Source organism: Amblyomma americanum, chromosome 1, assembly GCF_052857255.1.
Source record: "Amblyomma americanum isolate KBUSLIRL-KWMA chromosome 1, ASM5285725v1, whole genome shotgun sequence".
Taxonomy (NCBI): domain Eukaryota; kingdom Metazoa; phylum Arthropoda; class Arachnida; order Ixodida; family Ixodidae; genus Amblyomma; species Amblyomma americanum.
Window position 1 is genome coordinate 322754702 of NC_135497.1, and position 144179 is coordinate 322898880.

At 47.2% G+C, this 144179-nt stretch overlaps 4 protein-coding genes across 5 annotated transcripts; 3 read left to right on the forward strand and 1 right to left on the reverse strand.

Annotated features, from left to right (window-relative positions):
• The first annotated feature begins 6035 nt into the window (after positions 1–6035).
• Positions 6036–19436, forward strand: LOC144099051 (uncharacterized). Of its 2 annotated transcripts, none has more exons than XM_077632079.1 (3): positions 6036–6098; positions 15090–15242; positions 18885–19436. In XM_077632079.1, the coding sequence occupies exons 2-3, from the start codon at positions 15135–15137 to the stop codon at positions 19332–19334; spliced, it is 558 nt and encodes a 185-aa protein (XP_077488205.1). In that variant the 5' UTR covers positions 6036–6098; positions 15090–15134; the 3' UTR covers positions 19335–19436. The 2 variants fall into 2 exon arrangements, with proteins under 2 accessions (XP_077488205.1, XP_077488214.1); XM_077632088.1 differs by having other exon boundaries at positions 6050–6098; positions 15074–15242.
• Positions 19437–27109: 7673 nt separating this feature from the next.
• On the reverse strand, positions 27110–29028 carry mtSSB (mitochondrial single stranded DNA-binding protein). The gene is made up of 2 exons (XM_077649775.1): positions 28651–29028; positions 27110–28221 (listed from the first exon to the last, which is right to left on the reverse strand). Exons 1-2 carry the CDS (start codon positions 28780–28782, stop codon positions 27856–27858), a joined length of 498 nt encoding a protein of 165 aa, XP_077505901.1. The 5' UTR covers positions 28783–29028; the 3' UTR covers positions 27110–27855.
• Positions 29029–29299: 271 nt separating this feature from the next.
• LOC144115403 (STAM-binding protein) lies at positions 29300–82350 on the forward strand. The gene is made up of 10 exons (XM_077649776.1): positions 29300–29603; positions 32296–32505; positions 33207–33282; positions 35838–35930; positions 38350–38678; positions 42128–42326; positions 52865–53002; positions 61520–61632; positions 79589–79691; positions 80024–82350. Exons 2-10 carry the CDS (start codon positions 32297–32299, stop codon positions 80084–80086), a joined length of 1323 nt encoding a protein of 440 aa, XP_077505902.1. The 5' UTR covers positions 29300–29603; position 32296; the 3' UTR covers positions 80087–82350.
• A 39047-nt stretch (positions 82351–121397) lies between these two features.
• On the forward strand, positions 121398–122850 carry LOC144099058 (uncharacterized). The gene has a single exon (XM_077632103.1). It carries the CDS (start codon positions 121549–121551, stop codon positions 122806–122808), a length of 1260 nt encoding a protein of 419 aa, XP_077488229.1. The 5' UTR covers positions 121398–121548; the 3' UTR covers positions 122809–122850.
• The last annotated feature ends 21329 nt before the right edge of the window (positions 122851–144179 follow it).

A 144179-nucleotide genomic window follows, 5' to 3' on the forward strand; every position in this document is an offset into this window, starting at 1 on the left:
AATGCGCAGGTCCACACGGGACGGAGAGGCAAAGAGACACCGTATGGCTCAGTTTAAACAAACAGGTATATTCAATAATTACACATGATGAAGATTATACATCAGAGGCTGGGGCGTCCGAGCTTACGTGCCGACGACTTCATGGGGGCGATGGAGTGGATCCGGAGTTGGGCTCGAGCGGTTGCTGGCAGAAGCTGCACGCCGTCGGGGCTTCGGCGCTGAAGGCCCTCTTGGCGAATGATGTCGTCCTGAGCGTGTATGCAGTAGAATTTCAATAGTCGTCCGTTTCTTCGAGGATGGTTCCCAAACCCTTCCTCTAGTGTCGTTCGGCTTGGAAGATGAACAGGAGGCGAGCTTGTAGATGATGACAGCAGAGCATAATTTTACAACAGAACAAACTTTGCACTACTTTACTCATCGACCGGGCAGGTTAGTGCCTAAGTAGCATCACATTTCATGCTAAGCATGGAGCCCCAGCTCAGACTGAACTGCATCCGTTTACATGCGCTTTTAAGCACTTGATTAACAAAGGACTAAGGGCGGTCATTTCCAGTGGCCCGCCCAAAGCATCAATTCTCCAATCCAAAATAACATGCGAGATGGGGACCACCCCTTGGGCTGGGCTTAGCCTCGAACCCAGAGTCTGTTAACAATACAAACAACAAAAACGCCACCACTCTCTCTCAAGTGAGAGTATACACAGGCTCTCTCTTCGGAGCTAATTCACTAGCGCCTGTCTTTCCACATTCTTGGCGAGTACTGCCTGTCCGCCATGACAGGTGTCCGTCGCGGCCCTTCTGGGAAGCTGTGGGTGCCTTCCCGGCGATAGCCCACGACAAAGGGGGGGAGGGAAAGAATGTCGTCTTCGCGGTTTCGCATAGCGTCGGCTGTGGTACGGCGCGCTCTGGCCCGCTGACAGCTCCCCTGTCCTGGAATGCAACCGGAAATTGGGGAGGACAAAGCCTGTTTCCCCGGGGCGGCGGCGGGACCGGTTTTTCCGGTCGTCACTCAAAGAGCATGGCTGGGCAATTGATGATGCCGCTGTCACGGTTCCCCGTCTACGCCGCGCCGTCGAACGTGGATCCTCGTATCACACACGGAATGTCACAAAAGCGTGACGTCTCTACGACGAAGCTGTGATGGCGCTCGAAGACTTAATGTTGGATCAAGTGAGTACAGTCGCGTATTTCTTAAATGTGGCTCATTCCATTGCGACTCGGTGCACTGCCGAGCAAGTAGGCGGAGCTTCCGTGCCACGTCAGTTCTAGAAAGAGGAATTGGGACGTGGCGCTCCTCAGTATGGGCTGAGCGGGCAGCGTGATCCGCCCGTTCACTGCCGATAATCCCGCAGTGACTTGGAAGCCACTGGAACGTTATTTCATGGCCGGCATCACTTATATGGTGTAACGTCTCTGTAATATGGAAGATTAGTTGTTCGTGCGGTCCGCGTCGTAGAGGTGACAGTAGAGACTGCAGTGCCGCCTTCGAATCGCAGAATATTGTCCATTTGTGTGGCGGTTCATCACCAATGTGATGAAGGGCAGTTAAGAGCGCTGCGAGCTCTGCTGCCGTCGATGTTCTCGCGTGGGTCGTCTTAAATTTGATTGTTGTAGCTTTCGCTGGAATGACGATTGCCGCCGCGGAGCTGCTTGGAAGGACAGATCCATCAGTGTAAATATGCGTTGAGTCACGGTAGTTCTCGTACAAATGTAGTAGTGTGAGCTGTCTAAGGGCTGGTGATGACAGATCAGCTTTTTTCGAGATACCAGGTATTGCGAGGTTGATTTTTGGCTGAGCGAGGCACCATGGAGGGATCGAAGGTCTTGCAGCCGGAGTGAAACAAGCTGGCAATGATTCATCATATGCAGTTATCGTTTGGCTGAAAGATGTGTGTGGCCTGTCCGCTGGTAGAGAGGCTAAATGGTGACGAGGATTCCTGGCTAGGTGCCTTATATGGGTCCTGAGTACTTCAATTTCAATGTGGGTCTTGACAAGGTGGTCTCTAGCGATTGCTATCGTAGCCACTGTTGAGGCACTCTGAGGCAGGCCTAGACAGATCCGGAGCACTTGACCCTGAAGACTTTGTATTGTGTGTAGATTCGTTTTGCCTTTGTTTATTGCTGGCAAGCTGTATCGCAGAAATCCTAGAAAAAGCACCCTGTACAGATGTAACATGGCACTAGGCAACATTCCCCAGGTCTTGCCAGCGAAAAACTTGAACAGGTGGCAGATGCCTGTCAACCGTTTTTTCACGTATGATATGTGTGGGCTCCATGACAATTCCCTGTCGATTATGACACCTAGAAACTTGTACGATCGGACCCGTCGTATTATTTGGCCATTTATCATTACACTGTAGTTTGCCATGGGTTTGCGCGTCAGATCTTGCGGGCATTAGGCTACAACGTTGACAATTTAAAGCCGCTCTCGTCTCCTGCCCCAGCATGGAATTAATCGATATAGTAAATGGTATGCCATTACCAAAGAACATGAGTTTAGCTAATCCCAAAAGGCGCAAAGCTTCCGCTAAACGTCACGAGAAAATGACACGCTAACTAGCCCAGGAAGGGGCCATCCAACTATACGAAGACTCCCCTCATTTTCAACCTTGCGCCTCCATAGCCTGTCGCGATACCGAGTCAGTACCACTGTAGTTCGACGGCTCTCACACTTAACTAATCTCAAGCTCATTGCCATACGCCTTGCCATTACTCGAATAGTAGAAAGATAGGATTCGGCTCCTTGCACCTACCATGTTTACACTTATTCACAAGCAGCGTACACTGCCTGCCGTGCAGAGGCAGCAGACTGTGCCGTTCTTAACACTATTCGAACAGAAATCCGTCGCCTGCCAGATGAGGGCTACGCTATAGTTATTAAAAGCATTCCTGCACACGAAGGAATCACTGGGAACGAGAGGCACACCAGACAGCGCGCGCTGCAGCTCTTTCCGCACTTTTGCCTGGATCCACACTCGTTTCTGCTTCTTGGACCCCTGCTGACGCTGCATATTCATCGTCGCCTCCTATGGATAGGGCCGAGACATGACATCGCGCGCAACGCTATCTCCGTAGCGTTCTCCAGAACTTGGCCAATCCTGAGCAACTATATCGCCTCCCACCTAGCATATTCCCAAGGTTAGATGCTATACTTCTTCGTCGAGCTCAGACTGGCCAGCTTCTGTTACCAGCAAAGTTGCACTTCATAAACCCGCACTCATACCCGACCTCTCAGTGCCCGGCATGCCCGGCTAGAGGCGCGGCCGAACATCTTCTGTGGCGTTGCCTTGCCTTTGACGCGATGCGGGAGAGAACACTTCAGTCCCTGGGCGGGCACCAACCTGGTACCCTGCAGTAATAGATCGATCCGCCATAGCACATCGGACCATCGGGTGTACTCCGGCTCTGGCGGGATTTTCTTCAGTACTTCAAGGAAGGGGGGCCTGGCCGTTTCTTCGCGAAGCCGACCTCGGGACCACCCCAACTCGAAAAAGAAGCGAGCACGTGTCCCCCACCCCACCTCCACCCCTATGAAGCACCTTATTTCTGCCGTAAGGTTTTGGCCTACTGAATGCAGCAAATTAAGACGCATAAAAAACTGACAGGCTACAAATGGCACTGAATAAAATTACAACGAGCTCTCTTCTACGGGCACGGGCCGATCTCCTGGAAACACTCTTTCTGATCGTCCATCCGCCACCAGAAGGCATGCACGTCGCTCTTCGCTTCGGCGGGCAACACATCAACCAACCACTGAAAGGTCTTCTCCGCATACTTGGCACCATGCTTGGCGTCCCCACTATCAAACTAGGTACGGCCAAAACTTGGATCCAACAGCTATAGTCTCAATGGAAACTGACGCTCCACCTGATCAAGCACTTCGCTAACAAAAGTGGTGGGGCAGAGACGGAGGTCGCTCATCGCTAAACCATCGTTGTCCTGTTGCCTAAGCTCCGGCCGCTACGGCGTGTCTTACCTCGACTCACCGCCGCAGTCAGCAAGTCACTCATCGCACTTTACAACTGAGCCTTGAGGAACCGGCCTACCCCTACATATATGCATCACTGAACTCCACTGATTCGCCTAGCTATTATCCGTCGATGCCCTAAATACGGCGCACCGGGTGAAATATGAAACCTGTCTCCGACACGCTCCCAATGGACGCAGCCTCCTTACCAATGGGCCTGTCAGAGACCGTCGCCAACGTCAGTTGCTGACACAGGACCAACACACCGGCCTACGCATCTATACTTTCACCGCCATGATCCCTTTCAGGCACGCATTACGTTCTATTGTCGAGAAAAATTGGAAAATGTGTGTGGGTATACTCAGAACCCCCTATTTCGCAAAAATCACATGAATGACCCGGAAACTTTACGTAAATTCACGTACGCTACACGCTTCCATGCTAACACAATTTCAGCCTTATTTTTCATAAAACATTTGTGCGTAATTATTTTCTGTATTAATCAGAGCTGTTTCCGCGACAAAAAAAAAAACAGCTGCAGTGTCCTTCAGTAAAGCATTCTACCGTGTGAGAGAATAAAACTGACAGCACTTCCTAGGCGCGTCGTGCTGGAGTCCATCGCCATTTCTTGGCGTGGGAAATATAAATTGTAAATTGGTTTCGAGGGAAAGAAAATGGCGCAGTGTCTGTCTCACATATCGGCGGACACCTGAACCGCGTCGTAAGGGAAGGGATAAAGGAGTGTGTGAAAGAAGAAAGAGGTGCCGTAGTGGAGGGCTCCGGAATAATTTCGACCACCTGGTGATCTTTAACATACGCTGACATCGCACAGCACACGGGCGCCTTAGCGTTTCGCCTTCATGGAAACGCGGCCGCCGCGGTCGGGTTCGAACCCGGATACTCCGGATCAGTAGCCGAGTGCCCTAACCACTGAGCCACCGCGGCGGGTAGGCATCGGAAAAGCGATTCTTATTTTTAGACACGAAATGGTCCGCCATTCTGTTTAGCAGGAACTTCAAATATAGCCGTCATCACCAACTTCTTGAAAACAAAGCTCGACACTTCGAGAAAAACTGAGAAATGTGGCTCCCACAAACGTGGAAGCGTGGCGCAAGGGCACATACCACATCGACGGCACCACTGTCAAGTTTTCAGCTACTACCTGCTACATGCAGGGCTCTGCACTGCACTTCACTAGCCAAAGCAGTCGGGCATCCTGCTCTACCACCGACCGTGAGTTAGCTAACATCGACGAGGCCCATCACGTCTGCAGCACACAGCCCGGTACCCCTATTCACATCTGCAGCGATAGTCAAGAGGCAATCAAGTAACTTAACCCTCTGTGGAACAACGGTATACAAGTGCACACAAACACCGAAACACCCGCGTACAACTTCTTTTTGTGTTGTGCCATCTATCGAGTCCCTAAACAAACAATGCGGCATGTTTTTACCCTTCGCTAACAGGCGTCACGGTGTACGGTCCTTTCGGAAAGATGACTGTAAAACTATATAGAAATGGGAAAAGTCAAATCAGGAAGAAATCCCTCTATGATAACTCAAAAGGCGGTGCCGTACGTTTTGAAGCTCGATCAGGGTATCTTAGTACACAAAGCTACAAAAAGTCATTTAACCAGAGAGATGACATATGTGCAATGTGTGGCAAATTGATAGAAACAATTAATCAAACATCTTACATAAAATGTCGCAGTATTCATCCGAATGTCGATGTAGACTCAAACACTCTTCCTGAGGCTCTAAAATTTAGAGCCCTGATTTAGAGATAACAAAAGGTAAAATGAATGATTCGGGAGAAGTTGGCAAAAAAACTATTGTGAGATTGGTGGCTCAAAAAGCAAAGCGGTGACGTATGATTACAAGTTCAGGACTAAAAATTTTATATAACCAAAAACGGCTAACTTATAGATAATACCCTTAGGTTTGACGGATTGTTTAAAAAATGTAAAGGAAAAAAAGCCCAGAATGGTGGCAACTGCTACTGCCCTATTTCAAAGGGGACGCTCCTAACCTCTTATCATCCGTCCATTTTTCAAGCAAGCAAGCGTGTGTGTTTGTGTGTGTGTGTTAGATTGGTCTCTGACTCGGCGGGAAAAGTTCCCGCGCTGTTGCCAGGTGAGTGTCGAAATTATATTTCCATTCCATTCCTTAGTGATTCAATTTAACGTAGAATTTAACTGCCTGTGCGGGTGCAGCGTTTTTCGTATAACTGTTATCAGGTTAGATTTTGCCTGACAACGCTCCCGCCTATGCGGCTCGCTCGCAGTAACATCCTCTGTAATGTAGTGGTTGCAAGCAGACGCGCAGGTTCTCGAGTGTAATATGTCTATAAGCAGTGTGCACGTTTCACGCCGGTACCTTGCACAGGAAGAGGCTGTGGACCTGTTTTTTTTTATCCCCTGACAACTGAGAGCTGAGCGATGTAATGGAAAACCAACTAGCCCATCAGTCTGTGGATGCGCAGTTAGTAATTCGTTTCTGAATGGGCACCTGCAGATAAAAGTGAGGCGAACAACAGACAGCTTTGTTGTAATGATTTGAACGAAAACATCTTTGACGGAAGTCCGTCTGGTTGGGTTCTTGAGACAGTTGAGAAAACACTGACGCCAACCAATATTTTTAACTTTACCCAACGTTTCGGGACCAACTCGGTCCCTTCTTCAGGGGTGACTGAAGTGTGCCGGCAGCAGCAGCGGGTTGCTGCCTTCGCTCTCCCTTTGTTAGCACGTGGCGCTATCCACTAACGTCAGTTTTCTCTCAACTAGCTTTGTTGTAACATTTTGTTGTAGCATGTGGTCCGTCATAGTGTCGCACCACTTGACCTTTGGATTCGCCAGTAGAGGGAGGTAGAATAGGCCGCAGCGTTCATTGGGTGACCAACCTCTCGAGATGAACCATGAATTTAACCAGCGCCTCCTCTGTTTATAGAGGAGGCGCTGATTTAACACCTGTCAGGGTGGCAGGGTGGGTGCGCTGCCTATCTTGTGCGCGGAACGCATTCAGCTTTATAGACGCCAAGTCGCGTCTACTTGCTCGATACACCACAGCTCTAACCAGGTTCAACAGTAATTAAACAGCAGCTAATTTTTTTCATGACGCAGCGGTGGTGCCACAGGCGGAATCCCGGTTCGCGCCCGCTACCTCCGGCCTTTGCTATGCATGTATGAAGCCGGTTCACTTCAATAATTGTTAAGTGTGGCCTTGTGGTACCCGCCTCGCATTCGGGAGGTGGTGGGTTCGACCCCAATGCCGCCGGGTTCCCACCGGTGATACAATGGGTACAAGCTTTCCCCTGGTCTGGTGCTCGGCTTCCTTAGGGTGAAATGCTTGGGAAATGGGTCTTTGACCCCGAAACCGAAGCGTGGCCTTGCGGTAGAGCATCCGCCTCGCATTCGGGATGTGCTGGGTTAGATCCCTAGTACCGCCGGGGACCCACCGGTTTTCTAATGGGCAGAAGGTTTCCCCCGGCGTGGTGCTCGGCTGTTCTGGGTGAGATGCTTGGGAAAAGGGTCTTGGTTTGGACGAGACCGCTGCCTTGACAGATCAGAGATAAGTTCCACCGTCAAGCAACCCTAAATCCGCCTGTGCAGTAGAAGCCGAACTTGTGGCCCTTTTCCTCGCATTTGGGGGGGGGGGGGGGGGGCTGGGTTCGATCCCCAGTGCCGCCGGGTACCGGCCGGTTTTTTAATGGGTACAAATTTACCCCGGCCTAGTGCGCGGCTCTTCTAGGATGACATGCTTGGGAAAATGGTCCTGGACCGAACAGTTGCCGTGGTGGATCAGAGGTAAGGTCCGCCGTCAAGCAACCGTAAATCCGCCTCTTGCGGTAGAAGCGCAGCTTGTGGTCCTTTTTGCTTCTGACTTCGCGCTGTCTTTTCCAAGCCCACAGGAACGGAATTTGAAGGCGCAGGTTCCTTTGCCAAGCCATGTAGCCCTAGCAAGCCGAGCACCAGGCTGGGCCATAGCTTGTACCCATTTTGAGGAAACCGGTGAGAAAACGGCCGGCAGCGGGAGTCGAACCCACCACCTCCCGAAGCGTAGTCGGGTGCTCTACCACGAGGCCACGGCTGCGGTAAACTGCACGATCAAAAAAGAGAGACCTGTGCGTATTATAGTGTCAGATATGCAGGGTTTAGAATATCTCACTCGTTCAGCTCGGCCGTGATAGGTGCAGTATGAACTGCCCCGAGTACTGTGTTATATAAGGCTCTGCCCAAAGTACAAGTTCGAACGTCATATTACGGCAATGTTAAGGCGTAAACCTTTCTTGGAACATGAGTGGCGTGGACGGCAGTTGTCCGCACGAACTGTTAATCATATGTTGCATGGTAAATAAGACGAAAATGTAAAAGTTTATTAAAGAACAATTCATAAGCAACATATATGTAATAAATAAAAACAAAAATGGAAAATAAAATCGCAGCAAATAAAAACAAATCAAATAAAATTAAAAACGAAAAATAAAAACAAGGAAGTAAAACAATGAAAAATGGAGAGAGAAAGAGAGGAAAGGGAGAGGCTTTCGCATTTCCGCTCCTAAGCAGACTTAAGTCATAATTTCTTCTAGTTTCCTTCTGAAATGTCTGCACAATCATGTAACTGTATTTCATGAATTTTAAAGCAATCCATGCATAGTGCATTACACGATGAGGGGATCTCGCGATTCGGAAATGATCAATAGAATATGACCGTATATTTAAATACGATACTCTAAATGTGAAGTGAATATCCCTCAAGAGAAAAGTGTACAACAGCTGTGTATTACCGGTACTCATCTACGGGGCAGGAACGTGGAGGCTAACGAAAAGGGTTCAGCTTAAGTTAAGGACAACGCAGCGAGCCATGGAAAGAAAAATGACTGGTGTAACGTTAAGAGACCGGAAGCCGGCAGAGTGGGTATGGGAACAAACGCGTGTTAACGAAATCCTATAGTCGAAATGAAGAGGAAGAAATGGGCTTGGGCAGGGCATGTACTGCGAAGGCAACATAACCGCTGGTCATTAAGGGTGACGGAGTGGATTCCAAGAGAAGACAAGCGTAGCAGGGGGCGGCAGAAGGTTATGCAGTCGAGGCTACTGTGAATCGCTGCGAGGGTTTCGCGACATCAACTTCCATCTTGCAAGCAAAATTTATTACAACGTGTAAGCATCAGCCTAACGAAGCCACCTCGTCTGACAGAAGAGCGCGATATCGCCTGTGCCAGGCGCCATGCAAGAGCAAGGCTGCTATGGCTCTGCACGCGGGCACTCACCTCTGGGAATGCCTCTGCTTGAAGATGGGAGCAGAGTTCGGTCATTGTCACCGCGCACAAACACTTTCATAGGACCGGCGGATACTTCATGTGCGGCGTCTGCAAGAAGCTGTTCGCGCAGAAGGGCGATCGCGAGAAGCACTATACGGCTGGAGCACGGCCGACAACATCGGCTGAAGCGCCGCCGCTGTCCAACTATCGACTAGGCCTGTACAGCACGCGAGGGCAGTGTGGGCATCGAACCAGAGATGGCCAATAAACCTTCAGGCATCAAGGAAATGTCGCAGTTGGAATAGGAAGTTCGGTAACTGTTCTCTGGTTTAAATACCTCCATCTGTTTGATATCGGGGTAGAACGGAAGTTTTCTTTGTGCGTGCTGCAAAATCAAACACAGATAAAAAACTGAAACTATAAACACAGAACGTGTTTTATGCCTGGCTCCTCAAGATGTTTCTCTGTATGACACGGAAATCTCGGGCGAACGCGAAAGACCCAATGGGGAAGCGTGGCGACGGTAGGAATCAAACCCATTGCAGCCGCGCAGAAAAACAGGCGTAATACAAATAAACGCTTAGGCACATTAGTGCACACTGCTACAGAAAAAAACAAAACGCAATGCCATCTGCCGAGCTGGAAAGGAAGGGCGCGGGGGCAGATGGAACCTCTGCAACGCGCCTAATGAATTTTCATTTTTCGATTCAATTCGCCGGGGCTTCACTTTGCAAGAAAGTTGGACATTTGTTCAGGACGGAGGCCTATACCCCCAACATTGCGTCATTGTGGCCCGAGAACAATGCCCGTTTTTATGGGCCCCTAGAATGTGAGGCAGAGAATTTACTTTAGTAAAAACACATTAAATGTTTAAAATGTCCACGTCTTGGGGCACTGATGCCAGCTAGACCCCTAGTTCAGCCGACGCTGCCCAAGAACTCCTAGAGGCGGTCGGGGACTAGGGAGGGATGCTAGTATAAGTACAAAATCTTGCGGCCCACGCTAAAAATCGCGCGGTCTTAATAGCTGCACAGGGACAGGTGCGACGACTCGAGAAACTCTGGTAGCGACCGGCAGATGCAAGCAAATGTCATTAGCTGATCTTGCAGAGCTCTTATGTGTAGGTAGAGGTTGATATGGCTATATATACAGGGGGTCTCAGATAATTTGTGAGACAACAATGAGGAAGTCACACGAGTTTCGCCCCAGAATATCACTCTCCGGGTTACTTCCGGTCACCCACGACGCAGTGAACGTGTTAAGAACGGTATGTGGGCAGAAATATGGTAAAAGTAAAACATCCGGGCCACGAATGAACGAATCCTACGGTTGCCATTTTACTTCCACTTCTACGCATAACCTAAGCGCTTAGCACGAATTCAAGTCAAAGCATCTGTCTGAAAAGTGTAAACGCACAAATGTAAATGACGGAAGCAGGAGCAGCGAGGAGGAGGAGGAAACAGCCTTATTCAAAGAAGGATTAAAATAAAGGAAAACGAGTCTGGGACCTCCTGGGAGGACTCCTAACGTCCAGGAGCCCTCTGCTGGCCGCTTCCTCGAGTAAATTGTCTGGAAAGCGTACTGTGGAGATCTTCGGAAGTATGAAATCTACCGTTCATCAGGAAAGACAGCAGGAAGTTGAACAGTTCACGGTGTTCTGTCCCTGCTTATGATACCATTTTAAAACGCGCCAAAAGCCGCCTAAGCCTCCAACGCAATGCTCTTGTTTGCAGGCATATACCACGAGACCTGTCGCACACCAGTAGAATGCACCGAAGAAAAGAATCGCACAAAATCACAATCCTTTCAAAATGACGAGCTCACTGGCCTTTACGTGATAACTGCGTTGCCACCCGATGTGCCAGCGACGCCCAAGTGTTGTTTTATGTGCTATTCGACGGCAAATAATGTCATGGGCTATCCACAGAAGCAAAAGGAATGAATACAACCGCCAACTATGGCTACCACAGGCACGAACACGCCTGCTGCTTTGAAAACAAGCAGCAAACGGACTAGAAGGACCACGACAGAAGTCCTTCCCTCGTGGTTTCCACTTTAGGCGCGACTTTTTGATTCAGCAGCGATATGCCATGCGTCTCCGCTTTCCTTATGTATTGGGCAAGTGCGCCGCAAGCCTTAGGGTTAGAAAGGGGGATAGAGGAGAAAGAAGGAAGCGGTTCTCTCGAATCTGTGCTTAATAATAATAATAATTGGTTTTTGTGGAAAGGAAATGGCGCTGTATCTGTCTCATATATCGTTGGACACCTGAACCGCGCCGTAAGGGAAGGGATAAGGGAGGGAGTGAAAGAAGAAAGGAAGAGAGAGGTGCCGTAGTAGAGGGCTCCGGAATAATTTCGACCACCTGGGGATCTTTAACGTGCACTGACATCGCACAGCACACGAGCGCCTTAACGTTTTGCCTCCATAAAAGCGCAGCCGCCGCGGTCGGGTTCGAACCTGGAAACTCCGGATCAGTAGCCGAGCGCCCTAGCCACTGAGCCACCGCGGCGGGTATGAATCTGAGCTCTCGAATCTGAGCTCACCAAAACAAAGACGGAATGCAGCAAAGCCATTCACCGGCTTGTCCACCACCACGAAGGAACAGATGAAGAGCGGCTTAAAGCAGTCACTGCCAGTCAGCACCAAGTGCTATGGTCAAGACAAACCCGCGGACTATCAAGGGAGCTATAAGGGCAGAGAAAATCCGGAGCTAGACAGGCCAATCACCAGAGAAGAGGTCTACGCTGCAATTAGGTTCATCAAAAGAAACACGGCAGCTGGAGAAGACAACGTTAAGAACTCTCTAATCCGCAACCTGGGTGATGAGGCAATCGAGCAGCTCACTACCTACCTAAACAAGCAATGGGAGGCAGGACCGGTACCCAACGAATGCAAGCACTCTGTGATTGCAATGGTTCCCAAGCCTGGGAATAAATTACACATAGAGAACCTGAGGCCCATCTCACTCACATCTTGCCTCGGAAAGCTCTACAAAAGAATTGTGCCCAAAAGAATTCAAAACTATCTAGAGGATAACGAGCTGTGTTCTCATAGTATGTTTGGGTTCAGGGCAAACCTGTCAACGCAGGACATCCTGCTACAACTCAAACACGAGGTCATTTCCAACGCCCCGCAACAAGGAGAAAATCTAATTATGGCACTCGACATCAAAGGGGCTTTCGACAATGTCAGCCATGCGGCTATAATGGAAGGCATCAAGAACACCAACTGCGGGAAGAGAGTCCACGACTACGTAAGATCTCGACAGGAAGAACGGCCGCAGTGGGCTTGCGAGATATAAGAAGCGAGACCATAGCCACTCCAAACAAAGGCACGCCAAAGGGCTCGGTAATATCGCCAATCCTTTTCAACCTAACCATGATTGGCCTGGCAAGAAAATTGGAAAGCATCCCAGGCATAAGACATGCCATATATGCGGACGACATAACTGTATGGTTGAACCGGGGATCTCTGGGGCAGATGGAACAACAAATGCAAAAAGCAGCGACTTGTGTTGAGCAATATATCAAGAAAAGGGGCTTAGCCTGCTCAACTGAAAAATCGGAAATCCTTAGGATAGGAAAGAAGCCGATGGATGCAAGAATAGAGATAAAGCTCGAGGGCAAGATCATCCCGGAAAGGGAGATCATTCGAGTTTTAGGCATGTGGATACAGAGCAACGGCAAATGCTGACACACGATTGGCCTCCTTAAAAAGTCAACGGAACAAGTTTGCCGTATGATAACCAGAGTATCATCCTGAAGATACGGCATGAAGGAAGGCGACATGCTAAAGCTGGTGAACAGCCTAGTCATCAGCAGAATAACTTACTCACTTCCATATCACAGCATGCTGAAGAGTGAAGAAAATCAGGCAGAGGTCCTAATCAAAGGAGCTTACAAAACAGCTTTGGGCTTACCCAGAAACATGTCGAACGACAAGCTGGCAGAACTGGGGCTGCACAACACGTTCGATGAGTTAAGCAGGGCACAAGTCATGTCACAGATACAAAGGCCAAGGAACTCGGCAACAGGGAGGGCCCTCCTAAGAAGGCTGAACTATAAGGGGGTCCTGGACATAGAGAAGAGATCGGCAAGCATCCCAGACGAAATACGTTGAACCTACCAGGTTAGCCCTATACCCAGGAATATGGATCCAAATCTACACGCAGCCAGAAGACAGGCAAGGGCTGAATATGTAGAGGCGAAGATAGTCACACAAGATCAGGTAGTCTACACTGACGCCACTCTGTACCCGTTTATTCGTAGCCAAAGCATCAAGAAAACGGTATCGGTTGTCACAACAAAGGAGAGTGGCCTCATCAGCGGCGCATCCACGAGAGATGGGACGATAACTGAGGCAGAGGAGATCGCCGTAACTCTAGCGGCAGCCGAGGGTTATTGCACCAACAAATCTCTCACAATCATAAAAGATGCCCAAGAAGCGTGCAGACGCTACATGGTAGGAAGAATCAACAAGAAAGCACTAAGGATTCTCTTGAAAACGCAGCGAACCAACGAAAAGATCCAACATAGGATCTACTGGGTACCGGGACACGCGGGAGTCGAAGGCAATCTGAAGGCGGACATGCTAGCTCGCGAGCTTACTATCCGAGCTGGTGCGTCAAACGCCTCGGACGGCCCGGAGATAACGGTAAAGCTCAGGTACGCAGCTATCCTCAACCTCATCAAAGGCAGAAGACGCAAATATCCCCAGCCACATCCTCTGCTAACACAATATGCAGCGACATGTTGGAGAAGACTCCAAACAGGAGCCTTCCACAACCTTCACATTCTACATATGATGTATGCGGAGCAGTATAGGGATACATGTCCGTGGTGCGAGGCAATCCCCACGCTGTATCATATCACATGGGAATGCATACACAATGTAGCTTTCCGAGGTAACAAAGAGCCAAATGCGGAGCAGTGGGAGGACCGGTTAACCAGCAGCCAGCTCAAGGTCCAAGGAGACCTAGTGAGCCACGCATGCCGGATGGCCAGGGACAGTGGTGCCTTGGACTACGGGCGCCAACCACGCTCAGCCTGGAAGACATCGGCAATCTTCGGGCAAACAGCAATAATTGGAGCAATAAAGTTTATTCACTCACTCAATCTCGAATCGTTTATCCGGATTTCCTTTTCTTCATTTTATTTATTTATTTATTTATTGTTTTCGTTTTCTTTGCTTGTCTCTTAGGGTTCCTTTGGTTATGCTCGTGTGGAAGAACGCAGTTTGGCCACTCGCAACAGCACACCTATCAGTTATCTTCGTCTTCTACATGGAACGAATTCGTGCAGCTTTGCGTTTCTCGCGTGCTTTCATTCACACAGCACAAAGACGAACACGGACAAGAGGGGAGACACCACAAACGGCACTTTGTGGTGTCTCCCCTCTTGTCCGTGTTCGTCTTTGTGCTGTGAATGAAAGCATGAAATATCAACTCGTCCAGCAACTGATTTCTCGCGTATTCACGGAAACTTTGGCTACGTACAGCTTGAGCCATAAGCCCTCAGCTAAACGTGAAAAATAAGCGAGAGGTGTATAACCTCTTAACGGCAGACAAGTTTCTATCCGTCGACAACTTTCATAGTTGCCGATGGAGCAACAATGCACGGTGCAAGCGTTTTTTTTTTAACACTCGCTACGCTTCGGCATCGCCAGTAAATATCTCGGCTCTGCGCTGTCGTAGGGATGGACAACGATTGTTAACTAGCAAAAACGACTATTATGGGCACTATTTGCACATTTCTTTTTGTTCTGCCAATTTCTCTTCGTCTATAGTTTGCTATAGTTATAGTTCGCTCGTGTCGTTCACTCGCCACCGCGCCGCCAACCTCGCTGGCAGTTGTCTCCTTTTGCAGGGCTTCAGTTATAGGTTCTACTAGCCTCGCACGAAGACGAAAGCGATGGACCCGGAGCAGCCCTCCACGTCATATTCGACTACCATGTCAGGCAGGGACGGGTCGGTGGACGACAGCTTTGCCCCGGACTTGTCATCCGGAGACGCAAGCCCCGTAAGCGTGCGTTTTGATTCTGGCGGCGGGAGTTGAAAGCTGTGTACCTAGCTGTTTCTTTGGAAGCTCCAACGACACTGAGTCGGGCGATACGAAACGAATATCGCATTTATCTCAACAAGGACGAGAGCAGCTTTCATTCTTCAGAAATATTCCACTGAACGCAGTGTCAAACATATTAAGGCTTACTCACCATTTCCCCGTCATTCTTCGCCAAAAGTAACCAGGCAACGGGGTTTGTAGCCGTGCAGTGGAACACTTATTGTTTGGGTTTGATCGAGTTTAACGTCCTTTGCGAATCAGTTTATCAGGGACGCCGTTGTGGAGGGCTCCAGATAATTTCGACCACCTGAGGCCTTATTCTGTAACGATCTATTTCTTTTCCATTCCATTTGGTCCTCTGCTATTAGTTGCTACTCCCATTTACGTAGAGAGTCAGAGATGTCATGTTGGTCGTGACTGAAACACCTCCATGGTGCCTCTTGCACAAACGCGTCCCACGCTCGTGCCGCACTGGCTGACCGCCGCCGGCGCCCAAGAACGACTGAGGGCGACGGGCCGTTTCACCCATCTGCCGAGCTTTATCGCCGCTGATCAGTCTCGTCAAAGAAACGGCGTCGTTTTGTACGTCGGAATTCACTCAGCGGGGTCCGTGTCACTCAGCTGGACTGGATGCGTCGGCAGGAGGCTGGCTATAGGCGCCGCGACCGGACCGGCTGTGTCTGTGATTGGCCGTTTGCATTCCCACCTGCTGTTGTTTTCGCCACATTGAGTCACCGGGAAATTAAATTGGAAATGGAATGTATCGTTAAAGAGTACGGCCCCTGGGGTTGTTTCACGTGCGCTAACATCGCACTGTACATGGGCCTCTAGCACTTCGCCGCGGCCAGGGTCGAACCCGCGTCTTTCGCGTCAGCAGCTGGGCACCATAACCACCGAGTCGCCGCGGCGGTGCCCGTGGAGCACTTACGGATCTGTGTAAGGAAAGCAGAACCCTTGTCCTCTCCTTTCGAGACCTCTTGATCTTCAGGGGCGCCGTAAGGGCTCCGTTGCCTGGCTACTTTTGGCAAGGATGGTAGTACGTTCGGCCTAACTAATAAACCAGGATAAAGTATGAGCAGTGCTTGCTTAAGTGGGACGGTATTTACCTTTTAGTTGTAGAATTATGGGTTGCATTTAACAGCTAAAAATTTTATTTCTGTACTACTTCGATCCTTTTCACTTCACGTACTCTGTGTTGAGCTTGCACGTGAGCTACGGCTCGTTCTCGCTCAAACGAAAAAAGCGGCTCCATCAATGGCTCATCGAATCTGGGGGAGCTCACCTGGATAATATAGGCAAGCCTGCCATCCCCCTTAACACCATCCCCCTTAACACGCGGTCATGTGCGCCGTGTATGTGCCTCTTGGCATGCGTGAATAGGGAGTTCGCGTTTAAAAAATGCGACCTGTCTTTTGTTCTCCGTGCGAGCTCTGCAGTCTGGACAGAAAAGCGTTGACGCGAAGTTCAGAGGGACCCGCAGCGATGTCACAGTGGTTGGGGCGCTCGGCTACTGAGCGGGAGAGGCAGAGGAATGCACGCGCAGACGTAGCTCGCAGAAATTTCGCGGAGGTAGTATCGAAATGTCGCGACCGGCAGCTGTCTAATCGCTTGATTCTGCGAGCCTCATTCAAGAAAAAAATTATCAGGCACATAACATTCAAAAGTTGCGAGTCCGCGGTGTATTCATTGGTCGTTTGAGACACCGCTGCCTCTCTTGTCATCATCATCATCATCATCATCATCATCATCATCAGCCTGACTACGCCCACTGCAGGGCAAAGGCCTCTCCCATGTTTGTCCAATTAACCCTGTCCTTTGCCAGCTGCGCCCACTCTATGCCTGCAAACTTCTTAATCTCATCCGCCCACCTAACCTGCCGCCCCCTGCTACGCTTGCCTTCTCTTGGAATCCACTCCGTTACACTTAATGTTGCCTTCGCAGTACATGCCCTGCCCAAGCCCATTTATTCCTCTTGATTTCGACTAGGATGTCATTTACATGTGTTTGTTCCCTCACCCACTCTGCCCGCTTCCGGTGTCTTAACGTTATACCTATCATTTTCCTTTCCATGGTTCGCTGTGTTGCCCTTACCTTAAGCTGAACCCTTTTCGTTAGCCTCCACGTTTCTGCCCCGTTGGTGAGTACCAGTAAGATACAGCGGTTGTACACTTTTCTCTTGAGGGATATTGATAACCTGCTATTCATGATTTGAGAGAACCTGCCATATGTGCTCCACCCCATTCTTATCCTTCTAGTTATTTCCCTCTCATGATCCGCATCAGCTGTCACTACCTGCCCTAAGTAGACGAATTCCTTTACCACTTCCAGCACCTCATTGCCGTTTGTGAACTGCTGTTCCCTTGCTAGACTGTTGAACATTACTTTGGTTTTCTGCGTGTTAATTTTCAGACTCACCGTACTGCTCTGTCTAACTCATTAATCATTATTTGCAGTTCATCTCCTGTGTGACTCAGTGAGGCAATGTCACCAGCGAATCGCAGACTATTTAGGTTTTCTCCATTAACTCTTATCCTCAACTGTTCCCAATTCAGGCCTCGGAATACCTCCTGTAAACAGGCGGTGAATAGCATTGGCGAGATCCTGTCCCCTTGCCTGAGGCCTTTCCTTATTGGAATTTTATTGCTGACTTTATGGAGGACTATAGTAGCTGTACAGTTCCTATATATACCTTTCAGGATTTTGACATAAGGCTCTTCTACACCCTGATTCCGCAATGCCTGTACGACTGACTCCTCAGGTGTTCACTGAGTCAAGTGCTTTATCGTAATCAATGAAGGCTATATGTAGGGGTTGGTTATATTCTGTGCATTTCTATATCATGTGATTGACAGTGTGAATATGATCCATTGTGGAATATCCTTTACGAAAGCCTGCCTGATCAGTTGGTTGATTAAAATCTAAGGTTTCCCTGACTCTATTAGCGATTACCTTAGTAAATACCTGGTAGGCAACGGACAGTAAGCTGATTGGTCTGTAATGTTTCAAGTCCTTGGCGTATCCTTTCTTATGAATTAATATTATGTTCGCGTACTTCCAAGTTTCTGGTACGGTCGAGGTCAGAAACTTGGAAGAACGCAAATATAATCGTAATTCATAAGAAAGGAGACGCCAAAGACTTGAAAAATTACACACCGATCAACTTACTGTCCGTTGCCTACAAGGTATTTACTAAGGTAATCGCTAATAGAGTGAGGGCAACCTTATACTTTAATCAACCAAATGATCAGGCAGGCTTTCGTAAAGGATATTCCACTATAGATCATATTCACACTATCAATCAGGTGATAGAGATATGCGCAGAATATAACCAACCCCTATATATAGCCTTAATTGATTATGAGAAAGCAAACAGCGCTGAAGGGTGCCAGTAGATCAAAGCATTTATGTTCAGGATATGCCGTGCTCGGTAATCGCGCCATTTGTCGGTGGGAAAAGAGCTGGTGCCCTTACAAACGTCGGTGTGACATAGCAGCTAGTAGTACTTTTGATAACAACGGCGGTAGGCAGGATTCAGTGTTCACGAGGGAGCGCAAGCGCCATGCTCCACTGACCAATCAACCCTCTTTTTCTCTTTTGCAGACGTACGGAATTGCCGTCCAGCCAAAGATACCTGAAAATGTGCGGCCCGCTGGGGATATAACCACTTATTGCTGCGATAGTTGCGACAAAGACTTCCACCTTCCAAGCAAACTGATTGCGCACATTGTGTACCGGCATGAGCGCTACGGAGCCCGCCCGTATGCCAGAAGAGCAGCATGTTTCCTGTGCCAGGCGCCATGCAAGAGCAGAGCTGCTATGGTCCTGCACATGGGCTCTCACCTCGGAGAGCGCTGTTGCAAGAAGTGCGGAGCAGAATTTGCTTGCGCAGCCACTGAGGCTGCACATAAACACTTTCACAAGACCGGCGGGTACTTCATGTGCGGCTTCTGCGAGAAGCTTTTCGCGCGGAAGGGCGACCGCGAGGAGCACACAAAACTGGAGCACCCCCAACGACCGCTGAACCGTCCCCGCTCTCCAGCTATCGAATAGGCCTGCACAGCATGCGACAGCAATGTGGACATTGCACCAGAGATGATCAAAACTTGTGGTATCAAGTGAATGTCACGGTTGGAATAAAAAGTTTGCATCTGTCCTGTGGATGTTCAAGCCTCCATCAGCTTGACATGGCTGAACGGGGGTTTTCTTGTATGTGCTACAAAATCTAACTGAAGAGAATGGGAACTCTCAAATGTTAAACGGAATGTGTTGTGTGCCTGTCTCCTGAAGATTTGCTGTACGTCACAGAATTCATGGACCAACACGAGATAACCACTGAGTAGTGCGGGGAATGAAACTCTAAGGAGCCTGTAAAAACGCACTATTCTCGCGGGCCACACTAAAGGAACGCTAAAAGTGAGGCCCCGGTGAACGTAATCGAGAAACAAAAATGAGGCCCGCATGCGACTGCACTACAAATCAACAAAAGTTAGACACGTTGTTGCACACCGCTATAAAAAAAAATATGCCGCGGCATCTGTCGAAGCGGGATAGGAAAGGCGCAAGGACATCGTAGCCCCTGCCGTATACCGTCGTGCAGGCCTTATTTTTGTTTCTAGATTACATTCGCCGGGGCCTCATTATGTCAAAGTTGGGCATATCCCAGGAACTGAAATAACCACTCAATGTTGCCTAAGTTTGGCCCGAGAATACGCGTTTTTATAGGCCTATAAGACAAGTTTGAAAATGTCTACGGCTTGGAGCACTTCTGTCAGCATGGTCCTCTGAATGAGCCGATGCTATCCAGGCACTTCAGGATGGGAGGAAGCAGATTGGGAAGGAATGATACTACAAATGTTCTCGTGGAACTCTCCAAATATCCAGCACTTTTAGCAGCTGTGCAGAGGCAGTGCCACCAACTCGGTGAACTAAGTGGGGAGCTCGGGGAGCACAAAAGCACGGAGAGGGCAAGTGCGCAAGAAGGTTTCCAATCAAGAGTGGCGGCCCACATGTGATGTTTTCCACCGTGTGTGGTCTGATGGATGCCTGCAGGCAGTACCTTATAAGGCGAAGAGTCTCTTCCATACGGGAAATGACTGGATGCCACCACACTGTGAGCGCCCTGCCGAAAGTGACTGCTGAAAAATGCCTCGAAATGTATATTTCAAACAGCCCGAGTGCTTAAGAGACCTCAGTTCTATGTAATCCCGATCTCTGGGTGGTGCAGTACCCCAACTTGCAGTTTCTCCTCTCAGCTCCTCTGAGAGGGTTTTAACCTGAGATTTCGGCTGAAAACCGTATGCAAATGCAACTTAAGACGTAACGAAACCCAGGGAAGACGGTGTTGTGGTGCTCAGGCTAGCTCTAACCTGGACTCCATTTGGTGGTGTGTCTTAGTCGTCGGGCTGTGGAAGAACTGAAACTTTGAACTTGAGAGAACAAAAACAAGCGGTTTAATGGCACTTTTACGTACTTATTTACATACTGAAAGGTTTGAAGAAGAAAGGGTCAAGAGTTAAGCGTTCATATAGTGACGAGCTACTGGATGAGCCTTTTTTCCATGGTCCAGAGCGTCCTTTCTCACTAAACGCTGTCCTTAAAACCCCTTAGATCCAGCCCCTCCATCAGGGTGGTAGCCAACCAAACACAGGAAACGTCTCTCCAGGACGACAGCTAATCAAAAAGCGCAGCATTGCAGTAGAATAATGAAGCACGGACTGGCACAGCAATGTTCCAGCAGACGGAGTCGCTCGTTGCCAGAGTCAGACCGTGGGAATGGACGAGGAGGTACAGCAATTCGGATTCTAACTTCTGCAGTGCAGCAACGGTGGTGCATACGCTTTTCTCTCCTTGAAAACACAAGTGGCTCATGCGATTCCACCGGCGTCAACTCAGACCAACGGCGAACTGTCCACCGTTGAGCCGGCTCCTAAAACGGATTCGGGTAGTAGCTTGATGGCCCCGTCTCGTTGTTCCCCCGCACGGACACAATTTCTTCCGCCTGACACACCGCCGCTGCCCCCAGGCGTCCTTCTCCAGGAAGATTATCCTCGCCCAGTGAAGCGTGGGAAGATCCCGCAGCCTCTTTCTCAGCGTGGCATCATTCTTTGAGATCGTCGGCTGGTCAGACGGCGCGTCACCAACTGTGGTCATAACAATGATTTATGCGCTGTTAATTCTATCGTTACAACCGTACAGTACCCTAACATCCGGTGTCACCTCCCGGCTCGGCTCACAGATATTTAAACGACGATTTCGATTCCAAAATGTCCAAGAATGGAACCTAAAAGTTAACACATCCTGGAAATATGGCAAATCATTTCCGTGCAGTTTATTGCTGGTATAAAAAAGAAAAAATACTCCAAACAAATCGATTCGCACTGCTGTCTTTAGTGTTAAAAAAACGCAACGCTAAGTAATTGCGTCACAGAGCCGACGAGAGTGAGCGCTTGTAATTGCGCTCTTATTCATTGTAAGAAAACTGCTTCTATTTGCCACTAGATGATATTACTCAACCAGAAACTATGGGTCTGTACCGTTGGGAGAACGTAATTATGCCTCAGTTCCCCCGCAAAACTGCTGTGGTGTCTCCCACAATAAACTTCGCAGATAGCCCTTCACGCAGATAAGGCGACTGTGCAACCTCCCTCATCATCAGACAGGTTACCCACACATCACCTCCATTCACATTCCATGTTCTTACCAATTCTTTGACGAGAGGAATCGCCTGTATTATTATGTATTTTTTATATTATTACGAACTTGAGGAATGTTACATGTTACTTCAGTGATATCGTTATGACACTGAGGCAAACTGTGCCACGTGAGTACGGTTTATTTAACATGTTCCACGATTATATACGTTCAGCATTCCCGCTGTTCAGCCAAGCATGTGCACTCTTATGAAAAAAGAAGTGGGCGGTACCCATAATCGCATTGTTGAAAACAGCACCCCGAAGGCAGAGGGCAGCATGCTGTCTGTGCCTAGGGTTCTTGCTCTTTTCCTGTAGCCTGTACAACTGCTGGTTCTGGGCTTCTGGAAGCCGCCTTTTAATGCTGGCCCTCGCTTTTCGGGTTAGAGATCCCTTCCCGTAGGAAAAACGCTCGTACATTATGCAGCACACATGCAATGGTTAGCTAATACTTAATGGAAGTTATCTGGCAAATTTCTCACAAGCGATATATTCGGCACGGCTACAGCCGAGTGTTTAGTTGGATAAGTGGTCACAAAGTACAACCTTTGTCCGTGAAGTTCCGAGACTGAGTCCATTAAAAAAATTCGTTTAACATTGAATTAATTTGTGCAGCACCCGTTCGATATAGTCTCCCTCGCAGTCTGCACACAGCTTCCAACGCTTCTTCAGGTCTTGGAAACAGTTGGAGAGCGCTTCTTTTGGCAGGGATGTCAGCTCCTTTGTAGTGGCGTCTTGAATGGCCTCTACGCTCTCCATCTAGCGACCTTTTAGGGCTCTCTTCACACGAGGAAACAGGAAAAAATCGCATGGAGAGGGGTCAGGCGAGTATGGCGGATGGGGAAGTACAGAATGCTGTGCTTGGCGAGAAATTTTGACACGCCGAGAGCAGTGTGCGGCCTTGCGTTGTCGTGGAGAAGGCTCCATTGTCCAGATGCACATATGTTAGGGCGACGGCGTCGCAGTGCATCTTGCATGTGTTGAAGCACGCGAATATAAAACTGATTCCCGTTTGCCCTTGTGGGACGAACTGATGGTGTATGACACCTCTGGCATCGAAAAAAACTATCAGCATCGTCTTTGTTTTGGTCTTCTGTCGCCGCACCTTTGCCGACGCCGGAGAGCTTGTGGACCGCCATTCGGCGCTCTGCCTCTTTTTTTGAAGATCGTATTGAAAACACCATCTTTCGCCTTCAGCAATGATGCTGCCGACGAATGCGGGATCCTTCCCTGCCTCGGAGAGCAAATCAGCGCTCACAGATGCCCGCGTGTCCTTCTGGTCCTGTGTGAGGGAGTGCGGCACAAATATGGAATTCAGCTTTCGTTTGCCCTAGTTCTCACACAAAATTTGGTGGCATGTTGTCTTACTAATGTCGAGAGCATCTGATAGCATGCGAACTGTAATTGTGCGGTCTTGCTGAACGTTTTCCCTGATCCGAGACAAGTTGTTTTCATTCCGTGAGGTTGATGGACGCCCCTGCCTTGTGTCGCCTTCCACCGATGTTCTCCCTGAAACGAACCGCCTGTGCCACTCGAAAACTCGTGGCCGCGATAATAGACGTTTTTAGCATACCGGAGACGTATATCTGTTTACCGGACGCCGGCTGCGCACGCGCAGTGGCTCCCCCTCACCCCAACAATGTCACTGCGCATGCGCAGGAGGGGTCCGGTAGACCGGTATACGTCTCCGGTAGTACGTCTCCGGTATGCTAAAAACGTGTAATGTCTCGTTGCCGTAAGCGTCACGAAAGAGCTCATACGTCTGTGTGGCTGTCTTGCCAAGCTTCACACAGAATTTTATGTATACACGCTGTTCGAGGTGGACGTCCATCTCTCCACATTCATTCACAATAGAATGCGCAGACTAGTGACAATGTATTTTTTAAATGGAATGCCATATAGCGGCTGCCACAGCAATTAACACAAATAGCTCAGGTTAGCCCGAAAAGATGGCGCTACACATACGCACCAACATTTGTTTTGGGGAATCATTTCTAGAGAAGAAAATAAATCAGTTTTGAAACTTTACGGACAAAGGTTGTATATATCGAATGAAATGGAGGAGAGAGCGCAAATACACGGCTCAAGAGTGAACATAACAAAGCTCTGTTTGGGCTCGAGATGTTTTTACCAGAGTAGTGTCTACAACCACCACCTATACTGGGCCACAATGCTTCCCAGTCCACGCTGTGGGCAACGCTGCAGGTCGCAAAACGCGATGGCCAAGCACCCAGTGGGTCAGGTAAGTTCGGAGGAGCGTCGCGCCAATTAAGCGAGAGGTTGCTCGGGAGCAGGTGCTTCTGCGGAAATGTGGCGCTGAATCTGCGAGTGCACGATATGCTGCAGATCCTTACCTCGTTCACCGCAGCGAACGGAACATTGCATGCATCCTGATGTGGGAACCCCTTCCATTGGCTGAGCAACCACAGCAGAAAAAAAGGCTTGCATCATGGCCGCCTCCTTCACCGAAGACCATCGCTTTTGTAGCTATGCCAGCCACTTCGCGAGGTCAGCGTGGCTGCGCGCTGAGCCGTGGCACCGCCGCTTTGCCAACTGTGCGCATGCGCGGAGTGACGTCAGAGCATGCAGCTGGTGCGCGCGCCGCGCGCGTGTGAACCAGCCTACCGACCCGCAAGCGCTTGTATGTGAACTAGTACCGCGCGCCTGTAGCATTTAAGCGTAGCGGCGCCGCGGCCACCGTGGCAGCTGCCGGCGGCGCGGCACGCCGGCGAAACCGAGTGGGGGAGTAATGTAGAGTGAATCCACGTCCAGGGACGAAGATGAAGAAGGAACGCCCAGCGAAACACAGCGGCGAGACTGACTTTGCGATTCGACTGAGCGAGTTCCCCTTGGCCAGCTGTAGTTATCGCGTCACTCCAGGTTTAACCAGGGCTACAAGCACATCATCGACGACACAAAGGACGCGTTGCTTTCATCGAGAGACGCACTGGAGAGCACGTTAACTATAGCAAAACATGACAACGAAGAAAAATACCGCAGCGGTGGCCTAGTGGTTGGGCATCTGCCTCGCATGGAAGAGGTGCGGGGTTCGATCCCCAATGCCGCCGGGTACCCACCGATGATACAATGAGTACAAGCTTCCCCTGGCCTGGTGCTCGGCTTAACCTGGGTGAAATGCTTGGGAAACGAAAAAATACCGTGCCATGGCACGCTTTCGCCAGATGCCCTTGTGCCATAAAAATTCACTATCAAAAAAAAGCAGATGATTTACTGTGGTTAGATCAAATGTGAATTCGGTCTAGCATTTTGGTCCCGCCTCGCATGCAGGGGGTGCGGGGTTCGATCCCCCTTACCTCCAGCTGCCCACCGGTGATATGTGTAGAAGCTTTCCCCTGGCCTGGTTTTGAGCTTCTTTAGAGTGAAATGCTGGGGAAATGGGTCTTCGACCCCACCTTGAGTATTCGCCGCAGTGGTCGATTTTCGATGGTGAAATTCTAGAGGCCCGTGTACTGTGCAATGTCAGTGCACGTTAAAAAACCCCAGTTCGCTCGGGATGCGTAACAATCTTAAAAGGCACCTGCCACAGTGGGCAGGTTGCGATGACCTCACGAGGTCACATAAACTAGGTGGCCGACCTGCCACATAGGTAACTCAGTTACCCACTGGCCAGCAGCAAAATTGGTGAGGGGCCATCTTAGTGCTAGCGCAATAAAAAAAGCAATATGCACTTACAACAAATCAGTTATATTTTACCGAGATGTGGCCACTTTGTAGGATATACGATATGGGTTCCACTGCAAGATGACACTTCAGTTTATTCAATGCAATTTTCAATGTCAAATTAAAATTATAAATTCTTGTTTCTTTAATATTAGAGTAATCAATCCTTACAATATCAGGGAAGATCTCTCCATTTCTACCATAATCTCATACCACTATTGGTCAGTGGTCCGTCCCTTTAAGTTGTATCGGACTTGTAGTTTACATAATTCACCAGTTTTCCGCCCACAACACTGTCCAAAGAGAGCACAAGTTCATTCTAGCACAATTCACAGCATTCAAAGAGAGACCAGCCGCAACAAGTTGCTACAATTCTTAATATGGCAGATTGAACAGGCAAACCTTCAGTGAGCAGGCGTGGCTTCTACTGGTTCTCAGATTCCTTGCAGGACATTCTTTTTGGCAATTCGTCTTGTATGAATGTTGTAGTGCGCTTGACATCTGACAGATGCGGCTTTATATTATTGCGCAGATTCTTCCTACTTTCACAAAAATATTCCTACAAGCATTCACTATTGTTAGCAGAATGCAGGCCAAAATGCAAGGATGCATCCATTACGCAACAGCAAAAAAAAAGGTCTTTGACAGGAAAAGTAGGAGGTGCATTTAATAAGCAAGTGCGCTCATAACGAGAGTGTATACGTTAGCCAATAGAAGTAGTCCATGTTGTGAAATTTAAAGGTTCCTACAAAGGTTTTTAGGGCTTCAGGCATACAGCATCATGCCTGTTGAAAGTAACTGGATGCCATTAAGTGCAAAAGCTATGCACACGTGCCCCAAAAGCAAAAACTGAGCATGTGTCAGTGGAAAAATTGGGCTGCTTCGCCTGTGCCTCAAATAAGGCGAACACCAAAAGTGTAGAACCAGCACGCTGAATGTGCCCCATGCACCCATGTTGTACGTATGCGCATCTGCTGCAAGAGCTCGTCGCGATTAGTTTTCCTCTGCTCTCATACTGTTTTATTTTTGGACATCTGTGTGTACCACATGGCTTTGACACAACTGATTTTGAACTCTGCTTAAACCTTCTTTAAGACACTATGCACACAGTATGTACACAATTGTGGCGCTATGTAGAAATTTCCTACATGGCTACCAACAAATACCTGCCAATGTTTTGCAATGAAAAACTAAGAAATTGGTTTTCTTGAAGTCTGCATATATTATTTAGGCAGAAATATGTGTGCTCTGGAATCAAAATAACAAACGGCACCTTAAAAGGTAAACACAATAATTACCATCCTTTCACCTGTGGGCACTCACAAGTTGGAAAACAGCCTGGCACTGCCATTTCAATCCTTGGTGTCTACGTATACTATTCCCATTGCAATCCACTGCACAAGGCACAAATTTGCATGGGCAAGTGGACCTTCAAGAGCAACACCACAGCACACATTTCATAGCACAATTCTTTACCGTTTATTAAATTATCCAGACTCCTAATATCATGAGTTACACAACAAAACAATAATGTGTATACATAATGTCAAACATCACCTTCCCCCCACAATACAACAATTAAGTGGAGGCTTTATTCTGCACTGTCCTCTAGGCTGCATTGTAAAGATTGGGGAACTACCCCCCCCCCCCCCCCCAAAAACGAGATTAATACTACTAATAATAAAGGAGACATAGCTACACAGTACTGATATCAATAAAATCAGGCCTAGCCACAAAAAGTAAAACAACATTCAAAAGAAAACCAAGCCTTCAATTAAGACAAGCCTCCTGAGCATCCCTTCTGGCATCAAAATTAGATTTCTAGTACCTTACAATGCGTCTACACAAAAAATGCTCACTCAGCTTTGGCAAGCACATGTTCATCAGTTTAAACGTAGTATGAACTCAAGTGCAACAAGAAATGCACAGTACACAACACACGCTCAATCATTTAGCAAACGGGATTCTGGCAATCAGGCCTTCCACAGTAGCCTTATTTCAACAACACAAAACGATGTCAATTATATAAAAAAAAGGTACAAAATAAAAAAATGCTATATTCTGTATACATTTTAAACCCTACTAGCAGCACACTTCATGAAACTGCAATAGCAAGCCCACTTCTCAAGTTACTCAAAAGCAGTGGGAAAAATCTTACATTTTCAATATTGAAACAGTGACACACTTCTCTTGAGCTGTGTTCACTGATAGCTAGCATCTGCAATACTCTCATCCTCTGTAGCAGGTGTTCTCGCACCTTGGCTCAGAAAGATTACATCATCCGCAACAACTGTGCTGGTCACATGGGTGGCTCCTTTGGCATCTGTTACCTCACCATAAACCAGACGTCCCTGGACCAGTACTCGAGAGCCCTTACGCGTGTACTGATGCACTGAATTGCGAAGATATGGCTTGAACACGCTGATGCGGTGCCACTGGGTCTTCTGCTGCACTTCGCCAGTCTCATAGCGATAGTTGCTGTTCGTGGCCAACGTGAACACGACTACTGGATTTGCGTCACTACCACGTAGTTGGGGCTCTATTCCAACGCGGCCCAAGAGGGTCACCTGCGATAAACCAGAAAAAGTAAACGAACACATTATATATATATAACCACAACCGCCTCACGTGTATCTGGTTGCATTGGTTCAGTGACCGATGCTGAAAATAAACATGCAAGCAAACATGGATGTCAACATGTAACCTACACTAAAGAACCGTCATTCTGCGTTACAACAGTCCATGCTTCAAGCAAGCGACTGCAGAAATGTAAGGTAAAAGTGCGGATCTAAAATAGGGGTTAAACAAAGGTCCAAGGCAAGCTTACAATTACTTTTTTTTTTTTGCGCTGAACTTACAGGTTCATTTCTGTGGTTTCAAGACTTGTCACTGCCTAGACGAGCCGCAGTAATGCGGCTCAGCCAGGGTAAAAAAAAAAAAAACACGGTAAAAAAAACCTCGAATGTGCAAGTCCCAACTTGGTCAATGGAGCTCACCTGGTTGATGCTCTTTTCTAAGGTAGCTGGCCTTTCCTCGCAGTACAATCGCCGCAACAGGGAACAGCCAGGTCGACTGCGCAGGAGCAGCTCAGCAGACCACCGAGATATTCTTCCCGCTGCAATGCTCATCTTCGCTCACGTGGAGACGAGCACGACTGCGCATCCAAATAGGAGTTGACAGCGTCAGAAACTTCCGTACAGCAAGAGGTACAGAACAGGATTTTAGACGCCAGACAATCCCTGAGCACTTTCACCGTGACAGTGGTTGTATATCGGATCTAACCAAAAAAGTGAATTAGCGCGACAAACGCAAGACAGCAGCGCGCCATTTCCTTTTGCGCGTGGGTGCTTGCACGCACTTTGCGTCGCATGCGTCACGTGTCATGAGCCTCTATCTACAACTACAAGAGCTACACATAAAGTTGACAACTAGACATATCAAGCAGAAATAAAATGCGCTGAATTGGGATGGTATTTTAGCATTATCGTGTCCTGCTGTGCTGTTATGTACTTTCAGAAGATGTGATAAAATAATTAAATAATTGCTGGAATTAATATAATGTACGTTGTTTGCCTGTTACATAAAAAATTTTATCGCTTTTTTTATAATGAAACATTTAAAATTATTACTTTCCGCTTAAAAGAGGACATTTATATTCTACTTAAGTATATTTAAAGACCAGAATTAAAAATGCTTGCACTAAACTACTTGAAAACACCTGCGGAAACTTTGACGCCAGATGACTCACCGCTTAGATTGGGAAATGTGAACGCCTTAACCACGGTCATGTCAGCGATTCGGATCTTTTTATTACATTTCGATGGTTGGGCGTGCTTTCATACTGGCTGCTCGTGTGAATAGCGTGATACAGCATGGATAAGCGGCGATCGTCCACTTAGGAGACTCGAAATAACTTTTAAGATTTCAGACAAGCCACAACATTCTGCAGGTAAGCGGCTGCAGCTTGAGCAAGTAGGCGCTGGGTGACATCGGTGTTTTTCCCAGCACCGCCTTCTCGTCATTTGTTTCGTTTTCTCATTCTTCGACGTTGTCTCGGTAGTAGGGAAACAGCATCAACAAATGTTGCTAGATTGCCTGTTTTAATAGCATTCATTGCGAAAATTCGGGCTCAGCAGCGAGGTTTACTATTCGCTGACCTCCTTTTTTGTTGTTGCATTGCAAAACAGCGTGACATGTCTCGAGTTCGCGGCATTTTTTTTTTCCTGCCGTCGAGTCGGTCTGCTTCCTGTTTTCCTGTCAAGTATTTCAATTAAAGGCTGTCATGACACACATAACTTTTACAATACTTTCCTGAACTTCGTGGGGAATCCTCTATGCGTTATCACGATTGTTTGTCCACTGGGCGCCGCTTGTGGTATAGCTGAACAGTCGTGCTGGCTCTTGCTGCAGATGTTCACTGACGAATGTAACACCACGAAACATGCGTATCGCAGTTTTGCGGTTCACGAGTTGCACGGTTCTCATGAATAAACACTGCGGCCTTTATGAAATCTGCCTGTACCGTCTAGTTTCTACTATGGAAACCATGGCAAACATGAAGGCTCTTTGCTTGCAAGGGCCTGTTGCGTGTATGTATTAATATCAGTAGTAAACCTTTGTATTACCTTTTAATTATTTCGTTGTTGTGATTGAATTTAGCACTTCCGCGTAAGTCCTCTTGAAAGCCATGAAGCCATTATTGGTGCGCAAGTCTGTGGTGGGAAAGTCATTGCTCTCTCTATACTACTCTAGATCTAAAGTGCACTCGATAGTCATGTAGAAGCGCAGCTAAGCGGTTTGTCAGTGCTTTCATGCTGCGTTTTGCACAAAGCAGAAGATGCGCAGTAACACAATTTAATGCAAAGCGGTCTCATATGGCTCCTTTTGTATTAAAACAGTGGTGGAGAGGCATGTGTTTGCAGAGTGTCTGCATTATCTTGTTGGGCTTTATTAATCTGTTTTGTAATTTGACTTTTTAGCAGTAACTTACTAGCTAAATGTGAATGTGCATGGGAGCAGGGATCTGAAACAAGCTTGAACGTTGCATGGCTGCTTAGAACACTTGAATGCACAGGTAGAAAGTTTATACCTTCCTGTACTCGTCAACATCACTTTATGCACATATCTAATGCACTGAGTTTGTTGGCAACCATACTTGCATTTTTTATCTCTCACTCTGAACATGCGGTGTTTGCGCTCGTGCAGTTTGCGGACAGTGTTTGCGTTTGCATCTAATTGTGGCACCTATGCAGTCCAGCATTCTTTGTATGTTTGCAGGAAGCACGCATGGAGGTTGCTTCCTCATAGTACTTTCCTGCTACTGCTTCACTTTAGGTGTTCAGTTGTGTGTGCCTCAGCGCAAATTTGGATGGAAAATTTGTACTGCTAATATCAAATGCTGTCATTGATACTGCTATCTGTGTTGCATATTTTTAGCTTTAAGCATGCCATGTGCCTTCAGTGCATACATTTGAGAGAACATGCCTTATTCTTCTTTATTGCCCTCCAGTAGTTTTATTAAATGCTTAGCTGAGGAGTAAAATGTGTAGCTCCTCTAATTTGTCATTCAGCAGGTGCATACAATAACCAAGCTTGCTGTGCTAGTTTTATGTGCTAAGGCTGTAATCCATGGCATTCACTGATGGAACTTCTTTAAGAAATTAGAAGTGCTAATCGTTGAGCGCAGTGCCAGCCAAAGCCTGGCAAATCTTGTGTCAAGCGTTATACAAATCAGACCTTCATGTTTTTTTCTTTTGTCACCTTTCTTGGTTCATTTCTGTCTTTCACATGGTCACCATTTGAGATGTGAACAAAACTAAAAAATACTTACTCATTGTATTTCTTAGCATTTTTGTGCAATCACTGTTTCATACTTCATGTTGGCTGCATGCCCATGCACAATGTTGGCCCAGAGCATATTGCATTTGCAATGGGCCACCATTGTGCATCCTCCTGTGGATTTGGCCAGGTTGCTGTTTTGTGTGTGTGCGCACGCACGTGCGTGCGTGCATGCGCGCGTGCATGCGCGCGTGCGTGTGTGTGCGTGTTGGTTGTTTTTCAGTGCCACACCAGTACTTTTCAGAAAAGTAGGCTGGAGCCTGCATGTATATACAAAAGATAAATATGTGGGAGATCAAGCATGTTTTTATATCATTGTTAATTAATCATTGCCTGTTACTTGCTATGGCATCTCAATCTGCATACCAACCTGTAACAATGAAATGCATCATCATCATCATTAGCCTGACTATGCCCACTGCAGGACAAAGGCCTCTCCCATGTCTCTTCAATTGACCTTGTCCTACGCCAGCTGCGGCCACCGTATCTCTGCAAGCTTCTTAACCTTATCCACTCACCTAATTTTCTGCCACCCCCTGCTACGCTTCCCTTCCCTTGAATCCAGTCTGTTACCCTTAATTATCTTGCCTTCACATTACATGCCCTGCCCAAGCCCATTTCTTCCTCTTGATTTCGACAAGGATATCATTAACCCGTGTCTGATCCCTGAACCAAACAAAACACAGTTACTGTTTTGTTTTTGTGAAATAGTGCTAAAAATATTGTCACAGTAGTGAGTGAGCTGTAGCTAGCAGAATGAGATAACTCTGTACTAATTGACTGGGGCTTCATTATTTCTGCAGTATGCCTTCGGCCAGCAGGGGCCTCGAAAAGTATGACCCTCACGCCAAAGTGAGAAACCTGAGTGAAGTGGGAAGTGCGGTTGTTATAGATGAGAGCATACCCCTGAAGCGGTACTTCAGGTCTGGTAAGGAGATGCTACGGATGGCTGAAGTTTACCGCAAGGAGGGGGACCTTGAAAGCGCCTTCATACTTTACACGAAATACATTACGTGAGTTTATAGCACCTCATCTTTTTTTTTTTATCTTTGTGGGATGTGAAATAATTGAAAATTCCAGTAATCTGTGATTACTGCATTGAAATTACTGCATCAATGCATTGAAATTGGAGAGTTATTACCACCTTGTGTTGGTGTGCTTTTCGTGTGTTTCTGAATTGAAATTGGAGATATTTTCACTTGATGTTAGCTTAGGTTTGCGTCATCCAGAAATTAGTAGCCACTGATTTTCTTCTACTACAGCATTCACATCCTGATTATTTTCAAGAATATGTGGGAAAGGCTCCTATGTTTGAAGCATTGTGGCTGAGATTATTGATTGTTGACCTTGAATCCTTGGAAGATAAATGTGCTTCACTTTCAGCTTGGCAGTTATCCTTTGACTGTCTTATCTTCACTACTGTAAATGTGACCTTACCATACTAGCTTATCAGGGAAAAGTTTTGCAGTTAAATGTTGGACCTTAGGTTTTTCAGATTTGCGTTAAAGCTCTTATAATGGGCTTTTAAATATGCAGCTTAAAAGACCTCATTTTGAGCATCTGTGTGTAGAGCACTTTGTGATTGATGCATCTATAGTGATTGGTCCGCGCTTGAACTCTCGATATGAATTTTTGCACTACACTGCAATGTTCTTATGTGCACTTTGCTTATGGTATGTAATTTGCTGATATTGTTTCTGTCTTCTGCATCTAGGCTGTTTGTAGAAAAAATACTGAAGCACCCAGACATGAAGGGGCCCTCTTTACCTGAGTGGGATCAGACAAAGAAGGTAAAAGCTGTGATGCTTGGATTTGGAATAATTCATCCCATTTGTGTTCAGTATTTTTTCTCCTTAGTCCAGTTTATGCGTTGTTATTCTTTTCTTCTATGCCTGTGCCGGGTAAATATTTGCTTCAGGTAACTGAATAGCAGGAAGTTGGCTGCTGGCAGAACAAAGAAGTAAACCAAGCACCACAGCAACATTGTGCACTTATAGGTTGTAGAAAGATTGCATTTGGTTGTATGTCATTGATAAGAGACCAGTTGATTCACTGCAGCTTATTCTGTGCTTTGTGATGCCAGCTGAGAAATATGGTCAGGGTTCAGTAACCTAGAGGTGTCGTTACCATCCATACATGCCTCCAACTCCAAATTGGTATTAAAAAGCCATTAAATACTATTTCCGAGAGGCTGCTAAAAATCTAGTTATGTGCATTTCAGCTTAAGTTAAGATTTAATGAATTTAAACATATAAACAGTGTGATTATGCGCGTATGATCATGCCAATGCTTCATGAATTCATTGCATTGTATGTACCCTTTAAGCACGTGCAGCTCAGAATAAATTATAGTAAAATGATGGGTGCTGAAGCATTCATCACTTTGCATTTTACATCTAGATGTGGCCTTTGATAATTGGACACTGTGCACTTGAACACAGTCATAATGTATTACACTGAACACATATTTTAGTATGCCACAGCAGCAAACAGAGGAGCTGACCCATATAATATTTAATAAATGCAGTAAGTTTGGTGCTTTCGTGTGAACTGCACATGTGTCAAGAAGCTTAATGATTGTATAAATGCATTATTTATGAGAAAACTTTCTTTTGCTAGCAAGAGGAAAATTGAAATCAACATAATGAGGTTGGGTAGCTTACTGTGAAAAATATGGAGCAGACTTAATTTAATTTAGACAGGCCCACTGCGCTAAGGCTTAGTTGGAAAGTTCAGGGGCTTCATGCTTACTTCATGATTTTGACACCATGCTTTCTTTTTGGAGCTGTAAACATTTAGAAAAACTTCCGATGGGGGACAGTGAAATTGTTGCCCTAAACAATTCTTCTAATGTTATGAACAAAATATCATGAGTGTGATCGTATTTTATAACAATCATTTGCATTATGATGGTGTAGTTCGCAGTCTTGTCAGAAATGCACTCCTGCTGTTTCTGTATTTAAGGTATGAGGCCCCCTTCTGGAAGAAAATTTTAATAGCCGATACAAACAGAAAATTGCTAGTCTATTTTAAAGACCATCTTGTTTTATCCTGACCAAATTGGTAAAAACAGATGAAAGCATTTTTTATTATAATTTTATCTTAAAAAATGTGCTAAATATGCATCTGATGCCAGCAGTCACAATAATTCATTTGATCACAAGGCAAATTTTTTCTGCATTTATATGAAGAGACTATTTGATCTGTGCAGTGAACCAAGATAGTTATGATATCATGAATTGTAATTGTATAATATTGGAATGACCGAAAACAGTGGTTTCCGTATATGCGCGTGCGTACGTGCGTGCGTGCATGTGTGTGTGCATGTGTGCGTGTGTGTGTGTGTGTGTGTGTGTGTGTGTGCGCGCGCGCGTGAGAGAGAGATAAAAATATGCACCAGTGATCAAAATATTGCACACTTTTACTTATTGTGGTTCATTACACAACTAGATACATAATAAGTCTACAAATTTTCATTAGATATCTTCTGAGCAATAAAGTAAGGCATGTTGTGTAAGAATAAGAATGAATAGGAAAAAAGTGAATTTTGAGAAAAACTTCTAAAAAGATTGGGAATGACTGCAAATGCCGCAAAGCAGTGTCCAAGAGGGTTAAAATCCACCACATCTGCAGCTCATCTCCTCCTCAGTCTTGCGTTACGTTCATATGGTCGTGTGGCAGCTCACTTTTTTTTTCTTGTGGTTTTGCGGAAGAAGTAGACTGACGGGAGGATTTCCAGATATGCTATTAGTCACCTGTCAGGCAAGCTTTCAGTGTGGGAAGACCAGGTTTGATCCCAATCTGCTTCAGGATGTCTAGCTTCCCCCTATTGCTGTTGTTGAAATGACGCATGGCATCATACTAACCAAACTGCAATGTTGGTAAGCCCATGTAACCAAGCAGTGTGTTCCAAATATCTTGCGCCCTTTTGTGAACGTTTAGGTTCTTAAATGGAAAAGAAAATAGATGTTAAAAAGGAAGTTATTATTAAGCTGAAAAATTAACAACGAACTCTGTTGCTGCGAGAGTTAAGGGATTTTATTTGGCAGGGAAGATCTTAGTTTCGGTTTCGCGAGATGCACAAGAGGTTACAACTTTGGCTCTATTTTTTTAACAGTGTTAATTAGAAACAATTTTTGTTGCATTTTTTTTCAATAATGAATGGGTATTTTCATAAAGCAAAAAATTCTAAAAATTGATTTTTTTTTTATATTGAATTGTCGAAGTGGCCTCATACCTTAATAAAATTGATGTGTGCTTGTTTTGATGTGATTAGTGCTAAACCCAGGCCAAAGGTACTACCAAGGATGCTTACTGCTCTGTACTTTTCTGACCTTGTTTTGCAGAAATTAAAAGAAATTTTTCCCATTGCGGAAAAGTTGAAGTCTGAGCTTATTGAAAAGTACACCCAAGAATACAACATCATACTCAAAAACAAGGCAAGTTCCTTTTGTTAACTGCGTAAACCAAGTAGCCGTCTTTTGCAGGTTCTTTTTAATGCGAGATCATTACTTGGCTCATTGTGCGGAAACCCCGCCGTCATCAGGAACCCATGGTCGAAATGTAGCACACAAATCTTGTCATCATCCCTCCTGGAGAAATAGGCCACCAATGTCCTCATCTCCTCGTACCTCAAAGCGCCATTGAGGCATCCACTGACCCAGGGAGCCAGTTATGCGCCTTTCCTTTCCTCAAAATCAACTGAGTCCACTTGACTGAATCAACTTTCAGGCATAACTGCCTTAATTTGTAGGTGGATGCTACCGCCTACTGCCAGCGCTATTGAGATGTCCACTGGCTCAGTGAGCCAGTTACACTTGCTCTCGCATTTACACATAAGAGTTACTTAGGTGCCGCCCAAATTTTTTTACATTTGCTTGTACATAGGGGTAAAAACGAGTTGAGGGAAGGGGTTTCTGGCACTGAAAACTTCAGGTTGGCATGCTTATAAGCACTGTCAGGAGCAAAAGTACTTGAACAGCAGCTCATGAGAATAAATTCTGTGGACGTAGATTCATGCAACAGATTCTCAATTTACTACATGAAATGGTTCTTTCTTTTTGTTGTTAAGTGTTTTTTTACTAAAGGCACTCTATGATATAGGCAGAGGTATAGTTAAGGCGTGTAGTTTTTATTCCTTGTTTGCATGGTGTTAGACATATCAGTACCACAGCCCGTAAGAATTCCAGAGACGTGGAAAACCTGGTCAGACGGGCGTCTGTCCAAGATGTTACACTATTCATATTATCATATTATTATCTGAATCTGCTCCAGAAATGCGAGTTTTGAGCTGACAGTGTCAATACAAACTTAATAGAAACAGTCAAAGCAAATTGAAAAGGACTACAAATCGGGATTTGCATTTTGCCATTTTGCTTCTAACTCGCTTGGATGTGAGCGCAGTTGTATGAACTGCTGTAGAAAATCAGATTACGGGCCATATCCAAGAAAAAAAAGAAAGAAATCGTCTGAACAGGACCAGGCAAACAATTGGGGAAAACCATGTGTTGCTGTAGACAGGGGCTGATGTTGACTTGATGACATAAGTGCTTTAGGAGATGTGTGCCTTTGCTTTGAAAATTACTCTTTACGCTGTGGCTCTTCCTTGCAAACATAGGGGTCTTGACTCCTTTGGAACATAGGTGTGTTAGCTGGTGTCTTGTGCCTTTTGTTATTTGTGTGCCATGACGGCCTTCCTTGTCAAGCGTGGCATGCTTTCTATTCCCACTGCTCAGACTAAAAGTGACTTGGGTGTTCTGGCCACATCTGAGGGGAAGAATGGACAAGCACTGTCAGGAGCCATGCCTTTTTGTATTTGCACAAAGTGAAATCTCTGCAGCCCTTAAACGCAGCGGTGGTGGCAAAGGTGTGGCATAAAGGGCACTGATAGTACATCTTACCATAGATCACGTAGTTGTTCGAGGAAAGACAGTAGTGGGGAGATAGCGATAGTGGATTGGAAACCATGTTGGTTTCTCCTGACAAACTGTGCCAGGTTACACTAAGAAGGGACACTTGCAGATGCTGGTGTAAATGATTCCAAAGGATTATGATCTTAGATTTAGGAACCTTGTTGCATTAGAACTTGATTGATCAGATCTGCCCACTGTGCCTGTATGCCTGAGCTTCCACGCAACGATTTCATGAAAAGGGCAGCCACAGCGTGGGCTGTGGATTTTCCTGGCAAGGCCACCATGGTATGCACGCTTCTGCTGTTTGTGTGGGAGAAGGGACTGCACTTATTGCATAGTGGCTAGTGCTGCGACTGGGTGAGCAAAGTGAGGATGCAAAAACGTGGCTCTTTATTTGCTTGCATTTTGAATTTTTTGTGAGGATTACCTATGACTTGCTTGCACGGTGCTTTAAATCCCTTTGGCACTGATTGCAACTATGTTTGAGGAGCCCTTTGGAGTGTAATCAGTGTTAAATATGAGCCGCAGGACACTTTTGATAAGTACCATGTACTAATAGGCTTGGTTATGTTAGAAGCGCATTTCATTGTTTCTCGCCCTGGAAATTTCATATGGGAACAGTTTTTGAAATCCCAGTAGAGCAACAGTTCCCTTTCCTTGCTAATAAAGCTGATGCGACTGCAATAAGCTGTAGTGTCATCAGCTGTGACTGTGAGGTCTCTGTATTGCAAGCTTTTTTTTTTCCATAAAGATTTGCGTAAAACACAGTAGACCTTTCACTGCTTTTGTAACCACATTGGCAGTCAGCATTGTTTGCACCACAGCCATCCCAGTGCTGCGTGTAGTATGAAATATCAACTTAGTACATTTTCTCTTTAAGCTGTTCGTATGCACACAGGGCAACGAGGTGTGCACTCGTAGCATTGTGCGCTTTTCTTGTGCTCAGGAAAGGCAAGATGCCGAAGAAGCACTCCAAGAAGAGCGCAGGAAGAAGGATGAGCTGGAGCGGCTCATGTACGAGCAGCAGAAGCTGTTTGCTTTGCAGCAGCGGCAGCAGCAAGCGAAAATGGCAGTGCTCGAGAGACCAGATACTCCGACACCTCCCAGTGGCATCTCCCCGTCTGATGTATTCCCCATGCTGCTAGAGCTGGAGAACGGCATTGCTGGTTCTCCTCGTCCCAAGACTCCACCTTTCCCAATGCTGAGTGACTTTCAAGTGCCGGACATTCCTTCCAGGGCCTCAAAGCCTTCTGTCACTCCCACGGCACCTGTAGAGTGAGTCAGAATGCATTTTTGCATACCCTCATGTTCTGTCTCTGTGGCTTCCTGGTTCGTGATAAAAGCCGGGTGCTTCGTTGCACTTGACCTACTGTATTTACTCACGTAATTTGCAAACTTTTTTCTTTAAATTAAGGCGTGAAAAAGGGGATGTGCAAATTGCTTAAAAATTTTGTGAACACGTTATTAAAAACTCTGCAAAGGTCATAACGTGCAATATATACTGTATATTGCCGCCTTTATGTCGACACCTAACTTGCACCCCTCGCTGCCCCCCCCCCCCCCTCCCCCCCCAAAAAAGCTGACTGCCAATATAAGACGCATACCCCCTCCCGTCCTGGTCCACGTTATGTAGTTCCTCACGCAATGTGCAACAATACAGTTTCAAAGCCAGCAGTCAAAGGCAAACGGAGATAACGCGATAAAACGGTGCCCTTACGTGAAGCCCGGCTCGCTAGCAGCAAACCACCCAGCAAGTGGTTCGCCAGCTTCGGATTCTGGTGCAGACACAACTGTTCATCCAGGAAAGTCACCGCCAGCGCGAGCAAGCTGGGTGTACAGCGCGCAATCATCCCCTTGCTGCTCGAATTTTTCACCGCCACGTATGGCTTTCCAGCTGCACCGATCTTCCAAAGCCTGTCTTGCAAGCACCCATGTACTTGCTGGAGGTCTGGCACAGGAGGGAGCGTAAAATATGGGAGTAAAACTCTTTTATAAACCCAGGTAATAAGTTCTGGGTGCACAAATTATGTAAAGTCAGAAATTATGTGAGTAAATTCAGTACTTCATTCTTTCAGTGTATGCATTCACTGCTTCTGTATACCTGCCTTTAATTGGTCAGACGTGACAAGTACCATGGTTAAGTATCAGCAGTGCTATTCTGTATGACGGTTAGTGTTGCTGGTACTTAAATACGCACCAAATGAAGTGCTATTAAATGCTACTAGAATTTTGTGTTCTGTTTCACAAAGGAGGCACCATTTTTTGCTATAACTGATGGTATCATCAGTTATCGAAAGCCATAAACGATGACTGGTAAGCCTAAGACCGGAGTTGTGCAATGTTAGACTGAGGTGTGAAGAGATAGGGACTTGAGAAAGATGAAGACGCACTAGCATTTCAGCCCCGCCTGTTTGTGCTTTAGTAATCTAATATGGATGCAGTCTGACATGCTGTTACCAGAGTTGGGTTGAGGTCTTATGGTGATGAAGCGATCTGTGCAACCTGCTGGTTTTGAGATTAAAACTGGCAAGAAGGAATTCTGTAGTGGCTCTTGAGCTCAAATGAATACAGTAGACTCGCGATAATTCAAACTCGGATAAATCGTATTTTCGGTTAATTCAAACTAATTTCAAAATTTGGGTGGCTGGCTATATTTTAAATGCATTTTAAAGCCGCTTAATTCGTACCTCGATTTCTCTTAAATTCGGATAATTCAAACTTTTTTGTCTTGTTCTGACTCTCCCAGCGCACGAAAGAGCAGCTACTGAGGTCGGGTGAGTCAGGTTTGTGGCGCTGCGTGAACTGAAATCCGGCCCCTCCAACTGGTTAGCTACGACGCGGCCCGAAGGGGGGCTGTGTCGATCAGAGTTGCCCCGTCGCAGCATAGTTTCGTTTTCTCAGCGTCGCTGCTAGCCTGCAACAGCCCGCGACGATTGCGGCTGCCGTAAGCACGTTTATGAATTAAGTCCAACTGCGTGCTGGTTTGGACACTAATTGGCGCGTCGCTGGTATTTTTTATTTTTATTTTTAGAAGGCATCTCATCATTCTGATGCCAATGTGCATTCACCTTGCGTCCGTTCATGTGGTCCTGTGCATCGATAATGCACGCTCATTACGAGCTGCTCGTTGTGTGGTGAAGTCTCCTTGCATGGACAAGTCCAACTGCGCGCTGGTTTGGACACTAATGGGCGCGTCGCTGGTATATTTTATTTTTCCTCTTAGAAGGCATCTCACCATTCTGGTGCAAATGTGCGTTCACCTTGCGTCCGTCCATGTGGTCCTGTGCATCGATAATGCACGCTCATTATGAGCTGCTCGTTGTGTGTGGTGAAGTCTCCTTACATGGAAACCACCGCATGTGATGAGGCCGTGGAAGGCCTTACTGTTTCGGAGCAGTTCTGCTTTGGTATTTCCGACAGTGGGCATTCTCTTCAAAATGACCGAATTGTGAAAAACCGTCATTGCTGCGCAGTTTTTCACTTAAAAGCGGACGACCACTGTTTATTTTTTCATCAGTGCAAAACAGTTTCGGGAGGATTTTTTGCAGGCATTCGACTTTTCGACCTTCGAATGATTCGAACCTTTTTTTCGCCCCTTAACGTTTTTACTCAATTGAGAAGCCAGCGAATTATGGGTAACTTTTTTGGACCACACTTGAGTAAACAAACTTATCACTGCCTTTCACCATATTTTATGTTGTGCTAAAGCATTTAGCTATATTTGCAGAGAAATGGATCCAAAAAACTATTTGTAAAATACATAGATATTGATACAGCAAATTGTATTCAGTTTTGGATCATCTTAAGGTGCACTTCTGATAATTCAAACTTACTGATGTTTCAAACAAAAATTTGTGGTCCCTTGAAGTTTGAATTAGCGAGAGTCTACTGTACATTAAATTAGCTCCTTGCTAAGAGCTTCTGCAGCAGTTGGCATATCCTTGACATAGTTGTAGAGATTAGTGAAATGCAGTTTGGCATTTTAACTGCTGAACAGCCATTCGTCAAATGTGTTCCCAGGAAATTTGAGTTGCTTTCTTATGTAGGTTCTCTACTTAACAATGATGACAAGGCAGCATATAGTCGGAGAGGTGTGCTCAGCAACTGGCCTGGTTTTGCTTGCACTAAAGTAGGTTAAAGAAAATTCAGCCAGGAGCCTAATTAAAGTTTTCTCAAACATTCTTTGGGTATCGTTATTTCATTTGCTTAGTAGGATACCATTGGGGCTTGTGCACTGGTTTAACTGGCAGAAGCAGTTGTGGTACTGCCATCACACCAAATGCTTAGGTGCTTAAATGCACACACCTGGAAGTAGGAAGAGCAGTGCACTAAGTTTTTTTGAGCTGCTCTCTGGGTGTTACAAAGAGCACAGAATTCTAGAACATCAGATGGGATGTTTTTAACACGGGTTTTATGAATGGCAATTCGTAAGCGAAGAGAAAAGTGCAGTTTATTGTCTGCTGTTTTCTGCACCTATAGTAGCAATGCTACTGTGGTATCATCACAGGTTGTATAGTTGTCTGTGGTGTATTAATATGAATAAGGGAAAGAATTTTTGTGCAGCTCGACACTTATGAATTATTCTTGTTTTTAGCCATTTCAGCAGTCATTTCACTGTGAGGGAACCACTGCCGGTGCCATAACTATTTGGAAGTTATTATGTAAATGAACCCTTCTTGGGGTCAGAGTCAGAATGTGGGCTTTGGTTTTGTCTTCTTGTCTAGTGTGGTTAGAAGGGCCATCCCTGCTGTGGACCGGAGCACAAAACCTTTGCCACTGCTCAGCCCAGAACCATACTTTCTTGGCACCCAGGGTCTGCGCACTGTAGTTGTGCCGGGTGGACTTTTCTCAAAGTTTCTTCACTTGTCTCGACAAAACACCGAGAAGAATATTGAGACATGTGCCATTTTGGCAGGAAAGTTTGTAAGTATGGTTTGAACGTTTACTAAATGTGCATATTATATATTTCTTAACACATTAGCTGCATCGAGGGTCACCGGTGGGTCACTTTGTGTATTCATGCTGTGTGGCCACGAATACTGAGTTGATGAAGCCATGGGACAGCTAAAATTTTTCAAAGAGCCTGCGAAAAGCATATGGCCAGGTCCGTCCCTATTGCCATCTGTTGGTGGCTTCAAGAAGTTGGCTTCCCCAGTGGCCCACCACTGGGCCGCGATGCTCAGGGATTAGGGCTGCGAAAATCACTTCGCAGTCAACTTGTTAATTTAGTTAATTTAGATACAACATTGAAAGGCTTAGCGGTAGAACATTCTCATTTTGAGAAATATAAGAAATATTTTTTTATCTTGACTGGTTGTCATGAAGATAAAATGACTTGTACGGGCAATCGTGTTGATTCAACTTGCTGTAGCCTTGACTCTTAGGAACCCAAGGAGTTTTTTTAACTGAGTTTTTGGTCTAAGTCATGAAACTGCTCTTTGTATAGTATGCATAAGTCCGTTATCACTTCACACAATTGTCCTGTGAAGACAGTGAAGTTTTTCCTTTTCATATGCAGTGCACGTGGAGCTAAATTCATCCCAGTGTCTGACAAGCAGCAGTGTTCATGAGTACAACTTCAACATGTACAACAAGTGCTGCTGATTACCTGATAGGAGCTAAACTAGCCCACCAGTTCACTTTTCTCAACACCGGAATTGGGTTTCCTATGAAGTTGGTGGCTGTTGCATTAGGCTGTGTATAGAATAAGTTCTCTCTGTGAATGTGAAGTTGGCATTCTTTTTGTACGAAAATATTTGTTGTCTTGACAGGCCACAGTATTGCAGAAAAGTGGAGTACATCACTGAATGCAATGAAATATGTACAAGTTACTTTCAAGGTCATTGAAGCCTCAGATGTAATTATGAGGGCTTTAAATTTTATGTGCTAATACATTGCACAATGCTTTTGTACAAGAAGAGTGCACAAGAAGTATAATGCATTAGTTGATGCTTAAACTTAAAGGGGCCTGGAGCTGCCCTTTGTTGGTTTTGAGAAACATCAAGTTACTGGCCAATATCCAATATCTCTTACCAGCACAGCTTCCAAAATACTCCAGATATCATCCTAATGCATTTAGCAACTTTCTTGATACTCAGAACCATTTATCACCATACAAGCACGTGATGGCGGACTATCAGCCATCACACAGCTTACAGAAGTTGTGCATGTCCTCATATTCAGATAACTGTAGGTGGACTGATATATGTAATGATATTGCACATTTCTAAAGCAGTTGACTACATGTGCCGCAGCAGATTAACAACAAAATTAGTACGAGGTTTCATTGGGTGCAGGGAAATTTTAGATTGTATAAACAGATTTCTTAACTGTACACAGTTCTAACTCTGAGTATATATGTAATCTGTAACATTGCAAGCATCAGTGCTGAGGTGGTTTTTGTTTTTAATTTTAAAAGTGGACATCACCGATAATACAGATTCTGAAATAAACTTTTCACTGAAGACTGCATTATGTATAGTCAGGCTTGAATGAAATGTGAACGCGACTATGCTGTACTTTTCTACAGTACAGCGAGATATTCTTTTACAACTGCTTTATGAATATGTACGTCGGTAGACCCTTTACCTACATACCTGAATCATGCCAGTTGTATGCTGCAGCTGAAGGTACTCGGGTAAAATATTTTGTTTTGTTCACAGGCCTTATTCGCGTTTCATTGCAGCCTGTCTGTACAAAGCAGTTACAGCTGTGAAGGTCATTATTTCTTTTAGTAATATACCAAGCGTGTTAACAGGGTGGTGCAGCAAGTGGATAATGACAGCAAACATTACTAAATCAGTTTGTGTGATGGGAACAAGAAAAAAAATGACCTAATTTTCCTTGCAATGATTAAGGATGCAACACTGATGGAAGTTCACCAGCAGAGGTAGTCGAGCATCGCAGTAACAACTGATCTTAGGTGAGATGCTCACATTGCTAACATAACCTCAGCAGCATTGCGCAAGGCATTTTTTTGTTCAAGGATGTCTGTGCTTCGCATCCATGGCTACATAAGCTTCTAGCCAATACCACTTTCATGAGACCGGTTTAAGAGTATGCCAACCCTGTTTGGTTCCCTCATTCAATGACAATATAATAAAACTAGAAAAAGTATAGGTTAAAGCATTGTGGTCTGTACATAGTAAATATAAGCACACTAACTCACTCATTAGTCTTGCAGCTGTTTCGGCTCTAGTAACTCTGTCATCTAGAGTGCAATAAGCACAACCCAAATTTCTATTTCTGCTGCTACCCAACTATTATGAGATACTGTATCTGTCAAAATACAAACTATCTTATATGTAGCACAGTCATAATCAGAGAATGAAATCATCTTGAGACTTTGATCATTACTACAAAATCATTTTCTCAGCTCGCCTCATGGACAGAATTAATATCAACTAATCAATTATTCAGTTTTTTTTTCGTTGCTCAGTACCAACTACTTAAGCCTGGCTACTTCTATGAGGTTACACTGTTTGTGTTCATGCAGTCACCAATCTGCATGCTTCTTATTGTGTGTTAGTACAAATTATACTTCAGCAAATTTTGTAGCAAGCTGCACATAAAGCTACCAGGACACTGAAACAATTTTGGCAGCAATATTTAAATGTATTGAACCTGTAAAGGAGATTTTCGTGGACATTTAAGTCAATTTAGACACTTTGCATAAAGCATGTAACTATTTACATAAGTAGAGCCTTTCGTTTCCTGGTTTTATTTTTTCCAGAATTCGAGGGGGTAGAAATCGGGCGGCATTTTTTTAGCTCAAATTCGGGTACAAATCGGGTTATAGGTCAAACATTTCCATAATTCAGGGTTTTTTTTGGTTTTTGCGGAAAAAGACAGTTTTAATAAGCGCTCATTTTTGTGTGGAATGCAAAATGCCCTATTTTTCAGTCAATATTTCACAAAAACATGTAAATAACAGGTTGCACAAAAAAAAAAGAAAAAAACTGTTCACCCAATTGGATTTTTCATATCCATTACAAATATTTTGTCGCGTAAAGTATGTCTTCTACGTAGCACTTCATGTGCATGCAAGACTTGCCTGTCGTGTACACTGCGAAAATAGTCATTAAACATCAGAGAGGCTATTTTAAATGGGCAAGAGCCCTGGAGCGGGATGTCGCTAGCGTAGCAGTTCATACATGATGCCGAATAAATTCCTGGCCACTACATACTCGTGTTTTGCTGTCTCGCTTCTAAAAGTTATTTGCGAACATATCCTTAAATTAAGTCAAATCATGAATAACAAGCGCTAAGAGAGGTTTAAGATCACCAGTTGAATTAACACTCCACTGGAATAAGCACAGAATTTCTGCTACCTTTCGTGCAGTGCTAGAAAAAAGTATGTCCATGCTGTTTCGTATATTTAACGCGGCCTCGTTCTCTTGCCCTTGTGTGTACTCCAGAAGGGTCATTTTCGGGCAGAAATTGGGTTTAACACGATTTTTAGAAAATGTTTTGGGTGTGCAAGAATCGGTAAACGAAGGGCTCTATTTATATACAGACTGTTTCGCTATTAAACATGCACTGTAGAGTGTTTCTCTGAGCTAAACTGGTGGATTGTTTGAGCTCGAATTTCGCATAGGAATGGCATTTGGTCAGCAGAATTGTTTTATGCTACATTTGTTTGGAGTACTTGCTTGAATTGATCAAAGAAAGTAGGATATTCGCATCACCTGCGGCGACGATGAAACAAAACAATTGCCGTTATCTGAGCGATTGCAGCAGTGGTGCCATCTCGTTTGTCGGCTGTGGAGATTCGGCATAAAATTAAGGGGGGGGTGGGGGGGGGGGGGGGGGCAGATGTTGTACGGGAGTTTTGAAGACTCTTCAACTGCCTCGCGAAGCACCCCCTACCCCCACTCCCTTACCCCGAATCTTCACGGCTGGCAAATGAGATGGCGCCATTGGTGCAGTCGCTGAGATAACTGCAATTGTTTTGTTCCGTCGTCACCACAGGTGATGCAAATATCCGACTTTCTTTGATTCATTCATGCAAGTACCCCAAACAAATGTAGTAGAAAACAGTTCTGCCACCAAATGCCATTGCTGTGCGAAATTTGAGCTCGAACAATTAACCACTTTAGCTCAGAGAAGCATTCTATGACGAGCATTTAATTGCAGAATATGCTGTACAGACAGTTAGGTGGGCCCCTTCCTGACACGAGACACGTGACTGACATCAGTTGTGAGCACACTATCAAAGCAAGCACGAAATCTTGCGCAGGTAGTAGCACAGTTTTCTTTTACATTATGCCACTTTTATAAGAGTAAAATAGAAAGCTATGAACCAGACTCATCTGTGCAAAACAGCACTGCACTTCAGCTAACTATGTTGTCTATTTGCATTACCATGCAGTTTGTGCCTGGAGGCAGTGTGTGTCATTGTAAATATTATTTTTTGGTGTTTGTTTCCACGTTTGGGCTGCAGAGCAGCTAGTGATGGGCCTGTCACACTAGGCCAACAGTCGGCCGATTTGGTCTGCCAAAACCATGTTGTCGTGATGTCTCGCTCTCACACTGCGCCGACTAAAACAGTCGGCCGACTGTCGGCATTGGCGCTAGGTCTCCCACAAGATGGCAGTTGGCCGATGGTTCGCCAACTCCCATGTCACACTAGCGAGACAACGTGCGAGACCTCCCGCCGACTTAGCCCTTTCTTGTTCTGACTCTTCTTTTGTCATTTCCTGCTATGCGAAATTCATGGGCCGGGACGCTTAATTTTTAACTTTTAAATAAATCCCACCATAGTAAAAACAAACTCCTTAACAGTCGTGATTATGAACCTAGATTGAGTGCAGCCCAGTACTCAGTGGCACTTATTGCTGGGTCAGAAAGGCATGGCTCGAGAAATAAATCCAGTCGCTCATGGGTAAACAGGAAGGGAGAGATTATTTAAAACTAAGATAATAAAAAGAAAAAAATTCTCGACCACACGGATTCGAACTAGGAACCTCTGGAATGCGAAGCTACTGCTATACCCACGACGCCATGGAGAACAGAGCAATTTTCCATTTTCAGAGGTGCTGATAAGAAGCACTCCACAGTGTGACACTCGCGACAGAAGTAAAGCCGACCACCTAGACACAAGCGCCAGGGCCAAGTTAATTCAGATATAGGTTTCATCAACATGCAAGGTGGCAGGAATAGACTGAAATGGGAGGAAATAGAAGAACAGTTAAGGCAGGAGGAATTAATGGTATATGGTTTAGCGGAAATGCATCTAGACATAGAGCAACCACCCTGTAACTCAGACTACGCATGGGAATATTGCAATAGAACAGAGGGCAGCAGAAAGGGGGGTAGAATTGGGGCATTCATTCATAAAAGTAAATTTTTAAAGGGTTCAGCTGGGATGCAGGGAACATTTATGGCTAATAGGAAAAGTGGAAAGGGTGCAAACACTCCTTGGGTTTGTATACCTGTGGACAGGAGCTAATGCCAAAGAGGAAAACAGGAAAATGTTAGAATGTATTGAAAGTGACATTGATGAGCTAGGAGGACAGGGCGAGATAATTATATTAGGCGACATGAACACACATATAGAAGACCTGGATGGGTACACAGATTTGACAGGAAGCATGCTGCAGGACATGTGTGACAGGCATGATTTAGTTCTATGCAACAGTACCAAGAAGTGTGAAGGGCTCTTAACATGGGAGGCAGGGAATCTGCACTCGACGATAGATTATGCACTAATGTCACAGAGGATGTATAATAGATTAGGGGTAATGAGCATAGATGAACATAGTTGCAGAAGTCTAGGTAGTGACCACAAGCGTATGAAGCTGAGTTTCACAAGCGAAACCAACGTAGGACTGAAGCAAGATGAACAATCAGAGGGGAATTTTTGCTCAGAAAAGCAATTGGAAGCAGCAGCCAAACAAATTGAGAAAGTAATTTTTGAGGATAGTGGAACAGAATGGACTTATAACAAATTAACTCGATTACTGTAGCCAGAGCTAGCTAAGGTGCGAGTAAAGCTAAAAGGGAAAAGACGCAAACCCAAGAGTTGGTGGGATGAGAAGGCCAAGAGGGCGATAGAGAAACGTCAGGAAGCGTCCTGAGAACACAGATATTCCAAGAAGAGTGAACCAGAAGTTGAAGTAGACAGAAAATGGGATACCTTCATAAAGTGTAGAAGGGAAGCATCCTAATTTATTAATGAGAAAATTAGAGGAAAGGGTGCCCAATGGATGTCAAAAGTAAGTAAAAAGGATAGAAAAGCAGCTGAATAATTCTGGAAACATCTAAATGCAATGAGTATTAAGACTAGGCCAGAGCAAAGGTTTATTGTAACAGATCAGGGTATTCAACTAGAAGGGGATGAAGCGATACAACACATAGGAACAAGGATGACAGAAAAATTTAAAGAAAGAAATGTTGCACATAATTTATCGAAGGAGGATAGACCGGTTACTGCAATAGCTTCACTTGAGCAGAGAGTGGGAAAGGGCAGAGAAGAAGGTTCCTAGTGGCACATCAGCCAGACCAGATGGTATATTCCGATTATGTTAATAAAGAAGCTAGGACCAAAATCCAAGCAAACATTAATACAGGTAGTGAATAAAATGATAGTGGATGGGAAAGTCCCCGATGAATGGCGATTAACTAGAATGAATATGATATATAAGGGAAAGGGGGACAAAGCTGGTGTAAGTAACTACCTCACATAACAGTGACATCTGTGGTTTACAGGGTAGTGATGCAGATTATAACGGACAGACTGCAGGCTTGGGTGGAGAACGAGGGGGTGTTAGGGGAACTACAGATTGGGTTCCGGAAACAAAGGAGGTTGGAGGACAGTCTATTTTCATTGATGCAGTGTATAGAGATTGCTGAAAAGGAACACAGGCCCATATGGGTAGCATTTCCGGATATCAGGGGAGCCTACGACAACGTTATTCAAGAGTATCTGTGGGACATGCTGGGCACATTGGATGGGGAAGATGGAGTAATTAATCTTTTAAAAGATATAAAGGTAACAGAGTGCTTATAAAATGGGGAAAAAATGTATCAGAGTCTGTAGAAATACAGTGGGGGCTTAGGCAAGGATGTCCTCTGTCTCCTTTGTTGTTCATGTTGTACCTGCAACGGTTGTAGACCAAGCTAGAGAGGAGCGGACTAGGCTTGAACTTTTCTTTTTCAAGCAAGGAGAATGGATTAAACAGTCATTACCGGGACTAATATACGCTGACGATGTAGTGGTAATGGCTGAGAACAAGGTAGATTTACAGAAGTTGATAGACATATGTGGTACAGAGGGAGATAGATTAGGTTTCAAGGTTAGTTAGGAAAAATCTGCAGCATGATATTTAATGATGAGGGCGGCGAGCATAGAATACAGGAGTTCACACTAGAAGTTGTGGATGAGTGCAAGTATCTTGGGGCGTGGATAAATAACGGTGCTGAATATCTGACAGAGCATGAAAAATATGTAATGAATACAGCTAGTAGGAATGCAGCTGTCATGAAAAATGTTGCACTGTGGAATTGCAATAGCTATGAAGTGACAAGAGGGATCTGGAAAGGGTGATGGTTCCTAGTCTGATTTTCGGTAATGCTGTCCTGTGCATGAGACTAGATGTTTAAGCAAGGTTAGAAATTAAACAACGTGGCGTAGCGAGGCTAGCTTTGGGAGCACATGCCAATGCACCAAATCGGGACACAGGGTGATATGGGATGGGCATTGTTCGAGAGCAGAGAAGCTAACAGTAAGATAGCATTTGAGGAGCGATTGAGAAAAAAGGGGGAAAAGCAGTGGGCTAGGAAAGTTTTCAGATACCTGTATATAAGGAATGTTGACATGAAATGGAGAAAGCGAACTAGAAAATTGACAAGCAAACGGCTGGACAGCAGTAGGGGGGCAAATCATCAATTATCGGTTAAGAAAAAGGTTAAAGAAACAGAGAGAGCTCTGTGGAAAACAGGGATGCTGATGAAATCAGCACTGGGAACATACAGGATTTTTAAGCAGGAAATTGCCAAAGAAAATATCTATGATAATTGTAAGGGAAGCTCTTTGTTGTTTGAGGCCAGGACGGGAGTTTTGCGGACTAAGACATATAGAGTCAGGTACCACGAGATAGACACGTTGTGCGTTAAGTGTGGAGAGGAGGAGGAAATGGCTGAACACTTGATACTTTTCTGTAAAGGGCTTCGCCCTACAGTGGAAAGCAGCGGGGCTGATTTATCCAAAGCATTGGAGTTTACGGACAGTGAAGGGAAAGTAGATTTTAAGTGGGTAGAAGTAACCAAGCAAAGGTTATCTGATTGGTGGCTAAAATCAAGGCAAGAGTAAAATTTCATAAGTCATGGCTAGGTGGCTTATGCCACCACCCGATTTAAAGGGTTCAGCCGTATCCATCCATCAATTCATCCATCCAAGCAGGCGACCCATGTGCGAAAACTTGGCTGGCGCGTTGCACCGGTCGCTGCTTGCGAATTGCAGCCCCACTGCTAGCAGGGACACACGGGGCAGCAAGCATCGCTGCGCCGCTCGACTCAAGCACTCAAGTTCAAAGCGTACGCTTTGCCACCCGCTGCGGTCTGATTACTGCTCGGCTTGGTGTTTAAGTTCACACCATAAAAGACAAAATATCCATATTATCAGAAAGACCGCCTGCTATACACGAGCAGCGACAAAGCATGCTTGCGCTAGTAGCGAGCTTTCGGCAACGGCACCGCCCGCAGCCGCGCCAGGCGACGAACTGCGCTGCTGCCTGGTGCAGCGGATGCCGCTTCGCAAGTAGCCTGCGCTATGATATCTCTTAATATCGCTTTGCTTTTAACAGTATAATCTCACCATGAACTAAAATTATGGTCAATTTCCGCGACACCTTCGGCTGCAGAGCTAGCGTACGGCTGCGGGCGACAGGCGAGCCGGACCGCAACAGCGGGCCAGCGGCAGCTTGCGAGGCGATTCTGGCGAGAAATTTTGCTCGCATCAAAGTTGTTGCTTTTACCAGCAACTCGGTGTTGAACAACGATCCTCAGAAATGATACATGTGGCACATTTCTCTGTCTCAGCGTTTATTGCTTACGTCAAAAAAAATTTTCAGCTGATTTTTATTACGGCGGCGGACGGGATCCAGGCTGCCCTGCCGGCGAGCAGGCTCGTTTTACTTCACGTTTGCACCAAAAAAGACAAAACAGCCATGCTATCAGAAAGGCCGGCTGCTATATTCGAGCAACGACAGCATGCCTGCGCAGCAGCCGCGCTTTCGCAATGACGCCGCCTGCGTGAGCACCAGGGCGACGAACTGCGCTGCTTCCCGGCTGCCGTGCTCGTCGCTAAGCCTAGCTGGTTTTGCATAGATGCCGCAGCTCAGGGCGCTTTGGAACTAGCCAGCGCAGTAATAAAGGAACCTCTCTAGTCACCCCTTTACTGCCAACCTGTCCCATAATAAAATAATGTTATGCTCGATTTCCGCGACGCCTTCAGCCGCAGACCTAGCAGACGTCAGGCGAGCCGCACAAAGCAGCAGCAGCAGCAGCAGGCGGCTATAGGATGAAATTTGCTTGTATCGTAGTTATCACTTCAACCAGCACCTTGGCATTGGCCAACGATCCTCAGTAATGATACCTTTTTGGACATTCATTTATCCCAGAGATTGTTATGAACGTAAACAAAGAGTACTATAGCGGAATCGTGTTCGTGTCTAGTGGTTGTTTTAGCTCAGCAATCGATCACGCGATGACATGGTCGACAGACTGGTTTTGTCGGCGTCGCGGGCGTCAAAGCATGTCACACTACGAAGACATCTGGCCATCAGACGCGTTGGTGTCATCGGCCTAGTGTGGCAGCTTGGTCTGCCACAGACACGGTCTGCCTATCATCGGTGCCATCGTGTCTGCGTCGGCGTTGTGTCGGGCTAGTGTGACAGGCCCATGACGAGACTAGAGAGCTGCGAGACTGAAGCATGATGTGACTTGCATGATGAGCACGCCCACAGACAAGCCAATCAGCAGCAATCATGCAGACCCTGCCATCAAAGTTGCTGGACAGGCAACTCTCTCCATGAGCCAGCCTGTGGTTTTGCCACTCCATAACTTGTTGCTTTGCCCAATCTTGCAAAGAACAAAACTCTCTGAAAAAAAAAAAAAGCAAGCATGAAGAGTAATGTGAGAAAAAGCTTGGCTCTTTGCTGCTTGGTGGAGAACAGCCTTAGCGGCCCGTAAAATTGGTAAATTACTGTTTAGAAAGGTTTTTGTTTTAAAAGTGCCCTCCGTCCCTGTGTACTCCAGGTCTGCAAACATTGTTCCATGTGCTCACCATTAGCACCCTTTTATATAGTGGTACTGTTGACAGACCATTTATACTGCACTAGCAAAATGCACTGAAAAGCTGCAGTTGGGTGTGTGCTTTTGCTGACTGAAGATTTTTTTTTAAAGCCAGTGTTGGACTGTCTGCATGGTTGTGAGTGGTGTGGTGGCTTTTTGCCTTGCAGTCCAGGAACCAGTTGAACATCAGCCATCTACTGGTGCCCAAGCAATCGGGCACAGCAGACTCTTGTTTCACGGAGAGTGAGGAGGAAGTGCTCGAGTACCAGGACCAACTGGGCCTTGACACAGTTGGCTGGGTGCATGTATGTTTGAGTTCATCTTTTTTTATCTGTTTCATGCAGAAGAGTTAATGGTTTTGCACATATGCCACTGCAGTGGCTCTCAGCGGTTATGGTGCTCGGCTGCTGGCCCAAAAGATGCAAGTTCGATCGGGACTGCGGCGGTTGCATTTTGATAGAGGTGAAATGCTAGAGGCTCGTGTACTGTGTGATGTCAGTGCACGTTAAAGAACTCCAGGTGGCCGAAATCATACGGAGCCCTCCACAATGATATCCCTCATAGCCCGAGTCGCGTTGAGACGTTAAACCCCTCCAAAAATAAAACAAACAAAAACAAAAGTTTTGCACATAGTATGTTGCTATTTACTTAGTACCAACTGAAAGCAGTGATGTGCATTACAACTCATTGGTTGCCCTTATGAGTAACCTTAGTGTATTCTATCTTATGAGGTATTCAGTGAAGGTGCTGAAGCATTTTCTGAAATTTCTAAAGTGGATGATACAAAACTACAAGACAGCATTGCAAAAACACAAAACAGACGATGTTTTGGTGTCATTAAATTGTAGGGTGGTGGTATAACCTTAGGTCAGCATATGCCTTCAAAGGTCTAGATACAGGGCAAAAATGTGTGCTGTGCAAGCAGTACAACTGCAGACCTTAGAGGATTGGCTTTTGTTGTTTTAATATGGCAGACACTTTGCATTGTGTTGAAAGGTATAGTGTCTAGAACGTTTAGAGGGCTGGTACTTGTCCTGGTACATGATTGCAGACTGTCATATGTTTGTAACGTACAGCAAAACCTCAGTAATTCAAAAATGCTTTATTTTACATCCTGGTTAATTTTCCGCTTTTTCTGCTGTTCTGAAATTCATAATGCATGATAGAACAGACAATTACGTAGCCCGTCGGGTTCTACCCAGAAATTTTTCAGCTTCTGTTGCAATTTTTGAGACTTTTGCTACAGGAGAACACACACCACAGAGGCCCTGCACTGTTAGCAGTGTAGGATTAATGCTATTTCTGTATTTTGGCAAACTAAGCAAGTATTTCCAGTTTTACTAGACTACACAGCACCCGTCTGGAGGCATCTAGCTTGGCTGCTGTGGTACACTTTCTTCATTTCTCTTTGAATTATCCACAGCAAGCTACGCTGTAGGCAGCCATGTGCCAATCTGTATATGCATATACGTGTTCAAAAGCAATGATGCTCACTTCAGCAGTAGCCAAGAGATAGCACGCCCAACCCACATTGGAAAATTCAGTGTTTTGACTCCCCGCTTGGCTGCAGCTTTTTTTCCCAAAAGTTTCATAATAGAACTATAACCACTTCTCCCGAAAGCATGCGCTGAACTCTGGCTTAGCAGGAATGTGGTGATTCTGGGAAAAGGTGCGAGATATGGGACAGGCATATATTCTGTCGAAAGGCGTTCCCAGCACCCTTTCTCTTCTAAGAGTATAGGCCTAGTTCTGCCGGTTGAACCCCGCTGCTACAGCATACATTCCGCCGGTGCCCCAATTGGGTGGCCCACTTAGGTTGTCCAACTGACTTATGAGTTGACTTACTCTGGCTCACATTCAGGTCACAATCTGGGTGATGAGTGTGTCCGGACTCACATTCAGATCATGGTACAAATCGTGAGGGAGTTCGGACTCATTCTCAGATTATGATCTGAGTGATGGGTGAGTTCGGACTCACATTCAGATTATGATCTGAGTCGTCGGTGAGTTCGGACTCACATTCAGTTCATGGTCTGAGTTGTGAGTGCATCCGGACTATCATTTAGATCATGATCTGAGCCGTGAGTCCGGGCTTAGGCTGAGATCTTAGGTTTGCTGACAGCAGAAGGGTGGAAATATTTACTGTCGCGACCAAAGGAGACAGCGTTTTGTCCCTTCCTCTTTGCTAGTTTGTGCGGGTGTGGTAATAAGTCGCGTGGGGATGTGTCAGAAGCTTCTACCAAGTTCCACCATCTCGTTGCGTAGTGTGGGCATGCCTTGAAAGGCGACACCTAGTGCTGTTGCAGTAAGCTTCGCGTTAGCAGCTGTCTATGCAGAAGCATGAATCGCAGCAACTGGTAGCTGCTGTTTGTCATCAGGAAGACTCGCAAGGCACAGTGCTTTGGATGCTATGTTCTGTACACTACATACCCGAAACAAAGGCCTGAACGGTGCAAGACTTTTTTGCTTTATTTGACGAATGTGCAACTAGGCTTAAGTTCAGAAGTGGCACGGGGATGACAGGCGACTTGTTCACTGAGTGGCTGGTTGAGTTCAACCATGGCATGGCAAAAAAAAAGAATAGGAAAGTGTATCTCTTGCTCGACAACTGTGCACCGTACCACATGCCACCTTCCCTCACTGCTGTGACCACACTGTTTTGTCACTGAACGCAATGAGCAAGACTGACGTGATGAGCAAGCTGCATGGGCATTATTCACGGGCTCAAGGTGTCCTGTCTTGGTGCATCACCAGCACATACTGATAGCAATTGACTTACCAGGTCTGTGACGTCCCAGGGGGAATTTCTCTGCTCCCCTCCATTAAATGATAAGGTTCCATGGATGGAAATGACTGCAGAGTGCATCAAGAAGTGTTTCAGTAAGGCACCGTTTAGGGACCCAGGAACAATGGAGGACGCTGTTTAACACCACATTATCGGGTGCATGTGGATTTGTGGCAACGCATCGTCAATGTGCAGCTGGCCCAATCTGATGTTGCCTGGGATGACTTCGTTGGTGCGGATGATGGTGTCACCATTGGAAAGCCATACACTGATGAAAATAATGGTACACGAAGTACAAGAACTCTGGCACTGCCAGGAATCTGTTGAGAAGGATGGCAAGGAGGCCAACCTGCCACCTGCTACTGTGAGCTCTTCAACCGCGATTAGTTGTGTCACGTTAAACCAGCTTGTTGGTAGCAAGGGTTTAGGCGAGGAGGATTTTACTGCACTGGGGAGCTTGAAAAGTGCCATAATAGGTTAAGTTTGAATAAGCCGATGCGCATAAAGAACTTGCACTGTCTGACTTGGTATTTTTGGCTGTAACATGAGAAGTACACTTCTTAGAACCTCAGATGCAAGAACTCAATCCGAACGACCGCCAGGCTCGTTAAAGTTATGCATGCTCAGCTGTAGTTGCCGTATAAAAAGTCAGCCCTGTAGTTCAGGTTTCTCATGTAAAAGACAGACAAGGATCGGGTAGTTCTGCAAGTTCACCCCTGCACTCTCTAAATTAAGGTGTCTGTGTATGCCAGTACGTTTTGTACAGAGGAACCTATTCCAGTACAGTTTAACAGCCAAATTTACCCACCTATGCTGGGATTGGTGATTGACGAAATGCATTTGAGCATACATATTCAAGTTGTACTGATACTGTGGAATTTTGTTCAGTAACTGGCAGCTTACTGAACAGTTTTTATGGAATAATTATGCCTGAAAAGGGTTTTCTGCTATCTCACCTTGCCAATTTTCATCGTAGTGTATGGTCATTCCTGCCCATTTTGAACTCATTATATTTATTTCTTGTTTAAATTACACTTATCAAGGGCCGCCGCAGTGGCTGAGTGGTTATGGCGCTCGGCTGCTGGCCCGAAAGACGCGGGTTCGATCCCGGCCGCGGTGGTCGAATTTCGATGGAGGCGAAATTCTGGGGGCCCATGTGCTGTGCGATGTCAGTGCACGTTAAAGAACCCCAGGTGGTCAAAATTTCCGGAGCCCTTCACTACGGCGTCCCTCATAGCCTGAGTCGCTTTGGGACGTTAAACCCCCATAAACCAAACCATACACTTATCAAGGTTTTGCTGGGAGTTTATATGTCAGCACGTACCATGTGTATGCACAGAATTTCACAGTTACATTCCTGGTTGCTACGTTTTTGAGAGCCAGTCCTGGCAGAGTTCTCATAGAAACCCATGCAGTACAGACTCTGCTGTTGTGTCGCAACTGTTACAGCATTCCCACATGCTGCGTGGCGAATGTCACTTCACGATAGCGCTTTACCCTGTGCTGGTATTTTGACTGCCTACGTTTAGCGCGCGCTAAACGGCAATGGCAGACCGGCCAAAGCGGCACTCTAGACTCCATCGGTGTGTGGCTACCGTGTTCGATGGCTTCTGGCATGTTGCACGCAAGCCGATGCCGAGCACGCATACGGGCGGCAGGAATCTTGTTGTGGCTGTAGGTGAACTCCTATCGCCACTGCGGCGCGAGCATGAACAAACCAAAGGTGTGATAACGACACTATGCTGTGGCACACACCACGCGGGCACTGCTGTACGAGGTATAGTTGAGGCATGTTTCTCTCATCCATGTTTTTCTGGTTTCCTGCAGCTTGGAAATGCAATTTTTAGGTTCCAATAGATGAGGACTGTGTGGCGTTAAAGTGGCTGCTGCAAAAACTGCGCAGAAACGAGTACGTGTTCCCAAATTTTGCCTGGTCCGCATCCTCCCTCTTTGATGCTGCCTCCCTTCCGCCAACAGCTGCTCAAGCAGACAGAGACATTGCAGGGCATTCAGGACATTCTGCGCATGTGAATGATTGTGAAAGCCATAAGAAAAACATAACAGCAGGGTTCTTCTGCAAAGTCTATTATTTTTTGCAAAACCACTGCCATTAATAATTTGCTGTGTTGACTTCAGTATTCAAATGACCAAAAAGTGTCTGATAACTTAACTGCAATTATTTGGGTGTCACTCTCCTCTTGTCACTGAGTAGTGTGTTGCAGGTTCATGGGGAACAAAGAAAGTGGGAGTGATACTGCTTGTATGCATTACATACGTAGGTAATGAACAAAAATTTAGTTAAATGAAGGTCCACTTACTCAAGTTGCATTGCTTTTACAGTCCTCATGCTGCTTGTAATTGTAACCTTTAAGACTATTAATTTTGTCAGTTATTATGACAGTGAGTCAGCGTGCATCTGTTATGGGTCCGTTTGTCTTCACATCACGGCACACATGGTTTTTTGTGCCCCTGAAATTTCAATAACTTCCCTTCTTATAACGTGACAGTGTTAGTACCCTTATGTTGGAAAAAAATATGGCTGACGGTTTAGAATTGCTAAGCACAAAATGTGCGAAAGCACGGTTTTCTGCAGGTAGACACCACCGCCATGTACCTGGAAGTGCGATTGAGGTGTCCACTGGCACCGACTCAGGGAGACAGTTATGCGCCTTTCCTTTCTTCAAGAGAAACGGAAAGCTTAGACTCCTAAGCTTTCCTTTGGTTTTGAGCAATGGAAAGGTGCATAACTGCCTCAATTGGTAGGTGAACACCACTGCCTAATAACAGCGCGATTGAGGTGTCCACGAACCCAGTGAGCCAGTTACACTTTCCACACAGATGGACACCGCTGAAACCCAGGAAGTGCAGCTAGAAATGCTTTTGCACTAAAAATCGTCCGGCGTCGGTCGCGCGTCTAGGTCATGTGACCTTGTGGCGCCATCGCAACCTGCCCACTGGTTTGCGACCAAACTGCCCACCGTGGCAGGTGGAAGTTAAATTGATGATTGGTGGCAAAAGGTTGTTTGGTAAGAACAACCTGGGTTTCACAAGCCCCACCAATGGCAGCACCTGCCATCACAGGGCAGTGGTGCATCGCTTAAAACCACTGCACCACTGTGCCAGGAGTGGTACGAGGACTACCAGTGATCCATGAATGTAAAATCAATAATTACCAATTACACATATATGGCCATTAACCCAATAACACTATCGCATTATACCCTTAATGCAGAGCTTAAAGGGAAGCTGAAGCACTTTTAGAAAAAAACGAGTTCTCTGCGTCATTTTATAGCTTTTACTCCGCTGAATAAGAATATCTCACTCAAAAAGATCGGAAATACACGCAAAAAGCTGCTTTTTAGAAGAAAATGCGCCCCGTCGCCTTCAGGGCACCGAGCGAACGCCACTCTTGCCCGCGATTGGCCGGGACTGTCTTGACGTCATCCACGGGGATCTCCGGCCGGCACCGACAGCGTTGCTGCGTAGCGCATTGCTTCAGCTGGCTTTTAAGGACTACGTTTCGGAAATTATGGATAATTCAAGCAGTGTTAAACAGTTTGGACTTTCACCATGCATGTTCGCGCCATCAGCAGCTTCAGAAAACGGCGGAAACGACGACGCCGCGGAGTGCGCGGGCAACGAAAGTCAAGTCGCGACATTTTCACGTGTTGGAAATCTCGACTGGATGGATGGATGGATGACAGCTTTTATTTCCACCGGAAAAGGAGACCCCTTACTACTCACCACCCCCTGGCACGCAGGCCTGGAGGGCGGGGGCCCAAGCCTCCATGACTAAAGGCTAACAAAAAGATTTTATCTCTTCGCGGCCTCAGCCGCCAGGCGGATTGGCTTGTTTCTGCCGAGCGGGTTCTTCGCTGCGCAGCAGGGCTTCCCAGCTTTCTCTGCTATCAGTATCTGCGTCGACTCCGTTGTAGTCAGCTCATTCCTATATTCTCTGCTTCCGGGTAATTGTGAAAATGCCGGACTGTCGGAACCTGGACAAGCTCGCGCAAACCTATTCCAAAATCATTGAGAACTATAGACTAAACTGAAAACTGGTGCCACCGCCGGATAAGAAGCTAAGTAATAGAGAAGCGACCGCATGGCGGCGCCTGCAAGCCAGAAATTTCGTTAACCCAGTATGGGCCTTTCACGTCCTACCAGGGTAACATGAAAACCAAATCTCGACTGATACGTATGTTTTGCGTAGGTGCATGTGCAAGTGGCAATAAAAGAAAGGAAATTGCGCCGAAACATTGTTGTGCACCGCTGCTGCATAAAAGCCTGGCCACCAACTTCTTTATGGTGACAGCTAGTCTGTGTGTGTCTTTTCCTGGTCCTGCGTCTTTTTTCGCTGTTTTTTTTTATCTTGACCAACTTCTTGTAATGCCTGTAAACATGACCTAAATCAGATCACCAGCATGCTTACACGAGTCGCACGAGGTAAAGCATTTGTTTGTTCATTTATTTATGGTTACTTGCCTAATTGCTCCCGAATGGCTTTTAGAACTGCAAAAGAATGCCAAACTGAATGGGTTGAAGTGGGTTCACTGCTGTACTGCAGCGCGAAGAGATGAGGCGACCGGGAGGAAGCTCCCGTGTGCGCTGTCCTCTTGTTGCATGTTCGGCCTACTGTTCAACCATGAAACTTCTGCACTTACCCCCGTGCGTTGTTTTTTTTTTGCGTGCTGAACATGCTATTGAAGAATAATAATGGCTCCGTCTCGGAGCTCGCAGTGCTACACATCAAAACTAGCGTGCTGCGAGATATAGTTGGTGATGTTGCGCATCGAGATAACTAGCAGAATTACTTGCGGATGATATACATGTATGCGTACCGCGACTCGACAACTTTGCCGTTCTGACTCAAGGACAAATTAGTATGAATTCTGGTGCCATTGTCGATTGTCAGCCATGACCAAGCGCTCATGAATGCAAAATGTTTGCTTTGCTCAAGTATACTAGGCCTACATAATCGCATTTTCGCTCAGTTAGGTACAGCTGCGTGTGCTGCACGCTGATGAAAGATTAAGAGAATTGCTTGTGCTGCCATGAGGTGCAAGCAGTCAGGAAAAAGCAAAAAGGCACACAGTGCGTAACGAGCTCAAAGGAGTTCAAGACTTTGTGCCTCAAAGACAGTGCTGGAAGTGGCCTTGGCTCAGCATGAATGTGACCCAGCTGGAAAAGGCAAAGAGTTTACGAACAAGTAAGAAAATAATACAACGAAAAGAGCAATATTGATGCACATATTTCGTGCAGGCAGTTTAGGCATGCTGCGTACCATCAGATTGTCTGGTGAACGTGGAAGAGGCTGGGGGAGAACAACCGAAGGATTCTACCAAGCTGTGTGTTGAGCGCTGTTCGAAAGAAATGCCATGCCAAAACTGGTTTATATACGTGTAGGCTTCAAGCATTGCACAGAACGCCTGAACCAGAGAAAGTGAACGGCACTGGCAGAAGATTACGTTGATCTGTGGTTCACCGCCAAAGCGCGGGCCACAGCGAAGCAAGCGCAGCCAGGCAGCCGGCCGACTCTCCGTGAATGGCGTCACTTCCGCCAGTTCTCCCACTTGGCTGTCCCCCCACCCGGCGCTTCCGGAAGCGACGAGGGCGTGCCGGCGGCGGGTTTTTAAGAAGCGATTGCAGCTCTGTTTGCGAACAGAATCGGGAAAAATATACACACATGATTTCAAAGGTCCTTTCTTCCCGACCACAGCGCATCATGCGATTTGAAAACCGTTTCAGCTTCCCTTTAAGTGTCCCATCCATTTTTTTTTTTTTCTGGTTGTATACGTACCTAGACTTTGACTTGACATGAAGTGTTTCTCTGCATCTTTTTTTTGTTCATGATGATCTTGTGATGATGACATTTGCTGTGGTGTTCATCAGTGGTTTTACACTGAATAGCACTTGTTACGCCATTGTAATAAAGCGGGTCTTTTTCTTTTGTCAACAATAACTCGTTTGATTCAGGTATTCATCATCCACAGGTTTCTGTAGATTTCTTCTCAGAGTGGTGTGCCTTGCCTTGTTTCAGACCCATCCAACGCAGACTGCGTTCATGTCGAGTGTAGATCTCCACACGCATTGCAGTTACCAGCTCATGCTACCCGAAGCTGTGGCAATTGTGTGCTCCCCAAAGTATGATGAGTAAGTGTCATATTTTGTAGTGTTTTCTTTTATTATTCTGTGTGTATTGTCTTTCCCCACCTTTCTTGAGGGAGTCTGGAAATCTCAGACATCTAGTAGATGCAAGTCTCATGTGTGAATCTTTCATCAAAATATTGTTGTACTCAACATGTAATCCTCGTAAATTGAGCAGACAGTGGCATCATGTCATTCGTTTTGGGAATAATTGCTGATTACTAGGGGTAGGGGTTTCCAAACTGGGTTTTGCGGAACCACGGAGTTCTTTGGGAGCCGTTTTTGTGTTCCGTTATGGGGCCTACCTAAATCTATGCACGCCTGTACCCCCACCTTTTATTTTTCCGCTTTATTTTTAGACCAATGATACCATAATTGCTTATAGCAGACTCTTTCACTGCATAGCCAGTCATTAATTGAATTTGATTACAGTAGACTCCCTTGAAGAGGAACTTGAAGGGACCAAGAAATTTGTTCATGTTGTCAGAAGTTCTCTTAACAGAAGTGTCTCCAAAAAAGATATGTGAGCATGCTTTGCACGTCCAAATATGGGTTACATGAAAACAGTGAATAAATTACCTTTCAGTGAATGGATAATTGCAAATGGAACATGTACCAGGTGTCCCAGCTAAATGTAACCAAGCTTTTAAAAAACACGGAATGTCTTAGCCACGTTGTTTAGAGTCGCGTGTATTTTTTCATTCTTCAAAGTTAATTATTTAAGCATAATTAGCTAACTTTTTAATTATTGACTCAAGGAGCAAAGTGTCATTGGAAAAGTTGTAAATCGCTTTGAAAAACAGCTGACTGAAATGTTTTTATCAAGGTACCGTTTACATAAAGTAGCTTTTTTACTGGCCTTAAACCGTGACTCTCACAATGAAAAAAGCTTCTACATGACAACAGCCCGCAGGGTCTGCAGCATGCAGATGTTGGTGAGTTACAACGCCACGGGTTCTTGAGCATCCGCAGGGACATCCCTGCAGGGGGATGATGGTGAACAGTGCATCACCACGGACCCGAGCACCCGCGCCTAGCCGTGCGTGGCATCGCCGTGTCCGGGGAAGACGGGATCCTGGTGGTTGAGCCGATGCCGAGCGTTTGGACCTTTAAGGCCTCTCGGCGGAGGCAACACACCACTTTGGCCCCAGCTTCCTGTAGACGGCGCTGCCGGCCTGACCCGACCGGGGAAAATCAGCAGTCTTCTTTTCCTGTCCTCCCCTCCATCTTTCGCTTTCCTATCTCTTTTTTACAATTCTGCTGTCTCCTGCTCCCTTCTTGGTTTTTCCTTCTTTCCTGGCGGCGAGGGTTAACCTTGTGTGACCAACTACCCTGAGTTGCGTCATATTTGGTTATAGTTGAGGTGTACAGCTGGCGTGTGCAGGACTTGCTATCAAGTTCCTGTCCCGTCCCCTTGTTGGACTCCGTGGTGGGTGGCTGGCACCATGACCGAAAAACAAAATTTTTTTTTATGGCTCCCCTACTTTCAAAACCTGATTGCTCTCTCAAAAGAGGGCGGAACGAGGCAGACAACTTCTTTCAAAAAAGAAAAGTAACTTTCCCCAAATATCACGTGATCCACAGTGAACAACAAGATAAACAGGCAAGAATAATATCCCCCTTCCTTGTGTCAAAGTGCTTGACTGAAACCTTAGTCATTAGCTATAAGCTGTCAAAAATGGCCAGCGGCGACTTATTGCTCGAACTGTGTGACAATGTCCAACACTCTAAGCTCTCCAACCTAATGTCCATAGGGGAAATCCCGGTCTCCGTGACTTCTCAGCGCTCACTAAACACTGCCCGAGGCGTAATATCGGAAAAGGATTTTGTTCACATAACTGAAAAAGAAATGCTCGAAGGGCTCATCGACCAGGACGTCATAGATGTCCATCGAATCAAAATCCGGAAGGACAATAAGGAAATAGACACAAAACTCATGATCCTGACGTTCAACACCAGCATCCTGCCTGATACAATCAACGTGGGGTATTTGAAAATCAACGTAAGACCATACATGCCAAACCCTCGCAGATGTTTCAATTGCCAAAGGTTCGGCCACGGCTCACAGAGCTGCCACGGTTGCAAAACTTGCGCAAAATGTGCTTCGAATGATCTCCAGTCTGATGTATGTGACGCAGCCCTGTGCTGTGCAAACTGTGAAGGAGAACATGCTGCATACTCCAGGGCGTGTCCATCCTGGAAGAAAGAAAAAGAGATAATTACCATAGAGACAAAGGAAAACATTTCATTTAAAGAAGCGAGAAGGCGTTTTGCGCTTACAAACACATTCTCCTTCACCGCAAAACAAAACTTCACTGACGTGGTGCGCAGGGGCATAGCACCACACAGCACTCCGGCACCTGCCAAGGCTGCTTCCACCGAGCCTATGGCAGGGCCATCCATGCCCCAGGCAGGGCCAGCGAAAGCTGCCCTGTCATTGCCAAAGCAGGGAGCGCCGGTCCACGGGTCGGCATCCCGCAGGACCTTCCCCCCGTCGGGAGAGGCTTGAAACTAACACAACCGCGGCTGCGCGGTCCTCCAGCACCTCTGTTGAGCTGATGGATACAACACCCACTCTGCCTCCTTTACAGCAGCGGAACAGCTCTCTTGAGCGAAAAAAAGACAGGCCTCTCATAACGGGCCCACCACATAAGTAAATCCCCTTTCATTTCCTCTCAAAAGCATAAACATGGCCTTTTTAATTCACTGGAATTGTAGAGGACTTATGCGGAGTTACAGTGACATAACACATATTTTAGGGTCAATGTTACCCATAGTTTTATGTCTTCAGGAGACCAGTCTTGATCCACAACATGTGCATATCCTGAAAGATTATAAAACTTTTAGACGCGATCGCGAGCAGGCAAATCGACTCTCGGGAGGCGTCGCAATTGTCGTCCAAAGCGATGTCCCTGCTCAAGAAATCAAGCTCAATACAAAACTTGAGGCGGTTGCAGTCAGCATCGTCAGCTATAAAACACTAACAATCTGTTCCGTATACATTCCTCCACATTTTACATTAACAGTCCATGATCTAGAAGAACAGATAGATGAACTTCCAGAGCCATATCTGGTAGTTGGGGATTTTAACGCTCACTCCCTTTTTTGGGGAAGCGAGCGCTGCGACTCTAGGGGGCAAACAATCGAAGATTTTATTCTCGCAAACAATATATGTCTTTTAAACACGGAAAAGGCCACATACTGCTCTCCAACCTCGGGAAATATGAGCTGTTTAGATCTGTCTTTTAGTTCTCCATCTGTTTTTAACGATTTTAAATGGGACGTTATCGACAACCAACATGGCAGCGAACACCTACCTGTAATAATCAATTTGACATCTGCGCCAGAAATCATCCCAACTAAACCCGACGTTGGAAGCTGCATTTAGCAGACTGGGAAATTTTTAGAGCACAAGCCAATTTAGAGGATATAGTTTTAGAAAACCTCAGCATCGATGAGATAAATGAAACGTTCACGAATTGTATCATTAATGCCGCACGCTTAGCTATTCCTCAGTCTTCAGGAGTGGTGCGGCAAAAACACAAAGTGTGGTGGACAAAAGAATGCAAGGAAGCAAAAAAACAACAAAATAGAACTTGGGGCAAATTTCGCAGGTACCCTGCGCACGAGAATCTCGTACGTTTTAAAAAGGCAAGAGCAAAAGCTCGGTACATCCTTCGCAGTGCCGAGAAAGCCTCATGGCAGAGTTACATCTCATCTCATCTATAAGCTGTCAAATAACATCAAAGAAAATGTGGGAACAGGTTCGGAAATTAAATGGCAACTTCTCACCGTTCACGATTCCTCTTTTGACACCACCTGTCATACAAACAAGCATAGGGGAACAGGCAGACATTTTGGGGGAACTTTTCGCTGCAGTTTCTAGTTCATCTCACTATACGCAGTCCTTCCTGAAATACAAAAGTATTGCCGAAAAACAAAAACTTCCAACACGTGCAGGTGCAAACCAAGAATACAACAATTTAATCACTCTCCAAGAAATCAATGCTGTACTTTCTGCCGGCAAAAAAACTGCTCCAGGACCCGACCAGATACACTATCAAATGCTTGCCCATCTTTCCCAGCCTGCCATAGAGGCACTCTTGAATTTCTTTAACAAAATATTCACAGAAGGAAAAATACCTAAAGAGTGGAAGAAAGCCATCAAAGTGCCATTCCTGAAACCTAGAAAACCACCAACTTCCCCAAGTAGCTATAGGCCAATAGCCCTCACAAGCTGTCTCGCGAAATCTTTCGAAAGTGTACTTAACATAAGATTAACATTTGTCCTTGAATCCCACAAACTTCTTGATGTCCATCAGTGTGTGTGTGTGTGTGTGAAAAACTTTATTTCAGGGAGGAAGCTTGAGGTAGCCGGAGCAACCTCTCGCAATCTCTAGGTGGGCTCCTCATTACAGGAGCCCATTGGCGACCGCCGCGACTCGGGCTCGGTGGACCAGGGCCTTCTGGCTTGCTAGGTCCGAGCAGCCGAGCAGGGCTGCCTCCCAGTCCTCCCGGGTGGGGTTGGGTTTGGGGGCGAGGTTCGGGGTTGACTGGCATGCCCACACCATGTGAAAGATGTCCGAAGACTTCTCCGCACAGTGTGGGCATTCTCCTGTACAGGCAGGATCAAAGTGTTTTAAAACTGCCGGGCACAGCAGCGTTTTGGTGTAAAGGTGGAGGAGTGTGCGTTCCTCCACCTTTGTCAGTGCGGTTATAAAAAGGGATGCTCAACAACAGACCATTTAGTTCGCCTCGAAAACACAATAAGAGAAGCTTTTATACACAAACAGCATTGTCTTGCCGTTTTCTTCGACATGAAGAAGGCGTATGATACAACCTGGAGGTTTGGGATCCTCCGTGACCTGGGCAATCTAGGTATCCACGGCAGGATGTTAAACTGCCTCACTGACTTCCTTTCAGACCATTCTTTTCAAGTACGCCTGAGATCAACCCTGTCTAGGAGCTTCGTTCAAGAGAACGGGGCTTCTCAGGGGTGTATTTTAAGCACGACATTGTTTATTATAAAAATGAATTTGATAACTAAAGTAATCCCAAAGTCCATCCTGTATTCAGTGTACGTCGACAATCTTCAAATAGCCTGCACTTCCTCAAACGTAGCAACATGCGAGACACAAATACAGTTGACAATGAATAAACTAGTTGCATGGGCAGATCAGAACGGTTTCCAGTTCTCCACACAGAAAACAGTAGCCATCCTTTTCTCGCTGCAACAAGGCATACAAGCCAACCCATTTATACATCTGAATTGAACACAGATACCCGTCAAAAATGAGCATAAACTTCTAGGGATAACTTTTGACAAAAAACCCAACTTCCTGCCTCATATGAACACACTGAAAAAGAAAGCCTCCGGATCCCTAAATATACTCAAAGTACTGTCACGTAAACGTTGGGGTGCTGACAGGAGGTGTCTTTTACAAATCTATCGCACAGTGCTGCGCTCCACCTTAGACTATGGATGTATTGTTTATGGGTCAGCGAGACCTTCGTACCTGAAACGACTAGATCCAATACATAATTTAGGTTTGCGTCTTTCCTCTGGTGCTTACAGGACGTCGCTGATAAATAGTCTTTATGTAGAAATCAACGAACCGTTACTTACAGATAGAAGAACCATGCTCACCTGCTCATACATTTTAAAAATCCGTTCACTGCCCAAACACTTATGTTACCCAATAGTCACAAAGTGCCCATCTAGAACATTGTTTAACAATAAACCACTCGCTATTAAGCCACTCCTTCTGCATTTTGAAGCGATGTGCCAAAAGCTCGGCATACTAGATACATTACCTGACATTGCTCGGAGACAAGATCCACCACCTCCTTGGTAAAATTTTCCTGCAATCTGTGATCTCACTCTTACTCAGTTCCATAAAAAACAAGCTCCGCAACAACATATACTGCAAGAATTCCTTGCACTCGAAGAAAAATACAGTAGTTTTACGCAGTTTTATACAGATGGTTCAAAAACAGACGTTTACGTAGAAAGCGCAGTGGTCCGAGGGAAGTTGGAGAAAACAGTACGACTTCCACAGTGCTCATCCATCTTCACTGCAGAATGTTACGCAGTCTGTGTGGCCGTAGAAAAAATAGAAAACGAAAACCTCACCAACAGTATTATTTACACAGACTCCCTCAGTATACTTACAGCTCTGCACTCTAGAAATGCAGTCACTCCGATTCTTGGTGACATCATACACAAGATAGTAGCAGCGAAAGCTCGAGGACAAAACATAAAACTCTACTGGGTTTCCAGTCATGTCTGGATAAGAGGCAACAAAAAGGCAGATTTCTGCGCTGCTAAGGTTTGTGGGAAGGAAATAACAAACGTAAATATACCTTTTAAGGATTGCATGAACTTAGTACAATGTAAATTAAGAAATAAATGCCAGTCGTCTTGGAACAATGAATTAAATAACAAACTACATTTGGTAAAACCGGTTTTAGGTGAATTTAAATCATGTGTTCACCAGGAACGTTTTAAGGAGGTGATTTTATGCAGTCTTCGGATAGGCCACATGCTCCTTACGCACAACTTCCTGCTAACAAAACAAGACAAACCAGTTTGCGAATGCGGAGATGTTCTTACTGTTAATCACATTTTATTTTCATGTGCGAAACTTGAAACACTAAGAAAAGTATTTTACTCAATTTTATAATGAATGCATTCCTTTTCATCCAGCACTGCTCTTAGATGATAATGCTATTGCTAACATACCTTCCGTTTTTAGCTTTTTAAAAGAAGCAAGGGTACTTGAAAATCTGTAAATTTTAAGCCACTGGTTCACTTTATTGCATGGTAAACCTCAGCCACTTCATCATTCCTGAGAAGAAGGCTGAAGTTCTTTATTTGATTGGTTGGGAGCCTCAGGGTCCTTGCCCAGCCAAGGATAGCCGCTGAGGCTACCTTACCATTTTTAGGGCTTTTACTATTAACTATTTCCAGATTTCCTCTTCGCTGTTTTTTTCCAAGCAGTTCAATATTTTTAGGCCATCTACACCATCGACGATTCTTAATATTCCTAAACATTCTACGGAAAACCATTTTTATACTTTGAGCTTGGCTCATGATGGCCTTAGCTGCCTATGTGCCGTAAAACCCAACAAAACACAACACGCATGCACATCTATCAACCTGTGAGAGACAGATACAACTCGCATTAAACAGACTAGTAGTTTTGGGCACACAGAAACAGTTTTAAGTTCTCCCCATAAAAAAAACAGTAGCAGTTCTTTCCTCACTCAAAAGAGGCTTGGAGAATGACCTCACCCAACACCTAAATGAAACCATGCTACCAATAAAACAAGGACATAAATTTTTAGGCATAACATTCGATAAAAAACTCGCATTCGTGCCGCACATAAACACAATGAAAAAGAAAGCCTCAAGATCTCTAAACATACTCAAAGTGCTCTCACGAAAGCACTGGGAGTCTTACAGAACATGTCTTCTGCACATCTGTCGCTATTTGGTGCGTTCCTCCTTAGATTATGGGTGCATTGTGTATGGTTCCGCAAGACCGTCATACCTAAAAAAGTTAGGTCCAGTACACGACTCAAGCCTACGCCTCTCATGTGGTGCATACAGGATATCTTTCCTAGTCAGCCTCTATGAAGAAACAAATGAACCCCCACTTGAAATCAGAAGAACTTCTCTAACTTGCTCTTTAATGTAAAGTCTCTACCGAAACACATCTGCTATCCAGTTGTAATGAAATATCCTTCTACAATAATACTGTATATACACCTGTAAGGGTCACACCCATATATGGGCCGCACCCTGTTTTCCTGAAGGAAATATTAAAAAAAAAATCCCTGTAACGTGTGCTTGATCGCGGAGACCACACATTGCGCACAGGCGCTTCCAGGTGCCGCCCACGAATGGCGCCCGAGGCCACGACTCATCATCACCATCGTCAACTTTTTCCTTCACCGCGATCTCCCGCTATCCATATCGACATCAGTATCACCATCTCGAGCCTTTGTGGCTCTCAAAGGCACGGGAGTTGTGGTAGCATGTTAGTTCACCGCTGTTGTGGCTTCCGCGTGCTGCCGCCGAGCGTTGCAGTTTTAGCACGATGGGCAAGCACCTTAATAGCTACATGGCTGGGAGTTTGCTGTAGAACATGGCAAAGTGTGCGGCGGGCATGAAATTCGATGTAGCCGAGAAGTGCATCCGACGATGGTGCAACCAAAAGGAGGCATTGAGGAACACAAGCTGCAAAAAACGCACTGTTCGAGGCAAGCCGTGCACGTTTCCTGAACAGGAAGAAGAGCTGCTCTGCTAAGTGATGGAAGTGCGGAACAACGGCTACGTGTTGATAGCGGACATGCTGCGCAACTTCTTATGGGATGAGCGTGCACCAGAGCACAGCACCAGCTCAGAGTCTGAATTCTCTGCGAGTGACGATTGAATTTAGAATAAATGCCGCTCATTCCGATTGGTGTGTTCTTACTCTAAATTTTTTTTTTGCACATCGTGTGTTTTGGCTGCACCCAAAAATTGGCCCTCACATTTGGGAAAAAAGTGTGGCCCTTACATGCGTTTGTACGGTATTCACCGACAAACCTCAAGCTTCCCGGCCACTGGTCTTGTGATTCAAAGAGATACGCCACAATCTCAATATACAGGACATATTACCTGACATTGTCCAAAGACAAGATGTACAATTTTCCATGGTACAATTTTCCTGAAATCTGCAATTTCAGTCTTACACAGTTTTGCAAAAAAACAAAATCACAACAACATATTATAGTACAAGAATTTCTTGCACTTGAGGAAGAATACGGTTCACTGTTTTTTATACTGCTGGTTCAAAAACTGTTGGTTACGTTGGCAGTGCAGTGGTATGTACGAGGGAACTGGGAGGATACAGTACAACTTCCACAGTGTGCATACATTTTCACTACCAAATGTTACGCCATTTGTGTAGCTATAAAAAAATAGTAAAGAAGAACCTCACGAAGCGTATTATTTACACAGACTCCCTAAGTGTACTTACATCTCTTCACTCTAGAAATGCAGTCACTGTGCCACTTGGTGACATCGTACACAACATAGTAACAGCCACAGTTCAAGGATAAAACATAAAAATGCTGCTGGGTCCCGAGTTATGTCGGAATAATAGGCAACGAGAGAGCAAATATGTGCGCTGCTCAAGCTTGTGACAGTGAAATAAAAATAATGTAAATATGCCCTTTAAGGATTGCATGAACTTAGTACAACGTAAATTAAGGAATAATTACCAGTCTTAGAACAACGAATTAAATAACAAACTACACTTGGTAAAACTGGTTTTAAGTGAATGGAAGTTGTGTACACGAGGAACATTTCAAGGAAGTGATCCTCTGCCATCTCTGAATAGGCCACACGCACCTTACACACAACTTCCTGCCAACAAAACAAAGAAATCTGTTTACGAAGAATGTGGAGATGAACTTGCGGTTAACCACATTTTATTCTCTTGTGCAAAACTGGAGCAACTAAGAAAAAAGTACTTTATTCAATTTTATAACGAATACATTCCTTTTCATTCAACTCTGTTTTTAGGAGATAATGCAGTTGTTGACATGTCTTGTGTTTTTAGCTTTTTAAGGGAAGCAGCATTTCTCGAGATTATTCTGACCAACAGCTTCGCTAGTTTTTTGGCAGACGTCAGCCACTTCCTTATTCCTGAGAAGAAGGCTGAGGTCTTTATTTGGTTCATTGGGAGCCTCGATATCCTTGCCCAGCCAAGGATAGCTGCTGAGGTTACCCAACCCCTTTTAAAGCTTTTACTAGTAGCCATTTCTAAAATTTCTTTTCTATGTGATCACTAAGTAGTACTGATGATTTAGGCCCTCTACACCACCGATGATTTTTCACATTTCTATGAAATTCAGCAAAAAACTTTTCCTATACCTTGTGCTTGGCATATGATGACTCTAGTTGCCGGTGTGCCATAGAACACACCACATGTTAACGGTGCCACTTCAACAGCCCAAGACATGTCTTAGAGAACAAAATCTGTTTTTTTTCTGATGTATTCTACCTGATGGGCCTTTGTGTGCGCATTGGGCCAGAGATGTAAGCCTGCAGCTGGTCACATGATAGCTTTCTTTCAAGGCCAATAAATAAAGTTACATAAATCGTACCTTGATGGAAACAGCGCTGCTAGCGGTTTTTCAAAACGAACTTCTACTTTTCAATTGACACTTCGTTCCTCAAGTCAGTAATTCTAAAGATAGCTAATTATGCTTAAATAGTTGATTAACTTTGGAAAACAAAAAAAAAATACTGCAGACTAGGCCACGCGACTGTGAACAACACTCAGTTGGTTTCACTGTGCTAGGACACTTCGTCTTTTTTAAAAGCTTGGTTACATTTAGCTGGCACGCCTGGTATATGGCACTATATGCACGAAGTGATGGCATGAAACAGTCATGTTATCCTACTTGAAAACAGCACTGGTCTAGTTTTCTTATCACCATCCCTTTTTTGTTCTCTCTCTTCTGCAGCAAGTGCTATTTGTTTTTTTGTTCCCAGCTTTATTTTTGAGGCTCCAACGGCTCTGAAGCTGCCCAGCCTCTCTAATCTTGCTCTTTCCCCCATGTAGCTGTTATCAACTATACGAGCAGGTGCACCATGTGCCTTTCTGTCCTCCGCAGGCAGCGCCCATGTGGCGCCAATATCTGGCCATCTCTACGCCGTGATAATGTGTGTTGCGCCAGCGTGTCAGTTAAAAACTCTGCTTGCAGCTGTTTAAGCCCTAAGTTATTGAGTGGGTGCATTCTGTGCCTACGCGCCTTTTAGTCTGGCGGTGGCAACGCACGGCATGTGACGTGCACACGATGCTGAGGTCTTGCACGCAGCATCATTGTGCGCCGCACACAGGCAGAAGCGAAGATGCCCTGCTGTTCCGCATCTACAGAGAAAGCTTCCACTCAAAGAAGCGCGCCCCCGCAAGACAGCTTCTCCGCACAATGCCACGAAGTTGCGCGAAAGCTATCTTGTTGGGGTGTGCTCTCTTGCATTTTTCCTTTGCTCTACAGCATCGCAAAGATGCCCTGTGATGCCGTTGCACGTTGTCACCGGGGTCACGGTTGCTACGAAAGCTCTTAACCAAATCACATGCAAAACAGTTCGTGTTAAGTGGATTTATTTTAAATTGAATTATATGGGAAACCGACCAAAAGGTCTCGCATTATTAATGTTATTAGAGAGTTCGTCTTAACTGAGTGTGTCTTAATGAGAGCCTACTGTATTTTTGTCGTCGCAGGGTGTCTGCATGCTCTTCTTTTGCATGCGTGTTGGGCAGAAATAGATCAAAGCCAAGGCACGTGGGTGTTTTCAAAACCTTTTGAAAGTTGTATGGCTTTCTCGAGGCTAAAAAGGTTAAGAACCCCAAACCTATAGTTGTGGGTGAGGTGAAACATTTAAGCTTTACAGTTTAACCCTGTGAGGCACTTTGTACACTGCATTGAACACTACACTTGTACACTGCATACATTGCAAAGTTATAGCTTTTTGTGAATGTGGGCTGCCCTAACACTGATTTCCTTGTTGCATACGAATCTAGAAGCATTCATATTGTAACTGCTGTGTATTTTACATTACGTAAGCAGCTCAGGAAATCATATTTCACAAAACTATGAAGTTAGCTGCATGTGCGTCAACATTCCTATGAAGGCTGATTTTGCCATTTTATTCTAGGTGTATTTCATTATGTGCAGCTTCTCAGAAACTCTTACTTGGTTGCAAAGTCCTCGCATTGCCCACTTGACAAATGCCAGCGATTAACAGCCAGCGGTAACCTTTCACGGCCATAATTTTGTGCATGTACACTAATATGTACAAAGCGCCTTGGTAGAACTGAACTGTTTGCTCCTTCCCGCCAGTGGGCATCTAGCTGTGCTCAGCAATGTGTATGTGTATTTGCAAGTCACTAGCATTTTTGTCCAAATTATTATCTTGCCTGCTTTTTATTTTACCCCCAAAAATACATGGTGTGACAGAAAAGTATGCCCAAAACTCATTTCATACCAAATCAGGGACTATCCTGCCCATTGACTTTGGAGAAACAGGCAACAAAATTAACAGAATGTGACTATATTACACTTCAGCTACTTTTTAACATGTGAATGAAGCAGTAAAGGAACAGATGTATTCAGGACTGTGCTGCTGCAACAGAATAAAACCTTCCTTAATATCAACTCAGTTGATTCGGGAAGCCATGTGTGATGCAGTTTGGCGCTAATACATGTAGACTTCAAAACATTTGTGGGCAATTGGGTCAGCTTTATCTCAGTCACTGATCATCGCTGAACCCATTGAAAGACTCGGCAGAGTAGGAAAGAAAAGGAGGCGGACCTCACTAATCTGTCCCACAGCTTCATCATTTATTTATTTTATTTATTAGTGCCTCAAAGGCCCACTAGGGGCATTACATGATTACATGAGGGGTGGGCTCACATGTCATTTAATTAGGTCAGTGATGAATGATTTGAAGGATTCCAGGCCAGGACGGATGAAAGCTTCAGCGGGCAGGTTGTTCCAGTCTCTAGCAGTCTGGGCGAAGAATGATTTCAGATGCGCAGAAGTGGTTGCTCGAGGTGTATGAACAGCTTTCGGATGACTGATGCGAAGTGATAGGCGGTGTGCTGGGGTGATTACAGAATGACTCAAAGGGGAATGATAAAACCTGTGGAAAGGGCAGTGTCTGGTTATTTTCCGACGGGATTCAAGGCTGGGCAGGTTAGCTTTTGTTTTCATTGCTGTTACGCTCGTATGATATGAATAATCGGACTATACGAATCTTACCGCGCAGCTCTGGACGGACTCAAGGGTTTTGGCTAGGTTAATTTGTTGGGGGTCCCGAATTGAGCATGAAGATTCAAGTTTCGGACAGACAAGAGTTAAATAGGTGGACAGTTTCACAGAAGCAGGTGCTAAATGTAAGTTACGTTTTAGGTAACCAAGGACACGTTTAGCTTCGTGGGTTATGTTCATTATGTGGGTCGTCCAAGAGAAATCCTGTGTTAGGCTGATTCCTAAAATTTATATGAAGATGCACAGGATATTGTGGAACCGCGAAGGGTGTAGTTAGGAGCAGGATACAATTGACGACGATGAAATGATATTAGAGTTGTTTTATTAACATTTAAGGACATTAGCCAGTTTGCGCACCACTCTTCCACAAGTTTTATGTCGCATTGCAGATGGTAAGTGTCTCTGTCATTAGTGATGCTCCGGTAAAGGCCGATTCACACAACGGACCGTTCGCCCGCGGCCCATGCATCACGGACTGGACAACCAAGGAGGTTCAAGTGCCTCTCCCCTCGCAGGAATTAGCGGCGGCCCGCGAAGATGCACGCGCTAGCTCTGGCAACCACCGCTCTTGCCAATATTTCGGCTGCCGCATTCCGCTCAGTGACTTTGAGCTGGCGCACTGTTTTGACAAGCCCCACTGCGTTCGCTACCATGGCAAATTGATCGACTGGGCTAGGCCATTGAGGAATTGGACAAAGGGCCGCACCTGCACCGTTCAATCGCAGTCATGGGTCGGGACGAAAAGCCAGTTTGACCGGTGTTTCCAAACACTTTAAAATAATATGGCAACAGTGGTAAACATAGCGCGTTGTCTGCTCTTTTGGTCCATCGCATCCGGTTGACGTCATGATATCGCATTTTAGTGGTGCATGAACACGTGATGTGCGGGTTACGGGCGAACAGACTGTCGTGTGAATCGGCCTTAAATGACGCAGTAATCGGCGAACAAACGAATGGTGCAAGACAGATTACTTGGGAGGTTGTTAATGTGATTATACATTATACAACTTTCAGGGGACCGCTTGAAACTGTCACATAATCTGGGCATCGTATGATCGAAAATCTTGCACAAGTGACGCATTCACGTTACAAATGCGTCCGCTACACTAGCTTCTAAAATTAATTGTTCTTTTCCCCGCGCGTTGTAAAACTGCACGTTTTCATTCTGTGAGAATCGGTTCTAAAACTGCGTGCGGTCTGGCCTTTTGGCGTCAAGGAGGCGGGTTTACATGAGGCACACGTGCGCACCAATCCCAGCATGTTAAGTAGACGCCACAAGCACCTCAAAAATGATAATTTGGACGACACACCAGAAATTACAGTTGCCGACGGATTTTTCGGTCTCGAAGGGACCCGAAAAATGGTCCGAATAATCAAACAGTCCGAAAAATCCGTGAAGTACAAAAAAATCACTTTATTAAGATGAAATCGGCTTAAAAATGTCACTGATTTTACCTTGCAGCAAATTTCTCTTGCTGACAACGATTTGCACCTGTATTTGTGCCAAAGTTGTGCTTTCACTACATGCTAAACAGCAAGGTAACCGCATTTAGTTGAAATACTTCCCACGCTTCTTTGACGGACCCGGCGGGGCCATGTTGTCCACAACCCGAGTGTGCATTACACCGCTCGTCAAACACACAAAGATAAGGCACTTTTCGGTCAAAGCGGCGGAACCGCCGGACGCAATCACAAGACGGCGAATGGATGTAACTTCGTGAAGATTGAGCGCCACTCGGTTGACGCGGTCAGAGAAACCCAAGTCACGAAACGGCGAATGGCGAACGTACGAGACCCGCCACGGTGGCTCAGTGGTTAGGGCGCTCGGCTACTGATCCGGAGTACCCGGGTTGGAACCCGGCCGCGGTGGCCGCTTTTCGATGGAGGCGAAACGCAAAGGCGCCCATGTGCTGTGCGATGTCAGTGCACGTTAAAGATCCCCAGGTGGTCGAAATTATTTCGGAGCCCTCCATTATGGCGCCTCTTTCTTTCTTCTTTTCTTCTTTCAGTCCCTCCTTTATCCCTTCCCGCCGAGGTGTGAGATAGCTCCTGCACAATTTCCTTCCCCGAACAACCAATTTTCAACGTATGGGACAAGAAATAACTGCCCGCGAAAACGTCGGGAACAAAAGCCAGTTGACGGCGATGACAATCCGGCTGCCACCTCGAAGTGTCAGAGATCGCAGTGACCTCTACTGGCAAAAATGAGGTACCGAAAGTATGTCAAGCCAATCCAACTGCAGCGTAAATCCACCTCAATCCAAGATGGCGCCTTTTGCGCCGGCGAAAAGCCGATAAGATGGCCGATTTTGGCCCGCAGGTGACTGAAATTAGTCCGAAAAATCGAACTTTTGGACTTTTGAAGTCCGAAATATCCATCGCGAATATGTATGCGCTTCTATGGGGTGACTGACGGTGCCTCATCGAGGTCCGAAATATCCTACAAGTCGGAATTATTGGAGTCCGAATTACCCGTCGGCGACTGTACTCTGACTCTTCGAAGACCTTTAGTGGCGCGCAGTGCATCCATGCCGGTTACATGTCTCTTTCTGTTCAGACATCCTCTAGAACTGCTGTCACTCTGCGGCAACAGGTAGCAGTGCCTGTACTAGAAATTCGCATCATAAAGGAAGAAAGAAAACACGATGTTCACCTGTAACGTGACAGCGTGCTGCTCGCTCCTGGCTCACTCGGTGTCACTAGGCCTAACGTGCTTTGCACTGAAGCCACAGCGGAAAGCGGTTTCGAACTAGCCGCCAATGATAATAGAAATGTCTAATCTTGTTACAGCCTCTACAGTAAATTCATGCTGGTATGAACGCACAGTTGATTTCCCTAACACCTTCGTCAGCGAAGCGTGTGGGAAAACTGGCCAGGCAAGCCACCTCGCACTGACAGTCGTGAGTCACAAAGACGAAGTGAGTCAGTCTGAGCCATCGGCAGAACCGTCGTCACAGGCCGTTGTACGCTCGATCGCATCCTTTCACGCACATCTCTGTCTTGGTTCCGATCTGGAACCGACTTGGTTGATGTCACATCTGCTAATAAAGTGCTCATTCCGGTTGGTTCCCTCTGGCTATCGTACGAAACAGGGCATGCATATTTTTCCGTCGTATAATCAAGGCTATTAATGCATTATCCGTATGGGAGATTTGCTTAGCCTCTGCCAATTCGTCGTAAAATGCGGGCCGTCATATGGACGGGGGACGCATAGTCAGGATTCCACTGTACTACAGTAATGAATGTCTCCATGCTGAAGGGAACCAAATGCAACTGGAATGCATCGTGACATGTAATAACTTGAATGCCAGCCTGAACGTTTTGAGTGTATCTCTGCTGAGGCATAAGCCTGTAAGTGAAATTTACTTTTGAGATTTTATTTGAAATGTACTTTTAGGCGATTTGTCCCTTTTCAGTTACAGTCAAGCCCACATATAACGGCCCCACTTAAGACGAACTTTCGCTTGTAACGAGCGGGACTTGCGCGACCGTCAAAATATACATTGTTTCAATGGCACAAAATCACACGTATAACAAACGCCATTAAGCCCTGCTAATCGGTTACAGCAAACGGATGGCATAAACACGGCGGCGCGATGCGAGATAACCTGCCTCCAGCCCCTTTGTGCGCCCGGCGCGCGGTTTGCTTTCCCAAGCCTCATCGCAGGCAAACTGCCCGCCCCGTTTCGTGTTGCTCTCAAGCGAGCTACCCTTTCCCCGCCCCTCCTCACAACTTCACTCCCCTCTCCTCACTCCCCACTCCTCACTTGCGCGTGGCCTTCGTGAAGCAGGCCTTCTGTGGGAGCCAAGAGGTGGCTGCACTGACGCTCACGGACGCCCCTCATTAGTCTCTCCGCTGGTGCTGTGCGTCTGTATCTTTAGCTTGATTGGCTTGATTTCCGCCTGTGCACGTTGTGCATCTGTCTACCCATCGCACGCTTTTGTCATTCTTGTTGCGGTGCGGACGTTTCGTTGGCTTCGTTAAATCTCAGGCCCTGGTTGTAATTTGGGATGGTGGACAGGAACACCGTGCCCATTTTCATTGTATTCAACGGTAGAGATGATGAAAGCGGCCAGGGAGGAAGTGACGGCCACTGGCGTGTGGAACTGCTTCCGCAAGGCTGGCTTCGTCGACACACTGTCTGATGCCGAGCCTGATGCTTCAGAAGATGACCAGCCCGGCGGCGATTTATAGCAGCTCGTCGTCCACTCCGAGATAGGGGGTCATGACATTGTTTGTAACGATTTTATTTCTGTCTGTGACGATACCTATACCGCGGAACCATGCACGGACGAGGGCATCGTTTCTGAAGTGCGGGACGAGAGTTACGCGGAGGAATCAGATGAGGATGAAACTTCGAAGTCAGCACCCGTAAGCGCGCCTGTAGCAATGGGCTACATAGAGAGCCCCAGGCAACTTGTCTATGCCAAGGGCCTCGGCGAAGAGCATGCTTCTGCTTTAAATAAACGGGAAACCTCCCTCATCGGATCTGCACTGCAAAAACAGACGTCCATCACGGACTTTTTCGCAAAGAAAAAATTTTGTGTTTTGACAAGCTACTGTCTTTAAAGCTGTGGTCCACTTACTATGAACTTCGGGATATAACGAACGGACGCCGCATGATGCTCATGTTCGTTATAAGCGGGCTCAACTGTATCTACATTGGCTTATGCCTACGACAAGCTATGGTTCGGTGCGAGCTTTCTTTCAGCTTTATTTTTTCCATTATTTTTCTAGAATCTGAGTTTGACACCTGGAGCATAGGCCAGAGGAAGCACATCGAACTTAATCTTGTTACTTTGTGGACACACCTCACAGTTCACTTTGAAATCAGACGGAGTGGGCAAGAAAGTGTGATGACTAGAAGAGTTGTTCATACTACCTATCATCGGTCACTTGTTAACTAATGCTTTTCAGGACGACTTTAAAAAATAAGATAAGGTCTTTCTTGTGAAGGCATTCTTTTTCATACTTCATTTGAGCCCTCACAAACACCATTACGATATTCAAGAGCATTTGAGTAGTACATGTTTTTGTTTGAAATTAAATTTTCTATGTGTTGTATATATTTTTAAATGGCTGCCATGCATATATTTTGTTCACTAGTTCTCCCTATGTTTGCTTTCAAGGAACAAGATCTTCAGCTTGACTGTTGACCATGGCCTACCATTCATCTCTGGATGCCGTGCTACTGGTTTTCACCCTCACCCGAACGAGCCACCTCTTTATGAAGTATGTTTGTCTTCTCTATGTGGTAGAGCCCTATAGATAGGCTCATATTGTTAACGTTACCTTACCTTTGCAAAATTGAAGCTATAGGCTGTTTAATGCCCCCACCTCCACTTCTGTGAACCCATGCATGTTTTTAGGGTTGATATACAGCAATGTCATTGCTTTTGACCAAAATTCTCGACTCTAAGCTTGTTCTATGGCAATTTTAGGGGCAGCTCATGTACAGGCTTCATAGCATTTCAGCACATGAATTAAAGCACCAGTTCCAAAGCCAGTGTAGTGTGCCTTACACATGACAAGGTGAATCACATCTTGTTTTGTTGTGCTTGCAGGAATGCAGACACGTCAAGGTGGAAGACAAGGCACAAGTCATAGTGGTGGATCTTCGGGTATAGAAACAAATGCTTGCTTCACCCTTTACACAGTTTTGTCGTAAAGTGAAACTTAGACACGCAACTGATGTAAATGTGAAAACACAAGAATTGAAAAGATTATGCTTTCTTTTGTATAGTATACCTATTTGCTGCCCATAGTGACAGGGCCTGGCTAGAACATCCAGTGCTGAGTTACTCTTAATGCTAGTCGTAACTGAGTGCAGTCACCGACCGATCTTTCAACTCAAAGGGACCCTAAAAAGACTTGTGAACCGCGAAAAAAAATTAAGCACTTTATTGAAATGAAATTGGCCTCAAGTCACCAATTTTTCCTTGTTCCACATTTCGTTTACAAACGACAAGACTAGCCTGTATTTGCACGAAGTTGTGCTTACGTCGTACTTGCTGGACAGTAAGTGCACGGCATTTGTGATTTCTGCTACCACTGGCTGCAGTAGGCCACCAGAGCTGTCATCAGAGTTCGACTCACTTTCCAGCTGAAATATTTTTTGCGCAAGTTTGTTGTCTACGAGGTCTGCGCACATTTTCGGGGTTGATGCCCACTTCAGCAGACTCGAGGAGCATGGTGTCGGGTGGATGTCCATTCTATTCCCATGTAGGTGAGCAATTAGGTCGTCACCACTGTCTGTAGCAAAGTCATTGTAGGTGTGACAGTCTGCCTCCACGTCATCAGTAGTTTCTTCAGCGGTGCAAAAACCACCATGCCTGAAGCAATTGCCAGTTGTTGCAAGTTGCACTCCCTTTCGTGCATCCGCAAATGTTGAGCACCTCAAACAGAACTGTGCTGTAGGTTTTTCTATTGTCAAGACGAAGGACTGTGTGCCTCTGAAGACAGGTTTGATAATGGGCCTGGAGGCTTTAATGCAGAATTTTGTCCTTGGCCTCCACTTTGCACATTACGAGTATGGCAAAATTTTGTCGGTTTTGCATTTAACCATTAGTTCATCATCTTCTGTGCTTCCCTCACGCAGCTGGGGCCAGCTTGGGCGTACTTTTTCATGACACTGCCTGAAAGCGGAAGAACATGCTAGGCATGCCCATTTCACGCTTCATCATCATCACTTCACAGAGTGCTCTGAAGGAGCCATCTTGTGTCTGCACCCTTGTGACAGCATATAAATGTAGGGGAACATGCTGGACTTTTCCTTTCAAAACGAAAGCTTTACTGGCCTAGTCAAGCCAGGGTCATCGACATTGCAGTTTGACTTTAATGTGGAGGAGCGTGGAGGTGTGGCAACCACGTGACATACCACATCACTCGTCGCAGCGGCAAGCATGCGCCGCCTCCATGGCAACCGCTGTGCCGACCACCGCCTTGGCAGTTGTGGGCACGTGACTAGCCACGTGACTCGCCATTTTCTGGGAAAAGGAGTCGGCGCCGCTGTCGTGGCATTCGCATTGTAGTTCTCGTTATGGACGGAGCGAGTTGGCTGGAGCCGTCTGCGACGTCGGGACGATTTTGCTAAATCACACTTAGCTGAGCTAAACTGCAACCATTTTTTTTTTTCACTTATCTTTGTGGTTGCTTATCGGAGTTCTTTGAAGGAGTAGCTGTGCTGTAATTCCTTTGTTGAATGCTTAGATTTTATAAGGCCAGCCTTCAGAATTTTCCTTGTGGCGAGTGTAACCTCAATAGATTAAATGGAGAACTAAGGTGACTGATTATGGCTCGCTCTCAGCTAATTTAGTACGAAACATCGTTCATTCCTAAGGGGTGAGTGATGGTCTCTGAACAAGTTTGAAATATCCTACTATTTTTAATTATTGGAGTGCGAAATATCGGTCGGCTACTGTACTGTGTTCCCTTGGTATGACTAAACAGCATTGTTATTGACCCCAGCAACAGTTGCGTCTGAAGAAAAGCTTTACACAGAAACTGTAGTCTAGAAAATAAGAACAGCTTTAGGAGCTGTCAGTGATATTCTCAGAACTGTTACGTGATCTGTTGGGCTTTTGTTTTAAGGAAGTAAGGGAAGCCTCGGGAAAGATTACCTGACTCACTTGGGAAAATGGAATCCCCAGTTAATATTTATTTAAAGTCTTTCACATTGCATGATTTGCACAAAACTATTTCTAATGCTGCATAACTTGGAGCATGCACCAGTGGCCACAAAGTTGGCAGCCAACTATGTTACACAGAATAAATTGCCTTTTTTTAAGACCGTCTTTTTTATGCTTTTATACGTATCACCTTCGGGCCTAAATGAGTTGTGCTGAGCATGTGTATTTGCAAAGTTATGTGAAATAAAGTCTCAAGAAGTCCAGTCTGTGGATTGTAACAATTAGGTTAGAGGAACTTGAAAACCATGAATGCAGGGCTTGTATGATTGTCCACACACCTGTCTAGAGTGCTGTGTTGTGTTGGCACGCTGTATTATGTAATTATGACGGTCTCTACTGCCTGTCAAGCCCGATATAGCTTTTAAAGATATGAGGAATTAAATATCATCCATGGAAATGTGCATGCACGTTAAAGGGACATTAAGGAGAACTCTATCAAATTTTTTTTGTTGGGAAAATTTGATAGTTCGGCATTTCATGGCTTTGTTGCCGCCTGTGCGGGAGTGAAAGATGCATTTATTTCAAAGAAATTTGGATTCGGAGTTGAAAAAGTTTTTCACGCCACTCCAATTCAAACTCGAGGCACTCTTATGACGTCATGGCATCCTCTTATAACGTTATAGGACGGAGTGACCTGAAACGGGATGTAAACACAGACTCCGTGATTTCTGATGGCTAGCGGTGCGGTCTAGCAGCAGCGAAATGAAAGCTACCGTCGCCGCATGTTGAAGGCATCTATCGGGGGTCGCTACCGTCGCTTCGTTTACGTTTGCACCGGCGTCTTGCCAGCGTTACCATGATTCCGTTCCCGAACCCGACGACGAAGTTCTCGCAAAAACTCCGGCCTGCATTTCAGCGACCTGAGGCCCACAGAGCATGCGATGCATTTGAGGGAGCATGGTTAGGTTAGGCGCCAGCGGGTCGTTTCCCTCTTCCGCCGTGAGCAGCCGTTGCTAAATAAATATCGTAAACTCAGTGCGTGGAGTCGCGAGGAGCGAGGACATGGTCGGCGTGTCGCGCCCATCAGAGCCTGGCCGGGGCTTTGGGGCCAATGGATTGTGATTCCTTGAACAGCGCTCTTGCACGGTGCAGCAGGCGTCGTCGAGGAGGTTTCCAACAGTTGCAAGGGCCAGGTTATTTATTTTTTTGCCACAAAAAACGGGTGCTCAAGGGTGCTCGCGTTTAAAGTTGGCGGCTTGAAAGTAAAGCCGACACACGGCGTTTCAACGGGTTACGCGCATTTCCGGAGGTACGGGGTCCGCTGGATCGGGCTCTCTCGCCCACTTGCATGTACTACCTTCAGATGTGTACTGTGAATGGATTAAATTAGCCGAGAGCTAGAATAGAACAGCTGCGCCCAACTGCTGAAGCTATTGAATGGAGCCGCAAAGGAGAGCGGAGTCACGGTCTCTGCAGGTTCCAAATCTCTTTTTCTTAACTGCCTTGTATCTTGTCTCCCGTCCCTAATAAATGATTTCCGTTATGTAGTTTGAAGTTGACTGGCACAGCCGGGAACGTTTGCCGGGCGAGCGTATGAAGACACAAGTGCTCTTTATACTGCTAACTGCCTTGTACAATCACTGACCATCGTGCCATCATAGTTTTTTATCGACCATGGCGATCATCTGACCAGCCTTAACAGGCTCCTTCAAAGGTTAACTAGCACTTGAAGTGGCACTTGGAGTTCCTCTGCTGTTCGGTGCTTGTAAATCGAGGGGCGTCAAAAATAAAACCACTGGGCACGCAGAGCTCGTAGACTCGAAGCGCCATAACAAATCAAAATTCTCCTGGCCGCCTGTGGCGCTGCCAAGCATCGGTTTTTTTTGCTTCCAACATTCAGGTTGTCTTTTGTCTGTCTTCCTTGTGTAATAGAAGTGCACTATAGGTTTCCAAACAAAACTTACTTCAATATTGAACCGTGCAACCTTCCTTTGTCAGCCTCGGAGATTCGTGGCGTCCATGTAGGAAGGAAAATTCCTCCAAGGTGGCGTCTCTTGTCCTATGATGTCATCATGCTTGTGCTTTCGACATTGGCCTGTGGCGGCAATACCTGTATTTTGGTTCTTGCTATTTTCTACCATACAAGAGCTTTGTTTTCAGTAAGAGCGGCGTTTTTGTGATCAGGAGCTGGTATTCTATCGATACAAGCCAACTTAAATTTCTCCTCAGTGCCCCTGTAAGGCCTTGCTTCGAGCCCTATGCCACTCGTAAATGACGCAACTGTACTCCCCGGTGGGCCGTTCGAGTGCTCTAAACAGGTCTGTGTACGACTGTACCTACTACTAGTTGTGTGCAAAAAATTTTAAGTTGTTAAACATGGAAAGCATTATAAACACTATGGCACATTATTGACAATCTTCTGTGGTGCTGAAATCCTTTTTGTACCATGGTATTTTAAGTTGTGCATGAAGTTGCCGAGAAATCTGCATTTATGCAAGTTTAATTGTTGACAATGGGCACTTGCACAATTCTTCAGTATAGTTTGCCCATTGTACCATCGACCTTTTTAAGTCTTCTGATTGTCGCATGATGGCCTTAGCTGCCTATGTGCCATAACACCCAATACACAAGTCTTCTGAATATTCCAATAGTGCAGCGAAGCCATATTACCGTAAAAACCGGAATATAGGTCGAATTTTTTTTCAAAAAACCATGCTGAAAAGTCGACCCCCGTCTTATATACCGGTCATTGGCGGAAAAAATACGGAAGTCTTGCAACAAGGGGTGGCTGAAGTCAGCAGCCTCCATCACCATCGCCATCAGCAGCAGTGCCGCCATTTTGCGTTTCAGTAGATGCAAAGCGGAAGCTAACAGCAATTTACCGTCGCCTTCAAGAAAAACACGATTAAGTACGAGGAAGCTCACGGGAACCTGGCGGCACAGCATGAATTTGGAGTATCCGAAAAGAGCATTCAATACTGGCGGAGGCAGAAGCTGCGTATTAGAACTTGCAGCAACCAGAAGAAAACATTTCGAGGGCAGACCGTAGTGTATCGAGAATAGGAAGGAAACGTTGCGTTGCGCTGCGAGCAAGATCGCTGCCTGTGACTGCCGAATGCATCCGCGTGAAAGCGGCAGAGATCGCGCGTGCCTCTAGACTCACGAGGGCGCAATTCAAAGGCTCGCCATCCTGGTTGCGGCGATTCATGAAGAGGAGGGCTTTGCTCTACGGCGCCGTACTTTCCTGTGCCAGAAACGAACACGCGGGCCGATTGGTGCGCGATATTGTTAAAAAATTTGCCGGGTGTACATACAAGCAGCATTTAAATGAAATTAAATACTGTCACCATTGTGCAACCTCTCGAGTCGCATTTGTTTCAAAGTAAGGATGTCTTTCGGTACTTTTCCCATTGAAAAAGATCTTTTTCAGTTTTAGAATTGGTTAGTTAGGGGGTCGACCTATATTCCGGTCCGACCTATAGTCTGGTTTTTACGGTACGTCTAGTAACAAAGAAAATTCATTACTTTCAAACACAAGCTCTTCCATGAACTGCCAGATTGCTTTCAGGGTGTATTTTTACTGTTGCATGTGGTTGATGTTTCCCATTTTGGTTTTAGTGCATTACATGAAGGATCTTGAGACTGGTAAGGTATAGTTCACAACTGGTTAACACAATACAGCTTGTTAGTATCTGAATTCAGGTATCAGAAACAAGTTATGGTTTGGTTATTGTATGTACTGTAGGTTTTCTGAGATTTTTTTACTCTGAATGTCAAAAACAGGATTGAAAAGGTTACTAAAACAACACGATAGCAAGGTGGGCGAGTTGGTGATACATATTTTAAAAATAACGGCATGGAAAACGGGGACTAGAGGGTAGAAAAACACAAGACAAGCGCTGTCTCTCAACTAAAGTTTAAACACAGCAAACGGGCAAATATAAGCGAACAGGCAACAACCAAACAAAAAACCACAAGGCACGTGCACTATGTTGGGTCAAGATAGGCAACCTCACTCACGCAGGAGCAGGGATGGTTTGCTGATGCACAATCTTGGTTTCTTTCTCATTTTGTAGGCTTCTACGATTTCCCTGGTCAGTTGATCGGGGTGTTTATACAATATGTTACTATAGTACAAGGAAGGAAAGCATGATTGACACTCTTGGCAGTGATCAACTAAATTCGTGGAGCGGTTAAAATCTAATGAGTTTAGATGTTCTCTCAGTCATCTGTTAATACACCGTCCTGTTTGACCTGTGTTTTTCTACCCTCTAGTCTCCGTTTTCCACGTTTTTTTTTTTTTAATTATGAAAACAATTGCACAATGTTTGTGCTATTCTGTTTAAATCGTTCAGCTCTGGAAGCTAGGGCTTCAGGGAACAGCATGAGCACAGTCAATTCATCCATCGGCATAAACGGTGCACTGAATCTGCAGCATACGGCACGGCACCTATGACCGTTTAAGCTTATCCAAGTCCAGCTACATTCAACAGCCGGTGAAGCTGTCAACACTGTATTGCCCGCCCCTCGTAACCTCTGCTGTGCTTCACCTGTGCCAAGTAGATGCAGCCCCATTCCACGTAGCCCTCCCCAGCTACGCAATTTGTGCGCCAATGGCGACCAGCCACACCTCAAGCACAGCAGCGCCATTCATTAGCATTGTAAAATACCTGTATTCACAGTGCCACGCTTCATCACCCACGGTTGGCCTCCCATAGAAAGCTCCTACCGTAAAATCGGCTCGGCTGTTGCTCTGTTGCTTAGTTTATTTTAGTTCCTTTGTGGTACTTTGAAGTCATGCACATAAGATACGACATCTGTGATCATCTAGCTTGTACCAGAGAGAAATAAGAGTTGTGATAACTTTTTGTTCAGGAGATGAGAACACAGAACTTGGTATCCATAGACAAACACCGCGTTTACAAATGGCGCGCTCGCGGAATCCACAGGTGGCTGGGGGTATTGTCCACACCATTCTCTGCTCGGGAGTGTGATTTGCTTAGCATCCTATTGGAGAATTCTTTTTTATATAGAGCTGTCTAGGCTGTCTAGTTTGAACAAATGTAGTTGCATGCAAGCGTAGCACATGCAGCAGAATGTCGGGATACATGAAAACTTTGTCTGATTAAAAGGAACTCCAAGCTGATTGAGTGCCTAGGCATTAAGGGTGATTTTCCGGCAACGCACATTTACCGTGAAGTTTTAAAAATGTGCCTGCTTCAAACTGATGTTGAACACTTTCTCATGCCCTTAATGTACTTGCCAGCTGTTAATGAATAGCTGCCTTTGTAGCTGCACTGTAAAACGAGAAAATTCTTGAGTTTTTGTTTACATCTGTTTCTACAGACTGCTTCTGCCTGGTACCCTACCCAGATACGCACTTATTGGGATGTTTTAAATATACATTGGCATTGAAATGATGTTTTCCCTACTTTCACATTTTGATCTACTCTGCTTTTGTTAATGAAGGGACAACTTCATACCTCCAGTATGAAATTTGAAAACTACTTTGAATTGATTGGTTTTTTAGGAAAGAAATGGTGCAGTAATTGTCTTGCATCTCGGTGGACACCCGAACTGCACCATAAGGGAAGGGAGGAAGGTGGGAGTGAAAGAAGAGGCGCCCTAGTGGATGGCTTCAGAATAATTTTGACCACTTTGAAAAGTTGTTTTCATGAATTCCTGTGGGTCCTACCCCCAACTGTTACCTCACTAAGCAAAAGCAGCACCAGAACATCTTGCTGGTGTCACAGATCAGCGCTGGTCTACAGGGAACATAGCCACTGCTGTAGTGGGTGAAGAAATGATATGCATAAATGTGGAATCCTGAGCACAAATAAATAGAGAGCAGGTGGAAGGTAGATAGCTGGGAGTGCTTGACGGGTACAAATGTGGAGAAGTGAACAATCCACTTCTCTGCTGTGCTGCCTAGACAATGAGTGTGGCATCAACAACAATGCGCTCTGAGCAGCTTTCAAAGCAAAATGCGTATTGCAAGGAAGTAATTATAAAGTTGATACACTTGTAGGCATATTTTTTATGACAAAGTTTCCTTGTGGAAGCAGCGACTTAATAGTGCTGTACTTTGTTCTGCTTCATCGTGTGCTTATAGCTGAATCATCATCATCAGCCTGACTACGCTCACTGCAGGGCAAAGGTCTCTCCCATGTCTCTCTAATTAACCCTGTCCTATGCAAGGTGCAGGCACTGTATCCCCACAAACTTCTTAACCTCATCCGCTCACCTAACTTTCAGCTTCCTCCGCTATGCTTGCCTTCTCTTGGAATTCACTTAAGGAATATCAGTTAGCTTCTCTTGGCATTACATGCCCTGCCCAAGCCCATTTCTTCCTCTTGATTTCGACTAGGATCCTTACCACTTCCAGCACCTCACTACCAATTGTAAACTGCTGTTCCCTTGCGAGGCTGTTGAACATGACTAATTTTCTGCATATAATTTTTAGACCCACCGTTCTGCTCTGCCTGCCTAGCTCATTGATCATGCTTTGCAGTTCATCTCCTGAGTGACTTAGCAAGGCAATGTCATCTGCAAATCAAAGATTGCTAAGGTATTTTTTATTAACTCTTCTCCGCAATTGTTCCCGATCCAGGCCTCTGAATACCTCCTGTAAACGTAGTGAATAGCATTGACGAGATTGTGTCTTCTTGCCTGATGCTCTTCCCTATTGGAATGTTATTGTTGACTTTATGAGGACTATAGTAGCTGTGCAGCCATTGCAGATATCTTTCAGTATTTTTACATAAGGCTCTTCTACACCCTGATACCACAATGACTGCTAAGGTTACATTGGCTACTGTGGAGGTTTCGGAGAACTCTTCGGCTTGTTTAACTATCTTGTACATATTGCTAATGACATTGCCCTCTTTGTCTCTTAACTCATACATCTGATTTTGCCTATGCCTTGTTTCATCTTCACTGCTTTAAGGCTACATCCATTCTTTAGAGCATGCTCAATTCTCCATATTAAACTTCCTTATGTCGGTTACCTTGCACTTAACTTTGATAGCTCTGCCAGTTCTCTTCTGTCAGTGGGGTTTGATGCTTTCATGCTTTGATCTTTCTTAATCAGATCTTTTGTCTCCTGAGAGATCTTGTTGGTATCCTGTCGAACCATCCTACTGCCTACTTCTACTGCGTACTCTGTAATGATAGCTGTGAGATTAACGCTCATCGCTTGAGCATCAAGGTCATCATCGTCAGTTAAAGCTGAATATCTGTTAAGCGATATTTGAATTCCTCTACTTTCCCTCTTACCGGTTACCAACGCACGCATTTTGTGAAATCGGCTGGGGGTGGCAACACCTGTATTTCGTTTTTTGCACTTCTCTTGCTTACAGAAGCTTCGTTTTCGGTGAGAGTGACTGATACCTTTCTCGTTAGACTTTTTCATTCTATCGACAGAGATGAACTTCAGTTTGCCCTCAGTGACCTTTTAGCCTGTTTACTGAGGACCCTATTTCAATAGTTCAGTGTCATAGGCAGACTTTTTTCTTTCTCGTGAGTTTTCTCATATTACTGCATGGCATGGGTAAAAGAAGGAATTTTACAAACGCTAATTTTTATCACTTGAATTTTTCGGTTGTGTATTTTCTTTGCAGTATGATGCACAATTCATTACTGTACATGAGTCAGCACACGGTATTTACCTACGGCCGCCTGAAAAATTGTAATTGAATGTTTTTTCATGCTATGTTGGTTTCACCAGACGATCCGAAAAAAAAGATATAATCGCTGCTTTATCATCTTAATATCGGACGCTGGTCCGGGGGGTCCATGGTCGCGCCATCTTCTGTAGGCAAGATATCGAACAGCTGGTGAGGTTGAGCCAGCCACTGACGTCATTTAATTAGGTAAATGCTTCTATTTTGGTGCAAGGTTACATCGCTGGCTTCTCAATAGGGCCCCTTTGGACACGTATGTGTTCATTTACTGGTCAAGATGTAATGCTAGTAACGGGGAGCGGTAGCTTGCGTCGTACCTGCTGGCATGGCAGGCGAATGCTTTAAAACAAAAACTTTAAAACTTCCATCACGCAATTACAAAAGAACAAAAACTGCTTCGCCTATTTCTCGTTGCATGTCGCTAGTCATGGTGCTCTCCCCCTTCAATACACATGCGTAGTCAACGCATACGCAGAGTGCATGCAGGGCCGGATTTAAAAAAAATGGGGGCCCTGGGCTAATGCGCATGTAGGCCCCCTTTCCCTCTACTGACCCCCGCTACACTACTTGAATATATCCCATGTTTCATTTTAATTCCACCAAAGTAAAAAGAACGAAGTGCGATCAGTGGGATTCATGCAACAGAAACGCATTAGCATTACTTTACAGCGCACAAAAAACAACGCGACTCTTGGAACGCGCGAGACGTGTCCATCCGCGGCCGAGCGCCGAACGCCACGGAAAAGCCACGTGGGCTGACCGACAACTTGCGGGGCTGCATTGCAGCCCCACCTCCTGTCCTCTTTCAACGACGCCGTACACAAGGCAACAGACTGGTTTTTGTTCGAAGCACTGTTTTAATGCTAATGCATTAAAGAAAAGCAGGCTGAGCTGGCTTCCTACAGTTGAGCTGGATAGTCCGGCAGCGACTGGGAAATAGAAACACTCGTTAATCAGTGCCCCGAGAGGGCATTATTAAAAGTTATTAAAAATCATTTCATTACGCGATGAACTTTTACTACTGCCCTCTTGGGGCACATTTGAATAGCAGAATTTGTCCTGGCTCAGTGGATAAGGTGTTCGGCTGCTGAGTCGAGTACCCAGGTTTAAATCCAGCCACACGGCGGCCGTGTTTTGATAGAGGCGAAATGCAAAATGGCGCCCGTGTGCTGTGCGACGTCAGAGCACGTTAAAGATCATCAGGTGATCAAAATTATTCCCGAGTCTTCCACTACGGCGCCTCTTTCCTTTCACACCTTCCTCCAGCCCCTCAAGACTCGGTTGAGGTGTCCACCTAGGTACAAGTGAGGCAGTTATTCCGTCTTTTAGGTGCTCAAAAATTAAATTTTTTAACTTGGCTGTACAAAACCAATCCCAAGAAAAAAGAACGAACAAAATAAATTGCCCCGGCCGCGGCGGGCGCATTTCGCTGGAGGCGAAATGCTAGAGACGAGTGTACTATGCGATATCAGTGCACTTTAAAGAACCCGAGGTGGTCGAAATCGTCCGGAGCCTTCCACTATGGCTTCCCGCATAGCCGGAGTTGATTTGGGACGTTAAAGCCTCTAAACATAAACCCATAAACGAGTGTTTCGCTTTCATGGTGGCCGCCGGAGCACAAAGTGAAAGTGTGGGACCTCCGAGAAGCTAGCACAGCCTGATTTGTTTTTCAATTTGGTAAAGCTAAATAAAAACCGGTATTATTACTATAAAGAAAACGACAAAATTTGGTCTAGACGCGTACTGTTGTAAACATCAACAGATCTGTTTACTTTGCGAATTCACTTAATCTGCATTCTGTTTTCTGAAAAAGCTAGGCTTTATTTGGATCACTAAATCTAATCCCGTGAGGCGACGCATGGTTGTATCCAAAACATCCTTTATTGAAATTCAAGCATCAGACCAGTAATCGTAATACATGTTACACAATAAACATACAATAGATATATACAATACTTAAGGGAATACAAATGCCATAACCTCACATTTCCGACCTTTACGCTACAAATGTTCTGTGATCAACTGGGACGTATAGAGTTTCCGCTCCTGTATGGACAATCTCTCCTCAGATTCTTCGCCAATCCTTGTTGAGCGCATACAAACAGCGCTCAACAGTGCTACAACTACCACCTGGACTGATGTTGGTCGACCGGCACCAGACCTCGGCCTTCTTAACTTGTGGGCGGCACGCCGTCAAGCCGAGCTGGCTGCTACGAGAGACCCTACTTCGTCGCAGCCACGTATGCGATTGCACTATCTTACAGCTAAGGCACGCAAATATGAACGCGACCTCTCTCGGCGGCAGTGGCATGCTTGGTGCGAACAATTTTCTGCAAAATCCTCGAGTGTCTCTCTGGCGAACATTCCGTACAATGGAACGCGGTCGCCGTACGACTGACGCAGCGGCAACGGCATGCTTCACGGCTAACTTGTCGCCAGATGATTTCGCCAAAGAAGCAGCGCGAAAGTTTTTCCCGAAATACGATGCTGTGCCTTCTTCATCCGCTATTTTAAATATGGCAGGCATCCCAGCGCATGTATATCAAGTACCGTCTGATGTCGACGTAGATGGAATGGCGTGTTCATTCTCTATGCCTGAGTTGCTGGCTGCGATAGATGATGCGAAACGGAAAACAGCGCCCGGCCCGGACAATATTCAGTACGAGGTATACAAGAACCTGAGTAGCGCTGCACTGCCTCAACTACCTGACACCATAAACAAAGTATGGTTGGATGGCGTAGTGCCCGAGAGCTGGAAATCCGCTGTCGTGGTTCCTATCCCGAAACCAGGAAAGCCTCCGACGGACCTCACCAACTTGATACCTATCTCCTTAACTCCTACGCTGTGCAAGCTGGCGGAGAAAATGCTAGCCACAGGAGTGTCATGGTGGTTAGAGCAGTACGATTTTTATCACCCAGCACAAATCGGCTTTCGTCCATACATTGGTACAAAAGATGGGTTGGCAGTCTTAGCATCTGCAGTTTTGTCATCTACCCGCAGCCGCAATGTGCGTACTGTTTTAGCAATGGACGTTGAAAAGGCATATGACAACATCAGTCATGCAGCCATTCAGAACTGCATTGGCATCCTTCATCTCACTCTTAGAGTGCGTTGTTTTGTCCAATCATTTTTAGAAGGCAGAAAATTTGCAATACGCCTCCGCGGCGAAGCGGTCGGATCATTTGTTCCTCTCTGCGGCGTGGCGTGCCCCTGGGATTAGTATTGTCGCCAACGTTATTTATATTGCTTTCATCCCGCTGGCTTGGCGCTTACATGACATCCGTGACATAAAATTTCTTCAGTACGCTGACGACATCACGGTGTGGAGTACTCACCAAGATCTCCGTGCTCAGGAGGCTGCCCTTCAATCTGCCTTGGATGTTGCCTGTAATTTCGCATCATCCATCGGACTTCAGCTATCCGTTCCTAAAACAACATACACGTCAGTCGCCAACCGCCGGGGACGCCGTAAACTTGCTGCTAGTCCAATCCGACTTTGTCTATCAAGCACCCCACTACAGGAAAGTTCGAGTGTAAAAATACATGGCTTAATGATTCACCAATCAGGATCAGCGACTGCACGGCTTTCTCAGGCAAAAGGCAAGCTATTCAGACTTTGGGTTTGATTAGAAGAATTGCCCCTAAAACTCGTGGCGCAGGCTCGTTCGTTGCACGGCAATTGGCGAGGGCAGTTCTGCAGCCACGTATTGTTTATCAAGCCCAGTTTCCACATCTTACAAGAGTCCAATTGGATCGCCTTGAAGCCGTGAACCGAGAGGATATATGAGGACCATTACGTGCCTTCTACGCATCACACCGGTCATAGCTTTACAAGAGAATGCGCAGCTCAATACCATTGATGAGCTGGTACAGCAGCGCCGTGAAGCGCGCAGCCTTAAGGCCAGTCTATCGCACTCCACGCATGCACTGAGGACTTATGTAACGTCACACTCCATTCTTCAGCCGCCAACGCCAGTTCTTCCCCCATGGAAGTTGGTACAGCTCAGCGACAACAAGCCAACAGATAATCGCCGGCCAACATCTGCTCATTCGGCATCATTGCTTCGCCAGAAATTTGAGGAACAAGATGCTTGCCTGCCTGAAGGATCCATTGTTGTCTACGTAGACGCAAGCATACAAGACTGCAAAGCAACAACAGCTATCTACTGCCCGTGCAGACCTGCCCTGAATCAAACCTCTTTGTTTCAGCTTACGGAACCCCCTTCGTCCTTTTGTGCTGAGCTCGTTGCAGTTCAAGAAGCACTCTGCTCTGTGGCCGACATATATCTATGCTCCCTGCGGCCCGCGTTGTCATCCGCACTGACGCCCTTCAAGTTGTCCGGTTGCTACGACGTGTTAGCCGCTGTCCCACGATATGTCATGACATACACCGGCTCGCGGCACGCATCCAGCAGCCAGTACGTATTGAGTGGGTCCCACGGGATCTGCTGACCTATCAAAGCCAGGCAGATTTAGCGACCCGCCTTGCGAATCCAAACTCATCACCGCCTCTGCTCCTTCATTTGGACAATTTTGCCCTCCTTTCATCAAGAAAGGAACTCCTCCGGCGCCGCACATGTGCTCTCATCCCTCCGTGTGCGGTAACCCTCCCCCGCGGTCTTACCCGTGCAGAGGAGGTTGCGCTTAGGAGGATCCGGGTCGGGGTTGCCCTCACACCAGCCATCACTCGGAAGTGGCCTCAGTACCGAGAATTGTTTCCTCGGCCAGGGTGTCCGATATGTAAACACGAGGACATTGAGGCCGACATTCATCACTTACTGTTGGACTGTCCAGCTCTCAAGCCTACAAGGATCCGGCACCTGATGGTAGCAGGTCTTTCACCAAGCAACCCTTCTTCATACATTGCCTGGACGCAGGGACCGTACCATCGTTCTCTACTGGACTTCATCAAATCAGCTAACCTTTTTCCATTCATTTAGATCATTCATCACACCTTCATCCATCATTGATGCCGTGGGGCAATAAATTTCGCTTTCAAAAACGCCATAAAAATGCACTAGAATACAGATGAAAATTACCAACTCTAATTACAAAACATATCTGAAAATACTTTCGTTGAAAGTAAGACAAGCATTCTACTGCGCGCGTTTAGTATTCCCACAACAGTCTGTATATGATACTCGCACAAATAGACGGCGCCTTCAAATGCCGCTGCGCATTCTGGTTTCGTTTTTGCCTACCCTGCTCTAATCATAGTTGCGACACTAAAGCGTTGCATTTCTTTACATTTGTAAGCCATGCAGAAGGCGCAATGCAATTATTTTTTACATCGCATTGCATATTAGCGGATATATTTGTGGCTTTAAAAATTAATTAGTAAACATTTATCGGATTATGAAAGCAGTTCAAGCGGAATGTTATGCCAACGCCAGGATTCTCAAACACACCACACCTTCAACACTACACCTTCAGACACCACTGGATGGAGGGATTGACAGCAAACCACGAAAACTCTTCCGCAATCCGTAAGCAAACGCGTATCGCTTCGTAATAAAGGGGGCCCCGCCGGGGTGGTGAGGGATTCCTGTTTTCGCAGCTCGACAAGCTCTCCCCAACTGATTCGGCTAAACGAAGTTACATTAGGAGGGGGGGGGGGGGTCGTTTCTTCGTTCTGGTTTTCTCGCTTCATACGCTTCTCTCGAAGTTCCATTGCCCGTGGTTTCATACTAAGCAGGTAGAATAAATGGGCCCCCTTCTCCTGCTGTCGGAGGTGAGGCCCTGGGCTGCAACCCCCCCCCCCCCCCCCCCCCGTAATCCAGCGCTGAGTGTACGGGCACGAAGACTGAAAATGTCGTGGGAGAGGGCTTCGTTTGGCCGAAGCCAGCTCATGTGGCTGGCATTGAGATCGAGTGGTTAGACTACAAGAAAAAGCTGGCGATACAGCTGGAATTATGCCAGCGTCTACCGCCGTGGCAGCCAGAGTGACATCATGCCTTCTCATAACAGCTTAACCTTCTCTCCGGCCGCCGTGGAGCTATAGAGCACTACAGCGGAGCGTTATTGTAACGCTGTGTTCATTGGTCCTTTCAAACTTCGCATGTGGCCCCACGTGGCACAGGAGAGGGCTAATTGGAGGGACATAGGAGAGGCCTTTCTTTAGCGGACGTAGTTAGACTGATAATGATGATGAAGGACCACTCCCCCCATACTTAGCAGTCGATAACTTGGAAAAAGAAGGCAAAGGACACATTGAGTTTCCCGTATGTATTATTTTCCTCGCACACCACATTCCTCGTGGGGACGGCTACGGCTGCCTGCGACACGCGTAGGCCGTACGCCGACGACGCGTTGTTCCCTTCAGACTCACGCTATCACACGGAGGTATCGCCACTAAGCAATAGTGCCTCAGCGCTGCTGAAGGCGTCTTGCGTGAAATGCATTCGCACCAGAAAGAGCCAAAATGTCATACCGGCGTTCGCACGTTCGCCCGCTACGCAAAAGTGCACCCAAGCTAGAGGCCATTTTCGCTGAGTCTGCGCGCCGCTTGTTGGCGTCGCTAGTGCTCCCGCACGCATCGAAGCCGCTGCAGGAATTGTGCTTTGAGGATACCCGCCACTTCTCACAAAAGGTATCTCCTTGTTTTCACTTTACCGTCACCATAATAAGCTCACATTAAAATGAAGGCGCAACTAATTTCCGCAAAGCCTTCGCCAGTGAAGCCAGCGGGGAAGAATGCAGGCATAGTGAGAGCCACATCGCACCGATGGCCGCGGGTTGCACGCGCGCAGTGCCGTTCCGAACCTCGGGCCAAACAGTCGTTACGGGCAGTCGAGCGCCATTCGTAGAATACGGGGGAGTCGAGTTCCACCTTATTTCTTACTCGGAACGATTACGGTAACCAGCATGATTTATTCCGGGTGGTCCCCGCCGGTCGTATCCTTGCGAAGGGTTTTCCGCGCCTCGTGTTAATTTGCCTTAAATTACGTGTTATAAAATAGGGGACGCGTAATCTGGGCTTCACTGTAGGCCGAAAAAATTGGGCGGAGAACCGCCGCTTTCGTGTAAAGGGAAGCACCTCGTAAACATTGCGAATAAAAAAGAAAACGTGCAGCCCTAACGCGAGTGTATACGGTACAACCGCTTGCAATCGATCTATCGGGTCTTGTGTTGTTCAGTGCTATAACTTTTGTCGGTTGGGTTTCCTCCGCAAGGTGCAAAATATGCAAACAATTACTCGTGCATCGGTTATCTATTGCTGATCAAGCACGGGATCGCGGGATCGAATCCTTGCCACGGAGGCCGCATTCTGATGGAGGTGAAATGCGAGGACGCCTTTTGCTGTGCGATGTCATTGCACTTTAAAGAACCCTCTAGCCTGTGGTGACGGCACCTGAGGAAGAGAAGGCTGTGTACCCAGCTCGGCTGCTGCTGCACACACTGGCAGTGCGCAGTTCAACACTGCACATGTAGGCATGCTCAGCTGGCACTGCACAATTCGGCACTCCACACGTTATCACTTCACACGTCAGCACTCCATACGTTGGTGCTGCAAACTTCGGTACTGCAAATTTCGGCACTGCACATGTGTCGGCAATGCACAGGTCAACACTGCTGAGTTTCGGATGCCTGCCGAAGCGGACGAGACCATTCCTGTCTACGACAATGACGGTACCGAGCTAGTAGGAGACCCAACAAGCATAGCCTGTTATCAGGCGTCAACAGTCTCCCTCCGCGTACCAGCATTCGCCGTCAGTGGGGAACAAAACGCCGCTGTGGAAGAAGGAAGAAGACGAACCTGTTATTGAGCAGCACGCAGTCATCATAAGTGTTTCTGAAGCCTCAGAATGTGAAAAGGAAGAAGAGTAGGAGGACGATGTAATTCGACAGAAACCTCCTCTGAAGCGCCCTTGGAATTGCAGCCCACTCACATTGAAAGCACAGAGGCCAGCTGGTCGAGGATCTCTGCCACGAGCACCAGGGAGTCTGAGGCACCACTGGCCGAGCTGAGTAGCATGCAGCTGTCGCCGTCAGTGGAACCACTCGAAGTGGCGCGCGGATCCTCAGCAGGGTTGATGACGCTGGCAGCTGTAGAGTGGTCTCCCAACGATGCTCTTTACCCTGTGGAAGAGGGAGACCTGCCTCCAGGATCTGACGGTCTCCACCCAGAAGGTACGCTGATGACGCCGGCAAAAGAAACACACTTGGAAGACAAATGTGTACCAGTCAACGAGTCTTTTGGCTTTGCTCCAGTTGCGGACAGTCCTTTTGTTGAAGCCGGGGGAGGTTTCCTTGTCACGGCAGAAAAGGAGCCACCAAGTGCTGCCGGTTTTTCTCTTCCTGTGATTCCGATAACTCCTTTGTATCGCTCCCCATCGGCGGCTGATGCCAGAAGGATGCAAGAGGTGCCTTCGAAGCCATCTCCGCCAGCAGCAAGCTCAGAACATTCAGCTCCAATACGCACTGCACCTGAAGCCGAGCATGATGAAAGTGGCGCGGAAAAAGCTGCAAAGACACCTGAGCGTTCAGGTGAACCACTCTTGTGGCATGAAGTTGTAACCTCTTCCTACAACTTCAGGGAAAGGCGGAAGACTGCTTCAGATGAGGAGGAACACGGTTTGGCAACAGTGACACGACGTGTATCACGTAGGAAAAGCGGTTCCGTGTCGCCATCTCACAGGTCGCCAGCTATTCTGAACAAGGCTGGGCACAGCAGGGAGTCGAAAGGGAGCCCCAAAAGCAAGGCATCACCAGCGCGCAAGACAAGAGCTGCTAGCGAGGAACCGTTGTCAGCACAAAGCTGCACTAAGAGGAGGCCATCTCAGGGCTCTGCTAGAAACACATGGGCAGCCAGCAAGAGCGGAGGTACATCCAGTACCAAGCATACAACATCAAGTCCAAGGCTGAGGTCGGAGACGCCCAGTGTTAGAGGAAAAAGCACCGGGAAAGGCACCGTGGCCACTCCATGGATAGTAGACAAGAGGCTGGCTACACCCAACCCTCGCAGGCAACCAAAGACGCCCAATCCGAGAAGGCCAGGAGCAGCCAGGAAGCATCCTGCAACGCCCAGCCCCAAACGACAGCCACAAACCAGCCTAGTGAAAGCACCTAAAGAGTGTGCCACTTCAAGCCCTGCAAGGCAAGAGGGAGACCAAGGCGTGAGGGGGCAGTCCGGAGCAGGCAGAACCAGGCAGAAGGCGTCGGTGACACACAGTCCTCGAAAGCCGACTGCTCAGACACCGAGTCCTCAAAGAGAACCACGTCTGCGCATTCCTGCCAGGGACAACACTCCGAACCCTTCGAAGACAACGAGAGCCAGGCCGCGTTCTTCTTCCGCAAGCATTGCACAGAAACGACTGCCAGTGCCAAGTTCGGTTAAGGACAAAACGCCGTTACAAAGGATAAGGGACAGGCCTGCAAGAGATTCCACTTCTGCTGATGCTGTAAGAGAGCCAGCACCGACAGCACTTCATCACGGATCCCGTCTGGTTCCAGGCGAGCAGATAACTCCCAAAGAACATGCGTCATTATCACTCGAGCAGAGTCCCCGGAAGCGAACTGCTCAGACGCTGAGTTCCACACGGAGGTCCCCCATGCCTAATCCTGCTGAGGACAAAGCATTAAGACATCCAAAGAAAATCACATGGTTGCAACAGCGTTCCTCTTCTGCGAACGTCCAGGAACGCTTACTAGAGCCAGGGTCCGGCGAAGGCAAAGTGCCTAGCAAGAATGTAGGCGGCAAAACACCAACGCGTTCCCCTGCCACAGGGGCTGCGAAAGAGCTACTTCTTACTTCGGCCCCATGCAGTTCCCACCTGACAACTGACAGGCAGCAGGGCCCTGAAGGCCGCAATGCAACACCACCGTCCAGGCTAAGTGGTTCTCGACGCAGGTCTTCCTCGGCAGCTATGCTCTTGAGAGCATTGCTGAAGGTGATAATACTGGAAGTGACACATAGACAAATCCTCACACAAGAAATCGAAGCCACTCAGGCAAGTCCGATGAGCCTGTGCAGCCAAAAAGACCGCCTCTGGCTCGCCGCAGCCGTCGGCTCTCTAGCAGCGCAGCGCTGGACACAATTGCTGAAGCACCTAACGCCGAAGCAGAGCAGGAGCCAGAGCCAACCTCCACGGCACCCCGCAGCCATGACTCTGCCAAGCGCAAGGCCAGTGAAGGGACAGAGTCTCCGGTTGGAGATGCGAAGCCACCGCCGCCTGAAATTCAGCCATGTTCGAGGAAATGAGCCAAAAGATCAGCTGATGCTGAAGGTTACGAGCTTGTCTAGCCTGCAGAGCCTGATTATAAAGATTTCACGACAAATCCACCACTTCTCCGAGCGAGGAGGACACCCCGAAAACGAAGCAGTGGAGGTGCGTCGTGATAGTGCCCGTGCTCTCAGGATACCTGAGCCCAGCAGACTGGCAGCTGCAGGCAGCAGAAAATTCCAGAAGACGCCCAGACAGTCAGTGGCTCGTTACAAGCTCGAGCTGAGACAGCCAACAGTTCCAGTGTACCGAACGACCCCATCACCATCCACCCGGACCCCCAGTACTAAGAGCACGAAATGCGATGAATAGTGGCGATAATGATTTACATACTTAGAGGCCAATTTCTATTTTCTCGATTTTTCAAATCGCCTGGAAAAATTGAGATTATCAAATATTTGTAATAAATTGAATACTGTGAGCCCGTCGCAGTATGGCTTTCTGTATGGCAAATCCATGCACACTGCATTGCTGACACATAAAGAAATTATTCTCAAAGCGTTTTAACTTACAGTTGTGCATATGAATTTGCATTGCCTTTTCAAAGGTCTTTGACCGCCTCATGTAGTCACCAAACCCTCTTTAAAAAGCTGTAGTTGTACGAAGTTCCTGAGGCGGCTCTACATCTCATCCACTCTTGTCTGCAGCACCGTGTTCAGTGCGTCAGCATTGAAAACTATAGATCCTCCTTTGAAGATATAATTTCTATTAGCAATAAACATAACTACGTTATATATGCTGATGATATTAGCCTATTCTTTCAGGGCAGCAATATGCAGTTGCTCTTACGCGCAGGTAATGGCGCCCTGGGAGAATTAAATAAATGGAGTGAGTTGAACTCGCTGCAGACCAATTCCGCAAGAAGAGAAGCCGTCCTTATCCATCCACGACAGCGTGTGACGCCAGTACACTGCGAGCTATTTCTTGGTAATTACCGAATAGAACTTGTTAACACAAAAAGAACTCGTGTTTTCTTCAACGCAAACATGTCATGGGACGCTCACTTTGAGTACATTCAAACACAGCTCTCAAAAAGCGCTGCAGTACTCGATCTCGATCTCTTCCTCCTGTTTTCATGCGCGAACGATCGCTATTCTTCCTGTTTCCATAAACCTTATGATTTATAACGCCCTCTTCCTTTCTCGTCTTAATTACGGCTTTTTGGTGCGGGAGAATTCTACACAGAAACATGGGAGCGAATTATACCTTCTGCAAAAAATGGTGATTCGTTGTATTGGAAATGTGAGCTTATATGCCCACACTCAAGGACTTTTCAAACTTTTTAACATTGTCCCAGTACATAACTTACATGACTACTGTTGTGTCAATTATAAAAAGTCTGTTAACAATCATCATAATGTGTTTTTGCAGTTAGCACATTTATAGGCTAATGTTCCCACTTACCCAGTTCGACAGCAAGAATTATGGTTTGTTACAAGTTGTAAAACTCAACTCGGGCGCCTGATTTGTTATACTATGCCACGCCTTTATGCCTTATGTACAACCAGCAACGTCCAGACAGAAAAAAATGTAGCCTGCGTTCCATCAAAGCTAGGCTATTGTAATAACTGCTCAAATATGAACGGCGCTAAGGCGATTCTATATCATCTGTATTTACTGTCTTCTTTCACTTATGGCTTGCTTACAATTCTCAGAGTATTAATTGATATGTAAGTTATCTTATATGCTGTATGTTCGCCATACGCATGTACAAGAGGGCTCGGGTTCAATTCAAGCGAAAATAGTTCGCTTTTTGCCTGAGCCTGCCTAGATCTTTATGGTGCAAAATAAAAGTGAAATGAAAATAAAAGGGTCTTACATATTGCTGCCATTAATTGAGTACTAAATTGGGCTACATCAAGAGTGCAGTGCAGACATGCAGCCTGCACACGGCCTTGAAAGCTCTCTTGTAAAAACTTTGAACTGCGAACGAGGTTTAATCTGCACTTACATCCTTTGCTCTTACATAAAAAACAACTTATAAGCAGCACTTAATCCCCATCACAGAAGCAAATTTGAGTAATTGATGCACTGTATTTGTGAGCGAACTGCGTGTGCCAAGTTGCAGCTTCGGCAACTGTGCCTCGCCGGAATGTGGCAGGCTCAGGGACAGCTGGGTTTTAGGCATCGGCTTCAGGACTGCAATGGTGCCGAACAAAGCGATAGGGCGACAAACGTCCCCATGTTTCAGTTGCACCCTTCCTTCCACAGCTGATGATTGAGCAGTGGAAAATTAGCCCTTGGATAGGAAATAGGCTGCTTGAAGCGTATAGTTGGGGGCATCAGTTTCGGGGGCGTGGCACTGACAGTCATTGCAGCAGGTGCCAGAGAAGCTGTGCACAGGGTTAGCAGTCCGGGCCCAGTTGGTTCATTTTTCTTTGAAGGGCAGATCAGCGCAACAAACAAGGGCAAGTGCTTGTCTTGTCTCTTACACCGTCCTTGTTCGTTGCGCCGCTTTTAACGCGACAGCGTTAAACAGCTCGTGTCGCAGAAAAGCCGCTGTCGTCGGCGTCGGCCGTGAGCGAAAAATTCCTCTTTTCCCCGTGAGCGAAATATCCTCCTCCTTCTCGTCTTCGCGCATCGATGCGCGCATCGAGGCACCCTAACGCCTCCCGCTCGTCTCGTTCGGGCGCAGTGGGGCCGTGCGGGCACGCAGGAATCACGCGGTGAGCGGCTAACGCAGCGCACATCCAAAGCGCGTTCACCGCGAAGTTTGCGGCTTGCTGCCCGTTCGTTCGGCGCGGAAGCTATGCTGGCGTTCGTGGCATCAGGTTTGTCGAGAACGATGTGCCGACGAACGGCGACTGCAACTTGAGTCCCGCGCGTTTCGGCAAGGCGCCTGGCAGCGCTTCTACGTGGTTTGCCGCTCCGCGCGTCCGTTTCACCGTACGTAGCAGAGCGATTTGTCTAACGGGCAAGGCGTAGCGCCGAACGGGCGATGGCGTTCCGTAGACTCCCTGCAATGCTGCAACACGCTGTCGTGTTAAAGGCGAAGCTTAAGCGTCCTCCAATTTTTCCTTTCAAAGTTGTTTGCGTTTGTCTGCCACTGATGCCTGCCTGCTGTACTTGTGAACAGTTGTGGTGACAAAAACGTGTTCTTACCTGCTTTTGCTATCAGTGCTTGTCGCATCACCACTGCATTTTGTGATGCTTTTTGCATGCCATCGAATCATGATGATGCTCTGAGTTTGGCTGTTTTTGTGAGCTGTACAGGTTTGTTGCAGTGATCGCACTGGTCACAAATGCATTCTGACTAGAAGGGATGGTGTGGTTGATGCTGTGTTTAGTACAGGTAGGGACATGACACTGCGGTATTCATGGAGATGTTATTCGTTCTACTTTAAATGCCACCTTTATTGTTTCTTTGTTTTTAAGAGATTGCTTCTACGAGCAGTAAAGGTCTTTGCCTACTCGTGCATGAAATTCGGAGAATTTTGATGTACGTACTTAATAAATTCTATGGCATGTAATGTAATTTCGTGCAATGCAGCGTGAAAATGACAATAGAACACCGTGCCGTAGTCTGCGGTGAATTCGTGAACAATGTCACCTCCTGTGCCGATGTCTGTCTTTCGTAATGATTCTCGGAGCATCGAATAATTCCTGTAGGCACAGTGCGGGCACTCTGCGGGCAAGACGGGGGACATCGAGAATGCCGTCCTCGGCATATAACTTCCGAACGCATTTCTTCCGGTACCTTGCTCAGCTTCATTGTCGTGCTAAGGAGCTCGCAGCTCCGGCTACCGTTGCCTGCTGCGGATGAAGCGTTGGGAAGGCTTCGTCCATGCGAGTCGGTTTTATTCATCGAAGCGACTCCGACAACACCGCGCTGACGACAAACCGGCAGTGGTACTTTGGAAGGAGTTCTTACATCCGCGATCAAAGAGATCTGCCATTGTTGGCTACGTTCATGCGAACAGTCAACTTGGACACGACGTTGTAAAGTGCCAGTAATAGCTGAGGCCTTTTAATTTTTGTGAAACTATAACCTGACAAATTCCAAGGCCCTAGCCATTGCTGGGCTTCAGCTGATGTTCCAGCTCGACGAGGAAGGCAGGAAATGCTTCATTAGACCAGTCAATCAAGGTCAGTTTCGAACGACGTCATGAATAACTAAGAAAATAACATCCGAACCCCGTTCAAAGGGCGAAGCCGTGCTGCCGCTGCATCGCTGCTGGTCGATAGACTTAAGCTAGCATTCGAGAGGCGCTGGGTTCGATCCCCAGTGCTGCCAAGTACCCACCGGTTTTCTAATGGCTATAAGATTTCTCCCGGGCCTGGTGCTGGGCTTTTCTGGGGTGAAGTGCTTGGGAAAAGCGTCCTGGACCAAACCGTTGCGTTGACGGGTCAGTGACCCGTTCCGCCGTGAAAGAACTTAAATCGGGCTTTTGCGGTACAGCCCACTCGTGGCCCTTTTTTATTATAGCCTTAATCGCTTATGTGCTTATGAACACAATCTCCGTAACTATAGTCCCTTTATTTAATTGTTTTACTCTAAAACGCAGTCATGTTTCTTGCTGTTGTGGCGGATTGACTGGCTTGAAGTGCGGGAAGGAAACTGAGTGGACAAAGAGCCTTAAACCCCTGTGGAACCTTAGTATATAGCGCTCCCCTGCGATGTGTGTGTGTGTGTGTGTGCGCGCGCGCGTGCGTGTGTGTGCGTGCGTGTATGCATGTGTGCGTACGTGTGTGTGCGCGTGTGCGTGCGTGTCCGTGCGTGTGTGTGCGTTTGTGTGTGTGTGCGTGCGTGTGTGTGCGCGCGCGCGCGCGTGTGTGTGTGTGTGTGTGTGTGTGTGTGTGTGCTCGTGTGTGTTTGTGTGTGTGCGCGCGTGTGCGTGTGTTTGTTCTGTGTGTGTGTATGTGTGCGTGTGTGTGCGTGCGTGCGTGCGTGTGGCTGCTCCGGCTGTCTGTTGAGCACGCCGTTGTCGCACTCATTCGGTTGCTAGACAGCGGCTGTTGCGATGCCATCTTTTGGGACTATTTTGGTCTCAACAACGTCCGCCGACGTAATTTCTTCTAATGAAGCTATAAGGCTTTCGCCTTAAAATATTGTCCTCCAAGACAGTTTGTTTTAAACTTTAGAAGCACGTGACCTTCCCCTAGTCACACCGTACCCAAGTCATCTTCAGAGACCCATCGGCTTTTTCAGGATTGTAGGTGAAGTAGTGCCTTCGCACTAAAAAAATGTGGTAGTAAAAAGGTAGTGAGTGCAACATTTACAGACTCTCACTGCATTTTACTACGTTTTTACTAAATATTTACTACCCTCTACAAGGTAGTTAGTAAAAGTCTGCCCTTACTACCTTTTTACTACCAATGGTCGCTAGTTAGTACCTGGTTAGTAACCGTTTCTTCAACGCTAAAATAAAGTCGTAGAAGATAATCGACACAGAATATTGCGTGAGTAAAACGGTTTTGTAATAAAATATTTCTGCAGCGTCATGCGGTTAGGTAGACTAACTGCTTCTACAATCGCCACTTCATAATGAAGGTTGGTATCTTAGCTCAACGGGAAAGAGCCACTAGCCCGTAAGTGAGGAGGTAGCGGATGCCGGCGTCGAGGAGAGTGGACGCATTCTATGTGCGCTCCGCAAATTTCCGATGTTTTCGTCGGTTTTGTCGTTTGTGCTCGCAAACTACTGAGCTATTTCAACGCCGGAAGTCTTCGCGACCACCGGGATACCACTCTTTCGGCAAGTGCAGCCCTCTTTTGCAATTTCTACAGACTTTTGGACTCACGCCACCCGGCCAGGCTGCTAAGCCTAACCTGGTCAGCGGCTCTTCGAGCCGCCCGCCGAGCGCACGCACAGGCTGGCTTGTCGCGGTGTAACTCAGCTGCGCCATGTCTCGCATGGAAGTAACTGTGGAAGGAGAGAGTATCCAGCCTGAAGAGCTCCACTCTCAAGTAGGTTGGTTTAAGGTTAATTATTCCAAAGTCAAGGCCCTCTCGAAGACAGGGGAGGGAGAGCAAGCTGGCGACCCGACCCGAGATGGGAGGCAAGACAAAGCTTCAGCGCACATAATGGCGATAAAGAGAGAGGGAAGGAAGCCGGCGAGGCAATCTGTTGGCACGCAGCATACGCGCCTCTCCCCCGAGCTTCATAAAATAGTGCTCAGACCGAAAGGGGGTCTCAAACTGATCATGGAACGCACTGACGCAACAGTTGCGGACGCGGTGAAGATAGCGGCAGGTTTTAAACCGGCGGAAGTTAAGGAAGATATCGTGCTCGTCAACCACAAGCAAAACTCGATTCTCATAGGCACTGACAGCCAGGAGAGGATGCAAAAGTACCTGAAAATCGGCTCCATTCCAACGCCAAAGGGACGCGTTGACGCGTTCGTCTACCTGGCTACTCCGGACGGCTGTGGGAAAGGAGTTATACATGGAATTCCGGTCTCGCACACCGTGGAATTCATTCAAGATATGTTGAAGTGCTCGCGTAACCCGGAGGTGATGGGAGTCAGGAGACTTGGGCGTGAGTCTCGCAGCGTGTTGTTACTCTTTGAAGATGAGACAGTGCCGCACTGGATTTATTATGGAGGTATGCCGCTACGCTGCCATCTCTACAAGAAAAAATATGAGGTCTGTGTGACATGTGGCCAACTCGGACATCGAGCCGACGTATGCCCGAACCCAGACAACATTAAGTGCCGAGGATGTGGTATGAGCAACCCCCCTCGGGAACATACTTGTGACCCAAAGTGTGCCCTATGTGGGAAAGGGCACATACTCGGAGACAGGAACTGCCGGGAACTGTACAGAACCCCGCACATAATTAAGAAGCGACAGTGGAAGGAACGAGCGCAAGACAATGAGAGCAAGGCAACAACAGACAGCGAGAACAACGCATCTGGACGACAGAGCAGACCAAGAACCAGGGCAGAAGGGGGATTTCACATGCGACAGGACTCCTTCCCGCGCCTGGTGTCGGGGACAGGCTCTGGTGGTCACGGCCAGTCCACGGGACGCTCCAACTCCCGAGGTCGCTCGGGTTCCCGGGACCGCCTCAGCTGCAAGGGCCCTTCCAGCTCCCAGGGTCGTTCCAGTTCCCGGGGTCGTTCCGGCTCCCGGGGTCGTTCCAGCTCCAGGGGCCACTCTAGCTCTCGCAAGCGCTCCGCTTCCGGGGGGCCGGACAACACTGGCTACAAATGGAACATCGGAGCCCGGCCCAAAATCGAGGGAGGCTCTCAGTGTCATCAGCAAGGGTCAACGCCGCCTACGGACAAGACCAACGTGCCGGATGACCACAAGAGGGTGAGCTTTGTAGATAAGGTCTCCCATACTCATCCACCCGGTGGGTCTGAGGACATCTTACAACTTAAACGCATGGTGGAAAAATTAACCGGGGCGGTTACGGCCCTTCAAAATGAAAACGCGGAACTTAGGAAGCAGCTGCCGCTTAAGATACAGATAGATAGGAAACGACAGGAAGCCGAAAAACCTCCACTTAATATCCAGGAGAGTACGATGGTGGTGGAGAAATCCCTACCATCACCCAGCAAGAGAAAATCGTTGGAGGGCGCACAACCCGAACTTACGCTGGAGGAAGTCTGCCATAAACTGGAGACCAACATTCAGACCCAGATTCAGGCCCTGGATACCAAAATACAAGCGCAATTTCAGGCATTGGAAACTAACATGCAAAACCAAATTCAGTCGATTCTCTCCGCAATACAGGGACTCACAGACGTAACACAAGGACACCGGAATGAGCTCTTAGCCATCAGTATATGGCAGCAAACTGTGGAACATACCATTCAGCAAATTCAACATGGCCATATACACAAAGAATAACAACTACTTGCTGTGGCAATGGAACTGCCGGGGGCATCGGCGGAAAAGGCTGATCCTCCAGCAGCTCCTTGCGTCTCTGAAGGTCCACCCAAAGGTTATCGCCCTCCAGGAGACTGGAGGCGCGTCAAAATTAATTGGTTATCAAGCTTTTAACGCCACAGGCGACAAACCTAATGTTACCACATTCGTTAGAAGGAACATTACGGCCATTGAACATGACACGGGCATCCGCCACATAGAGCACGTCCTCGTCGAACTTATTCCGGCCACAAAGACTCAACGCAGTCTTTTCATTCTGAATATTTATAGCACTCCAAGTCAAAAGAAAGTTAAATTCGACTCCCTCTTCAGGAAAGTGATGCGTATCGGCAACAAGCACGCACTGGTTATTCTAGGTGACTTCAATGCCCACCACCCTGCATGGGGCTACCCGCGGCCCTGTACGAAGGGGAGAGAGCTATGGCTAGACATACAGCAAATGGGCTTCACCCTGCTCACGGATCCTCTTACCCCCACAAGAATGGGTAACAGCGTGTGCGCTGACACGTCCCCAGACCTCACCCTGGTGAAGAATGCGGGTACAGCTAATTGGTCCAACTCCTTGCTAAACCTAGGCAGTGACCATTACATACTTGTCACAGAAACTGACGTTGGCCCTACCAAGCGCCAAACGCGCTCCCCGCATATTATCGAATGGGACGCTTTCCGCAACGCTCGTAACCAGGAAGGGAGAAAGGCAGAAATCACAAACATATAACAATGGGCGGAGGAACTCCGCAGGGACGCCAAGAATGCGACTAAAACGCTCGACGACAACGCGGAACTTGAAGTACTAGACAGCCGCCTTCTTCATATGTGGGAGGCCAAAGCTAGTATGGAAAAGCGATTAAAGAGACAAAAGTGGAATCGCAATCTCAGAAGACGCCTAGCGCGCCACAACAAAGAGATTGAGGCATATGCACTTAGACTCTGCGATCAGAACTGGGAAACAATGTGCGACCAGCTTGAGGGCAATATCGGCCTCGCCAAAACATGGAACCTCCTTCGGCACCTCCTCGATCCAGAAGGTAGCAAATTAACACAGCGACAAAATTTACAGAAATTAGGTTATAAATTTGAAGGTTCGGAGCAGGAACTCCTCGATGCAATTCGTTGTCGATATATAGGCTCCGCCACCAAAACTACCTTACCGCGCTATGAGGGTAAATCCAACAGCGAACTAGACGCCCCTATTCACGAATTCGAGGTTCGAGCAGAAATACTAAAACTGAAAACCAGATCAGCCCCCGGACCCGATGGTGTAACCAACAAAATGCTTAGAAACCTAGATGACATATCTATAACGGCGCTGACCAATTTCATGCAAGAATGCTGGGAGAAGGGTGAGATTCCCCAACAATGGAAAACCGCTAAGGTAATTTTCATACCTAAGCCAGGGAAACCGCTCAATCTAGAAAATCTAAGGCCTATATCCCTCACATCTTGCGTTGGAAAACTGATGGAACATGTCATACAAACGCGACTAACCAATTTCATGGAAGACAACGACTTATACCCCCATTCGATGATAGGTTTTAGATCGCATTTGTCCACGCAAGATGTTATGATACAGCTCACACATGACATATTAGACACTTAGTCGCTGGATGCGAAAGTAATAGTGGGACTTGATCTCACTAAAGCTTTCGATAATGTAAAACACGAGGCGATACTAGAAAACCTGGCTCTTTTGAACGTCGGGGAGCGCACATACAACTACATTGCCAATTTCCTTTCGGACAGGATAGCGCGCATCCACTTTGGTGAAAGTCAGTCTCAAGACATACACTTGGGCAGCATAGGCACCCCTCAGGGTTCGGTACTTTCCCCTATTCTCTTCAACGTGGCCATGATACGGCTCCCGAAGAGACTGGAGGGGATAGATGGCTCGAATTTCTGCATGTATGCGGACGATATCACCATGTGGATGACCCGTGGCCACGACGCGCACATCGAAAGTACGCTACAGAAGGCCATAAATGAGGTCGAAAACTATGTCAGCCGTAGGGGCTTGCAATGCTCGCCGCAGAAGTCTGAACTTCTTTTTTATAGACCTCTGCATCAAAGACAAACTAGAACCATCCCTAACATCAAATTACAAACTCAAGGGGCGGAGATTCCTCATGTTGAAAAAAATCAGAATTTTAGGAATGATTATACAAAGCAACGGGTATAACGGTGATGCAATAACTAAGATGGAAAACTGCGCGCAACAAACTATGCGGCTCATACAGCGGATTGCCAACAGAAGGCACGGCATGAAAGAGCAGAATCTCCTACGGCTGGTACAGGCGTTCGTAGTAAGCCGTATCTCGTATGCTGCCCCCTTCCTTGATCTTAAAGTTTCAGAAAAGGAAAAGATAAATGGAATTATCAGGCGATGCACGAAACAAGCTCTAGGATTGCCCATCCGTACATCCACTCACCGCCTCCTAGAGCTGGGAATGCATAATACCCTGGAAGAAATTACGGAAGCAGTGAGAACGTCACAAATCGAACGCTTAGCCGGGACCACAACCGGCAGGGCCATTCTAGAAAAACTCAATCTTAGCCGAGATAACAGAACAACCGCCAAAGTTGACATGCTCGGAAAAATTCCAGACAATATAGTTGTACCCCCATTACCCAGGAATATGCATCCTATTCATCACTCAGTGCGCCGGGCCAAGCGGGCAGAGGCGCTAGAGAAACGCTTCCGCTCCTACAAAGACGAGGACGTAATCTACGTGGATGCCGCTGAGTATGGTAAGAACACGATGACCGTCGCGGTCGTCAATAATAAACAACTCCTCAAAATAAGTGCCTCCATACTCTCGGGTAACCCAGAGACTGCAGAGGAAGCTGCCATAGCACTGGCTTGTGTAGGCACAAAAGCGAGATACATCATCAGTGACTCCAAAGTTGCCATACTAAATTTCAGCAGGGGCCGGGTCTCCCCTCTAACGAATACAATTCTAAGCCGTCATGTAATAGACCGGAAAATTACGCTAGTCTGGACACCAGCACATGCATCCCTGCCTGGTAATGAGACGGCCCACGAGTTCGCCCGAGGCTTTTCTTTCCGGGCGGACCCGAGCGAGGTGGTCTTTACAGACAGGGATCGTATGGTGACCTACAGAGAAATTACACAACACTATCGTTTGCAACGAGCTAGACTTCCTCCAGCGGATAGATCCTTGTCCAGATACCAAGCCATCAACTGGCGCCGGTTACAAACTTACACATTTCCAAACCCGGCCCTCTGGAGTCTTATGTACCCAGGGCAATTTTCAGAAAAATGAGCGAACTGCGAACTTAGGGCCACCTTGGACCACATACTATGGGAATGTCCTCATGCTCCCCGGGAGGGACGAGGTATTAACAGAAAAGATCAATGGGAGACCTTACTACTGAGCTCCGACCCGGCGACTCAGTTACAACTCGTCCGACTGGCCGAAGCCGCCGCCGAGAGTCAAGACCTTTCGGCCGTCGTCTAGGCGGGTAGCCCTCTGGCTACCCTCTTTCTGTTGGATATTAAAAGTTTCCTATCCTATCCTATCCTATCCCGTAAGTGAGAAGCAGATGTACGGAGTACATAAGACGGAGAAATATTTACCCGTGCAATGCGCAGTGCACGTGTCGTGCTTGTATGCCTCTTTCTGATATGTGCTTTTCTTGCATTCTAAAACTTCGCTTGTGCCTGGTAGGGTTGTCTGATGCCATCGCCTCGCTTGATTTGTACACTTATGCCCCGTATGTCTCAGCCAGAGTGCGTGATTTACGACCAGCAAACCCTGGTAGCTATCACTGATGTAACATAAAGCTTTTTATTTTTTCAGTGTGCACGCAAATTTAACAAGCCAAGCCAACACATCGTTCTAAAACCTAGCGACATTGGTGAAAAAGGTTTCTACCCATTTTCTTAGTAAATGCTACTACCTTTTGTTCGTGACTGTATGAAAACAAAAGCTTTTCTTTCTTCCGAGGCACTACATAATAGTGGCGGAATGACGTCGCGACCCTGTAGACAAATGAGGAATTACAAGTGTAGTGACATCACAACTGATGTATTGTGTGATCTTGTGGGGTGTTTGAATTACCCGCGACAGGTCATGTGGTCTTGACGTCGCAACCCTTGTTGCGACGCATGCCTATCGAAGCTCGACCGACGTTACTTTTGGGTAGCGTGGCGTCGTCGGCGGGCTGCAGGCATCCGGTAGACCATGGCGACCGAGCAAGGACGAGACGATTTCTAGTGCGGAACTTGCACTGTTTATTCCGAGGTTGGTGAAAGATGAAGAGAAGAGAATGAATATCCCAAAAGTACATTTAGGAGCCCCTTAAATAGGCTCTCTACAAACGTCGGAGGGATCTTGCTTTCGTCGACGTCACGTGACCGGCACAGAGTCTGATTGGCGGAAAGAAGTCACGCCTCATTGCGACGAGGCATGGTGAGAGAAGGTCGGGTGAAATTCCTATCTGAACGTGGAGTCAGACGCCAACCCTAGCAGAAGTCACGCCTCATTTCAACGAAGCATGGAGAGAGACGGTCGGGCGAAATTCCTTTCTGCACCTGGTGCCAGACGCCAACCGTAACAGCATTTCCGGCGGGGGAGGAAGATCCGGACGCGTAGGGGCCAGCAGCCGCTGTGCGAGGGATCGGCGTTTCAGTAGCAGGATTCCCCTTAGAGGTGACGACCCCTTACTTCGTAGCTGGTAGGTTCCTGGGAGTTGTCAGCAGTCCTCGTGGCGCTCTTGTGGCTTTTCTCCCTGGTCTTGTCCGGTGAAATTGGTCTTGCAAGCAGGTCTCGCAACTTTTCGTCTCCGGCGTGGGCAAGCAATCCCCCAGGATAGTGCCGGACCCGCAAACACAAAACAGCGAGCACAAGGCCCCCCTCCTCTAAGACACACCAGGCTTTTAAAAAAAAAAGAAAACCCGCTACACCTTTCCCATCCCTTACGCGCGTCCCTCCCCCCTGAACACTAAAAACAGCCATTTCTTGAAAGCGCTAAGACGTGGTTAGTAAAATCAGCTAAGAATCGGCTACACTTCGAGAAAAAAAAACGCATGAACGAACGTAAAAATACCACGGAAACCCGGGTGAGCATGAGGCTTTTGTTACTCTAGGGGCAACGACTCAAACCGTCGGCATTTCCGTTAAGCTTAACCCTTCATGTAGCGAATATCGAAGGAGTACTGTTGAAGAGCCAAGCTCCAGCGCAAAAGACGGCCGTTTTTCGTAGACATGGACTGCAGCCAGGTGAGAGGACAGTGGTCAGTCTCTATGGTGAACCTTGAACCAGCGATATAGCAAGCTAGCTTCTGCACCGCCCATACTACGCAGGCGCATTCCTTTTCTGGTGTACTGTATGCTTCCTCCCGAACTGAAAGCTTTCTACTGACGTACAGTATAGGTTGTTCGTTCTCGTCATCTCTCTTCTGACAGAGCACCACCCCCATACCCTAGAGTCGCTGGCATCACACTGAAGAATGAATGGCATAGAGTAGTCGGGTGCGTTCAACACTGGCTGACTCGTTAGTGCTTTCTTCAGCATACTAAAAGCCTTTTCTTTTGCGTCATCCCACTTTATCGTTTGTGGTTCTGTTTTTCTGAGAGCATCCGTTAAAGAACTCGCAATCTCGGAATACCGCGGGATATATTTTTGGTAATAACCCTCCAAGCCAAGGAATGATCTGATGTCCCGCTTGGTGCGTGGTTGCGGGAAGTTGTCTATTGCGGTCAGTTTAACCTCGGAAGGCCGACGATGACCTTGCCCTATTACATGACATAGATAAGCTACCTCCGCGCGCCCTAATTGGCATTTGGGAGCTTTAACAGTTAAGTTGGCCTCTCGTAGACGACACAGCACGGTTCGCAGGTGTTGCATATGGTCCGCCCATGATGAAGAAAAGATCGCTATGTCATCGAGATACGGAAGTGCAAAGTCCTCCATTCCTCGTAGCACCTGGTCCATAAGGCCAGAGAAGCAATATGGCGCATTCTTCAATCCAAAGCTCAAGACTTTCGGACGAAAGGTTCCCATCGGGGCAATAAACGCCGCAAGCCTGCTTGCCCTCTCGGTCAACGGAACCTGCCAGTACCCTCTGACTAAATCGAGCGTAGAGATGAAATTAGCACTGCTCACTTTCTCAAGCCTTTCCTTGATATGCGGTATTGGATAAGTCTGGACCTTCGTGATTAAATTGAGCCTGCGGTAGTCGATACATGGTCGCGGCTCCTTTCCTGGGACCTCAGCCAAGATAAGAGGCGAGGTATAATCACTCTCTCTTGGCTCGATTACACCTAGCTCTAACATCTTGTTTATTTCAGCGGTCATGATTTCACGCTGACGAGGCGAAGCGCGATAAGCTTTGGAACGAACTGGGTCCGACGAGGTTAACTCGATATTGTGAGCGATCGCAGTGGTCCTGCCCGGCGTGTCTGAAAATACGTCTTTAAATTAAAACACGAGTTCCCTCAGTTCGGCCCTCTGATTGGGATTCAACTCCACCTGTTCTACCAGCTTGTCAGTGGTCTCGTGAATGTCTTTTGCCTCCGTCACGGCTGTTAACTCCGGAAAGTCGTCAGGCATCTCCTCAGGTTGGTTAAGGGACATGTTCACAATGGCCTCCCTCTGCCGGTAGGGCTTAAGTAGATTGCTATGGTACACTTGTGGTGTCCTTCGTTTTCCCGGTACCGCGATTACGTAGTTTGTTTCAGATAATTTCTGAATTATGTCAACCGGTCCCTCCCATTGAACCTCTAGCTTGTTTTTCAATGAGGGTTTCAGGATCATTACCTTTTCCCCAACTTCAAAGCGTCGCATGCGACCCGTCCTGTCATAGTAATGCTTAGCATTGCTTTGTGCCTTACGCATTTCCTTCCCTGCTAATTCTTGAGAAGTGTGCAGACGGTCCAACAGCTCTAGCACGTAGGCCACAACCGAAGGATCGTTTGCCCGGCCTTCCCAGGCTTCTCGAACAATGCGAAGAGGGGAGCGAAGGCAGCGTCCGTAAACGAGCTCTGAAGGTGAAAAACCTGTTGATTCGTGCGGTGTAGTTCGAAGCGCGAACATCGCTGCAGGCAAGCAACTCTCCCAGTCGGCTTTGTGGTCATAACACAGGGCTCGCAAAAGCCGTTTCATGACTGAGTGGACTTTCTCTACCGCGTTTGACTGCGGGTGGTACACTGACCTATGAATGATTTTAATACCGCACCTTTCCAGAAACGTCGAGGTCAGTGGGCTCGTAAAGACGGATCCTTGATCTGACTGGATTTCTGCGGGAAACCCTACTCGCGCGAAGATAGACAAAAGCGCGTTGACGATCTCCACCGAGCTTAATTCTTTGAGAGGTGCTGCCTCGGGAAATTTTTTTGCGGGGCATAGTGCAGTAAGAATATGTCGATAGTCAGACTGCGTTGCAAGAAGGGGCCCCACTGTGTGTATTATGAACCTGCGAAATGGCTCCGTGATAATGGGAACAAGTCTCTTTGTGCTTTCGCCTTATCTCCGGGCTTGCCTATGCGTTGGCCTGTGTCGCAACTTCTTACAAATGCTTCTACGTCTCGAAAGCAGCCGGGCCAGTACAATTCCTGCAATAAGCGGTCCTTTGTTTTACGAATGCCCTGTCCAAAAGCCCCCGTGAACCAGGTGCTGGAGCTGCTCGCGATAGGGATGCGGCACCACGAGTTGGTCGAATTGCACTCCCTTTCGACTGGTGTACTTTCTATAGAGGACGCCTGCCCTGTTGAGGAACTTTACGTTCCGTTTGGCCACACCTTCTTTAGCGTCCGGCCTTAGGTTACGCAGGGTGGAATCTTTTTCCTGCTCAGCAGTCAATGTGGCATGGCTTACATTCAATAACTTTTGCCTGCATTCTGCCTCGCGAGACATTTCAGGCTCCGCTGCTTTCCTGACCCCTTCATTAGCTGGTGTACTTTCTGCATTATGCCCTATAGGGCTGTCCTGTTTGGTGCTGGGTGGCGAATCCTCCGTCAAACCTGTTTCCTCCACCACTGGACACTCATACACTGCCTTTGCCGCGAGCTCCTTTGCCTTGGAACGAGTTAAGGCTTGCACTATCCCTTCACTAAACCCGATTCCCCTGCGTCGCAGCAAATCCGCAGCTTTGTTTGAAAACAAATATGGATATACAAGCGGGAGATGTGCCGAGACGGCAGCTTCAGTGTCCAGTACTCCAAAAGGGCCTTCGATACGAATCTTGGCCACAGGGAGACAAACACTGGAGGTTTCCACGGCTTGCCTTATCCAAGCACATTCTCCCGTGAACTGGCCTTTCTCTACGTACGACGGATGCACCACGTCCATTGTGGCTGCCGAGTCGCGAAGCACTCTACACGGTTTGCCATTCACCACGAGGTCTCGAATGTACGGTTCTAGCAATTTCAGATTTTCCTCGTTACTAGTTAGAGACATCAACACAAGTTTGGGATTTTTGCATCCCATGGAGATATGCCCTGTTTGCTGGCAGTTGTAGCAAACTATTGGTTTCTTGGCCTCGAAAGCTTTTTTATTTTGCCTTTCTGCCCTCTGTTCGGGTGACTCCTCCCTTCCCATGCTGTTCTCGTCACTACTTTTCACCGATCTTTCCTTTGATTTATACTGATTCGACTTTGACCATCGCTCTGGCTTGTCGAGTCTGTATTTAGTCACCTCCTTCTTAGGAGCTTCGTTGCCTTCGAACGCACGGCGGGTTGCGTACTCCTCATCGAGATTGGCCGCTTTCGTGATAGTGTCTACGCCTGGCATATCCTGAACCCAATACTTCATGTTTACTGGCAGCCGGCGGTAGAACTGTTCTAAGGCAACGCACTGCATTGTCTTTTCGGCGTCGCCGAGTGCACCCTCTTCTCTGAGCCATTCCTTCAGGTTTACCTCCAAGGTGTATGCAAAATCTGAGTATGAGTCGCTTTTGGTCTTCTCGACTTCCCTGAATTTTCGCCTGAATGCTTCTGCTGATAATCTGTACTTTTTAAGCAGATTTTCTTTGACTTTATTGAAGTCCTCTGCTTCTTTCCCCATGCGGGCGATGATATCAGCTACCTCACTTGGCAGTAACGTAAGCAAGCGTTGCGGCCACGTGTTTCTCGCGAATTGTGCCTTCTCGCACGTGTGCTCAAACTGTACCAGAAAAAGACCTATGTCCCCTCCTACTGCGTAGGGTGCCATCAAGTCTGTCATTTTGCGCTCGCTTTCACGTGCCTCTGTGCTAGGTCTTTCAGTATTTTGAGCTTTCAGAAGCTCAATCTCTAGGCGCTTCATTTCGAGGTCGCGCTCTTCTTTGGCCTCTAGGCGCATACGCTCTTCTTTTTCCTCTAGGCGCTTACGCTCTTCTTTTTCCTCTGGGCGCTTACGCTCCTCCTCTTTCTCTGCTATGCTCTCTCGGCATTCCTCTAGTTCATCGTCGTCTGCCCCGATCGCTTCGATTGCCTCTATGATCTCCGGCTTTCTCTTTGATTCGGCAATTTGGAGGCCTAACTCTTTGGCCAAGCTCAACAATTCTGGCTTCTTTAGTGGCTTCAAGTTCATGGCTGCGCTTAGTGCTGCTAACTCTTCACTCTATAACAACCTTGACGCACTCAAAACTTCCGTCAACGGTTAAAGAAAAATCACTGCACTCTACTTTCCACAAAATACGTAAAGCCCAGTGATATCTTAGTGAAGAAAAGCCGTGCACTCACCATATGCAGTCATGAATTCAGACACCTTCCTTCCGAACGTTGTCACCAGGACGAAGAGGCTACGGTCTCGTAGTTGTCGTCCAAGTTGGGGTCTCCAGGGTTGCGTATCCCAATCGCTGCCAGACAGTTGTTGCGACGAATGCCTATCGTAGCTCGACCGACGTTACTATTGGGTAGCGTGGCGTCGTCGGCGGGCTGCAGGCATCCGGTAGACCATGGCGACCGAGCAAGGACGAGACGCTTTCTAGTGCGGAACTTGCACTGTTTATTCCAAGGTTGGTGAAAGATGAAGAGAAGAGAATGAATATCCCAAAAGTACATTTAGGAGCCCCTTAAATAGGCTCTCTACAAACGTCGGAGGGATCTTGCTTCCGTCGACGTCACGTGACCGGCACAGAGTCTGATTGGTGGAAAGAAGTCACGCCTCATTGCGACGAGGCATGGTGAGAGAATGTCGGGTGAAATTCCTTTCTGCACGTGGTGTCAGACGCCAACCCTAGCAGGAGAAGTCACGCCTCATTCCGACGAAGCATGGTGAGAGAAGGTCGGGTGAAATTCCTTTCTGCACGTGGTGCCAGACGCCAACCCTGTCAGAAGTCACGCCTCATTTCGAAGAAGCATGGTGAGAGACGGTCGGGTGAAATTCCTTTCTGCACCTGGTGCCAGACGCCAACCGTAACACCCTCTCGACCAATCCTGAGTTTCTCTACACGCGCCGCATCGGCGCCGGCTCTTCCGCTGAACAGGACGCTCAACGCTGTCGCGTTAAAAAAAAGAAGCCCAATAACTGCACGTTGAGCGATGCTTGGGTGAATTGAAGCGAGAGGGAGCTTGGATCTTCAACCTCAGCTTCAAGGTAGTCCAGGCAGGTCCCGACTATATGCCAGGCATACATGGCAAAATTACTTTTGAAAAGTAATTAAATTGCATTACTAAATACTTTCCTAGAAATATCGAAGAAGTAATTAAATTTCATTACAAATTACTGATATAAAAGGTAACGACATTACATTGCAGTTACTTGCCTTAAATAATGAAACTTTTAAATTACTTTTTAGCTTCGACGCTAAAAGATAGCGCAATGGTCATAGCTCCTGCAAAATTTTCATTTTTTTTGTTGCCCGCCATTGAGCTTGAAAGTGGACGTGAGAAATTTTACCCCTCTTTGAGGAAAGGTAGCCCTAGTCCATTGAACAGCGGTTTTGCTGGCGTTAGTTGAGGTCTTTCTCGCATCTCTCTTCAATAAGAAGTCCATCGTTCAATGCGTAATATGGTCCCTCACTCTTGATTTTGTAGAATTTGTCATACGTGTAAACAGCGGGAGTGCATCGACATCTTGTTCACGCTTATCGTCCCGGAAGTGCACCGAGGCGCAGAGAAACTGCCAACGCTGCTGGGCAGTTCATTCGTTCTGGAGCCAAATTTGTGGAAAGAAGTTGCATGTCGCGGTCACGCTGTTGAGTATGTTGCATTTGAGTTAACAATATGGATTCAAATCAAGCCGCAAAAGCTAGTTTTACCGGAAACTCTCAACCAAATTTCCTTGACGACGTCAGCTGAGACCTCTTATCAGTGCGGTGACGTGGCAGCATATTGTGGAGCTTTCTAGACTTGCTCAAGCACTCGCAGTACGTCTGCGCAAAGGTGCCATACGGTATGCCATGGTCATGGAGCTCTCCTGGTGGCCTTGCGGCGTGTCTGTGTGTGAGGCCGTATGCAGAACAGGAAGGAAGATACGTAGCAGTCCTATGACTGCTACGCAGACTCTTTACCAAGGCGTTGCTGACGCCCGAGCGCACATTGACTCTCGTTCACGTGCGCCGCTTCCCTGGAGTGCTGGCTATTGCTGGTTGCGGGTTCTTAAGGTGAAAGCCTTATATGGCCCATCAAAAGTGACACCCGGCGTCGTTGTCGGCGTCCAGAAAAAGGTTGTGCACAACCCCAATGACGTCACCAGCAAAGAGAAAAGTTTCTTCCGAAGGTGCGGTGAAATTAACTTGGGACCTTCAGATTGGGAGGCGAGCACGCAGCCCATGGGCCGCAAAACCTCGTTGCTTTTCTTTATGACTGTATGCTAATGAGTAGGTGTGTCATTAGAAAGGAAAGAAGTGATATAAATTAAAAACACATCCACCGAGAGACTTATGAAGCTAGGGGTCTCCAACACTCTCGCGGAGCTCATTGAGGCTGCCCTTACCGCTCAGCATCAAAGGCTACTCGGTTCTGAAACGGGGAGGAAAATTTTAGAGAGATTGGGCTACGAGCCCAAGCATGAACATGCCCGCTCACGAGACATACCACGACAAATCAGGGACAAGATTAAAATCCCTCCGCTGCCCAGAAACATGCACCCCGCCTTTCACGAAGGCAGGCGCAAAGACAGGTCAGAAACATTACATGCTAGGTATACAGGTCGACAGGACGTCCTGTATACGGACACTGCAATATATGAGAGCAAAGCCGCACACGCGGCTGTGGCGGTTAAGAAAGACGGAACCCCGGTGGCGTGCTGCACAGTCAGTGGTGTCAAGACAGTAGAAGCTGAGGAAGTGGCGATAGCCTTAGCCGCCAGCCAAGGAGGGGTCAAGGTGGTCATTAGCGATTCAAAAAACGCTGTGAGAAATTACGAATCGGGGAGGGTGACGGAGACTGCCATCCGTATATTAAGCAGGGAAGGAGGACCCAGAGAACTGGTTCTGCTCGTTTGGGCACCAGCTCACCAAGGACTTAAAGGGAACGAGGAGGCTCATTCGGTCGCCCGAGGTCTCACTTACCGGTCGACCCCTGGGACCTCCCAAATCTCTGGAAGTACAAACAGCACAGAGGATATGCGCGCATACCAGGAAATCACACAATACTACAGACTAAATCGTCAGATTTATCCGGGAGCGGACAAAACGCTCAATAAAAAAGAGGAGGTTCTTTGGAGGAAATTACAGACAGGGGTTTTTCCTAACCCAGTACTCTACAGCAAGTGGCATCCTACAGTATTCAGGTCAAAGTGCAAATTTTGCGATCAGCCAGCAAATTTGGTCCACATGGTGTGGACGTGCCCGGCTAAATATGATAGCTCACGCACTATAGAATCCTGGGAGGCTTTGCTCCGCAGCCCAGACCCCAACGTCCAGCAAGACATCATCGGTCAAGCCCTTGCTGCTGCTGTACCCAAGGGATCCCGGCCGACGGCTAGGGCCGACAGGGGAGATGGACTTCTCTCCTGGCGTTCATTGACTGGTGTTACAATAAAGTTGTTTCTCTCTCTCTCTTTCGGTTTAAAAGCATGGAAGCAGTCTTTAGTGCCCTTCATAATTTATTCTTGTTTTGTAGACGCTCATCTCCTCAAACGCGAGGCCAAAGCATGGCAGATACAAGGAGAAGCACGGACGGATTACTCAGCAAAAGTAATTTCGTTAGTAATTAATTACTTTTGCCTTGAAATTATTCCTTCAAAGTAGTTCATTACATTACTAAATTACCAGCCCAGAAAAGTAATGAATTACATTACAAATTACCGAGAAAAGAAATTTAATTACTGCCATGTCTGACGCCTGGGGGTTGCAAAGAAATCCGATTACAAAGCAATCGGGCAGGAGAATAGGCAGCAGGCGCCATTCTTATTCTTTTTAATTTCTCATTGCCCTGATTGAAAAGCAGGCTCTTCCGGACCGAATGCTAAGGGGGGGGGGCAGCTTGGCAACTGCTGACAAAGGAAATGACAAAAAAAGGCTTTTAGGCTAGTGATCTTAATCTTTTAAAAAAATCACACGTTCATCGGTTATGCTCGAGCAGTTTTAACAAAGCCGTAGAACATATCCAGCGTGGCCTCCTGCACCGCGGCGAAAGTCCCAAGAAGAGGAGGAAGATAGAAGCTTGATTTCAGGCCAGAAATAAGGCCTTGTGAAAGGCAACGAAGAAGCAGAAACTCCCTAAATGTGCCATTAAGCTTGAGGTCATTATCATCATCTAATGTGATGAACGGCAGCATCGTCAGCATTGTTGGCATGTGCGGACGATGAAGAAACGCAGCGGGTGACTGAAATGTCACAAGGAAAGGACGCAACAAGCTCAGCAAAGACCGACCCATCGGACAAGCGATGCACCTGTCCTGGGGACGTCCCTGCTACCACTGCACGCAAGGGAAAGCAGCGTAAACCCGCCAACACGGCCAACCAGGAGGGCTTCCTTATCCGCCTCGTGCCGTCCCCAGGCCATGACCTGAGCGCGCTCAGGCATCCTCCCGCCCCGCAGCGTGTCTTGCCGCAGCCCGCCGCGCAGCCGCCGCCGGCCGTATTGCTGGTGAACCAGCCGCCTATGGCCCTGGTGCCGCCGTTTGCCGGGGCTCCTTACCTCACCTCGCCATCCTACTTGCCGCTGGCGCCCGGGTGCCAGCCACTTTCGGTGACAGCGGTGGCCAACGCGCCGCATTCCGTCGTCGGCAACGACTGCGGCGGCTGCCACAACCGCTGCTCTCACCGCCACTGCTGCTCGGCGGGCTCACGCGGCGACTACTCGGCGCAGAACACGCTCACCATTCCACCGTACGCGATGCCTTTCTTCGGCGAGGTCTACCGGAGCGCGGCGGCGGCGCAAGCGCCTCAGGCCGGAGGTGGCAACGTCAACGTGGTCACAAAAGTCATCTCGGACGACCAGAAGCGCAAGAGGCGCGGAAAGAAGCAGCGCCGCGACAGTTCGAGCGACTCGTCGGACAATTATTCCAAGAAAAGGCGCAAGAGCGGACCCACGACCAGGAAGGACGAGCCGCAGATAGTTGTGGTGCCATCCGCGGCTTCCCCGGCGTCACCGCCGCCTCCGCGGGAGGAGCCCGCGCCAGCTTCTCCCCCACCGGTGACGAGTCCGCCGCCCGAGACGCACATGCCCTTCGTGGCCTCACCGGGCCCCATGATGTACCCGCAGAGCCCAGAAGATCAGCATACATACGACAACATGCCGTCGAGGCAAGGGGACGAGGAGAACGCGGAGGGGGAAGAAGAGAAGGGCCCCAACCCAATGGCATGCTTCTTCGTGGTCGTAGTGGTCGGAGTGTGTGTCGTCATCGCCATCGTGCTTGCACTGTATCCGAGCATACTCTTCGGCAAAAAGGGCAATGGGGATGAGACCACAGCGGAAGCGCGTGGCTTGCTCGGGCGGGCAGCCACGGTTTTGGGCGACCTCAAGGGCCGTGTCACGAACCGTGGCGGCACGGTCGGGTACACGGCCGTGCATTCCTCGGAGAAGCTGGCCACCACATCGGACGCAGAGGTCGAAAATCTCGCCGGGACCCTGTGGAGGAGGACGTAGCTGCGATTCGCCCGAAGATGTCTGCATGCAGTGCTCCAACGTCGTAAAAATGCACACTTCTCTCCGAGTTTGTTTGAAATAAAAAAAAAAGAAAACAACGTTGATTCATACTGCGTTCTGGGCTCCCTAGTGAGGCATCAAGTTCTTGATAGTTCATTGCCATTGCTGTAAAGCTGCTTTCTTGTTTGTTGTTCTGCAGTTGTGATGCGGTGATACTCCTGTACCGCTCTTGTTTCACAAGCGGCTGCACTATACGCATTTAGCGAACGCACTGTTCGTAAATGTCCGATGGAATGTGCCGGTGGACCCAATGGGTTCTTGGCATGGTCGCCTCTTGGCCGCTTCGGTTACGGTGCGACAGGCGTTCAATCGGACCCCAGCGTTCTTCGGAGTTTCGACAAGTTCGCTGCCCTTCGCTTTTTAAGCTATGCGGCGCTGCGGTTTTGCTTTGTACCCAAGATTCCCAAGCTGGCTGAAGGACATAAAGAGCATGTTTTATAGCTTTAAAGGGGCTCTGAAACACCTTCCGAGGAGGGCACTTCAACTCGCTCAATCACTGCATTCTGTTGTCATGGGCAGCTGAGCCAAATAATACACTTTGTACTCTCGGAAGAGAACCCACAATCACGCGCGAAAGTTGACGAGCCCTTTCCGGCGACTTTTTCATGCTCGCACCCCCCTCCGTCGCGCCACTCCTGCATATACCAGTTCAGAGATGGCTATTGGTTGATTCTTTCACACGTACCATGGCCGCAGACAATACGCGGCGTAGCTCCGGCGAGTCAGGAAGCTCCGCCCCCACCATTGGGGCCGGCGGAGAAGTGCCCACCTTTGAGCGTGCAAAAAGTGACGAGAGGAGAGGGAAAGGCGCGAAGGAGCTGAAATTCAAATTCTGGCTACAGATAGCTCAGCTCCTACAAAGCGCATCAAAAAAATTGCTGCAGGATATTCGTGAAGCGACGTCCTTTAACATCACTGGCATACCGCAACTTTGTTAGAACCCCTTTCAGAGCGCCTTTAATGGTCCCGTTCAGCGGAACAACTAGCGTCTTAGTTGGCTTTGGCGTGTCGAGAAAATCTGGATTGGTCGAGAAGGTCGCGGCGTCATAGCCACATGACCTCGTGCGGGTAATCCAAATAGCCCGCAACGACAGAAAGAAAAATGGTCGATCCGGGATCGAACCGCTGCCAAGTGGATCGTGAGCTGTGAGCAGGGCGCTGTACCCCTGATTACTCAGGAACGTTCATTCGTTTCGTTTAAAGGAACGCCTTATGTGGCTTGTGGTAAAAAATAAAAAGTTGAAATATAGAATGAAATAAAAAATAAAATAAAATGAAATAAAGAACAATATCCATGAATGGTAAGTGATATGCAGAGATGACCCCAGGCCGCTGAAGGGTAAAGGCAGTGCTTGTCTCCCGAGTTTATTTCGTAGTTTCTTTTCAAGGAGCCCAAACTAGCACTTAACAAGAGTAGTGTGGGCGTTCAGAGTTCGAGTGGAAGAAGAATTTCGGCCCCAAGGAAGCACAGCAAGGCACCATCACGTGGCAACCGTTGTTTGAGGGCTTGGCAACTGCCGACAGAAAGCGTTTATGAGATTTTTGCATTTCTCGGCAAAGACGGGTAAATTTCCGTTGTCCTCTGAACCCGAGAGTGAATGTGTTTCTGGAAGGAAAGAAAATTCGTCTGGCGCATGTAACTTCACTGAGCTAAATGGTATCGCGCAACTGCGCCAGGCTATAGGGTGGCGATATGGGGATTAAAAGAAGAGAGAGGACAGGCGACGATGATGGAGACGCCGGCATCGCAGCGCGTGGTCGACGGGGCGGAAAAGTTAGGGGGAGGAGAGGGCGAGGGTGAAGGCAGAGCTGTACCCAGAAAAAGGGGAGACAGAGAGAGAGAAGAAAATAGAGAAAGTAAAAGGATAAAGAAACGGAACACCAGGCGTTAGAGGCCTGTGTGGGAACACACTGACGAGTACAGGTATCGCCAACATGAAAGGGAACAGAGCATCCGCGTTGAATGGATTAAGTATGATTAAAAACACCTTTTTTGCGTTCTACGTAGTTTCTATCTGACCGGGTAATGCGCATTTTCAATCTCAGTGCCGATGTGACAACAGAATTCATTCTGCTATACACCGGGTTCCGGGGATATCATGGACGAGCCGACCGACTCTGCACGCAGACAGGGCTGTAAGGAACTGGCACCACACTACGGCTGGCGAAGGCGCTCGATCGAGAAGAAAAAGCGGGAGTGGAACGTGGCGAATAGCGCGTGGGAGGGAGACCAGGTGGAGCGCGGTCGGCGACGCACGTGTTGGAGATCTGCTGGCGGCCCGAATTTCCAGGTTTGGGCCTCAGCCGCAGACGTCCGGGCTACACCAGACCTGAACCGCCGTCGTCGAGAGCCTGAGCCTCCAAACCTAGGCGCCGCTGTTCCCTTACTGTTCGCCAGCCTCAGAGCACGGGCCGCCTTCGTCTCCACCACTGCTTGCCCGGGCTGCCTGATTTGGGGGCCGCGCCTGTGTTCCATCAGGGCATCGACCGAAGCCCATAGACTGCGCCGACGCCCCGCCACACCTCCTCGCCCGACGGCCCATCTACCAAGCCCACACGTCGAACGCTGGATATTTCGCCGAACACTGAACGCTGAGTGAACCTTTCCTTTTTTTCCCCTCGAGCTCTCGTTTGTCTTCCGCGCGTGTTGTCTTTGTTTGCTTTCTTGTTCATGTGTTTGTGAATCCTTTCCTCTTAAGGCTTACAATAGAGTTTTTTTCCCCACATGCCGCCTGGTCTATTTCTTCGACTGTTTACGATGCGGTAATCTGAACCTGCAGTCTTCCCCTCACAAATTTGGCGCCCGCGACGACAGGACCATGCGGTTTTTTTTTTACTTGTCTAGCGAACTTTTCTCGGCAGTATGAACGCGTCCGGGCTTGTGGCGGCATGAGAGCGCATGGGGCTCCAAGGTGCAGAGTTACGCGCTTGGGTGGAAGAGGAGCTTAAGAGATCGCGGGATGAGAGGGCTGCTGAGCGGGAAGCTTCCAAACAGCGTTTGGTTCAGAAAGAGGCACAGAATTTAGTTACGAGTGAGTCTTATGGAGGGCGGGGAGTTACTTGCAAATGCTAAACCAAGAGTTCCCAGGGCCGAATCGTCTGGGCCCATCAACCCTCATGGGCTCATTCCCGTTTTCAACGAAGGTCGCGATGATCTTGACGCGTACCTCAAGCCATTCGAGCACGTGGCCACTGCTCAAGGTTGGCCAAGCGACAAGTGGGCAACGGCGTTGAGCCTATGCTTGGGAGAAGCCCTTCGTGTTTTCGGAAGGTTATCGCCGGAAGACTCTCTAGACTACACAAAAGCTAAGCTAGCGCTCCTGCAACGGTTCCGTTTCACGGCGGAGGGGTACCGCGAAAAATTTCGCCACAGTATGCGCCACGACGGCGAGACCGGTAGGCAGTACGCTACGATACTCTTTAATTTTTTTTTGATCGTTGGGTTGAAATGAGGGGACGAGGCAAAACGTTCGAAGAGGTTCGCGACATGATTGTTGCCGAATAATTTTTGAACAACTGCCACGCAAGGCTTGCGATATTCATTCGCGAGCGCGACTGTAAGACAGTCGACGAGATCGCGGTAGCCGCGGATCATTTTCTGGAGTCCCAGCGGCAAACTAGCTTGCTCAGTTTCGAGGATAAGTTGGAACCAAACAGCCCAAAGACGAAGGGCAGCACTCCGGAATCCCAATCACGGGTGTGATGCTTTCTGTGCGATAAGGCGGGACACAAAGCGTCGGACTGCCGGACGCGACCGAAACAACCGTACTGCACGGTTTGCCGCACACATGGGCACGATGCGTAAGAACCCAGGAGACCACGAGGCGTTAGCCTGTTGTATGCATCCTGCCAGTCCTCTGGTTGAAGTGCGGCCTGATTTCACCAGCGTGGATGCGGGTTACCGACCAGCGGGCTTCAGTGTCAGCATGCCTGTGCAGGAAGGCGAGCTGTTCGGGCAGCCGGGTTCTGTTCTGTGGGGTACCGGTACCAACAGTATCGTGGTGCATATGGACCCGGTTCCCGAAGCAGCTTTTACTGGTGATAGAGCTACTATGCTCCTGGTGGATGGCAGCAGTTTGGAGGTCCCGGAGGCGGGGGTTTTGATCTCGTCGCCATATTTTTTCGGGCAAGTCCATCGCTCGGTGCTTGAAGACTCCACTGTACGACGTCATCATTGGGAATGTACCAGGCGCCAAGAAGCCATTTTCCATCAACCGGACGGTGCCGCCGAGACTCTGACCGCCCCAGATGGGACGGGAGAGACTGAAGGCCCTGCCACGCTGGGGACGGTGAAGGTTCCTATGGCGTGCAGGGACGCTTCCATCAACGCGTTGGAGGTGTCGAGACCCACTTTCCGAAGGAAACAAGAGGAGGACGCAACATTGGATGTGTGCCGGAACAAAGTCGGCGAGACTTATCCAGGAAAGAACAACACCGCCTATGCGTTTCACTTCAAAAACGGAATTATATTCCGATCATACCAAGTGTGTCCCGGTCAGGCGATCGAGAAAGCAGTGGTACCGACGTGCTTGCGCACTCATGTCCTCACGCTAGCGCATGAGAGTGCACCCTCCGGCCATCAGGGCATAAGAAAAAACTACAGCTAGGGTACGCAGTGATTTTTATTGGCCCGGGGTGCAGGCTGACATCAAAATATTTTATTTGTCAGGTCTTGTGATGCGTGCCAACGCACCGCGCTAAAGGGGAAGCTGAGCATCGCTCCACTGGGCCGAACACCTTTCACATCTACCCAGCTTGAGCGAGTGGCGGAAGACATTATCGTGCGTTCATCCCCATTCTCGTGTAAAGGGAAGCGCTACCGGAAGAGAAACTGGAAGGGGACCAGAAGGGAATGTACAAACCTTCAGGATCCAAACCGACCATCCGTCGCTCAAGTATTAGTCTCAGGCCAAACATTTAAACAGCTGCGTGTTCCGATGGAGCCTCGTGCTCCAGAAGTATTTGCCCCAAGTTGAGCATAGTAAGCGATCCAAAAATGTTGACGCGGATTATTTGAGCGGCGCGGTTCAGGTGTCCAAAGATATATGAGACAGATACTGCGCCTTTTCCTTTCCCCCAAAACCAATTATTATTATTATTATTATTATTATTATTATTATTATTATTATTTGAGCCAGCTGTGAACTTGGAGGTGTTACTTTAGGCACAACACCAGTGTTTGTGGCGTTGTGCATAAGCTTTAGGACGCTTTTCTGCCTGCTTTGTTGACTGCTTTGTTCACTGCTTTTGTATGTATACTGTGTGTCAAGCGCTTGTGGTGTCAACCGTGGACCAGTGTGAGCCAGCGAGTGGTGCGTGCTGTATGTGTGTGGTGGTGTGGTGTGTCTTGTGGGGTGTGCCTTGTGCGGTGAAATGACTCCAGCACGTCAGCGACTCATCAACCATCAGGAGTGTGTCGCCGTTCGTATAAAGTTTTTTCCCCTGGAAAAAAGCTCTTCGCGGGAGGGCTTCTGTAAGGAACTGGCGACACACTGCGGCTGGAAAAGACGCTCGAGAAGAAAAAGCGGGAGTGGAACGTGGCGAAGAGCGCGTGGGAGGGAGAACAGGTGAAACGCGGTCGGCGACGGAAGTGTTGGAGATCTGCTGGTGGCCCGAATTTCAAGGCTTGGGCCTCAACCACAGACGTTCGGGCTACACCAGACCTGGACAGCCGTCGTCGAGAGCCTGAGCCTCCAGACCCAGGCGCCGCTATTCCCTTCCTGTTCGCCAGCCTCAAAGCACGGGCCGCTTCTGTCTCCACCACTGCTTACCCGGGCTGCCTGGCCTAGGGGCCGCGCCTGTGTTCCATCAGGGCATCGACCGGAGCCCATAGACTGCGCCGACTCCCCGCCACACCTCTTCGTCCGACGGACCATCTACTAAGCCCACCCGTCGAACGCTGAATATTTCGCCGAACATTGAACGCTGAGTGAACATTTCCTTTTTTCCCCTCGAGGTCTTGTTTGTCTTCCGCGAGTGTTGTCTTTGTTTGCTTTCCTGTTCTTGTGTTTGTGAATCCTTTCCTCTTAAGGCTTACAATAGAGCTTTTTCCCCACATGCCGCCTGGTCTATTTCTCGACTGTTTACGATGCGGTAATCTGAACCTGCAGTCTTCCCCTCACAAGGGCTTACAAACTCGCTATCCACGAATACTACATGCAGCAAAAATTATACAATCTTTTTACCACCGCCACACCCAACCTTATTGATCCACGAAGCTCGCATCCTTCGCCGAATACAATTCAATCTGCTTCATACACCAGCCAAACATTATTTGTGCCGCTACACCTCCACACCTCGGTGCTCAAACTGTTCACACATATAGGCAGATAAGAGAACACTGCCTTACACGGTGCCACACAACCTCCCAGTCTCCCGCCTATTCTTTCATCCCACACCCACCGTGGCCCATCTGGCTCACCTCCCAGGGCCTGAACCTGCAACGCGCCTTGACAGAGGCTGTTTGAATAAACGCATCGCACAACTATGCAGCTTTTTCCGCGAATTCGCATTCCTCAAAACTTTTGTCCATGACTGTACTACGTATACCGTGGACGTATACCAGATTACATGATGCGTGCTGCGCGCGCGCAGTAGTAGCTAGGTGCGCGTCCTACCTCGTCCCACCTCGCCCCACACCTGCCATTGCGCATGCGCCGTGGGCACCAGGAAATACCGTATACGTCAACACCAGTCCCGTTCGCACATGGCAAGTATGGTGCTGTTCGGCGCGTCGAAGGGCTCCCCTATCCTCCCACGACCGCTACAGCGCGTAGCGGCCCTCCGCGTTTTTACGGGTTTGCCTTGCGTTCGCAGCAAGCGGACCTCGTCACCAGACATCCTCCTTGGACATCCTCCGCGTGTTCAACGACAGCTGCGTTCTTCCGCATAACGGCGTCGCCGCTGCTCCCTGCATTGCTCCAGCCATCGCCACTCAGCACAGTACAGATTGGTACTCGTGGCAATCTACGACTGCCGAGATCACAGGCGCCCACCTGGCGGCCAGCCTCATGCGGAACAGCGGCGCGTGGACAAAGCCGCCATCTTCCGTTACCAACAGCGCAAAACGCGAGGACGAGAAGATCACACGGACACAGTGCTGTGTTCGTGCGCTCTTCTTGTCCACGTGATTTGCGCTGCGTCGGTAATAATGACCAACCAACTTGGCCAAGCTTCCACTTTGTCATCTTTCGTGATTTCCGAGCCGCCCTCACCCGGCCGGAACAGAGAACGCTGGTCGCGCTCAGACTTGATGCGACCCTTCACGCAGTCAAAGATCGCGGCTACTCCGTTCGGCTACTGTAGAACCCTCCCCGCATCGGCGTCGGCGGCAGCGAGGCGTCCAGGGAGCTAGCCAAGGCTGTCCACATTGCCTCGGCTCCTTCGGCACCTGGATGCGTGCGTCGCTGCCGCGGCCGCCCCGGTGCCCACTCCCGCACTAGCGTCTCGCTCGTATGCACGCCTGCCTCAGGATTGACTGGCTTGTACTGAACGGCGGCACTCTACAACTTGCACTTACTGCTATGTTCCTGGCGAGACGCTGGAGCATGTTCCGCTCGAATACATGCAGCTTGCAGGAAAATTGGACAATCTCGTGGTACAAAACAGCACATGCTCTTTCCGCGCGATGTTCCATCTGCCGACATTCTTGTCTTGCACAACTTGGTCCATGCACTTGTCTCCGACTCCGGCCTCGTCGCCCGCCTCACCGCCCTTCTTGATTGGGATTTTATTACTTTATAGAGAACCAGCGCATCTGCTATAGATATTTTCCAGTATATTTACATAAGCCTCTTCTACACCCTAGTTCCGTGATGCCTGCATGGATGCTGACGTTTCGACTGAGTCATATGCTTTCTCGTAATGTATGAAGGCTCTAGATAGCGGTTGGTTATACTCTGCACTTTTTTCTATCACCTGATTGAGGGTGTGAATGTGGTTGATTGTCTAGCAGCCTTTACGAAAGCGTGCCTCGTCCTTTGGTTGATGGAAGCCTAAGGCTGCTCAGATTCTATTTCGATTACTTTAAATAATACATTGTACGCAGCAGACAGTAAGCTGATCGGTCTGTAATTTTTTGAAGTCCTTCATCCCCTTTCTTATGGATTAAGGTAATGTTAGCGCTCTACCCAGCGGCAAAAGACGAACGGGAACTCACACCGGTCCCTCAAACGTACTGCGCTATCCCGGAAACTCTCCGGGGAGCCCGCATGCGATATCCAGAACCGCTTCCAAATAGGGAACTGTCGGTTCACTACAGACAATTACGAACACTTTTCCGAATATCCACATTCTAAACAAAACTCACCTCACACAATATGAAAGCGTATGTTATCGGTGCGGGGACAAACCGACCCTATATCATACTACATGGGGCTGCTAAACTTTAAGGGCAACTCCCAAAATACAAAATGCTACAGCGAAGCAGATGGGGGCAGCGCTGTCCAGCGAGAGCCTATAGTATAGCATACAACTCAAGTCTGCAGTGAAGCTCCGCCCACTTTCATGACCGCCGAACAGAGTTCCTCCGTGACAAAACGCAGACCGTTGTTAAAGCTTTTCTTGTTACCTAATCAATGAATTAATCACGAGACGAAATTATCAGCTCAATAACTTTTTTCCTCTAGCTTGGTTGATAGATTCAAACTTTAAAAAGTTGATTTTGTTCACTGTTGTAATTGGTCAGCAAATGCAAGACGCCGCGGACCATGACCGATTGTTACAAACAGCTGTTTTTTTATTGACATGCACATAAATAAGGTGTTGTGGCGCCGGCTACTCCATTTCACATAATGACAGAAAAAACACTTGAACTAACGACGTAACGCTCAACAAAGCACAGCTACAATACACACAATTCACAATACAAATAATGAAACGGACACGCCAGAAATGCTAACATAAAATATAAAAACAGACTATAAGTAATATTACCCAGCGACAAAAATGGGGATATACTACAAGCAATAAGTCCTATCGTACTGTGGAAGAGCAGAAAAGCTGACTGACCGCTCCAAGATCGCCGCAGCAGCTGCAGGGGCCGTCGACTAAGAGCTCCACCCATCCGCAATCAAAATTTCCGTGAAATAATTTTTTTCTCTCTCTCTCTTCAGTATTCCGGTACGCTCGGGGCCATGAAGCATTGCGGACACAGTATGGCCAGCTCTCCTAGCACGATCTCCCCACCGCCTTTATATTGATATTGTCACGTAGTGGTGACGGCAGTCGAAGCAGCGATGAAGACGGACGAAAGGGTCGTCTAAAAGAAAACTGTTTATTGGGCAGACTTGCACCCAAAATGGACTGAATCACTCGGCGGCGGCGAAGCGACAAGCGTGCTCGACGGTCGTCGAACAGAGTGCCCGCCGCTGTCGGCCGTGCTCAATTTAAAGCTGATAGCGAACTTTCGAGATAAAGAGCGCAAAGTTACTACAACATTCCGGAACAACGTAGAATCAGCTCTGCCTGGCTGCGATCAATCGAGATAAATCTAGTCGCGTCTTGCGTCGCAAAGAAAGCTGTAAAGTGGTGTTGCGGCAGATTTGAAAAACGAACAAACACTGCAAATATTCGCGGCATTACTCCCCTCTCAAAGAAGCATCGACCCGATGCATTAAAACAAATAATGCGACCAGTCAAGGGAAAAAAACGGATCTTGCGAAAATAGAGCATGGAAATGCAGCGGCCTTTAGCGCGCATAATACGGCTTCAGACGGACTACATGGACAACTTCTGGTCGTACGCGGCGTCGCTGGGATGCAGTCATTGCGTCAGGGATGACTTCATAATCCAGTTCACCCAGCCGACGAAGAACCGTGTACGGGCCGAAATAGCGGCGCAAAAGCTTTTCACTCAATCCACGGCGGCGAATGGGCTTCCACACCCAGACTTGGTCTCCTGGCTTGTATTCCGCATTGCGTCTTCTTAGGTTGTAGCGTCTGGCGTCGGACCGCTGCTGATCTTTGATCCGTAATCGGGCAAGCCTTCGAGCTTCTGCGCGTTGAAGGTAGGCGGCAACGTCGACGTTCTCTTCTTCTATAACGTTGGGCAGCATGGCGTCTAGCGTGGTCGTGGCCTCCCTGCCATGGACGAGCCTAAAAGGCGTCATCTGGGTGGTCTCCTGCACTGCGGTGTTGTAGGCGAAGACGACGTAAGCCAGGATGACATCCCAGGTTTTGTGTTCGGCATCGACATACATAGCGAGCATATCGGCGATGGTTTTGTTCAGGCGCTCCGTCAGTCCGTTGGTCTGCGGATGGTATGCAGTTGTCCTCCGGTGGCTGGTTTGGCTGTAGCGCAGGATGGCTTGCGTTAGTTCTGCCGTGAATGCTGTTCTTCTGTCCGTGATGAGCACATCGGGGGCGCCGTGTCGAAGAAGAATGCACTCCACGAAAAATTTGGCGACTTCTGCTGCTGTTCCGTTCGGTAGGGCTTTCGCCTCGGCGTAGCGGGTCAGGTAGTCGGTCGCTATGATGATCCACTTATTTCCAGATGTTGACGTTGAAAAAGGGCCAAGCAAGTCCATGCCAATCTGCTGAAAGGGCCTTGAGGGAGGTTCAATGGGGCTCAGAAATCCTGCTGGTCGTGTGGGAGGTCTTTCGTCGCTGACAATCTCGGCAGGTTTTCACATAGTGTGCGACATCGGCAGACAAAAAGTATGGTGGGGCAGCCAGAAAAAGAATGTAAACCAATATTCCCCTGCCTGTGCCACTAAGTATAACAGGCAGACAGTCGGGGCCAGTAAACCCGAGATGCCCAGCTGTCGGCTCGTCGTGTGATGATGCTAGGTTTTTAATGGCGCAAGGGCAACCGGGGCCAAAGAGCGCCAAACACAAGGTTTATGGTCGACTCGGGCTAAAATGTGTGCAGATTACCGGTAAAGTTAAAACCAGGTGTATAGGGCCTAAGAGTACTGAGTATGTGCGTGGTTATAGTTGGAAGAGGGTGTTTAAATATCTGGTGGAATGGCTTAAAGTGATGTAGCGCTTAAAACTTGTTTTAAAAGGAGTTATATATGAAAGACGAAGCCAGATAGCCTCAACCATAGTACTTGAATGAGCAAGGAGGGCGAGGCGTCTTCTGGCAATTATGGGTAAGCTCAGCACTCTCCTCAGCAATGAGGAGGTGCTGAGATTACTTTGAGTATGAAATCCCTCGTAAAAAACCTACATCAGTTAAAAATTTAAAAACCCTATCCAATGAGAACATGCGGTGATCACCTAAAAATAATGAAGGGTGCATTGGTACTTTAAATGCGTACAGTTCAGGGAAGTGATGTCGTCTTTGTGTATCCAGTCTGGGGCATGTGATTAATGTGTGGACAACCGAGATGTGGCTCCACATCTCGTACATTGCGGTGCCGGAGTATCCTGTAGAAGATGTGAGTGTGTGGTGAATGTATGTTCTATCCTCAGTCTGCAGAGAGCAACTTCTTTGAATCTATTTTGTTTTTCTGTGGCATACCTCCCAATCCGTGGTTTTATTGTGTGCAGTTTGTTGTCTGTTTCCTCATCCCAATCCTGCTGCCACTCTTTGCGAAGTGCAGTCCTAATATATGGCCTGAGGTTCTGGTACGGGAGTTCTTTTATATCTATACTAGTCAGTTCGGCACCTGATGCTGCAAGCCTATCAGCTTCTTCATTTCCGTTTATTCCACAGTGACCTGGTACCCAGCATACTGTAATTTTGAGGTTAAATGTGCATGCAGACTTAAAGCATTTCAAGAGGGAATTCATTACAGGGTTTTTACAGGGTTTTCCAGAAGACAGGGTTATAATCACACTTAAAGAATCTGAGTATATAACAGAGCTTGGAATTTTCTTTTCCAGGATGAATCTAACAGCCAACAGAATACCATGACATTCCGCAGTAAATATGCTTGTGTGTCTATTCATGGTTTTTGTTTCAGAAAATTGACTATTGTAAACTGCACATGAAACTGAGGATGTCTTTGAGGCATCAGTGTAAAACTCTGTGCACTGATATTTTGCTTGTAGGGATAAGAAATGCTGTTTTATGGCAATTGGTGGCCCATTCTTACCAACCTCACGAAAAGATGTGTCGCAGTCAACTGGATACACCTGCCAGGGAGCAATTGTGTCTTTAGTAGAAGTTACTAGAATGTTGGACACTGGTACGTTCATGTCTTGGACAAGTGTGGCGACTCTAATGGGTAAAGGTGGGGTTTCAGACGGTCGGTTTGCAAACAGCAGTGTACTGGTTGGGTTTCGCAACAGCGCGTTGCATGGATGGTCAGCATGAGATAATGTCTTAGTAGCGTACGTTATAGTTGTGTATTCCCGTCGTCGTTCAAGTGACCATCGGTCCGCCTCAACGTACAAGCTGGCAATTGGGCTTGTACGGAAAGCACCAGTAGCCAACCGCAGACCCAGGTGGTACACAGCGTCGAGCATTTTTAAGGTGCTTTTTCGTGCTGACTCGTACACTACTGAGCCGTAGTCTATACGTGACAGAATTACACTATTCAGAAGATTCAGCAGGCAGTCTCGATCTGTACCCCAGGACTGGTGGGACAGAATTTTTAAAAGGTTCATTGATTTAATGCATTTAAGTCTAAGGTGTTTAATGTGTTTGATGAATGTAAGCTTTTCGTCGACTATGACACCAAGAAATTTGTGCTCTCTTTGGACAGCAATACTCTGCCCATTAAGTGTGATGTCGGGTTCAGGCCTAATACCACGTTTTTTGTGAAGAGTACGCTTACAGTCTTTGATGAATTGAGTTTAAATCCATTTTGGTCTGCGCACTTTGCTACTTTGTTTACTCCTAGTTGTATTTGCCGCTCACAGATGGACAAATTACATGACTTGTAACTTATTTGTATATCGTCGACATAAACGGAGTAGGATATAGATCTAGGCAGGACGCTCTTTAATGAATTCATTTTCACTATAAAAAGAGTGCAGCTGAGAACGCCGCCTTGAGGGACACCATTCTCTTGTATAAACTGCTTGGATATCGAATTCCCTACACGGACCTTGAATGTTCGTTCAGACAGATAACTTTGAACGGTGTACAGCATATTTCCCGAGATCCCAAAGGCGAACAGGTCACGGATGATACCATAACGCCATGTGGTATCGTAAGCTTTCTCTAAATCAAAGAAAACAGATAAACAGTGCTGCTTATGCACAAAGGCATCCCTTACGTAGGACTCGAAGGCAAAGAGCTGGTCAGTGGTTGATCGGTTAGCTCTAAATCCAGCTTGGTGCTGGTCAAGAAGGCCATTGATTTCAAGAAAATGCACAAGGCGACGATTTACCATTTTTTCAAAGAGCTTACATAAACAGCTGGTTAGGGAAATTGGCCGACAACTGGCCGCAAGTGTGGCTCCTTTGCCTTGCTTTAATACCGGAATAATAGTTGCTTCTTTCCAGGCTTTTGGAAGGTGTCCAGCAGCCCATATCTTATTAAACAGGCACAGGATAGTTTCAAGGGTTTGTTCATGCAGGTGCCTAAGCATTCCATATGTAACCCTGTCAGGACCTGCTGCTGTTGAGTTCCCACAAGTGCCTAAGGCCACTTTCAACTCTTGTAAAGTGAATGGGCTATTGTATCCTTCTACTGATGGCCTTTTATTATTGTGAATAGGTTTGCGCTCCTCAGCTGGCTTGTATCTCAAGAAGGAATCTGTATAATGTGATGAGCTAAAAGTGTATTCAAAATGTTTGCCTAGTGTATCTGCTTGGTGCTCCAATGTATCACCAGCAGTGCTAACAAGAGGAATTGGATGTGAACTATGCCCTTTAAGTGCTTTTAGTCTACTGTACACTTTATGTGTATCTGTGTAAGAATTTACAGAAGAGAGGAAATGATTGCCAGCTTTCCCGTTTGGATATATGCCGAGTACGCCTGCTATTTGCTTTAGTTCGCCTGAAGTTGACTAAGTTGTCAGCCGTAGGATAACGGCGGAATTTTGACCATGCATTATTTTGGTCATGACGAGCTTTCTTGCACTGTGCATTCCACCATGGCTTTCGTTTGTTGCGTATTTTTCTTGATGTCTGTGGAATGGATTTCTGTGCAGCATCTATAATATGCAATGTGACCAAGGATTGGGACTCATCTATGCATATGTTTGTTATCGATGAACAGGGCAGTGTTTAGAGTTCCCGGAACAGCTTCCAGCCAGCAATCTGTTCTTTAAATCTGATAGGATTATCTACCCTCGGATTTATATTTCCCATGTATTTCAAAGAAATGGGGAAGTGGTCACTTCCATAGAGGTTATTAATAACAGCCCACTCAGTAGCTGCCAAGAGCAATGGCGAGCCAATAGCAAGGTCTATCGCCGTATATGAGCTGTGTGTTGCATTAAAATGTGTTGGTTCTTTTCTATTGAATAAACATGAGCCAGATGATAACAGGAATTTTTCAATTAGCCTGCCTCGAGAATCGGTTCTATTACCTCCACATAATGGGTGGTGTGCGTTAAGTCTCCAACCAACACGAACAGCTCGGGTAGCTGGTCAATGAGTTTTCCGAGTTCATCAATTGACAGGCGATGATCTGGTGGGATATATAAAGAGCATATGGTTTTTACTCTGCCGAAAGTTAGGGCTCGTATTGCCACTGCCTCTAAACCAGTAGCAAGTGGAGGACATTGGGAAGGAATTGAATTCTGAGACACTATAGCGACGCCACCTGATGAGTGGGCACTGCCTTGCCTGTCCTTCCTGTATACTATATATTTTTTTAGAAAGTTTGCATGTGCTGGGTTTAATTGTGTTTCTTGAAGGCAAAGTATGTTTGGATGATATTGCGCGAGTATTTCATATATGTCATCCAGGTTCTTAAGAAGACCTCTGCAGTTCCAGTAAATAATGCTCTCGACAGCCATATTTCTTAGCGAGAAAGCGATGGCTATTGGGGTGTTATTTAGATGTCGCCACCTTTACAGGCGGCTTCACTGGAATATGTTTTTTTTTGTTTTGAGGCGGTCCAGAGAGTTCCGCCTCTTTTTGGGGGACTCCCTCATCGCCTCCGACACTGAGGATCCCGGTGCCACCTCCATTGCTTCCGCTGGAGATGCGGAAGCAGACGTGGAGGCAGACGTGGATTTTTCAAGACGGAAAGACTCCTTTTCACTTGTCTGTGTTTTTCCAGAGGTCTGCGAGAAGTTGACCTCTGGAACATCGAAGTTTAGTGCAGCCTGAGGCTGCTTGGTGAGGGGCCGAAGTGGGCCTGCATCAGTGATGCTGTATTGCGTGCCCACCGTGACTAGACGCCGCCCGGCCCCCCGGCGCGCTGCGTCAGCGTAGGATCGGCTTCAGGGAATGTGATATTTTCAGTTACTTTCAGTTGGATGATTTTTTTCTCGTTTTGAAATGTCTCACATGTCCGCGAGTACGCGGCGTGTGGCCCGTGGCAATTTGGACACTCTACTTGAGCGGCACTGCAGTTTTCTGTTGGGTGCTCATGGGCACCGCACTTCGCACATGTGAGTTTTCCCCGGCACGCTTTTGATCCATGTCTGTACTTTTCACAATTAAAACATCTTCTTGGGTTTGGAATGTATGGGCGGACTTTGCAGTGGATGAATTCTGCTTTGACAGCATCTGGTAGACGGGTACGTTCAAAAGTTAACACGATGTGGGGTGTTACCACCTCTTCGTCGTTACGCCTTATGGTGATGCGACGAAGGGCAATGACACCTTGATCTCGGAAGCCTTCAAGGAGGTCTGAGTCTGTTTCACGGATTAGATCGCGTTCGGATATAACACCTTGTACAGTGTTCAGGCTGCGGTGGGGAGAGATGGTTACCAAGAGGTGAGCAAACTGGTTTTGCTTGAGTAGAGTGTCCGAGTGGTCTTTCTGTGACACTTCGACAAGAAGGTCACCGGATGTGAGTTTTTTTTGCATTGTAGTTTTTGCCTATCATTTTTTCCAGAGTCCTAGCAATGAGAAAAACATATGGCAGCAATTGGTTCATTGTCTACAAGCGAGTGGACAATCAGGAAGCGAGGAAAATGTTGAGAGTTGGGTCGAGTTCTGGCAGTACTTTCATCGGTGCGGTTCCTTTTCAGGGACCGATCAGGTTTTTTAGAGGAAGAATTACTCATGCGCTATGTATATAATGACGGTTCATAAATGTCGCCTGTGGTTCACCGTCTTATTCACAGGAAGGTCCCGGAGCCCCCCGCCTGGTAAACAGACGGGGAGCCCTTCGGCCGGAGCTTGACCATGGCCCCGACCGCCACCGTTCATGGTTTCTACCCTTCACCTTAAAACCTATCGCCACGGTGCGGATGACAGCTTCGGTACGGGAGCTAGAGTCCGTGGTGGCGCCAAGCACCATCACCTTGAGACTCAAGGTGCCCTTGCGGGGGCTGGTCGTGTGAAGCCTGTAGAACTTCTTCGCGGAGACAAGTAGGTACAACAAGGAGGTAGGCTGTTTTGCTCGCTGTAAAGCTCTTCTTCTCAAGGACCTCATTCTGCACACAGAAGGAAGACAGTCCTCGCTTGAATGAAGCGGGGGGTGAAGAAACCTTGCCTTCCAGGTACTCGATAAGGCTTTTAGGTCGGGGTCCGAGCGTTGCTGCTGAGCAAAAGAGCTGGGGCTGATGGGTCCCAGGAAGGCGTCCTCATCGTCGTCCGGCGGCGGTGCATCTACAGGGGCTCGTGAGAGGCAATCGGCGTCAGAGTGCTTGCGTCCGGACTTGTAAACGACGGTGACGTCAAACTCCTGGAGACGCAGACTCCATCGAGCGAGTCGGCCAGAGGGGTCCTTCAAATTGGCAAGCCAGCAGAGCGCGTGGTGGTCGGTGACCACCTTGAACGGTCGTCCGTAAAGGTAGGGGCGGAATTTCGACGTAGCCCAGATGATGGCAAGGCACTCCTTCTCAGTTGTCGAATAGTTAGCCTCGGCCTTGGAAAGGGAACGGCTAGCGTATGCGATTACTTTCTCCAGCCTATCACTTTTTTGAACGAGGACGGCGCCTAGTCCCACGCTGCTTGCGTCGGTATGAACTTCAGTATCGGCGTTTTCATCAAAATGCGCAAGGATCGGTTTGGACTGTAAACGACGCTGAAGTTCCTTGAAGGCTTCTGCTTGCGATGCTTCCCATTTAAACGGCACGTCTGCCTTCGTAAGTTGGGTCAGGGGCTCGGCGATGCGCGAAAAGTTTTCACAAATCGTCTGTAGTATGCGCACAGTCCGAGAAATCTGCGCACTGCTTTCTTATCGACCGGCGGTGGAAACTGTTCAATAGCAGCTGTTTTCTGCGGGTCTGGGCGTACTCCTTCCTTGCTAACGATGTGGCCTAGAAACAACAGCTCTTCGTAGGCAAAGTGGCATTTCTCTGCTTTCAAGGTTAGCCAGACGACTTGATTGCGTCTAGTACTGTTCGATGTCTTTTGAGGTGCTCTTCAAAGTTCGAGGCGAAGACAGCGACGTCATCTAAATATACCAGACAAATTTGCCACTTCAGGTCTGCCAGCACTGTATCCATTACTCGCTGAAACGTCGCTGGTGCGGAACAGAGACCAAATGGCATCACCTTGAACTCAAACAGCCCATCCGTAGTTATGAATGCTGTCTTCTCGCGATCTCTTTCGTCGACCTCAATTTGCCAGTAGCCGCTCTTGAGGTCCATCGATGAGAAATCTTTGGCGTTGCAGAGGCGGTCCAGTGTGTCGTCGATGCGGGGAAGGGGGTAGACGTCCTTCTTTGTTATGTTGTTCAAGCGGCGGTAATCCACGCAAAATCGAAGTGCGCCGTCGTTCTTTCTCACTAGAACAACCGGGGCCGCCCATGGGCTGTTTGAAGGCTGGATGACGTCGTCGCGAAGCATTTCTTCGACTTGGTCCCGGATGGCTTGTCGTTCTCGCGGTGACACACGGTAGGGGCTCTGACGGAGAGGTCGGACGTGTTGATCCGTTATAATGCGATGCTTGGCAATTGGCGTCTGTCGCACCTTCGGTGATGTAGAAAAACACTCACTGTAGCTTTGAAGCAGATTGCGGATCTGGTCTTGTCTGTTCCGGTGCAGGGCTGGGTTGATGTCGAAAGTGGGCGAGTTCTCTTGGTCAGGCGAATCTGCTGCGGAGGGGTCGGAGAGGGCGAAGGAGTCTCGTACGTCAGATATTTCGTCGAAGAAAGCAATTCATTTCATTTCATTTTATTACCTTAAAGGCCCCAAAAGAGGGGTGTTACATAAGGGGTGGCAACAATTAAAAGCACAGATTCACAATAACAGGAAAGTTTTTACATTTTCAGCGAAAAGACTTGGGCAAGTGATGATGGCAACGTTGTTTGGAAGGCCGTTCCAGTCTGCGGCTGCACGAGGAAAGAAGGAATTAGAAAAAGTGATGGTGCGTGCGCGTGGACGGGCAACTTGTATGTGGTGGCTTGTGCGCTGAGATATGCGTGTTGGGGGAAGAATATAAGGTGCGATGTGCATACGGCTGTGGAAGAATTTATGAAATAAAGACAGGCTGGAAATGCGAGGGCGGAGCGATAAGGGTGATAATCCGGATGCTGTCCTTAAGGGGGAAACGCTGATGTCATAAGAGTACGATGAATGAATGAAGCGAGCAGCGCGATTTTGAACAGATTCGAGGGCATTGATGAGGTAAGCTTGATGAGGATTCAAAATGGGCGATGCAAATTCTAGTTTGGACCTGACGAATGATTTGTAAGCTAATAACTTAACATGTTTTGGAGCATTGTGAAGATGGCGCTTGAGGAAACCTAGCGTCTTGTTTGCTGACGATATTATGTTAGTAACATGCAAGCTCCAAGAAAGATCGCTAGAAATTGTTATGCCTAGGTACTTGTATGACTGAACTTCTGATATTTCATAAGAGAAAAGTTCCATTAGCCACTTATTACACCACTCCTGAACAGCATTGAGATCATTTTGAAGAGAAGATTGGTCAGCAGTGGTGAGAATAGCACGATAAAGTACACAGTCGTCAGCGAACATGCGTATGTTAGATGTTACGTTTGAAGGCAGGTCATTAATGTACACGAGAAACAGTAGTGGGCCAAGCACAGATCCCTGTGGAACGCCCGACGTTACTAAGAGTGAGTTAGAGTTCTTATTGTTAACGGAGACAAACTGCGAGCGATTAGTTAAAAACTCTTCAATCCACTTCAAAATATGGGGGTGCAAATGTAATTGGGAAAGTTTTATCAGGAGGCGTTTATGGGGTACTTTATCAAAGGCTTTTGCAAAATCTAAAAATACGATGTCAGTCTGTACATTACAATCAAGATTAGCATGCAGATCGTGAATGAACGTAGCAAGTTGGGTCTCGCAGGAATAACCCCGACGAAACCCGTGCTGAGCAGGTTGAAAAAAGTTGTTCGAATCAAGGAATGCCATGATATGGGTATAGATGACGTGTTCGATGATTTTTCAGGGAATACTAGTTAGAGAGATGGGACGATAATTAAGTGGCGAGTTCTTGTTACCTGATTTGTAGACTGGAACGACCTTCTTAATTTTCCAGTCTATGGGCAGTTGACCTGTGAAGAGTGACTGAGCGAATAACAAGCACAACAGAGATGAACATATATATTTGGTATTAATCAGTATTATAGCGTTGATATTGTCAGTTCCTGCTGAGGATGAAAGTTTAATGTTTTCAATTAGTGACGAAATTCCTGTTGAAGAAAATGTAAGAGAAGGCATATTATCTTGAAAAACTGGGGCGTTTGGAGGAAATGTCGGATCTGTTTCATTAGTAAACACGGAAGAAAAGGCTGCGTTGAACATATTGGCGCATTCTGTTTCGCATACAGTTTCACCCGAACCATCGGTGAGGGAAATAATGCGTGTGTGCTGGGGCTTAATGACTTGCCAGAACCTACGAGGGTTAGTTGACAACATTTTAGGCAGATCGGAGTTGAAAAAGGTGCGCTTGGCTTCTCGAATACTTGATAAGTACGTTTTTTCGGCTGCGTAATATTTGTTCCAAGCGTTCTGACTAGGAAGCAACTTGGCCGATCGGAAAAGACGATTCTTTTTATTTTCAAGGCGTCTGAGTTTATTTGTGCACCATAGGTTTTGAGGGTTAGTTCGTATATTTATGTTCGGAATAAACCTGTCGACCAAATCGTCGATTTTCCTCTTAAACAAGGACCAGTTATCATGAATGGATCTTTCATTAAAGTTAGATTGAAATGCTGGCAAAAATGCGTGGAGTTCATTATTGCTGTATAGTTTCCTTTATCGTATAATCGAATAGTTCTTTTAGTTGTTGCGCGTAAGTATGGTTTAATCGTGAAGCCAGCATGTATGACGTGATGTTCGCTGACGCCTGGTAGATACGTGATAGAATGAACGCATACAGGGTTATCCGTTAATAATAGATCTAGAATATTTGCGCAGTCTTCGGTTACACGAGTTGGCTCGGATACAGTTTGAATGAGGTTAAAATTAAGGCAAACGTCTAGAAATTCATTAGCATCCTTATTACCTGTAGCGGTTAGATTATTCCAGTCGATACTCGGAAAATTGAAGTTTCCGAATAGGAGAGTGCATGTGTTAGGGTGTTTAGCTTTAATTTCATTCAATGCGTTATTAAGTTTTCGCGGGAAATCTGGGCTGTTAGGAGGCCTGTAGCAAGGCCGATCACAACTGATTTAGGTGAAGCGTGGCATAAAACCCATTATTTCTATATCTGATGAAAGGTTAATGGCTGAGCATGATAGGTCTCGAGCGGTGGCAATCAGTACCCCTCCTCCCCTTCGACCTGAGCGATCTTTGCGAAAAACACAGAAATTGGGCAAGTCAGCAAGCACTTCACTATCGGAAATTTCGCTATTAAGCCACGTTTCTGTCAAGACTAGTATGTTACTGGCCGATGAAGTGACGATATGGGAAACAATGTCGCGCTTTGAAATGAAACATCGCACGTTAGTAAAGATTGCTTACAATGAAAGGGGTTCTTGGTGTACATGCCTAGAACGATCTGTCGACAGGGGCTGAGATGGTTGCTATTTTACCTCTTTGACTGTTTGTGGTGATTCATCGAATATGTAGCGTTTAGGACCAATGTGTAATGTTTTGAAGCGCAAAGAGAACTTATCGGATACCGATTTGGCAAAGGCTACAAGATGTTTGCGGGCGTTACGGACGGGAAGGGAGAAGTCTTCGCCAATACTGTAGCTGGTGCCTTTCAGCTTATTGCCTAAGGAAAGGATGCTTTCTTTAGTTTTCGATGACGTGAATTTAACGATGATTGGCCTGGTACGATCAGTAGAGCGGCGCTCGAGGCGGTGAGCACGCTCGATTAGATTGGGTTCGATGGCAAAACCAACTTGAGTGAAGCAATGGCTAATG

What these genes read in the sequence shown, in the direction of transcription:
- LOC144099051 (XM_077632079.1), top strand. Translation starts at nt 15,135, where the DNA reads ATGGACCCGGAGCAGCCCTCCACGTCATATTCGACTACCATGTCAGGC. An exon ending in CATCCGGAGACGCAAGCCCC is followed by an intron (nt 15,243 to 18,884) that starts GTAAGCGTGCGT and finishes TCTCTTTTGCAG; the next exon opens with ACGTACGGAATTGCCGTCCA.
- mtSSB (XM_077649775.1), bottom strand. Translation starts at nt 28,782, where the DNA reads ATGAGCATTGCAGCGGGAAGAATATCTCGGTGGTCTGCTGAGCTGCTC. An exon ending in TAGAAAAGAGCATCAACCAG is followed by an intron (nt 28,222 to 28,650) that starts GTGAGCTCCATT and finishes GGTTTATCGCAG; the next exon opens with GTGACCCTCTTGGGCCGCGT.
- LOC144115403 (XM_077649776.1), top strand. Translation starts at nt 32,297, where the DNA reads ATGCCTTCGGCCAGCAGGGGCCTCGAAAAGTATGACCCTCACGCCAAA. An exon ending in ACATCATACTCAAAAACAAG is followed by an intron (nt 35,931 to 38,349) that starts GCAAGTTCCTTT and finishes TCTTGTGCTCAG; the next exon opens with GAAAGGCAAGATGCCGAAGA. An exon ending in ACGAGCCACCTCTTTATGAA is followed by an intron (nt 79,692 to 80,023) that starts GTATGTTTGTCT and finishes TTGTGCTTGCAG; the next exon opens with GAATGCAGACACGTCAAGGT.
- LOC144099058 (XM_077632103.1), top strand. Translation starts at nt 121,549, where the DNA reads ATGTCACAAGGAAAGGACGCAACAAGCTCAGCAAAGACCGACCCATCG.